At 40.7% G+C, this 144,179-nt stretch overlaps 2 protein-coding genes across 3 annotated transcripts; one reads left to right on the top strand and one right to left on the bottom strand.

The window, feature by feature from the left end:
• Positions 1-29,814: 29,814 nt before the first annotated feature.
• TMEM130 (transmembrane protein 130) lies at positions 29,815-40,156 on the bottom strand. Its single transcript, XM_063171847.1, has 8 exons — positions 40,015-40,156; positions 37,296-37,586; positions 35,349-35,517; positions 34,777-34,946; positions 34,042-34,126; positions 32,199-32,401; positions 31,118-31,230; positions 29,815-30,391 (listed from the first exon to the last, which is right to left on the bottom strand). Exons 1-8 carry the CDS (start codon positions 40,082-40,084, stop codon positions 30,215-30,217), a joined length of 1,278 nt encoding a protein of 425 aa, XP_063027917.1. The 5' UTR covers positions 40,085-40,156; the 3' UTR covers positions 29,815-30,214.
• A 1,152-nt stretch (positions 40,157-41,308) lies between these two features.
• Positions 41,309-116,708, top strand: TRRAP (transformation/transcription domain associated protein). Of its 2 annotated transcripts, none has more exons than XM_063171846.1 (71): positions 41,309-41,382; positions 41,897-42,047; positions 42,408-42,457; positions 43,387-43,497; positions 44,046-44,150; positions 44,678-44,761; positions 45,502-45,558; positions 46,157-46,282; positions 46,607-46,684; positions 46,914-47,002; positions 47,844-47,940; positions 48,305-48,443; positions 48,940-49,018; positions 49,947-50,181; positions 50,935-51,262; positions 51,375-51,472; positions 52,138-52,332; positions 52,855-53,046; positions 54,435-54,600; positions 55,849-56,105; positions 56,750-56,950; positions 58,769-58,920; positions 59,944-60,143; positions 61,620-61,837; positions 61,958-62,155; positions 62,583-62,843; positions 63,808-63,969; positions 64,280-64,376; positions 64,826-64,947; positions 66,350-66,520; positions 67,220-67,288; positions 71,021-71,140; positions 71,461-71,580; positions 71,924-72,088; positions 72,492-72,673; positions 72,943-73,141; positions 73,557-73,685; positions 74,295-74,561; positions 75,077-75,283; positions 76,166-76,324; positions 76,415-76,549; positions 76,725-76,835; positions 77,675-77,821; positions 78,132-78,345; positions 79,036-79,161; positions 80,780-80,926; positions 82,073-82,275; positions 82,950-83,071; positions 83,901-84,114; positions 84,876-85,055; positions 85,393-85,539; positions 86,162-86,281; positions 86,576-86,863; positions 87,420-87,557; positions 87,939-88,051; positions 88,561-88,696; positions 91,038-91,229; positions 93,142-93,337; positions 93,960-94,225; positions 94,909-95,009; positions 97,160-97,361; positions 98,469-98,633; positions 100,578-100,668; positions 102,086-102,285; positions 103,043-103,304; positions 109,799-110,024; positions 110,403-110,620; positions 111,358-111,542; positions 113,242-113,445; positions 114,379-114,573; positions 115,413-116,708. In XM_063171846.1, exons 2-71 carry the CDS (start codon positions 41,948-41,950, stop codon positions 115,695-115,697), a joined length of 11,514 nt encoding a protein of 3,837 aa, XP_063027916.1. In that variant the 5' UTR covers positions 41,309-41,382; positions 41,897-41,947; the 3' UTR covers positions 115,698-116,708. The 2 variants fall into 2 exon arrangements, with proteins under 2 accessions (XP_063027916.1, XP_063027915.1); XM_063171845.1 differs by having other exon boundaries at positions 58,769-58,947.
• The last annotated feature ends 27,471 nt before the right edge of the window (positions 116,709-144,179 follow it).

Here is a 144,179-nt window from a genome sequence, read left to right as displayed (position 1 = left end):
CACACGTGTGACAGTGCTGTGCCCCCCAGCCCACCCCTGGGCTGCTCTCTGACGTCCAAGCTTGGGCTGAGTGTTGCTCAGACCCATCTGAGTCTGACGTGTAAACCCTGCAGAGTTTCATGGCAAAAGGCTGGGAGGGAGGAGGAGGAGGAGGCAGACAAAGTGCCCAGTGCCCTACTTAGCAAACGCCTCGAGCCTGGCGTGCTGCGGTGCCTTGTCAGGCTCTGCACGCTGCAGAACTGATTAAACAAAACCCCGACGTGTTGGGGCCAGGAATTGCCCGGTTCAACGTTAACATTGTGTAAACACTCTCCAACTGACTAAATTCTAGCAGATCCCAAAGTTGCCAGGAGCATTTTCCTGCCTTGCCTCTCTGCTGAAGCCAAGCCTGCAGCTCAGCTCCCCGGGTCTCCCTGGGACTCATTAGCATGGCACTGCTGTCGCTGCTGGCACAGGAGCCACGGGGGACAGTGCCACACGTGCAGAGAGTGGCAACCTTCACACAGGAGCAAAACACTGAAGCAAAACTGCGGTGGAGGGAGAGGATCATGTTTAATAATATGCAAATCAATGTAGCATCTCACAAAGATTTGATTTGTGTTTCGAGGCAGCTGCTAAAAATGTTGTTTTAACCCCTCTTGGGAGCGTAAATATATCCACTATACACAGACTAGATGGAGGGTGATTACATTTTCTAATAACTTTAATTTTACAAAGCAGAACGTTTGAAAGCTGACATGTCTTTCATCCTTGGACCAAGTGTGTTGGGGAGATGCCCATGTAAAGGTAATTGCATCAGTGTTAATTCAGCACAGCCCTGCCAACCGCACAAAGAAATGCCCTGCAGACTTGTGAGGACGTGAGGAAGTTTTGCTGTGCATAATGAAATGTGAAATATCATTTTTGATGCACAAAGGGCATGCTTTCTCCTTGCTTTTCATTGTTTCATCAGAGGCAGCCCAGTGCTCAGTGGTGCTTCCTGGGCTCAGTTGTTGTGTCCTGGGCTGTGCCTCTGCCTCCCTGAGCCGAGTGCTCACAGACTGGCTCAGGACAGGCAGTGAAGCCCACGTGTTGTCCCAATTATGAGGGCAAATGATCAGGGTCCTTTGCCTTCCTGCAATCAATTCCACACATTGTTAAGCTTGTGTAACTCAGGTGGCTTTTTATTGCCTGTGCCTTGCAGAAAACAGCACCAGGCTTAATGCAGCTGTTTGCACGTGACACAGCTGTAGGAAAGAGCAATATTATGGCCCAGTGGTGCTGAGAAGCAGAGAGGTGCCTCTGGAGGCAGAGACCTACACAAGGGCTGGGGCCCTGGAGCCAGGAAATTAATAAATGAGCAGCACACACTGCTGTGCTAGCACTCAAGGAAGGTTTGTTTGTGTCCTGCTCGGCTAAGTTATTGTTCAGGAGATAGAAAATTGGTATTTCTGTGGCTTGGATCCGTTTTGATTTGTTTTCCTGTATTCAAATCATCTGCCTCCAGCTGCTTTCTTGGGCTGAGTTAGACAGAGATGCACAAATTGTCTCATGGCTCATCATCTTCTAAAGAAGATCTGAAATTTCCTCCCTTTAGTTTTTGTTTGGGGCATTTGTGGTAGTAAGGGGCCGGGATTCCCTGCTCTGCAAACACAAAACCAAAAGGCAAAGGGCTCAGGGAGTCTCCAGGCTCTACTTTGTTCAGACACGTGTTGTTGATTGTAAATACAAACGTATTGGTGGGCTTCGTTGTACCTCAGTGCTGTCCTTGACAAAACTTTCGTAACAGCTGGAATGAGGCCTGGTTGAGTCAGAAAGGGGCTGCCCAAAGGCTGTGCCCTACTCAAACACATGGAAATGTTTGTATGGGTCAGCCAGGAGCCCATTTCACTTCAGCCATGCAGGTCCTGTCACCTCCTCACCCCTGAGGAGCAGCAGTGCTGGGCTGCAGGATTGGTGCTGCTCTCTGCTGACACTTGGTGCCTTCAGCCTCTCCATCACGGGAGGGAAGGACATCCTATCACCAGGAGCAATCTGCTGTTTCCCTGGTGTTTGCTCAAACATTTAATTATTCTCTGTGTTACATGTCTTGCACGGCACCGTTTTGAAATTTGTCTCATCTGTGATCAGATGAAGGAAAATTTATTAACAACCCTTCCCCTCCTGCCTCTCCTTCTCTGAGGTTTCCATACACTGCAAACCAGGCAGCTCTTGGTCTCTTTTTTGGGCTCTTACAAAACCAGGAATGTTCTCTTATCCTCTGCTTTGCACCTTTGCTGGTTTTTAATGTTATCTTTTAAAACTGAGGTACTGGGGGATTATAGAATGTTCATCAGCAGTCTCACAAGTGCTGCAAATGGAAATATATTTACCTTCCTACTAGTCACTTACTTGTTCATGCATCTAAGGATAATTTTCTAGGTTGCAGTCCCCTGTTCTGTAGCTGAGCCTAAGTACACTTCTTGTTCCTAGATACACAACCACAAATCTGGCTTTAAGTGAACCTGGTGAATATGAATGGATTTCACTGAGATATCAATGTTTATTAAAAATTAAAAAGATCTCATCTAATTCTGCTCCAGCTCCTCTGTGTAGATTCTCCTTAGTTGACTTAAAATGTTTACTCCTAGAACTTTAACATCCTCTTTAGTTACTCAAGGATTGGAAAAGAATTAATTTTCCTACTGCCATTTTCATAGATGGAAAAGAAATATGTATTGAACATGTTACCTCTCCGGCATTTTGTTGGAAAATTTTCTGATAGTGTAGCTGCTGTGCCGCTGAAGTTCCTTTGCTCTCTTTAACTCTGTCCTCAGCCAGGCCTGAGATGACTTTTTCCTCTGTCATTCTTAGTTTTCCTAATAAATATTTCATCTTTTCTAATATTGTTTACAGCAATTCCTATTGATTTCCTCCTTCTCAGTCATTTTATATTGGCTTTTTGCTCCTAATTGCCTCCTTTACTTTTCATCAAATGAGACTTTGCTTTTAGCCAAACTTGGTTGTTTTTTTTTTTAATTGCGGTATTGTGCCTCTTATCATCTCATCATTTTTCCCCAAGAACTCCCCAGTCTCATCCTTTCTACTTTTTCAGTCATTTTTTGGGCATCTTATGTTCTTTAGTTTTTGGGCAACAGTTCTTTAGAGGCCTCTATAAAATTGTGTATGCTACATTTACCCTTCTTTCTCTTTTTGTCCTCATTTTTTAATATTTTTTGTCACTTTGCAGAGTGTAACATTAAACTGCAATATGTGGAGCAGCAACAGTCTTGCCTATATGTTTGAATAGCACTTGGAAAAACATGTCCTATATTTTTGTAGTCCAGAATCTTTGGAAAGACTGTTCTGTTCTATCCTTTTCTCAATTAGTTGCAGGGAAGTTGGACTCCAAGGAATTTTGTTGCCAGTTCGTTGTTTTCATTTCAGCCTTGAAAAAGTTCCCACTCAGGTTCTTCAGGCCATAACTGTGCCTCTTTTCTATGTAGATCACTTAGAATAACAAAAGATATTCTTCCTCGCTTGCATCCTTACTTTGCTACAACTGCACTGTTGGAAAATAAGATTTAGTTGTGATCCTTTTTAGCAGGCTGCACTAAATAAGGTTTCCTGACAGTGGGAATCTACTTCTGCAATGGTAATTTTATAAGTGGAAGAGACTATCCCAGGAATAAAAGCTCTTGTTTGAGGGCCTGAGTTATGAGACCTGTTAAATGCTGAGGGCTGGCATAAAACCAGCACTTGCTCATAGATCTGCATCCAAAGCCACTGCTGCACCAACTGCTACGAAACAACGTGCTCCTGTTGTGGCAGTGATTTTGGGTAATGCCTGTCAGCCCAAGCTGCCAGAATGATGCTGCTCTTGCTGCATGGCTGTCCAGTGAGCTGTGCACAAGCCGTGAAGCCAGGCACTCACTGATTTGCAGGAACATGGCACTTTGAGCTGGCATTCCTGAGTCACCGTGCCTCGTCATAGCTGAATCACTGACACTTAATTGATGGGAAGCTTTTCTCACACAGCAGCTGTCAGGCCTTGCACAGAGGTCTGGTGAGTGATCCTGGGCTCCAGAACTCATTGGGAGGGTTCTTCAAGTCAAACCAATCTATACAGAGACAACTTTAATTCCCCCATACTGTACCCAGGCATGCACCTTCAAGGATGCTTTAGTGGCTGAGTGTGGTCACATTGAATGCCACAATCACAATTTCCTGCAAGTCTCCCCAGAAGTATATTTCTTGAAGAACTTCTCTGAGATGTGAGAGGGCATAATGATCTTCTATGTGACAGAGGACATCTGGCAGCCCCCAAGGTGTGAGTGAGGTCATTGTGCTGTGTAGCACGAGCTGTACACCTACCCAGAGGAGACTCTGAAGCACAACCGGGCTGTTTCTGAGAGGCTGATGGCAGCCAGCTCAGGCTTACAGAGCATTCACAACGTGGTTTTCAGTGCCTGGGAGAGCTCTTGCTTTCACAGAAAATTTCTTGGAGATCCAGATTTGAAGAGTGTTCCTGACTAAGATCTGCTGCCACTGAGCTTCTCCTCTCCCCCTTTCCTACCCCAAAGCTGCAGCTGGAATTTAGAATCTGGCCCTTACTGTCCATGGTGATGATGTGCTCTATTTGGCATTTGTGCAATATCTCTCCTTGCTTTTTTCCCTCCCTCCCTTGAGTCCCTGGACTTTTAAACACGTCCTACCAGGAGCACTCAGCGAGCACAGAGCAGATTGACTGCCAGCTCTTCTGATGCTGAATTCAGCTGACAATCAGCTCCTACTGCCAGCAGCTATTCCTGTTTTGTATCCTCTTCCTTCAATCTGATGCAGACAAGGTCAAGCTTAGAAACTTCTAACAAATGTTAGTTTCTCATTAGCAGACAGACTGTCGGGTGGCAGCTTCTGGTTTGTGTGTGCCAGTTGCCATTTTAATCAGCTCTGTTCTGCAAACTTTGTGTTTGAAGAGCTGGCCATGCCACCAGTGGGTCCCTCTGAATGTGTTCAGCTCTTCATGGTTTTCCTAGGAATTTATATTTGAATATAAATAGGGGCCCTGACTGTTCTCTGCTCTTTGAGAAAGAAGGGATGAGGTGACATCAGAGAAAGGAGGAAGGGAAGGCTGGCTGGCTGGAGAGCATCATGGACAGGTTGCAATTGGTCCACAGGGCCATGTCGTTTCAGTGAAACTTCCTCTCTGTGAAGGAGTTCTGGTTTCAGGTTCTGTAACTCCCATTTTCTGTACTGCACCTCCAGCATCCTCTGCTAATCCACCATTGGCTAAGGGACTCCAACTGAGCTGAGTACCTTCAGTTGTGCATCCTGCACAGGAAAGAAAATGAACTCCCCGCTGTATTGGTGTTGGATAACAGGCTGAAGTAAGAGCCCTGTTTTATTGTGACCTGATCAATGTCTCTTCTCACCTACTGGTAACAATAATCTCTAATTTAGTGCAGAAGGCTTGGCTTTAGATATGCATCCATAGCAATCATATAGGTGAATAAATCAAATATGTCTTTCATATATACAAGATATATAATAGGATGATTTAAAATTGCATTGTGAAGATGTGTATGGAGACTTACAGTTTTAATCAAACTCTTTTTAGGTATTTGGGAGTATTTTCACTGCTGTCATAGAATCATAGATTCATTTTTGCTGGAAAAGATCTCTAAGATCATCACTCCAGCTGTTGGTAGCCTTTGCTTTGCCTTCCTAATGATTTGTCTTTGTTCCTGGAGTTATCCACAGGCTGCTTTCCCATGAGCAGTTCAGGACTGTCAGGTTGGAGGATGCTGTGCTGGAGTGATGGTCCTGGCAGTGAACATCTGTCCAGATGCAGGAGGGTGGGTGACATTGCTCTTTCAGTCCTGATGAGGGGCAGTCTGGGCTGTTTAAGGATGAGTGAGGGTGGAATGGCTTTCCACAGACTGCAAAGAACATCTCCAGAACAACGTTCTTATCCAATATGCTTTGGAATTGATACCCACCATCAGCTGCAATGAAATGGCCTCTCATTAACGCTAATCACACTTGCCTCTTACTTTCTTATTAGATAATGAACATAGTTAAGTAGTGGAAAGCCTGCTCTCCCTTTTTCTGCTGTGACAGCATTAGATTGTTGCGATTTATACTCTTCATATAGGTAGTAATATGATTATCCAGTTAATCTATTATTCATTTCACTCATGATCTATTCTCTTCACATCCTTATTCTGTGAGTCAATTTCTCTCTCTGCTATTTTAATAGAGTAGCATTTTAAATTGTGAGAACACCGCATTAAACATGTATAAGATTTAATCTAATTTAAAATGCTTTCTTCTAGCAGGATATGCCTAATAAGCATAAAACTAATAATGTTCAAAATGCTATGGGATATTAACATGGCACATTGTGAGGGATGCATTTTTCAAGTAAAGCTAAGCACTAATTAATGAATATCTAAACCACTTTCTTTCTTACTCCTTATCCTGAAGCTGTGTGATTGACGTGGAAAAACATCTTTTGACACAATACCATTGCAAATAAGCTGCATTGAAGTTTACAAATATTTTTCCTTGCTGTCTAATGTGATATCTTTAAAGTAACACAAATATTAATGTTATATGGACGCTGAAATACTTGGGAATCATTGATCTGCACTTGACTTAGTGCTGGATGTGTGTGTGTGACCCACTGGATAAGTGGATTTTGTTTCCTCTCTGCATCTTTCTGCAGAGATCATGGGTCTGTCCCAGCCTGCAGTGCCACAGCCTGGCTGTTGTGTTTAGTGTTTGTAGTTTTAGAGACTTTTGGAAGGGTTTAATAATTTAGGCAATAATTATTTTTGTTTCAAATTTGTTTTACAGAAAAAGGAAGTTTTGGGTTGAATGTAGACTTGTTTGAAGCAAATTCAGTCTTCTATCTGCTTCTGCTGCCTGAGAACTGAGTAATTTTGTTCTATGTTAAATATTTTTGTTTCCTACTTTGAAGCCAGGTCAGTGTAGAAGTTAGGTCAGTGTACTCTTGTGAAAATAAAAAACCTGCCCAGATGCAAAAAAATACATTTTAGTATCAATTGAATAGAACTTATTCTAACTAAAATAGAATCTTGTTTGTTTCACTATTTTCAAGATCCTGTTTCATGCTCAGTTTTCGACCACATGAAGACAGAGAAAACAGTAAACACCTGATTCTACAGAAAAATGATGGTGAAACTTAGGGTTTATTTAGCCTGCACTGGCTGACAGGAGCGTGTTTTTCCTTTCTGGGCCAAGCACAGCAGAGGGCAGGAAGGCAGCAGAGCCTGGTCCCTCACTATGACACTGGATTTTGGCCAAGAGCCCCCACTGTGCAGATTTGGAAGCCTCCTCAGCTCTGCTGATTTCCACAGAGCCGCTGGAAGCCACTTTGTAACACCCAGTGGGAAAACTCATATAATTAAGCACATCTTTATGCCTCTGCAGTCCCTGAATCTGCTTTGTAAATCTCCTCTTCGTTATCGCTGCTTCTGTTTTAATTATAGACATTCAGCAGAGGCTGACATGCAACAGGAGGGCGAATTGCGGGTTGGTTTTCCGGGATTGCTCACTCCCTCCCGGCGGGGACTCGGGGCACAGATGGTGGCATTGGCCCGTGGCTCCAGCGCAGCATCCCCGAGCGCTCTGCACCGCCACCAGGGCGAGCCTGGAGTGATGCAGAGGAGCCCTGGGCAGGCAGGTGATGTGAGAAAAACACCTATCGCTTGTTTTTAAAATTGGAAAATAGTAAATAGTAATAATATTGATAGTAATAAATGGTTATAAAAATAGTAATACAGTTAGAGTAATAATGATTTGGAGAATTTGAATTAGGACAATATGACACAATAGAAAAAAAGAGTTACGGACGCCCAGGTACCTTTTTCTGGGCAGCGCGAGACTGAAAAAGGACACACGTTAACAGAGGATTAACCCTTAAAAACAATAGCCTGTTCCATATTCATACATCTCATACATGATGCATAAATTCCATTCAAATACAGGATTCTGTCTGGTCATCATCAACTTCTTTCTGATAATCCTAACAGCGTCATCGTGCGTATAAAGCTCTTCCTATTTAGGATCCTGGGTGTCATGGTTGAGTGAGGTGGGAAGAAGTTTGTTTCTCCTGATAATGGGGCAATAAATTCTTTTTCTCTAAAAGATTTAGGTGTCCTGGGGCTGCTATCTCACTGCAAGTCCCTTCTTTAAAAAAGTATCTTACATAGCATAGTTTCTATTTTAACATTGTTATAACCTAAAACTATATTTAACACACTGCTTAAGAGAATTAATACAGCATTACTTTCTAACACAACACATACAACATTCATTTTAATATTTGCAAAAAGCCAGTCATAAAATACCCATTTTACACAATGAGCATTGAGACAGCTCCCTGCAAGTTCTGCCTCTAATGGTGTAGAGAAATGACTAATGCTGAAGTTCCAGAATACAAACTCCAGAGGTATCGAGAATGCTAAAAAAAAATTCCTTTCTGACAAAGAGGTCAGGAGGATATTGGTTCTGAGCATGGCTTGGATTCAGCAATGTTTTTCCTTAAGCATGTTTAGGTTCTTGCAAGGTCAGAGCTTTGCTGAATATTTCTATTTATTATTTGTGACTTGCTAGTTGCTATGTACTGCAGTTGTAGTATAGGATCTGCTGCGCTGGTGGTGTTTGAACATGACAGAAAAAGAAGAGTATATTTGAGGAATGTATTAGGAGTGTACTTAACTCTATCTCTGCCCTGGAACTTGCAAGAAGTAAACTTTTACAGGTAATTAACTTTTCTAAGCAATACAAAGTTTGAGTGTGTATTTGAGTGTGTATTTATGGTGGTTTTTATACTGAAGAGGTAGAATTCCCCTTTGTAATTCTTTGTCCCAGGAGACACTTGCAGAAACTGAGTTATAGGGGTTTGAGAAACCCAGACTGAGGTGCTTCAGTGATGCCTCCTGGTGTGCTGGAGAGACTGGCCACAGTTTCCCCATCATTCTTGCAGACATACAAAGTTAAAGAAATCGCCACTTTTCAATTGGGAAGGAATTTTACCCGTGTATTCCCCAAATGCTGTTAGGTGCTGGAGGTCCTAAGGCTGCCCACCCCACTGTTTCTCTAACCATGCGATCCCAGGGAATTTACAGAAACCCAGTGGGTGGATGATTCAGCTTTCTGTGTCTGCAGGTGAAACAGCATAACTTTGATGTCAGTCCTTCTGCCACCAGGACCACAATTCTATTTGCAATTACATCTGCAAACAAAGTCAGCAGCAGATCTCCCCTGCCCTGAGATCTTTGCAGCATGCCCCAAACCCACCCAGAAACCTCCAGCAATGAAAAGTGCTATCATAGCATGGCTTGGTTTCACAAGACTGCTCCATGGGTGACACCCTCCAGACAATAAAAGGGTTGGTTTGGTGTATAAAGCTCTTCCTGTTTAGGATCTTGGGTGCCTGGGCACCGACTCATCTCACGTTGGCAGCTGGTGTCAACGACTGTTTGAGAAACTTGGGCCTTGGGCACACAGAGATGCAGCACTTTTGTTTTTCATGTCTGCTTCTCCTCACATCTATCCATCTCAACAGTGATGTTATTTCTAGCCTTCATTGTTTTGTTTCTGCTTTCAGCAAATAACAGAAGAGAAAGGTCTGTGACAATTTTAGGGAGCTTTATAGAAGGAGGTTATTGATGGCTGCTACTTCTTCCACTTGGAGAAATCCTTGAAATGATGTTTGCTGGCGTTGTGAAACGAATTATTACTATGGTAACAGCTGCTGAAATGTTACAGGAAAGTTTAGCTCTACTTTTCCTTTTTCCTTTTTTTGTTTGTATGCTGACATGAGATCTTGTAGCCTTATTGCCAAGATGGTGGCCTATTTGCTATGCAGCTCAAAAAAAAGTGAAAGGAGAAAGCTTGTAAAAATCTTTATATTCAGGATCTGAGCAGCAGCAGACATAAACACCCTTCTACCTAAATAAACTAAAAATTGGGGAGGAAGGATCTATGCACACTGACTGGAGGAATCTTACTTTAAATGCTAGTGATTTTTTTAAATTAAAGTATTATTTCATACTGGATTGATGTCCCAGTTACAGCTGTGCTTGAGCTAAAAAATAAATTGTCTCTACAGCATAATCTTAATCTTTTTCCCAGCAGGGCCAAATCTGCTGTTTGGTCTGTGGGTAAGCAGTAGAGAAAGGAGAGCTGAGTGCTCTGCCTGCACATTCTGGGGTTGATTTGGCACAAAATGTCACATCCTCCTTGCTGGAATAAATGACCCTAAATTATCAGAAGTGTAAATGTCTGCATGAAGAGAGACAAGAAAGTAAGCTCTGGGCCTCTGAGTGTAGAAGTCTCAGTTTAGTATCACAGTGGGTGCTAAAGGACATGAAATGGAAGTTCAAAACAAAAGTAAATGAAAGTTTATTGCAGCCTTTCTCAAGTGGGAAGAAAGGGTTTCTTCTTTCAGTTCTGGCATGTAAATGATGAGGACATTGAAGTGGTTGACAGTGAAGGTGGACACAAAGAAGTAAATGGGCTGTCTTCAACATCCAGGTGTATTGTCCACCATGGACAGAACCCAGCCCTGGCAGCTCATCCTGCTGTAGGGGTGAAAGAAACCTTGCCAAGCCAGTTCATTTATCTGCACTTGTGAGCATCCTCTGCACTCAGCAAAGTTCAGCCCTGACTCAGTTATGAAAGTAGCTTGAGAAATATGGAGCTGTTTTTCCTTATGAGATTGGAGAAGCTTTGTAATGAAAAAATGTACCCACTGTGCTGGGTACATTGCAACCTCTGCACAGTGGTTTTCACTGCTCATTCTGGAAGAGAAGTGGAATCCAAGTCAAGGGCAGCAGCTCTTTTTAGCACAGAGATTGCTGATGCTGGTCCTTATGACCAAAAGAAGATGCCAGTCTCTTAGGTTTTCTCCTGGGCACTTGACTTATTATTTATTGTGTTCAGGAAACAAGTTCATGCATCTGAACTAGGTGGAACATCACAGTCTCTGGGTTTCAGAACTCAAAGGTGGGGCCAGTCCCAATGCTGCAGGTGATACCAAGCCAGGAGCTTTTGTCCAGGTGTTACCAGCCTTAGACCCCCAGAATTTGGGGCCACACGATTTCCTCTCATCTCCAGGCTGTGTTAGCACTTGCAGAGCTGCTGTGGGAGTGCAAAACCTGCCATGTATAGTGTCATGACAGACAGTTCAACTTCACTTCCTTTATTTTTTACCAGTATTTTTGGACTAGGACAATGTCAGGAAGGTGTTATTGAAGACACAACAATCTCAGGAGAACTGAGGGCAGCTCTGACTGTGGTCAGTGTGAGCACAGTCCTGCTGCTTAGCCACAAATGTGGGGAAACCCTGCAAAGGGACATGGTTTAAGGATCTAGACCCAGGTTTGAGACAGAGATTTATCATGGCAATGGGGAGAGAGGCAAACTGGAATCTGCTCCCTGGAGTGTTCTCCTGGAGCATTCCTGGGAATGTTTGGGCAAGCTGATGCACAAATTCACATCTTGTGAGGCTCAGCCTTGGCTCGGTATGTTAACAAGTTATTGAGGATAAATCATTTAACTTCTCTGAAATTCCAGCCAGACTTACTGTATATACAAGTACCAGATAGGTAGAAGCCTTCATCTCAAGGAATGGCTTCTGCTCTGTCCTTTCCAAAATCCCATCTTTAATGTGCTTTTAAGTTAAACCTTTTGTGATGGTTAAGGATGGGCTTTGTCCTAAGCCACAATCACTTAGAAATATTTGATTATATATGACCCTAGCAAGCTGGGAAATTACTGGCAGCTTTACTCCATTATTTGGGATCTCAGTCCTTCTGCAGCAGCGCAGCACTTCAAGAAATTTTGCTTCATGTAGCAAAGGCTGCTTGGGGCTGTCTGGCTACTGCTAATTTAAGCAATGGATTGAGGAACTTTGTGCCTGGAAAACGAAAAACTACAAGTGGATCAGACAGTGGGAGGAAAAGTGGGTTTGTGTTTGCAAACACCCCAAAGCACTGGCACCAGGGAAGTTTTTTGGCAAATCCTGAATCTTATCCTCTATAAATCTGTGGCAATTAGGAGCAACTCCAGTGAATTGAATGGGATTATTCATGTAAATAGAGATGAGATCATATTTATGCTTCTGTGCAGCTAGTCTTAGCAGGGAGTGGTTCCTGAACAAAATGAGAAGATTCAGGTTTGAATGCATTTTAACTATCCTTCCCATCACTCCTGCCCCTTTAAATCCAAAATAAAATATTGCATGGAGTGCTTTCATAAATAATTTACTCTCTGCCTGACACCAGTCAGGGAGGCATAAAGCTTTCTGTGTGTGCATGCTGCTTCCAGAGCTCAGCAGTAACTAGATCTGAATTTAAAACAAAAATTCTGAAGACTTTTGTTTTTCTATGAGGATAGAAGAAGTTCAGGGACTTTGAAAGAGTCAATTCAGGCCTCACCACATCAAACACTCTCTGTGGTGCTTGAAAAAGCATGGTTCATTCATCCTGAGCCCCCAGATGGGAGAGGGATGACGTGAGGGGAACTGCCCTTGTGGTTAAGGAGCTGGGTGGAACTCCTGGGATTTTGGCTCAAGCCTCGGCTCTGCTCTAGGTGGTGCTGGCCAGACTCAAAGCACTCCTGTGCTGAGATTTCCAGGCTGATTCCAAACAAGCTGGGAAGCAGAATGGCTGCATTGATATGCTGTGCTCTGGAGAGATACCTGCTGCCCATTGGGGCTTGGCTAACACAACGGGTGTGTCTTGTTTTCCCAAATGACCTTGCAAAATTGCTAAATTTCCACTTTTCAAAGGGAGGGTATACTGGGCAAATTGTGGAGTTGGGAGGTGTTTTTCCAGGAGTCTTTTATGACCTTGGGCAAAGCACTTTAGGCAGAAATGTAGTGAAGTATTAAAGCATTTCAGTCCTATTGAGGACTTCTCTGGTTCATTTTGGTGGGATTTGGGGTTCCACTTTCTACTTAAGTACCTAAATCTTTTTGTGATCCATAAAAATCTTAAAGTTTCTGTGTGGGAAAAAAGGGAATAATAAAATATCTTGTCTCATAGGGGTGTTTTGAGAAGAAATTAAAGATTGTGAAAAATCAAAAAAAATTGAGGCTGTGTAGATGTGATAGAGAGTATGATCATGTACTCCCTAAAACAAATCCTGGAATGCATGCTTGGCACGAGTGTTGTTCAAGTGTTTCCATGCTGCCAAGAGTACCCAGCCCACAGTGCAGAAAGTTAATTCTGTAATTTACAGCAAACCTCTGGAAAAAACATTTCTTTCACTTAAAAAACCCAAAAACACTCTGCCTGTGGCGTGGCATCTGGAACATGCTTAGCAAGCAGCAGGAGCTCTTTATAATTCATCAAAAAGGCCACACAGATAATGAGACGAAGTTCCTCACTGTAGCTAAATATTTCTTCCCAGTGCTGTTTGAAAACAGAAAGTACCAGGGTGGTGGGTGTGGGGGAAGCCTCACTCCAGCCCCAGGGTCTGGTGTGTCCCAGGCAGGAGCAGTGCCCAGAGCTGGGCTCTGTCTGAGGGCACCATTTATCCCCCCCACTCCAGGGATGCTCCAGCAAAAAGCACCAAGCCATAAACCTCTCCTGCCCAGCTCTGGCACAGAATTTGGGCTGAGGTGCCCAAGCTGAGGCCAAATGAGCTTCAGAAAGCTGCCAGAGCTGTCTTGGGAGCTCTGCTGCTGCCCTCTGCCACCACCATGCTTTCAGCTGGGCTGGGGTGGGAGAGTTGTCTGCCTCCAGACAGACCCAGAAAATGATGTTGGGAGAGAGGGCAAACTGGGATTGGGCTTGTTTTGTTTCTAGGTGACGCTGTGGACAGGGCTGAGCTGAGCCTGCCTGTGGCCCTGGGGAAAGAAAACGTCTGTGGGAAATGATGCTTTCACTTGGCACCGTTTCCAGTGGAAATCAGTTAGGATTTCAAAGATGTTCCCCCTGATGTGCTAAAACTGAGCTTAGAAAAACAGAGAGATGAAAGGGCAGCCTCCTCTGGCGTGCACTGAGATGTGACAGGGAGAGTGGCTGCTGCTGTAATGAGCTCCTGGAAGGGGAGGCACACACAAGCACTAAAAAGTCAAATGAGCAGGAATGGCTGTGTGCAGGGTGATTCCAGCCGTGCCAGGGCTGCCTGGGCACATGGTGCCTTCAGCCCCTGCTCCTCTGAATGGCTCTGGAATTCCATGGGGTTTGGGGGGAGTCTGAGGTGTCTGGGGAGAGAGAGAGGGAGAATTGCTGTACCCCAGAGGCTTGCACTGCATTTTGGCCACCTTCTCTCACTGCGTTTGTTCTGTTTTTTCTTTGTCTGTAAATGTAAACTGCAGAGACTTTGATACTGTAGCAGAAGAGGAAAGTGAGGCTCCAGTACTCCACTGAAAAGCTGTTAGGTTATTTCTACTCTTACAGCTGTCTTTTCCAGTCTGCTGTAGCTGTGGCTGAAGCTGTAATGCAGAGATAAGGAATTTTCCATCATGTTGTGTGAATCTGAGAGAGTTGTGAGGCTCTGTAATTCTGCAAGCTTTTAGAAGCACAATCTCTTTGTGGGGCTCTGTCTCTGTTCTTCCACCTGTATTGTGGCAAACTTGCAGGCGTAGTGTGTGTTTGTATCAATGGATCCATGTGTTCCTTTTTCCTTTTCTCCTGTTTAGTTTTGTGAATCTGTTAGAAATTAGTAAGAAAGACAAGGGAATTGCCCCATCCTTCTGTCTATGGGTTACAATGTCAAATGGAAGAAGGCACCAAAGGAGGAAACAGAACAGTGCAGAGTATGAGGGGATGGAATGTTTCCACCTGCTCTGCCCTCCCTGTGTAAGCTCTGCATCTAGTTGTAAACTAAGAATGGGAGAAGCAACATGACAGAGATGTGTATGAATGATTTGTTTATAGTTGAAAGCAGAGGTTTCCCTCTCTCCTCTGTCAGTTTGGAGCATGCCTTGTGACTTTAATAGCACTGACTGAGAGATGTGCACTCCTGCCTTGGGGATGATAAATGGCTCTCAGTGGTTAGGAATGGGACTACCTTCATCTCTGGGGTAGGCAACCAAGCTAACTCTGCACACAGTGGGGATGCAGGAGTTATTGTGGCAATAACCTGTTGAGTCACCACTTTTTATTGTACAATTATTTGTGTTCAGGTCTGACGCCTAAATAATGTGCAATGCTGAAACCTTGCAAAAGAAAGAAATGAATGCAGAGAGCATTGCTCCACATGGCAGAATGCCCCTGATGAATAAAATCTATAGCTATTTCCCTTAAGCTCTAGTTACTAAGGTTCAAAAATGATGGCTGGACTCCTCAGGGGCCGACATCTGAGTGCAGTTCAGAGGAGTAGCCTGAAGTTCAGACACTTCTCTGAAGCCTCTCATCCATTTGAATGTTGTAGGGTCTTCAAACCTGGGCTGAAAACCCTGTGAGGACACTTCTCAGGAACCCCCTGGAGCACAGAAGTGCAAAGGCATGCAGAACTGATGCCATTTCAAGCCTGAGCACAGAAGTTTGTGGTGTATTGGTAAGAAGCAGAGATTAGGGTGGAGGAGCATCTTAATGACTGGTTTCAAACAATGGGAAACCTCACCTTTGTATAAAGTATGGAGTGTGCAAGGCTTCTTAGAATAGGGAGGGCTTTGCAGCCTGTCCCTGTTTATTCAATGTTCATCTGCCTTATTGCCTATCCTGTCTAGTGTAAGGGTTAGTTATGATAACCCAGCCCGGTGTCAGCACCCTAACACAAAGATGAAACACACTCCCATGTTTGAACTGCTGGGGTTTCTCTGGGAGCTCAAATAGCACAGGCACATCCTTCGGCACACAGAGCCCCAGGGCCCAGTGCTTTTACACGGACTGAGAAACAGGCAGGGCCCTCCTCCAGGGCAGCAGCATCCACACCCCTTGGATGTGGTGCTCACATGCCTGCAGGACATGACCTGGTCACACACAGATCTAGGCTGTGGCTTTCCACAAGGCAGCACCCGTAGGAAGCATGAAAGGTTTCCATAACAGTTCCATTTTCAGTAGGAACCTTCTATTCTGAAGAGAATTCTACTACTTTTTTGTGTGAGAGTGAGTGAACAAGCAAGCCACACAGAGCCTAGCAGCTCTGGATTTCTGGATTGCATTCCTCAGCACAAGAGCTGGCAGGCTGTCAACGATAGGCTTTAAGTATGCACATATATTTTTGCAAATTGGACACTAAATGTCTTAGCAGAACCTGGTACAAATGGGAGATGTTTCCAATCAAAAGTCACCACGCTGCTGATCCAGCTCATTGCTGTATCTTGCCCTTGGTGAGTAAACACATTGAAGTACCTGGCTTACATGAGAGGACAGATAAAGGAATTGGGTGGTTGGGACCATTACTTGTTGACTCACGTGCCTCTCAAGCTGCCACGCTTCCTGCACCAGCCCTGCAGCACACAGTTCAAAATTCCAGCTTTATCCCCTTTCCCATCCCTGGTTTACCTCCAGTCTCCTGTTAGAGTCCTTTGACATCAGTGTGAGCTCTGAAAAATCTTTGTCTGAAACATTATTTAGACTATTTAGCAATTGTGTGACTACAATTGTGTGATTATGTGTCAGATCTGTGAATGTTGTCTGGGGCTTTGAAATAAAATACACATGAAGGAGCGAGGAGGAAGTGTATGAAAATCCTTGACTTGGGTTTAAACAATGATGACTAAGGATTGTCTATGCAGGAGTTTCCTGTGCAGGGAGGTAGGTTTAGAAGTGAAATGCTTTACTTAGCTGCCACTTCCATCTGCAGCGTCTGGATCTATCCCTCCCACAGGTTTCTGAGGTAGGAGCATAGCTGAGTTTTCCAGGGTCAGGAGAGTGGCACCTGAGGTGCTGTTAATGGAGACCTTGCACAGAGTGCACACAAAACTGGAAATTCATATTTCTGGGTATTGCTGAAAAATCTGTGCTCTTTAGAATATTGGAACAGAGACTGGGACAGTTCATCTGCAGTGCTTATGAGGCAGTCAGAGACGGGTGGAACATATTCCTTTATCATAGGATGCACATATATGTTTACTGTATGTCTTTAGAGCTTTGTGTTCTAAGAGCATCTTTGCTGCTTGCTGTGAGTTACTGGCAGATCTGCAGTACTTCCAAATATCTGAGATTGTTCAGCTAGCATGGTACTCTGACATTTTTAATAACTTGTTACAGAAGTCCAAAAAGGACAAAGAACTGCAAAGATGCATTCAAAATAAGTGAAATTCTGCACTTCTGGGTTGTTTATTTCATAAAAGCCATCTTGATAAGCAGGAAAATAGAAGGACAACTTTCCAAAGCAGAGGTAGGGCTGTTTCTGGCAGGACCCCTCCTGCTTCATTGGCTTTCAGAACTGGCCATGGCCTTACCTGTTCTCTGGGCTTCTGAAAATGTCCATGCACTATTGACACCATTTTGTAATAAAAGATAAAAATGCTTTATTGTGTGCCCTTTCCTCTCAATCCACTAAAACAAAGCCCCTTTTTTGTTTTGTTTTCTTGTCAGATGGTCTATGTGACATTCATCTTCCAGGCTGTGACATTAAATGCTATATTCAGGTATTAGAGAGAGGAGGAGAATGTCAACAGCAGAATGGTTTGAGGGATCTCAGGTGAACTGAGCTCAAGGTGTTGGAATGTGAGGACTGTTTTCCTCCCCCCCTCATGTTGTCTGACTCTTGCAGAGCACCAGAGCTCATGCTCCTTGGATCCATGGAGGGAAGGTGAGGAGTTGTTTCAATGCACCTTCCTGGATCCTTGATGCACTCCTGAAGGCTCTTTGATTGCAGTGTTATTTCCTCTCAGAGCTGATGTGATTCTCTCTGCGCCACAATAAAACTTAACAATCTTTCTTCCCTTTCAAGAGAAAGGAAGCAATTTAAAAAAATATATTGCCACATATATCCCCAGCTAAAAAATATATCACATTTAAACTGTTGTGGCTTTGGCTCTGCAGGCTTTCCCACATCTGAACAATGCAGTGTCATGCTCCAAACTTCATGACTTGTAAAATTCAGTGCTGAGTTGGTAACTTATATGTTGTATTTTTTGAGATGTTGCAGTGTTGTATATCATTGGAAAGAGAAAATACTTATTTGTCCTCTGATACTGAGCAGTGATTGGTAGCCATGTCATATCTGAATTACAAATATTTTAAATTGTGACACTCACCAGCAAATAAAAAAATATATTAGATTATCTTAGAATGCTTTTATGGCTCCATGTGAGTAAGTCGACAGATGGTACAAAGGCACTTGGTTATAATGTTAAAGGAATGTAAAAAATTGTCTTGTTTAAAATAAGAAAGTAAATTCTCAGAAAATTCCACAACAGTTTCACAAGTGTGCTATGTGCTGCATAGATAAAGGAGTGAATGTGAATCCTTAATGCCATGCCTGCCTTAGAAACTCAAGTAAAATCTCATGAAAGTAGTAATGCTGTCCCACATGTACACTGAGAAAACATTTGCATTCCATGGCTCTGTATCTGTCTTGAAGATCAATGCGCATATGCAGGTACAGGCCGTGTTCAGAGAGTACATGAGTTAGGGAAACATATCCAGCTGCTGTGAAATCAGGCAAAATTTGAAGCACAAATTAGGTGGAAATTTTCCAGATTTGTATTTAAAACCAGCATGCTCAAGAGCTTTGGAACTAAACAAGCCCCATCTGTTTTAAAAATTATACAGCACTATGAAACAGCCACAGTATACATTAAAATTTGGGTTGTTGTGTAAGAAACAGCAATTTCTAGGGTAGAAAGAAGTTTTCAAAAAAATTATTTTGTATGTCTCTTGTAGAAGTAGTTGATTAAATGCACTCATTGCCTTAAACAATACATAAGTTTTTCGTGTTAATTGTGAACTATTTCCAAGTGCGACTCTCTGATGGAAGTGTTCCCTGACACCTTTTGGCTGAGCTGTGTTAGCTGGTAGGTGCTGCTCAGCTAGGAGAGGGCTCTCTGTGGCACCACCCAAGCCACAGAATGGGAATGGGAATTTCCAGTGGAATGTGTATTTTCCACTGTCTGTGCATCACATAACTGTGATTCCTGGGACACAAGGAGGAGAAGGAGGTCAGGAGCAGTCACCACAGATTGAGGAAGCAGGCTTGCCTGACCTGATTGCCTTCAGTGATGAACCAACAGCATTTGTGGGTGGGTGAGGACCCTGCCTGTCATTTACCTTGACTTCAGCAAGGCTTTCACCAGTCTCCTAGACAGTCTGGGTATGTGGGACATTATATTCTGGATGGACAGAGAACTCAAAGAATCAGGTAACTTAGCTTGCTGACCCCAGGCACACCCATAGGCATGCACCAAGTGTGGCACTCTGGTATCTGTCCTGGGGCCTGTCCTGTTTGTGACCTTTACCAGTGTCCTGGAGGAGGGGTTGGAGCATGCTTTTGTCAAGTTTTCAGGTGACACCAATTTCCAGGTGCTATCTGTCTGTAGCTTGAAGGCAGAGCAGCCATTCAGAGGGACCTTGATAGGCTGAAAGGCCAGCAGGAGCCACACGAAGTTCAATAAGGATCAATACAAACTCTTCATGTGGGAATAAAAAGCCCTGTAATGGTAAAGGCTCCAAAAGGCAGAGCCAGACTCTTCACTGAAATTGGTGGAAGGATCAGAGACAGCAGGCATAAACTGTACAAGAGAGATTCACACTGAGTACGAGGAAAACTGTTTTCCCAGGATGACGCTCAAGCAGCAGAGCAGGCTGCTAGCAGGGCTGTGAAATTTCCATTCTTGGAAGCTTTCAGGACCCGACTGGACAAAGCCCTGAGCCACCTGCTCTGACCTCAGGCTGGCACTGCTTTGAGCAGCAGGTTGCACATGGAGATTTCCTGGGCTGCCCTCCAACCTGAATTACCCTCTGTGATGCTCTAAGAGCTGAACATTTGGGATTGAATATTTTTTAGGCTTTTTAGCTGATGTTAACCAGAACTGACCACGGGGGAGTCAGACCTTCATATATTATCCTGGGATTTGGTATTTCAAGTCTCCCAAAGAGTCTGGGACATAACAGGAGATGCAGTTCTGTAAAATGACAAACCTGCTGTACATTTATTGACTGAGTCTATCAGGCCTGCTCAGCTCTGTTTTCTTTCAAGTATCTCTGCTGGCTCAAACACTGGAATGTGTTGCTGTAATAAACAGGTGACCACTCATCTGGGGTTTGCAGGGGGGCATCTATATGTTCATTTTATCCAGGAGACACTATTGCCTGAATTACTGATAGTAGATTTGCTGCTCTAGCAAGAGAGGGAAGAAAACAGCAAAGTTGACTCAAAGCTCCTGTAAACAATTAGTAGTGAGTAGAGCAGGGTGTGAGCTGAGAGCACACCAGCTAACGCCCTGAATTCCTCTGTGTGAAGCAGCTGACTTCAGAAGGTGCAGTGGGGCCCTGGGCAGATGGCCCTCTGCAGGTTCAGCTGAGCACTCAGAAGATGCTACAGATGCAGGTGTGTTCTCAGTGCTGCTGCCCCTTCCTCTTTGCTGGCAGAAGGGTTTTGCCCGAGCAGGGACACCTTTGGCCAGGTAACATCAGCAGAGGTGGCACCAAGTGGCCGTGTGGTGGGTGTGAGCTGCTCCCAGGGGACTGCTGGTGTGACAGGGAATGCTCCTGTGGGCTGCTCAGGGTGGCAGAGCCAGGGCAGGGGCAGGTGCCAGCAGCACCTCACATGGAGGAGCATCTACCTGAAAAAGGAGAGGAGCAGATGAGCTGTGAGTTCACACCTCTCTCGCTGTGCATTGGCTTTGTCACTTCCAGAGGGTGATTAAATTGCTGTGTTACTGCCAGTGAACAATGGCACCCACCCACATTTCCTGAAATGTTGTACACAGGCCTTGATTATCATTGTCTTCCTCATTGACTCTCAAGAGTATGAATGTTTTACAGAAGCACAGATGTTACCCAGAAAATTCCAAAGTTGTAGAATTGCCTCATTCTTATAATGCTTTTAGCTTCACTTTGATATTTCCCTGAAGGATACAATGCCTCCTTACATCTCTTTCTGGACAGAAAGTCCCTTTTTAATGTCCTTATACTGCAGCTCTTTTTTTTTTTTTTTTTTTTTTTTTTTTTTTTTTTTTTTTTAATTTAAAAGCTTGCTTTGGGAGTTGTTTCACCTTACATGACAGTCAGTCCCCAGGAATCATTTCACTTTTATGTAATGTGCTCTGTCTCTGTTCTGTTTGTGGTGCAGAATGCTGGTGTTAATAACAATATCATATAACATATATGTTAATAACATGTATCCACTGCTTTCCTATTGCCCCTATGACCCTCCCCAAAGTCATTGGCAATTCATCATCTTGTAGTAACTCCTAATGAGCAGCATGCAAGGGATGAATTCCTGATGGTTTAGTGTGGCTGTTGAGTGTCCTCATTGTGCCTTCTGTCCTGAAGGGTTCTGTACTCTAAGGACAGCTTCCGTTCACCTGTCACCCAACTGTGACCACCTCTCCATGGGCATGGCAAGTATTGAACAGTCTCCATTTGATCAAAAATAGGCTCTAAGAGTAGGATTTCTTGATGATTATTTGTGGCAGAAGTTTGCCTGTCCCGCAGTGACATGTGAGAACAGCTCCTTAAATCACAGCACTGTCAGCAACTGCAAACATCTGTGGATGTGGGATCTGTAATCTCTCAGACCCTGACATTGCTGCTTAATCTCTTCTATTTGCAACTACACTTTTGTTTTTATTTTATTTTTTTATAGGAGTCTCATAAAATCCACTGCAGGAAGAAATCACTGCACATTTCTCACTTGAATGACAGTAGATACTGCAGGAATACATGTATATGCCTGGATATGTCTATCTATACACACACATATATATGTAAATAAAACCACAGGGAGCTCTAATGCAAACATTACCTCATACTGTGAAGCTAAATGGAGGCAACAGATACAGAGGCATGGGAAGGAGCTGTTGAGTTTTCAGGTGGTACAATAATGAAAAGTTGATGTGCCTTGTTGTCCTGGTGGTGACACCCATGAGAGCCCAACACCTGCCTCAAGGACAACACACCCAGCGAGGTGCAATCCCTCCCTATTAAAGTGCTCATTGTTTTGGAACCAAGGACTTCCTTTACTGATCAAAGAGCTGCCTCTGATTAATCAGTTTTGAATGAATTTCTAAGTTCTTATTTTTCCCTTTTCTTAGGGGAAATATTTCAAAAGCCTTTTGATCTTTGGTGATAGGCATTTAGTAAAAGACAGGTACTCTTTTACAAAAAGAACCTGAGAAGCCTTGTTGTAAAGGGTAACGTGTATCAGACAGCATTGAGAACATGTTCAGCAGGTCTGTTGGCTTCAGCAGAGCCCTGCACACTCACAGAGTTGCTCTTATGCTCATTCTTTAACAGGATCAACGGTTTTAAAAGGTAAAATCAGGCTGCTGGTCTGTGGAAAAAAAGGGGCAACGTCTACTGCAAAGGTCAGAAAATATTAATGTGGCATCTAACACTAACAGAGTACAGGCAGCAAAAATCTCTACAAATAGGCATCCTGCTGGTAACCAATTGAAATGTAGGAGGTAGTTAATGTCTTTCAATTGTAAGTGTCATTTGATCCCCAGGGAGACATTTAATGGATGGTATTTTCCTACTGAGTCCTGTCTTTTCGTTCTGTACTTCATTAGTAATGGTTCAGGGTCCTCATGTTAATAAAAAATGTATGCACTGCTTACCTGCTTTTTCCCATTTCACACAGTGTATTAGGAAAATTGATGTTTATCTTACAGAATTAAATAGAATACTTTACCTTTAATTATACGGTGTCTTCCTGTCTGCAAGCAGGTTTCCCCACTACTTATTAACAAGCCAAAGAGAAGGAAGGAACAGAACAGAAAAGATTACAGTACCTGAATAAAGTAATGGTTATTTGCAAATCAGCTTGCTGTGAAAGTTTCCCCCCTCCCCATCCAAGCTGTGTGGTCTGGATGGGTCCTGGGGATTGTTCAGAATGCAGGGCCTGTCTGGATTGGTCTGGATTGTTCAGAATGCAGGGCCTATCTGAGATATCTCTGGGAAATGGATGCCTCACTTCTGCTGTGGAGGTGGACCTGTGATATGAAACACTCATTTACCGAGTATGAATAATTTTATCTGTAAGTGGAATCTTGCAGTTGTTTGACAGGGTAGAGCATTGATATCCTACTGCCATTAAAAGGGAAGAAAATCACTCAGCTCAAAATGACACAGGTAGAGCTGCCTGGAGTAATTTCAGATTCAGAACCTGAGCTGTTTCCCTGCTGACTATACTGACCCATCTCCCTTCCCCAGGGTCAGGGGCTGGCATTCATGTTCTGATACCATCTTGGGTGACTGCTGTCACATTTTCACAATGTTTTAACTCAAATTTACTTTCTGGTAATCTTTATGAACACCCCAATAACCAGATAATTTAGTAACAGAAATATCTTACTTTAATGGTCTGACTAAATACAAAAAGCCAGTCTAACACGCAAATAGAGAGCCTCCCATGAGCTGTTCTGTGTTGATGGGGTTCAGTTCAGAAGTGCAGCTCAATCCACATTTGTGGCTGCAGTGTTCCTGCATGGGGCACTTGTCTAGGATGGCAGAGAACAGGCCATGCTGTCTGTCATAAACCATAAATTGTGACCCACAAAAATTCTCTGGATTCATTGCAAGCGAGTTCACTGAGGGTGAGAAAAACCTGATGGTGGCTACAAAGTGCTTTTTTTGCATTAGGCATGAGCTCTGCAGTGCAGGAGCTCCCTGCACATGTACAATGTGGTCCTGAGCAGTGGCTCTTGTGCTGCTCACCTTTCCATGGGGCACTTTCCACCACCGCAGGGAGCTGCCCCTCCTGTGTTTGCACTGACACATGTGCTTGAGTGCTCTGCTGGAGCAGAATCAAGCAACCAGTTTCAATATTGACTTGTTTTTGTAAAGTTGAGCATGTTGTGTTTTGTTACATAGCTTGCGGTGGTGAGAGAAATCCATTAAACTTGAAGTTAATTAGTATGGGAAGACTGTAATTTATCGAGATTGCCTGAATGGAAGTAAGGGCATTGCTATTTAATTAGCAAGTGCATTTGGATTTTTAGATTATTTTTTCCTTTTTGATTTTATTCAAAATATTGTAAGTGCTTTGCATATAAGGAAAGAAGAATAGATTAAGGACAGGCGACTGAAAAGACATTAAAAACCTATGGCATAATATTCATTTCTTTTTGCTATTAAGTGCGTGCTTTTGATCAGATAAGAGAACTTTTATTGCTGTGGTCTATTCTCATTTTGTATCTTAATTATGCCTGAAAAGATTCCTTAAATGACAAAGTCCTAATTTATATTACCACAAAGGACCAATCTTACAGAGTTATTAAACCAGAACGTGTCTGTTTGTTCCTCCTTCTGCTTCCCTGCTTCTGAGACCTTCCACTGAAGTCATGGGCACCTTCAGGTGATTTCCATAAATGTTACACTCCAGCTGTGTTTTATTCTGTGGGCTACTTTCATTGTTTTCCTTAATTTAAGTAATTGTAGATTGAAACTCCACTAACATTACTACTTCTCCAAATGAAAAATGATGGGACACAAGAGGAAATGGCCTCAAGTTGCACCAAAAAAAGGTTTTAATTAGATATTAGGAAAAATTTCTTCACCAAAAGGTTACCAAGCACTGGACCAGGAAGGCAGTGGAGTCCCCATCCCTGGAGGGCTTTAAAGGATGTGTGGATGTGGCACCTGGGGATGTGCTTCATCGGCGCCCTTAGAGGTCCTGGGGGAACGGTTGGATTTGATAATCTTGTTTCCAACGTCAGTGGTTCTAGAATTCACAGCTGCTCTCCTTCATGAGAGTGAAGCTGCTGCTGCTCACAGGATGGACCTTGTCCCTCAGTTCCTAACCATGCAGCATGTCCCACTGAGGATGGTGGGATGGGGCACTCAAGTGCACTGAGCAAAGTAGAGAAAATTCTCTTTGAGGGGCACACAGATGGATGCTCAGTCCATCCATCCATCCATCCATCCATCCATCCATCCATCCATCCATCCATCCATCCACTTGTGCAGGGACAGGACAGCATTTCGGCACAGTGGTGACCCCAACCTTCGGGGCAGTGATGACCCCGAGTGTGGCCTCAGGGTTGCACGGAGCTCCACCGCACGGTCGCTGCTATTTTTCAGGTGGCTGCTCCTCCGCCCGTCCCGTCCCGTGTGTCGTGTCATGTCCCGTCCCGTGTGTCGTGTCATGTCCCGTCCCGTGTGTCGTGTCATGTCCCGCATACCGGGTCCCCTGTCCCGTCCCGTGTGGCGGCCAGGGCGCTGAGGCGGCTGAGGGCGATTCCCGCGCGGCGGGCGCCCCCTGCCGACCGGCGCATGCGCCGCGGGGCCCGGCCTGGGCCCGGAGCCGCCCTCACTCCGCGTCCGCGGCAAAGCCCCGATCCTGCCGGGGAAATAAAATCTAACAGCGCCTTTTAAAACCCTCCGGGGAAGATAAACCCTCTGACACCTTTTAGTGCCAGCGAGGAAGGTGTTGCTTTGTTCTTGCTCAAGAGGGGTGTGTGTGTGTGGCCGACAAAATTTTCCGGCCCCCACGCAAGATGATGCTTCCTCACCTGTTTGTATATTTTTAGCAAACAAAGGGATTAATGTTCACTGATTCCAAATCACACAATTAGTTCTTTAATTAGCATTCTGCCCTCTCTTGGTTATGGATTTCTCACTGATCCTGCTAATTAATATTTTTAGTCTTTTTAGTATCTTTTTTCCTCCAGCAGGGATTTTCCTACACAAATATACTGAGTCTTTGTTATCTTCTTCTCTACCTTCTGGTTCTTGAAAACATCTTTGTAGTCCATAAATTCTTCACTTCTTGTATCCAATTTCAGCAATACATCCCTCTCTCCCAGGCCTTGCTCATTGAAGCATATCAAAGTTAGCTTAGCAAAACTTTAAGTTTCTGTAATTTTCCCAAGCTGTATTCCCCCGATACCTGCTCATGCTAAATTTTGGCTAAAAGTGATTTAACACATTGCTTATAGTTAATACACTGGTTATGATTAAAGAAAGCCAATTAATTTAAATTAATTAAAGCCATTAATTAAAAATTAGAAAAGTTATATAGTTTCCAACAGAAGATCAAGGATTTGGTAGATGGTTGTAATCTTTTTAATCTTGAATTTTATGCAGGTGTTTGGAGCCGCCTGTGCTCGAGCAAGCTCCATATCTCTGCACGGCTCCCTTCTGCCTCCTGTGAGCAGTGATAATATCACTTCTCTGCCTCCCAAGACTGCTGTGAGTAAATGCTTTAGAAAATTATTTGGCTGGGCTGCTCTTTTCTCTAGTGCTCTAGTGTGGTTTGCTCCTGTAGCTGGGACACTTGTACAACTGCAGTATTTTACAAAACCCCAGACAGAGGCAGGGGATTCTGCAGCCCTCAGGTGAGACCCCACCTGCAGAGGAAGGACCTGGAGCTGTTGGATGAGTCCAGAGATCACCACGGTGATCAGAGGAATGGAGCAAACCTGCTGTGAGGGAAGGCTGAGAGAACTGGGATTGTTCAGCCCAGAAAAGGGAAGGCTTTGGGCTGACCTGATTCCCCTGCCTGAAGGGAGATGACAAGAAAGGTGGAGAGAGACTTTTTACAAGAACATGTAGTGACAGGATAAGGCAGAATGGCTTCAAACTGACAGAGAGGAGGTTTAATTTAGACACCACTGTTTACTGTGAGGGTGTTGAGGCCCTGACACAGACCCAGAGTTGTGGATTCCCCATCCCTGGAAATGCTCAAGGCCAGTTTGGATGGGACTCGTGGCAACCTGGTCTAGTGCAACCATGGCAGGGTGTGGAACAAAATGAACTTTAAGGTCCCTTCCAACCCAGGCCATTCTATGATTTCATGATTCCATGATCTGCTGTCACTGCTCTCTTTGTGCACACTGCTGTAGGAATTACACATGATGGTGATGAGTATACCCAGCTCTGAAAGAAGTTTCTGAAACTTGTGCTCCCCACTTTTGTGGGTGCAATTAAAAAATCCACATTTGTAGTGCACGGTGTGCTGTCAAAGCTGAGATCTGCAGGATCCGAGCAATTTTGTGACAGCTGCAGGATGGCATTTCAGTTTCCATGGAAACTGGCACAAAAATCAAGGTGAAGTGTTGGCTGATTATCTAATAATAAAGCTGAACATTTGAATATGAAGTTCTTCACCTTCCTTTTGCTGAGAAAACTTCTGTTCCTACAGCACCCAGCAAACGCTACAGAGGCCTTGTGTCTTCAAATTATGGTCTCAGCTTGGGCTGTGTAATCTCCTTTCCAGAGGAAAGACAAAATTCAGCCTTGACCCATTCAGCCACAGAGCCTTATGCTCTGCTTTTAAGATAAAAGCCTGATTTGTCCTCACAATTACTGCACAAACCAACACCATTGTTTATATGACAAATTACAGAGTAGCAGAAGTTCTTTTGCTTTGCTGTGTATTTTTCTACTGTGCATTTCTAGAACCTTTCTGTGCTCAAATGCATTTCCTTGTAAAAAGTTCTCATTGCATACATTTTTTATCTGCCCACACTCTTGCTTATCACCTGAATTTAATGGCTCTTTGGCTTTGCACTCACTGGACTCTTGTTTTGAGTCAGTGAGTTTGATCCTTGTGCTGAACATTCCTTTTCCAGGTCATTGATTTCTAAGGTTAACAAAATTAATCCTCCTTCTGATCCTTGCTACGTCCCACTAATCTCATTGCTATATCCTGAACTGCTCAATTACCTTTTGTCTTCAATTTCAGATGCATTTATCAACCCCACAGATTAGTCTTTTGTGCAGGAAGTGGTTTCATATTGGATTCAAGAACATATTTGTGTGAATATTTCTCATACTTATATTTCAATTTGCTAAGGCTGTTTAAATTTTCTTGGTTAATTTGCTTCTTGACATACCCTTTTAAGTGTACTTTCTCCACTGCTTATTTTTTCCCAGAGATGTCTTTCTTTCTAACCTCTATCCTTTTCTCCCCTTGAAGAAGTATCTTCCAGTATTTGATAGTGTTGACTTTCTACTTTGCAGCACTTTATCTTTTTACCCTCCTGAATAATTTGTTCATTTGCCATCCTTTCTTTACTCTAGGCAGAGAGTAAAAGCCAATGTTCTTCTGAAGGACATTTCCTCTGTTTTTCTCAATAGGAAATTGGGGATTTTCTTAGGCCTGTCTTTTGTATCTCTAACTCCATGTCCCACTTTTTTGATGGAGGTTGATGCCTACTTTGCCAGGTTTGGCATGATCAGTGGTATCTTGGCTTGGACATATGGAGGAGAACACAAATGCAAAAACCCAAAGGAGCAAAGTCCATGGCCTAACTCCCCATGACACTCTTTGGATCACCTGGGTATTAATTCAAAAGGGGAGCAAGCATATTCCTTTCAAATTACCTGTTTCAAACCCAAAGGGTTGCAGTTTCATGTATCTATAACCGAGTCTGCTCTCACAGATATTGTCTTTGCTAGCAGTACAATATGGAGAAGAAAGGGCTTTTTGCACCTCCATTAATGTGTCAATGGGTTGTCTTTGAGTGTGTTACAACAGCCAGGGCCACACCTCTTTCACAAATGTAATAAAAGAAGCCCAACCTAAATTCTGATTGCAGAAACCCCGGTGCAGTCTCAGGACTCTCACTCTGAGCTGCATTTTGCATATCAGAAATCTCTTCTTTCCACTGCCCAAGGACCATGCAGCCATTTACAAACTACACTGACATCCCAGAACAAGTCAGTGCCTTTGGCAGTGGCTCACAGGGCTGGGATCTCAGCAATAAACAATTCACCTGTAGCTCTCAGGCACAGTAGCTTCTTTGCTAAAGAGAGGCACATTCTTAGCAGTAACTGAATATGGCTGAAGATAAGAGTTTGATACCAGAGCACTGAGAAAGAATACAAAGAACACCACTCTCAATCAAGCTTGCTTAGAAATACCATTTCTCAGGAAGAAAAGCTGAAAGAAGTTCTGCTTTGGAAGGGACCTTTGGACAAAAACTTGGGTTTCTAGGATTTGTTATCTTACATGATCCTATTTTATTTTAAATGTATCAAGTTAATTAAGGGTCATGTCATTTCTTTCACAGAAGAACTGAAGCTCTGGGCTTCTCTGAGGAAGCATAGAAATTGAACATGTGAGATGACTACCCCAGAAACTTCATGGTAAATCCCCTCACATTCAGACAATTATCTTCTCATCATTTGAGATACTATGAAAAACCTTAAGCCCACAATACTCATATGCTTTAAAAAGAGGTGGTGAGGGTGTGTCACATTTAAAAAAAGAAATGGACACAAAGGCACTTCTGTTTAAAAGCCTCCAGGGTACTCTGAAATGTCAGTGGTAAAGCCTGGCTGAGCAGGAAGCTGATAGTAGATCATAGTCTGGAGCAGGCATGGAGTTTATACAGCCTTGAACATTCATTAAGAATTTCAATTAAATATGTTTTGCTGAACAGCTTTGAGCTACTTGTTGTTGTATTTTTTTTGGAAGAGGAGCTTTGATGGCTAATTAGGGAGCAATATGAGGTGTAAAAGAAGCATGAATAGCCTAAAAAAAATCAGCTACTTATACAGCTTAGAGTGGTATTCTATTTTAGAAAGGGGTGGACATGTGGAGGTTTATGCAGGACCAAAATACTGCTAGCAGGTGAGTATGCCACTACCACTGCAGTCTGACAGAAGCCCATTAGCTTAAAAAGGAGTCCTTTCAGACAGTAAAAAGGACAACATAATTAGGTAGTCTGGTTCATTGGAAACACCTCCTCTGTTTTCAACATGGACACATCAGTTCCTTGATAGAAGAAATACACATTCAACAGTATTTTGGGTGACTTCCATTTCCAGTAATGTTGTTGTACATAGGAAAGGAGGTATGTTTGTCTTAGGCATTTCCTTCTTTGGAACAGAGAACAGAAGGAACAGAGAAATTACAAGAGGTAGTGAATTTAGCAAACCTGCACATAAAACAATCTTTCATAAGAATAAAATGCTGCATTTACAGCCGTAAATGTACACACCCGTATAAGTTAAAAATACAAAGCTGCTTTTACTGTGTTTCTTGTTCTTTTTAAGTTCAGAAAATGAAGTACTCAAGTGCTGGACTTAAAGTGGTGAACCTCATTGCATTGACAAAACCAAACCATTCATGCAGCACCAGGCTTTTGGCTTAGCCTAAGTGAGAAAGTTAGACAGTTAGTGCAACCAAAGTGCAATTGTGTTCATCACAGTGTGTACATTTTGGCTGGCTTGTAAAGTGAATGTAGAAGTTCATGACTCTCCCAGGCAGCTTCTTTTGATGGTAGAAGAAAACATGATCTGCAACATACTGGGCCACATCCTGACTTGGAATGATTAGACCGGTGTTCATCAGCCAGTGGAGAGAAGTCAAAGTCAGCTACCTGGGAAAGGAAAATCAAAAAGATAACTTTTAGTTCAGTTCCCACTGGCTCAGGTCCAGGAAGAGCACATTGGGCTGCAAATGGCACTTGGTCCTCAACCATTTTCACTCAGTCACTAACTTCAAATAGACTTCTGATTTATACCTGCTGTGCACATGGCTTATAGACAGTGTCTCTAGAGGTATATCATTTATATTGTGGCACAGTGTAAAGGGTATTAGGTACTTCCAAAGTACCATGAAAGCTGCTTTTGATTTAAGAACTTATGCTTATTGCAAACACCTTTTGTAGCAAGTGAAAGTATATTAGAGATGGCAGGGAGCTGGGGAGATGAAGGCCACATACAAGGGGTAGTTAACATACCCCTCCTTTTTTATTATCCTGTATCCTCTTGTACTGTCTGCTTGTTTTCTTTCATGTTACTATTCTGAGGCAGATCCTCTGGAATGGATACTTCAATGCAAGCATCTGCTTGGGAATATTAAAAAAACTGCCCATTATTATTCTGGCAATTTAGAGTTGTCTGCACCAAGCCAGAAGGATGGCTGTTTCTTCATTTGCCTACACTGCTGGGATTTTTTTTTGTGGAACAGATCACAATTACCAGGGAAATTCTCCCTCCTGCTCTGTTTGTCTGGGGATTAAAGAACCTTTCATATCAGATACCTTTCATGGCTGAGAGCTGCCTAATTACTATCCCAGCTCAAGGTAAGAGTAACTGAATACCTCCACGAGATCTTTTTGTTGTTTGTGACTTCGAAAAGTTGTGTACAGCACCAGTACCAGCATCGCTAAAACCAGAGCAGTGCAGAGCAGGACAAAAAAAGCTGGGTGGATTCCTAGGAAAAAGCACAAGGACACATTTCTGGAGGGACACAATACCCCAGAAAAAGGCAACGGTGAGAAGGAAACAATGAAGAAATTGTAGGAGTATTTTTAGAAAAAATGAATGTGTGTAAGAAGGAATGAACTTTTCAGCCCTGATCACTTTAGATTTTTCTGAAATCTCAGGAGTGAGAGAGGAGTTTGTAAGGGTTTTTCCCTTTATGCCCTCTTTTGCACTTCTCCATCCAGTTTCATGTTAGCCCCTGACTCCCCAGGGTGCTTGTGGTACCCCAAGAGGATGGGAAGGACTCTCACCTCCACAGCAGCCAGGAGCTCCAGCACAGAGGATTCAGCCCTGCGTGCTCACCAGTGCCTTCTGCAGTGAGCTGCCCTGTCTGTACACAGCTGGCTCACAGTGACAGCGTGTGAGCACTCTGTCACAGCCTGGCTGTGCCCCATCCCCTTCACCTGGCCACCTATCCCCTCTCCCAGGTGGTTCAGGGACCCAGGAGGGGCATGTATGATCACGCATGGGGGAGCCAGCTGGGGTCACTGGCAGGAGGAACAGAGACTTGTAATGAGATGGAGGCCTAGAAAAATCTACCCTGAAAATTCCATAACTAAACTAAGCAATAAGAATTGAGACTGTTTAATTAAGACAGTGTTACAGACACATTTTCCTAGTTATCCTCTCTAATTACAAAAGCTGGACTATTTAAACTGAAAAATATTTCATTTAAGTAATACAGCCTTCCCAGTGTACTTAGTAGCTTCAAGACTCTTGGGACTGAGAGTTCAGCAGAACACAAGAAGCTCGGAGCAATTACAGCAGGCACATTATAAATTCTCATTTCCCTTTCTTTTCCTCTCCTTTTAGGGATCTACACCACATTCCTGAAACCTCATCTGCAGGCTGGTTAATCCACGCTTGTCCCTAACCTGTTTGGGACTCTCCGTGCTGCTCAGACTCCCTGTCCCTCACCTGCTGGCTGCACTTTGATCCCGTGGTACGTCTGCAGCATTGTCACGCCGTTCTCCACCCTGACACTGAGGCAATACTGCCCCGCGTCCCTGAAAGTGTGGCTGAGGTTGTAGCAGGAGCCACTGATCTCCACCAGATGGCATTTGTCACCTTCAAGTGGAATGCACTCGGATTTTATAAGCCAGCATAATGCTAGTGGTGGGCTGAAACGACAAGAGCAAAAATGCAAAATAAAGGTGAAAACTCTGCAAAAAATTTTAGCAAAGAGCTTGGTTAAAATAGCAGAATAATTTTGAAACTAATGAAGTTAATTTAAATACAGACAAAGAAATAATCAACTGCACTGTTTGGCTTATAGCATATGCCAAATGAAAAAGTTCTTTTGATGCTTCTATAAAGGCAGGTCTTTCAGCTGAATACCTGCAAGGGTCATCAGTAGGCCACTGTGTGTAGAAAACTCCATAGTCCTTCTTCAATAAACATCAAAGGAATCTTTTTTCCTGCATTTCCAAGGGGAAGGTAGTTTTTTCTTTGTCCTTCTCACACAGAGATCACTGTCTGTACCACTGAAGCACACCCAAGACTGTTTTAATTAAAACACCCTGCACATGAAACTGGAAAGAAGATGAGCTCTGCACAAAGGACTAATAGCTGGAAAATGTAAGTAAATTTCAAGGATCACAGCATTCCCTTACAATAACAAAAGAGTTTTTATTTGCTCTCAAGCAATTTAGTGCACTTCATGGCCATGTAGCTTCTCACCACATCTAATTGAAGCCTTTTATTTACCTTTCCAGATCCCTGTTTCAACTGATTCTGCTTGAAGTCACCTTATGCACTGTAGACTTTGGTTCTGACAACAGACAGAGATTTTCTTTACCCTATTTTTTTTACCCTTTACCCTAGTTTTTTGTTTCTTATCTCATTACAACATTCTTTGCCAAAAAAAGCATCAGGTTTGTGTGTTTAGCTAATTTTCTAGCTTTGTTTTTTATAACCCATCTCTTTGTCACTGCATCTCCATCTTAAACTCCTCTTGCATCAGCCCCAGTCCTGTGACTAGGAGGTCACCAAGTCTGCTCTTAGTGATCTCAGGTTTGCCTGTCACAGTTTTTGGCTGTTCACCTTTACTGGGATGCCATCTCTAGTTCCCATTCCCAACATGCCTTTCACTTTCTGATTGCAAACTGTGCTGCTTTGTCTGTTGGGATTGTGTGGTAAACGACTGTTGGGGTGCTGCTCACTCCCAAACTCCAATGTGCTCTAATGCTGCAACTTGAGAGAGCTTGTGCTGGGATTGAGGTGCTCACAACCCTCATATTTTATTATGAGCCTTGCTGCGTGGGGCTTCTATGTCTCATTCACCTTGTGGCAATCTGAACTTTGCCAGAATCACTCCCCAGGCCTATTAATCCCCTATGATACTCGAGATTTGTTGCTATGCAACAGGACTTGGAATATGTTTCAATTTAATAACAGGGAAGTTGGTGAAGGAGAAAAGTTCAGAAACAAGTTTTCAGATGTATTTTCCCCCATTATTTCTCTGGCTACTTGCCTTTTAACATCCCCATTGCAAAAATTTAAAAAAAAGTAGTATTTGCTTTACATAGGAGGATTCCACTTTTCTGTAAAGATGCAGGGTCTTTCAGGCTTTTAGAGCTTGTGGCATTTCAAGTCAGGAAAATGCAATATTCAACAGTATTTTTGGGAAGAAGGAGGTGATTTTTGTTTTGTTTTTTAATAATTGTTATGTGGGGTTCAACTCACTATTTTGAGGAAACACTGGGGAAAAACACTTAAAGAGACAATTTTAAGGAGGAAAGAAGTTGTGTTTGGTACTTACGTGCCATTGATATGAAGAGATAAATTCAAGTTTTCCATTACGTGTGTCTCTCTGGACCCCACTATGTCAATACTTTTAACAGCATCTGAGAAGAAATGGAAAGCCAAGGATGTCACAATCCACATGTAAATCTGAGTCTCACTGGTTTCCCACTGAGGGTTTATTTCCACAGACTTGCAGATTGGAGCTTCATCAGGCGCACAAATAATACTGTTTCTCTCACAGCCCTAAAGGAAACCTACCACTAGAGATGTTGTAAGTTTCCTGACTTTTTGCCTGATTCCTTTTTATATGTATAATCAACTCTATTAATTCTTTTCATTTTTAATTCTGTGTTTCTTTACTCCTGAGGCTGATCAAATCAATGAGACTTTCCTAATGCTTGATTTAACTGCTTTATTGTTTAGGGATAGCTGGTGTAAATTGAACAAACAAATCCACCGTAAATTACCATAAATACTTTGTTGTTTGAATTGTATGTAAGACTTTTACAAAAGACAGTAAAATCAAAACTGAAGATTTTATCTGTTTCCACCAAATTTTCTGCCCTAGAAGAGCAAGTAGTCAATTCTGCAGTGGAAACACTTCACCGAATGATGTTGACCAGTCCTTGCACATGAAACAATGTTGAATTTGTGTTACCATGCCAAAGCTAGATTGTATCTGTACATACTAGATTGTATCTGTATTACACAGCTTGTTCTGCATTGGAGGTGCAGAATGCTTCATAATTACCCAAGAGCTCCAGAGCTGTGGTAAAATCCCCAGTTTTCTGCACCATTTCTCTCTCGTGAATGATGCTCCCAACCTGCTCCCATTCAGCCACGACCTTCAGGTGCACCGTGCGGTTCCCCATGGAGGAGCAGTTGCAGTAGACAAAGGGTTCCTTGGTAATCTGGTAAACCCTGTGTGCAACAGGAAAAGATTTAGAATCAAAACTGCCTTTTACCAAGTGCTTGAATATTTCTGGTTTAAACATATTTTAAATATGTTTTCTTTACTGACAATGTTCTAGTGGCTGTGATTCTAATTCTACTTTATATCCATATAAACGAGGATTTATGTCTGTGCTATTACCTATGGAACTACAATTAGTACAAGATTCAGAGGGAATCTCTGCATTTTTAATTAAAGGAACTAAAGATAATGCTAAAAAAATTAACAAAATTGAATAGTCATTAAATTATGAAAACAATATTTATAGCAGGCAGACTATTAGCTAAGTGATTTTATTGGGATTTTTCTCTAGATGAACATCTGAATCAGAGCCATTTTGAATACTCATTAAAGCAAACAAAGTAACCTACCCATCTCCAAAATCCCAGTTGTAGACAAATGATGCTGACTTGAAGTAATGACTTGGGTCATGAAGAGAGAAAGAAATCCGGGTCACTGTGTCCGTGGAGGAGCTAGAACCATGTGTGGTAACTCTGCTGTCCTCTATCTGGGCTATGCTGAGGTTCCCTGTGATAAATTCTGCAGAATAAAAAGGGGAAAGAAGAATGACAACATATGTGACAGAAGAATGACAGCATGTATGACAGCATGTATGACAGAAGAATGACAGCATGCTTCCACAGCATGCTCTGTGTGTCAAAACATTCTTTCACATGTACTGGGTAAGTCTTGCTGTGTCCCAGTCCAAGTGGTTAAATGTATTTTATATCTATTACTCAGTGTTGTCATGCGTGTGAATGAGGCAGTGAAATGAAAATATTTATTGAGGGTTATACAATGGGTTATGATAGAACATCCAGTAGAACTAAGAGAAATAATCCTAGACTGATTGAGCTCAATATAAACTTTTACTATATATTTTAAAAAACTGCTATTAATAGCAAGCATCTAGATTCAGAGTCAGGCCAGTACACGTATTCATCATGTCTGGGATGGTGGTGTTTGTTTGTTTTGTGGGGGTTTTAAATGTAGCTTCTTTTCCCCCTTAGTTTCAGCTATTTTTACAGAAATTAAGATTTGAATATTGTGAATAACAGATGTGCTATATGTTGTGAATACAGGAAGGGGGCAATGTTTTTATCTATGAGAGGTTCTTTGTTGGACAACGACTGGTAAGGACTGATCTAAAAAAATCCTCTCTAACCTATGAAACAATGAGATAGGATGAGACACCAGCTCATTATAAAATTAATGGGCTATTGATTACCAGTAACAGACTCTTATCCTGTTAACAATTCATTAAATCTGCTTAACAGGCTTTTTGCAAATAATTTGTCAATCCCTATCAGAGATTTGGTTAACCATAGCACACCAGTAGTTAATTTGTAAATAAAAAAGCATATTTATAGTTATAGTTATTTATAGCATATTATAGTTACTATAACTTTATAGTTATGAATATTCCCAAAAAACTGAAGTTGCACTTAGCAACATTTAGAAATGCAGCCATGATTTCAGATCTAATTTCAATACACTTGGACAGAGCTTTAAGTGAAAATGTAATGCTCTGCTGTGCTGATGGCCTGAGATTTGCTGTGTCATGCAACAGGGAAAAGCAGCAGATTGGCACTGCTGATGGTCATCCTAACTTTAGGCCTAGAAATGCTGGAAGGCAGCAGAAGAAGCATTGTTCTAGGAGTTTGGACATTTCTGACCCATGCTGATATGTGAACTGCAGCTGCTGAAGCATCTGATTTCCAGTTCAGTTTCTCTAAATGACAGAGGTAGGAAAACATGGGCAGCACCACACTTTCCTGTTGCTATAGGACACGAAAGAACACAAGCTCACACTGCTGTTCTCAAAGTGAAGAAAAACAGACGTTTATTTTCTAAGTCTAACATTTATAGTTTTCCAAGAGTGACAGTAGATTGGAGGGTGACAGTGCCACCTCTCCAATAGCACTAAACAGACTAACAGTCCATCAACTTTCTCTTCCTCCATAAAAAAATGCAAAACAATGAATTATTTACAAAAAGTGTGTGAGAAAGTTTGCTACAAGAACGTCAACATCAGAAAGCTTAAAAAAATCTTAAAAAACCAGGGTGACACTTTCCTCCTGGGTGTAGAGAAACTAGAGCCTGGCTGTCATGGTACTGATTGCACCATGCCCCCCAACCCACCTTCAGCCCAGGGCTGCAAATCAAATCTGTTGTCAGAAGCCATTTACACTGGCTTGCTCCCTGATGCTGCAAGGGCACATATCCTGAGCTCCTGGAGAGGAACAGGTTGTAAAGCCAAGGGCACATATCCTGAGCTCCTGGAGAGGAACAGGTTATAGAACCATTTACCCATTTACCTGTAATCTGGAGCACGGTGACGTTTCTTGCAATCGGCCGACACAACCAACAGTGTTTGTGAGTCACCCAGACAGACACAGGGAAAGTGCCAGGGAATTCACCAGTCACATTAATTATGGAAATTAACTGCTGCTCAGATTTCTCTATCAGAATCAGAGGAGCATAGACCCAGTTAAAGTGATACCAGTTTGATGTGACATTTTCGTTCTTCATTCTTAGCCTGGCCTGAACAGTAGCTTGAGCTCCCGTTGTGATGGGGCCATTGTTGGTTATTTCCAGGCTATACAACTCTGTGGAAAGCAGAAGAAAATGGGTAAACCAAACCTTGTTGTATGGCATTTTAAATTTAATTAATTTATTTATACATTTGAACTAGTCAGCTCTAGTTACATAACTCACAATGACAGTTATCCCAGCAAAGAATTCACCACCATAATTTTTTACAGTTTAAATATTTGCAACAGAAACTGTTGCATATGTATGTGAGTTCAAATAAATAGCAGTAAACAACATGTCAGACTGGGTTCTAGAAATGTTCATAGTAGAAAACAGCTTCAGTCTAGAACATCTAAAAGCTTTGATGAGGTTTTATACCCAGAGCTGGGTGCTATAGGTTCATTGTCACTAATGATCTAACATGATCACTGGACTTCCAGCTACTGGAAGAGGCTCAGCTCTAATCTCTGCCCTAAAGATGTAATTTTTCAAACTCAGGTGAGATTTCATTCACTAGATTCCTTTGCCAGCTCTGTTGAAAAGTTTATCTAACTTTCCTCATAAGTAAACAAAAAACTCAGTAAAAAGCATTTTCTGTGCTATGATACACCTTAAATTTCCTTTTCCAGGGAAGGACCAGAAGTCCTAAGCCAAATGAAAGATGTACCATGCTGTAGTGGCAGATCAGTTGCTGTCCAGAGGGACCTGGACAAGCTGAAAAAGTGAGCCCATGGGAACCTCATGGGGCTGAAGCAGGCTGAGTGCAAGGTGCTGCCTCTGGATTGGGGTAACCCCTGGTGTTCAGTACAGGCTGGGGGATGAAGGGATAAAGAAGGACTTGGGGGTACTGGTGGATGAAAATGTGGACTTGAGCCAACAATGTGCACCCAAGATATGAGGCTGCATAAAAAGCAGCCAACAGGTTGAGGGAGGTGATGTTTCACAATGAGGGTGGTGAAACACTGGCACGGGTTGCCCACTATAAACATTCAAGGTCAGATTGGACTGGGCTCTGAGCTACCTGATCTAGCTGAAGATGTCTGCTCATAGCAGGGCATTAAACTTGATGACCTTTAAAGGTCTCTTCCAATGCAAACCGTGCTATGATTCTATGAGACACCAAGGCATGAGAGGTGCAGGACCTGTGATAGTGAGCCAGCTCTGCTGCTCTGAATGACTCACCATTATCTTCTCTGCCATGTTTGCTCAAATTACTTACTTCAGATCTTGCAACTACTGCAATAGACAGCGTTGACTTTTGTGGAAATAATACATTAGATTTTTCCCCAAAAAATAGCAGTGCAGAAGCATTAAAGAAATGTGCATGTGTTAAACAACGAAATCAACCCCCAAGCCCCAAAACAAAAGGAAATGCAAAATAGCTGTGAATTGGGACAGAGCTGGGAGCAGGCTCTGGTTGCTTGCCTCCAACATGGAGCATGTTCCCTTCCCTTCCCTGTATGAGAGCTCTGCCTGGCTCTCTCTCATCAGCAGTGCTGGGCAGAGCAGCAGAGCTGGGGGCTCTAAGGCAGGTGCCTTTCCTTATCTCCTCTTTCAGCAGCCACCAGACTGCTACCATGACCTGAATCTCTGACCTTTAGAAGCTGCACTTCTCACTCATCCATAGCCCCAACATGAGGGGAACACTGGGGCTAGCTAACTCCTGTGCTGGCTTTTCTGCACCCATCAGCTTGGGATGAAATGAAAGAGATGGTATTTGTGCCTGCATTTTATTTTACAGATCACAGGTGCTGAACAATTCTGGAGGCAGAAGAACTGTGAGAAATGAACTGTAACACTACTGCCTGAGAAAGAACTCCACTGTTCCCATTTCACAGCACAAGAAATGGCCCTGAGTTCAGTTTTCTGAGTCAAAAGAGAAATGCTTGTGATTTGGTGAAATCTGTCAGAGGGAGGTTTCATGTCTCTAGAAGATTCAGGCTATGTTCCACTTAGTTTCAGCAGAATTCAGGGAAAAAATAGCCGACTACCTCATGCTTATCTAGCACTTCTCCTTGGAGGTTATCTCGGTGCTTTACAAATCAGGGCCACACCAGCCCAACAGCTGCAGCAGCTGGAGGTTCAGCGGCTAACCCAAGGTCACCCAGGGAGCGACCGGCACAGCAAAACACTCCATGCAATTCAGGGATTTCTCCTGCAGAATGGAGCTCTGTGAGTGCCACAGCGAGGGACAGCAGCTGCCCAGGTGCCCTGTGACCTGCGGCGCGGGGTCAGCGGGGGAAGCAGAAGTGCAGCTTTTGGGTCAGAAGTGCAAGGCAGAGCCCCAGCCTCCCGGGATGCCCCACCTCCACTGCAGGCACCAAGAATAAAGTCTGGGGTGGCGGGAGCGTGCCCAGAGCCGCTTCCATCCCTTGTCACATCCATCGGGCTCGGGCAGGGAATCACCCCCACCCGTGATGAGGTCTGAGCCCTCGCCCCAGCATCCCGCACCCCGCGCCCTCTCCGCGGCGGCGATGCCAGCGCAGACCGGCGCTCCCTTACCTGCGGCCGGGGAGCGGCTGTGGCCGAGCTGCAGCCGCAGCAGCAGCAGCGCGCAGAGCAGCCACCGCATGCTGGGGGCCGCGGAGACGGGACTGGGCCGGCTCGGGAAGCGGGAGCGGCTCCGGGCACTGCGGCTCCGTGTCCGCGCCCCCGGTGCGCTCCCCCGCGGCAGCGCCCGGCCCGCCTCTCCCGGGGGCAGCTACCGAGGGATCGCAGCGCCGCCGGGATGCAGAGCCGCCGGCGGTTTAAACAAATAGTCAATAAAAACCACAAATGCCTCCCATCTGCCGGGAGAGTGGGGACATCGCCGAGCGTTCGGGAAGGGGTTTGTGCCGCGCTTTGGTTGCGGCAAGCACATATAAATGAAGTATTCCGGCGGTGGCGCGGGGATGGCTCTGCCGGGGGCGCTTCGGCTGCTGTTACCGGTCCCGCAGCGCTCCGAACGGCCTGTAACGGGTGCGCTGCTGGAGAGAAGCGACAGCAAAAGAGCCGGAATGTGGTTTTCCGGTGCTTTTTTTTTCGTTTTATTTTGTTTTTTCCTGTTTTGTTTTGTACCTTTTGGTTTTAATTCGTTCACTTGCATGCTTTTTATTTTCTTAAACTCAACATTCGAAGCCCTTTCTCGCTCGGGGCCGCCGTTCTGTTTCTGCTGGCGGATCAGTTTCTCTGCGCGCTTCGCTTCCTGTGGTGCCGCGCTCCCCGGGGGCACCGGCGGGGCGGGGTGGGCTGTGCCCTGGCCGGAGGCACCGGCGCGGCCGCCTCTGCCCCGGTACCCCCTGGCCCGCTGTTAGCGGCGGTCAGCGGAGCCGCCGCAGCCGCCGGGGCCACGGGGACGGGCGGGGCCGGCCTCAGGCGCGGCCCCGGCAGCGCCCAGCCGGGCCGGGTCAAGGCGGGGCCGTGCGATGCTCGCGGGGCCGGCCGAGGGAGCGGGCGGTGCCGCGCCCGCCTCCGCCCGGGGAGAGGCGCGGGAGGCGGCACCGGGAGGAGGCGGCCGGAACTGAGCTCGGGCGCTTCCGTCGCGCCCATGCGCTGCCGGCGGCCTCCGGGAGCAACAAAGGAGGGAGCCGGGGGGCCGAGGCAGGGCGGCCGCGGGGAGCCGCGGGGTGAGGAGGGGAGCGGCGGCGCCCCGGTGGGGCCCGGGCCTGGCCGCGGTGGAGCGGGGCGGGGGAGGCGGGAGCGGCGCGCTGCGGGCAGGAGGGGCCCCGCCGGAGGCCTGGGGCCGAGCGCGGTACCGGGAGGGCTGAGGGACGGGGGAGACGGCGCTGCGGCCGCTCACGGTGCCCGTGTTCGCAGGGCGGAGATGGGCTCGGCGTGACGGCGCCCTGGCAGCGGGGAGCGACCCGGGCGAGCAGCGCTGCGGCGGGGAAGGTGAGGGCGCGGGGCTGGCTCGGCCGGGAGCAGAACTGACGGGGAACCCTCAGGGGAGGAGGGAGATCGCCGGTGTCTGAAGCCAGATGTGATTTTAGGTTTCTTTAGGAGCGAGACTGGCAGCCTGTGGCGGCAGGACAGCTGCAGGCGCCCCTGGCAGCGAGTCCCGCCGGGCGTGTCCGAGGGGAGCTGCAGGTTTGGGGCAGAGGGCAGGTGGTGACAGGTGTGCGGTGTCAGGAGCATCCCTGAGCCTGGAGCCTGCTGCTGGGACAGGGAACCGCGCAGAACACGGGAATGGTGCTGTGAAGAGCTCAAAAATCCCTTTTATCTATTAGTGCACTCCTGTCACAATGACTGCTCTGCATGCTTGGTGTTGTATTTGTAAGTTAAATGTTACAGTTGTTTTTGGAAAAGGTGGTCCTCTTCAATATGTTAGAAGAATGGATGTGGGCAATGGGATAGCTGCTGCTTACAAGCCATGTAAACTAACAAATACTTCTATATTCTTTTGTAGGTGTGTTGATCTTGATTTTATGTACTGATAGCTGATCTTTACTCCTCCAAGATGGCATTTGTTTCAGCACAAGGGCCTACGGTGGTGGACCAAACCACTTTGATGAAAAAATACCTTCAGTTTGTGGCTGCTCTTACAGATGTCAATACACGTAAGAGACTTTTTTTCTTGTAAATTGCAGCTGTTCATTAGTTAGTTTCACAAGTGTTGCAGACTTGTTTGGACAGTTGATGAAAGAGACAGTGAAATCTGTCAAATTCACTTTGGAACTTGTTTGAGTTTTGATTTTTGAAGAGGCAAAATGATGAGAAACACTTATGTGAGCCAAAGTGAGTGAGGTGTGCGTGTGTGCAGTTGTGTGGTGGTTGTTTGAGAGAACTGTGTGTATTATAATTGGGCAGTGATGGCAAAACTGATAAGATCTGATTGCTTCTTTGATCAATGAGTTTGTTGATTTCTTTCATGACCTAGTTCTACACTCACATTTTTCTGCTTGAATTTCCATTTGCAGCTGATGAAACCAAATTGAAAATGATGCAAGAAGTCAGTGAGAATTTTGAGGTAAATAAAAAGATAACCCCAAGCAACAAAACTCCCCTAACTTTCTGCAATGGTAGCCTTTCTTGTGCTTAATGTATATTAATTGGATTTCTGATGTAATGCAGTTAAAATATTAATAGTAGTATCCTGAGACTAATGATTTATATGGTTATAAGTCATTGATTCTAGGTTTGTATTTAGGAATTAACCAGGTTGTTGAAGAATTACATTTGGACTTAGTGAGCTTTCATTGCTAAATCTTTATTCATTAAGCATTTAAATAAAAGTGAAGTAAGATATTTTTCTTCTATTTTTGAGTGCTATGAAATGCGTGTATTTAAAGCTTTCTTTTATTTAGTTCAAATGAGTATTGTGCTCTTGTGAAACAGAGGCCCTTCTGATTCCTCTGAGTATTCCATGGTGTGGAAGTGAGAGAGGAGTTGTCAGATGCAGAATCTGACATCAGGAGTGGAGATGTCTCCAGTGACATCTTTTGCATGGTGATGGACCATCTTTTTAGATGAGCAGCAGAGAAAATGTGAAACACAAGTTAACCCAGCCTTGTGTTAGCAGAAATTTTACTTTAGTTCAATACTTAGTTGTTACATGCCTGTTCTGAAGTTATAGCAAACTAAAATCATTCTTGTGGAGTTTTTTATCTGCTTAAACTATTTCTGAAACAATTTATCTGACTAAAATAATAGTTTTGACTGCTTAGTCTGGTGATCTGTTAGAATCTAAAGACTTGGTTCTCTTTTCCCTTCAGTAGGGAAGGATTTGTATTTGTTTTGCTATTGTTCTCTTGGAACTCGCGTGGTTCTTCAGTGTCAGCAGATACTTAGTCACTGAATCTGTTCAAGTCTCACTGAAAATGTTTAATAGTGGCTTTGAATGTAACTGAATGTAATCTGTGTGATGTCTATAACTCCCCATTTTTTGTTCCTAATTAGAATGTGACATCATCCCCTCAATATTCTACATTCCTGGAGCACATCATCCCTCGGTTTCTCACCTTTCTACAGGATGGGGAAGTTCAGTTTCTGCAGGAGAAGCCAGCACAGGTAAGCTGTGTGGAGCATTTCCTGCCTTTTTGCTGTCCTTGATTAACCTAATGAAATGATTTAAGACTTGCTAAAAATAGAGCTGTCATTTGGAGTGGAACTGAAAAAGTCCTGTTTCTAAATGAGTTACTTATAAACTTTGCTAATCTGGGCTGCTGTGGAAAAGGAGGAAAAGTAGGTGCAATAGAATTAGCTTTCTTACTAAAATATTGCACATTGTTGCAAGTTACTGACTTTACTGAAGGTTAGGAATGAAAGGCAAAAGTTGAATCTTTGTCATTAAATTCTTAAAATTGCATTCCTTAAAAAAAGTCTGATTTTCCAAGTGTAAATTAGTTAAATTTGCTTCATTCACATAGGTGGGTAGTAGGAAGAGTGATGTCTTTGTTCAAGCCTATGTCTACATGAAATAAAATGGCTTTTTTTCTATTTCAACGTGCAGAATTATTAAGCTGAAAAAAATGCTGCAACTAATTGTTGGGTTTTGTGGCCTTTTCAAAAAGTTCTGTCATATCATTATTTTTCCTTTCTTTTTTCTTTTCCTACAGCAACTCCGGAAGCTTGTGCTTGAAATAATTCACAGAATACCAACAAATGAACATCTTCGTCTTCATACCAAAAATATCCTGTCTGTGATGTTCAGATTTCTGGAGGTACTTTTCTGAAATATTTTCCTCTGCTTTCTTCATCTCCAGAGTTTGCTGGGGTGGGATTTTCAATAGCTGTGCTGCAGGAATGGGAACACCTTCTATTTAAGCTTCACCCATGCCCCCTCTTACCACCTACAGGTTTTCTGCCTGTTCTCTTCTGCCCTTTAGAAACTTGGATTTTACAAATGCAGGGAGCTGTTCTTATGCTGGGTGGGATTTTCTGGCAGATAGCTGATTCTTGGGAGTTTGTTTTCTGTCTAGGAATTCACAGCACTCTCATGGGAGCAGACCTGATGGTACAGAGTGGTTGAAATGTCTGGGTTTTACTCCCCCAGGGGTAGATTTAATTTCAGCCAAACTCTGGGACTGCAGGGTATCCAAGGAAAGCTATCTTGCTCACACAAACCATATTAATGGGGCACTTCAGACTGTTGAGAAGAGCATAATTTTACAGGGTTTTGAAGTACCCACTGAGTACTTGGAGAATTCAGCAGTGAGCTCACAAAAAAGTTTCTTTTTTTGTTTTCCAGACAGAGAATGAAGAAAATGTACTGATTTGCTTGAGAATAATTATTGAATTGCACAAACAGTTCCGACCAGCAATCACTCAAGAAGTAAGTCATAACTCTTGTTACATGGTATAAAACTTGCTGCCCTGCTCTTCAGAATTGCTGTTTTGTTCACCTGGGTTGACTGGTTTGTTTTGCTGTTGTCCTTTTATGTTGTCTGACCTGTTGTGGTAACCATATGTTCAATTTTTTCCCCTTTTTTAAATCTTAAACTGATTTTTAAAAGAGGATTGCATAATGCTAGCACTTGGGGAAAAAACCAAACTGTTAAAGCTTAGCTGTACTTGGTTTAAATGTTTATGGACAATATGAGCAGTCTAAGGAATAAAATTCCCACACAAAGGAAGAGAATGGATGCCCTTTTAGTTTGTAAAGGAAAATCCTGAAAAAGGAATTTACTCTGGTTGACTTCCCTCTGCCTCCCCTCTTTTCTGTGACTCATCAAGGGGAATTTGGAAGTTTGCATTGTTATTCTCTTGCTTTTTGCCTTGATTTTCTCTTGGGAAGACTTATTTTTTTCATAGTAATTATACCTAACAATACTGTAATGGAACTATGTAAAGTTGATAGGTAGATCAGATTCTTTCCAAGTGAAATTTGAATTGGTACTAACAAAGCAGAGGGAGGTAGGAGAACACTTTCAGATTTTTTTCAGTTATCATGAAAAATGTGCTGTACTGAGTGGAGTTTTATACATTTGTACTGTTAATACAGAGATTCTAAAATTGTGGTTTTAAAATTAATTTAAAAAGTTTCTTTATGGTAACTGACTTCTTCCTTCCTAGATTCATCATTTTTTGGACTTTGTGAAACAGATTTACAAGGAGCTTCCAAAAGTAGTGGTAAGCTTTTTATTTCTTAAATTGCCCTTGCTATAGTCAGAAAACAGTTTTTATTTCTTAATTTTATCTCTAAAAGATACTTACATAATTATTTTTCATGTAGTGATACAAAGTAAATATAGTGTTAGTGAATCCATTTATCAAAACTATGTCTAAAAATGGAGACATTTAGATTTTGCTTTGGAAAACCTTGTGTTTCTGGCTCACTGTTAGTGGTAGGAGAAGATGGAGATGAGCTGGAGTTCTGCAGCAGGGTGAGGTTGGCTGCAGTGCTCTCCAGGTACCCAAATGTGTCTGTTTTTGAGGGAAGGGTGAGGTCATGAAGGGAGGCTCCAGTGTGATGCTCCCTCGCTGATACAGAGTAACTCTTGGGATGTTTTCCTTCAGCTCCACCTCGGCTGGGGCACGTTTTCTGCTCTGTCTGGAGGGGAGGTTGCAGGGTGTGTGTCTGGCCTGGGGAAGATGCTGCAGTGCGAATATCACTGCACAGAGGAGAAAACTGCTCCGGGGGAGAGTTACTGGGGGAGTTCTGAGGAGATGGATGGCCTTTCCTCCGTCACTGGCATTGTGGTATTTTCCTTCTGCTCTTTGCTTGTAGAATCGGTACTTTGAGAACCCTCAGGTGATTCCAGAGAACACTGTTCCCACTCCTGAGATGGTTGGCATGATTACAACCATTGTGGTGAAGGTGAACCCAGAGCGAGAGGACAGTGAAACGAGGACAGTGAGTGTTCTGACTGCTCGTGGCTGGGGGACTCTGTAGCACAGACCACAGATCATAATGCCTGGCAAAAATAACAGACTCTATTTTGGCTTGTTTTTCTTATCAAAACTTTTCTATAGAAGCTGATTGAAACTTTCCAGATATTTTCTATGCAGCTGTAATGACAGGATTTTTATTTAATGTAATAACCAATGCTTTGTGTTTGAAAAATGTTATTGTTAAATATAGTGCTACTAAAATGAGCACTTTCTGTAAAAATGTGTTTTACATACTGTTTTGAATTAATAATTAGACTGTTTATAAAGCATGTGTTCTTTCTTTCAGCATTCAATAATTCCCAGAGGATCTTTATCACTGAAGGTCTTGGCTGAGCTACCTATTATTGTTGTTCTCATGTATCAGGTTAGTACACTTCAGTATTTTGTATGTAAATACTTAATTACTGAACAGCTCATGAAACTTCTGTTGGCTATCATATTAGCAAAAATGAATGTGATATACTTTTGAAATTAAAATATCATCTAAAAATAAAGCTGGTGAGATGTCTTAATTTTTTTTCTGATTAGCCCTCCAGTAATTTGCTGCAAGTGTGACTTGTGAATTTCTCTAATAATACTTTCTTTTTTTTAAGCTCTACAAACTGAACATTCATAATGTAGTAGCTGAATTTGTGCCCTTGATTATGAACACTATTATAATACAAGTTTCTGCTCAAGCAAGGTGAGCATTTAACAGTATTTTGATGATATTTGAGATAAACTACTTAAATCTATCATTCAGCATTGCTCAAAACATTTTTGTCTTCTATCTTGTGATTTTTCATTGTAGTCTTATGTTTTTAATCTCAAAAGTAGCAATGATTATTTGACTAAAAATTACCAAGGTTCTGTAGGTGAAGTTATTGGCATTGTATGTCATTGGTAAAGTCCACAATTGTGCAGTAGGTGCCAGTTGATTATTTGATAACAAGTTGTTTTTAAGATAGAGTTTCTGATGAAAATCCACATTGTCACAGACAGTGATGAAGACCCTGGGAGTGTGGACATTTGCATTGTTTAATCTTTTTCCATGCCATCAATGATGGATCTGTGCTCTTCAAGGTGTAGCTTACATGAAGCTTTGTGATGTGTCAGGGATAGGCACTGCTTCTCTGGCCTCAGAGAGGGATGCTACTAAAGAGCAGCAGGTGGTTCTGGTCAGGGCAAGATCTCTGCCTTTCCCTGTCTGCCTGGATGACCTGGTTAAGTGGTTGGAGCTTGAGAGAGACAGACAAGTCTGTGGGAGGGAATATTGCCTGGAGAAAAATTGGCCACAGTTAGGGGAGCTGAGCCAAATGTGTGCTGCTTTGTATTGGCTTGGCTTTCTGTAGGAAGGTGCTGCTGGGAATCTGAACGGCAGAGGTCTTGCTGAAAATGGGCTCTTCCAGAAAGATTGTATTCTTTTAAGAAGCAAGAACTTCATTACAAGATGATGTAATTTGAAACTTCACTGAATTTTCTGAGTGGAGGTACTGAAGAGGAGGAGCAAAATTGTAACCACTGTTTGTTCCCTTTAATTTCAGACAGCATAAACTTTATAACAAGGAGTTGTACGCTGATTTCATCGCTGCTCAGATTAAAACATTGTCTTTCTTGGCTTACATTATCAGAATTTACCAGGTAGGATGAATTTTTAATACTTTGGTACTTATTGCATCAGGTTTCTAGTTGCTTTATGGCAGGCAAGTGACCTGCATGACTGCAGTGCATCAGGGGTTGGAGATGGGAGCATTTGTGTAGAATATCTGGAGATGGAGCTGCACTTGGTTATCCTTTCAAAAGTATTCTCATATGAATACAAAGTTAAAATATGCCATCCCTCCTCCCTGGGCATTTATGGAATGACTACTGTGTTTTAGTTTTAGGATTAGATTTTGCAAGAGAAACTAGTGAATTTTAATGGAGTGCTATTCTGCAAATGTAACTCCAGCCTTAAGAGTAGGACGTTGTAGTAGTTGTACTCAGGTTACTCTTTTTATTGTAGGAATTAGTGGCTAAATATTCTCAGCAAATGGTAAAAGGAATGTTGCAGCTGCTCTCCAATTGTCCAGCTGAAACAGCACACCTCAGGAAGGAGCTCCTGATTGCTGCTAAGCACATCCTCACAACAGACCTGAGGAGCCGTATGTAGCACTCTTTATAAGTGTACCTGTAAACTGGAAAGATTTCTGCTATTTCTGTCAATTTTAGAGGCAGATTACTTATTTATATTGGACTATCACAGGATACCAGGCCAAATGGAATTGTTGTGTGCAGGGTTGCCCAATTTGTCATTTCCAGTAACTCATTAGTTATATACAAAAAGTTTTTTAAAGTTGTAAGTAACCCGAGCACTTTTTTCTCTTTGCAAATATAATTGGCTTTGACTGGGTACTGCAGTGTTACTCAAGGGGCAGGTGTCAGTGGAGTAGACAGTCACAAGAGATGGTTTGAAAACTTCCTTGTAAATGCTACTGCCTTTTAGAAGCTTCAGGAATTAATTTGTGGATAAAATCACTTTCTAACTTCAGGTTTAAATACTGAAGTTAAGTGGTCTAATGCTTAACTATCTTATTTTGATTATTTCCTTTGCCAGTTGTTGTGTATGGCTTTTTCATTTTTCTGTTTTCAAAATTCTAGAGTTTATTCCATGCATGGACAAACTGTTTGATGAATCTATACTGATTGGCTCTGGATACACTGCCCGGGAGACGCTGAGGTACGAGAAAGTTCAGAGTAATGATCTGAGTGCCTGCCAGGGCTGCTTGAAAATCATTAATATTTACAGCAGCTTCTGTATAGGGTCCTAAATCTTTGCTTCAAATAACTAATTTTACTAGATTGTTTTATTGGCAGAGCTTCTGCTGCTGTAATGGTGGCTTTTGTTTAACACTGATGGCACAGCATAGTAATGTGAGTGTAGGACAAAATAAGAAAAATGGGTGAATGAAGATGATTTCAGTTTTTTGAATTGTGGAGGACAACAAAAACAGGGGAACCAACTCAGTATCTGCCCAATATTTCATGAAACACCATAAGTCTTATATCCAGTGTAAAATCTGAATGAGATTTAAACTGTTTTGTCAATGAATGCTTTAAAACTAACTTCTTTGCAATTGAAAAAATAAATGGAGAGAATACCATTCCGTGTCTTCAACAGTCTAAATTTTAGGTGAGCTTGCTGACCAAATTAGTATCTGAACTAGGAGAATGATTTCTTTCTGTGTAGTTATCAAATGTACCTTACTGACAACATGTATTAAATTTAGAAGTATTTTCTCTGCTGGAATAATTTATGATTAATTATGAAACAGATTACCAGCACTGCTCAAAATGTGGCTAACATGCATGTTAACTGCATGTAGATGAAAATATGTAGTAGAATGTTCTGCGGTGAAGGAAGAAAGATCAGAGAGGCAATACCAGAGTTGTGGGATAGATTGATGCATCATGGGTTAAATTGCACAGCTTAAAATTTCCTCCTGTAACCAAAAAGGCCTTGTGAGCTCTGGGTTTGCATATGGAAATAGAAAACTTACACTGAGAAATTTGGAAGTACCTCCAGGCAGTAATTATTTGTTTAGTCAAATTGACACCATTTTTAGTTGTGCTCAGTGTGTTTTCCTCATTCCTTGTTTTGGCTGTAGACCCCTTGCATACAGCACCCTGGCAGACCTGGTCCATCACGTCCGGCAGCATTTGCCTCTCAATGACCTCTCCCTGGCTGTCCAGCTGTTTGCCAAGAACATTGATGATGAATCCTTGCCAAGCAGTATTCAGACCATGTCTTGCAAGCTCCTGCTAAATTTGGTAGACTGTATCCGGTCTAAAAGTGAACAGGAAAATGGAAACGGTAGAGACATCCTTATGAGAATGCTGGAGGTATTGATCTGTTTAAAGCATTTGATAATTGCTTGGATATCCTGTTTTGTAGTGTGTTGTCAATCACATTTTACTTTCTCCTTTCTTCAGAAATGAGAATATGTAGGAACAGCCTGTGTACTGTATTTCACTTCAGTTCTTCAGAGAAGGGCTCTTTAAAATGCTCTGCAGCTGGGATAATATCTCAAGTGTAGTGGAGATGCTTTGTCAACTCAGCTTCATTCAGTGGCTAGTTTCAAAGCAGGAAATTGAATGCCTGTTTCGAGTAGCTTGTTTTTTTAAAAAATAAATTTTTTCTAAATTTTAGTTATAATGTTTTGTTGGGTAGGAGTATGCTAGAATTGTATTTTTTAATGCCTTCTGGTTATGGGTGTGCTTTTTGGTGTGGTTTGTTTTTTAAAGCCCTGAAAGAGGATATTCACGCAGGTCCATGGCATGGCACAATACAATCTGTACAATTATGAAGACCTAATGATCCTTTTTAAGGGTCTTCATATGGAGGTTTTTTTTGTATTTTTGAAAATCAAGGATGCACTAATTGTTCTAAGAGGGCAAACTAGTTTATTGATACATTTAAAAACATTTGCTGTCATTTGAATGATTTCAAAAATACCTGAAAGTTTTATTAATCTCAGTATGCTGATTTGAAATACTAGTGCTCTTAATTTAAGATGATTTTTGAAGAAATAACTTATTTCTTTTTCTTTCCTCCCCCTCCCTGCTGTTTGATCTGCCTCTCCTCCTTTGCCTTAGGTGTTTGTTCTGAAGTTCCACACCATAGCCCGCTACCAGCTCTCTGTCATTTTTAAGAAGTGCAAGCCCCAGTCCGAGCTCGGGGCGGCTGAAGCCGCCTTACCTGGAGTGCCCACAGCAGCAAATGCAGCCCCTGTTCCTGTCCCATCTCCTGCCCCAGCCACTCCTGTGGCCCCTGCACCTGTACCTGTGTTTGAAAAACAAGGGGAGAAAGAAAAAGAAGACAAGCAGACATTTCAGGTCACGGATTGCCGGAGCTTGGTGAAAACTTTGGTCTGTGGGGTCAAGACGATCACGTGGGGCATCACCTCGTGCAAAGCTCCTGGTGGTAAAACTGCATATTTAATTGCATTTATCTTTCATAATTCTGCAGAAAAAAGCCTCTCTAGAATGAAAGCAAATAGTATTTTTAATGCTGAACTATCTCATTCTTCTTTCAGAAGCACAATTCATTCCTAATAAACAGTTGCAACCTAAGGAGACTCAAATCTATATAAAACTGGTAAAATATGCAATGCAAGCATTAGATATTTATCAGGTATGTAACCTGCCCACATAGCACTTCTATTTGTACAGTTATTGTGTGTTAGATCTTTTAATAAGGATTTACTTGTCAGCTAAAACACAGATTATACATATAGTATATTTTCACTAAGTCTTTAATTGGGACCACAACTGTTGAGAAATGCTCAATATGAAGAATTAATTTCAAAAGTGAATTTCAACGTACTTAGTATTTGCAAGCTACAGATTATTTTCTCAACAGCCATTTTTGTCTGTTCATGCAGGCAGGTCAGACTGGAAATAATAGTCTTTCATGTAATGAATTAACTCTTTCTTTGAAAGAGCTAGTTTAGTTAAAAGTTGAAGCATTCACGTGTCTGTGTTTGTCTTCTGTAGTTACACAAAATACTAACGAAATGTAAATGTGTTTGACTGGGTATTAAGTAATTTACAAGTATATTGATATCTCCTGCTGTTGCCTTTCTCTATTTCTAACTTCCTAGTTTTAAAATCTGTTCTGAAAACACTCAATTTTAGGATTTTTGTCATGGTTGGCTCTTGTACCCAATTTTTACTTGTGTGGGGCTTGCATGTAAAACCCATAAAATCTCAGTTACTTTCAAAAGCTCTTTTAAGAATGATGGAGAATAAGCCACTCAAATTCTGTAAGCAGTGTATGTTTTTTCTCAATTGCTGTAGGTGCAAATAGCAGGAAATGGACAGACATATGTTCGAGTAGCAAACTGTCAGACAGTCAGGATGAAAGAGGAAAAGGAAGTTCTGGAGCATTTTGCTGGTGTGTTCACCATGATGAACCCTTTAACTTTTAAAGAAATCTTTCAAACTACTGTTCCTTACATGGTGGAGAGGATCTCTAAAAACTATGCTCTTCAGGTATGTTGGTGTTTAGTTTTTGAATTGATGATGAACAGCGTGTAGGAAAGGGCTTATGCCTTGAGGTACATATGACTGATGTAGAATTAAAAATAGTAATTTTGACCTTAACACATGAGATTTAAAGCAGTCTATATAAAGAATAGTCTATGAAAATAATTTAAAAATGGATTTTCAAAAAACCTTACCTAAGTGATTCAATACAAATACGAACACATCAGTTTAGAAGATATGAATGGACTTCAGTTTTGGAAAGTACTGAACTTTGTGGACTTGTTTTGTTCAGCTTGTTGTGCTAATGTTCTGCTGTTTTACAGAATTCAAATCCTATAACATCCATTTAAAATTCAACCTGAAACGGCATACATTGTTGTTTTCCACTGAGGACAAACAGAATCACTTGGGTATCAGTGGAGATGGGGAAGGAAATTTATTTTAAGGTTTTTTTTAATGGATATTGCATTTATCCTTTTGTTCTTTTTATTACAACAGTAATAAGTTCTTTGTGGTTTCCTTTTATAGATAGTTGCCAATTCTTTCTTGGCAAACCCTACTACCTCTGCTCTCTTTGCAACCATTTTGGTGGAGTATCTTCTGGATCGTCTGCCAGAAATGGGCTCTAATGTGGAACTCTCCAATCTGTATCTCAAGCTGTTCAAGTTAGTCTTTGGCTCAGTTTCACTATTTGCAGCTGAAAATGAACAAATGCTGAAGGTAAAGGTCATTTGTTTTAAAAATAAGTCTGCTTTAAAAACAGCACTCTTAAGAGTTTTGCACAGTAACATTTGACGCACTATTTGTGACACATCTCCATTTTTTTCCAAATTCCAAGTACATTATCTTGTTTATATGAGACGGTTTCTGTGAATATTTTCTTCATATTTGAAACCACAGAATGATGTACTAATTCTGAGTATAAATGGCTGATACATGACTGTGGTCTGTGATTGCCATAAGCCCATGTAACTTCATGGTCAGGACATGCATAAATTCTTGCATATTTTCTCCCTTTGTTTCTGTATTAACTTAAGAATTTTGCTTGGATTGAAATCAGTTTTTTGTGTGTTGGTGAATCTTGTTCACTCATGTCATATTCAGTGACATATACCTCTTGAGTTAGATTTTTCTATGCTCTTTAGAAGCCTGGGCTTGAGGAATGCTATTCTTTCTACTGACAACATATTATGTATTCCAAGAATCTATTTATGTTGATGAGATCATCTCATTATTCAGTGAATTTAGAAATGCTGAGCTTGTAGCAAGAGTGCACTTCCCTCATAAAAGCAGCAGCTGCGTGTATCTAGAAAAGACATTAAGAATTTAATGGAACACTGATTGTTCTCTCATACTTTCTCTTTGTTTTTTTTCCTTGTACTTTGTACCAAACAAAATTTCTGATACAGGTAACTGTAGAAAAGAGTGGGGATTACCAATTTCCCAGAATCTTTGAAAACTAACAGTAATATAAAGCAATATTCATATAATCTTGCTTTAAATCATGCAATTTGTCATCACAATCAAGGTCATTTGGATTTTATAAGATGTGATGAAGTTTAAAGAGTGTAATTTACTACCTTCACAGTTTCATGCTTCTGTTACTTTTTTTTGTTTCTGTAGGATGAATGGTAGGGGCCTTGGGCAGACAATTTAATTGAATGATGAAGGCTGTTTGCAGCATTTGCATAGCTTGTAGAAAGCTTTTTAGATGTTAATAATATCCAGACACGTTGGTGTTTGTCTCTAGTCCATGAGATTACTGGTATTCATCAACTATTTTTAATAAATCTTGTAAGGTGTTCATGTCCTCTGCTCTAGAAAGGCCACCAGTTCCATAGCCTGTTTTACTTGAGAGAGTTTGCTTTCAAAATTAAATTTCAGCATTAACAACTAATGGTGAAATTAGATCAGGGGCAAATTAATATTGTTGAGTGTCCTCTTTTCTCATTCTGACACCTCTCATTTCTGCTCCCCATTCCCAGGTACTTGAGAGGAAATATTTTCTTGTTGTGTCAGATTTGCAGAATCTCATGCTAAACTCTTGTACAGTCTGATGATGACAAAATTGGTACTTTATTAATCTTCAAGCTTTATTTTCTTTATAGCCACATTTGCACAAGATTGTGAACAGCTCTATGGAACTTGCACAGACTGCCAAAGAGCCCTATAACTATTTCCTGCTGCTCAGAGCACTGTTCAGATCTATTGGAGGAGGCAGTCATGATCTGTTATACCAAGAATTCTTGCCGCTGTTACCAAACTTACTGCAAGGTAGAACAACACCTTCTTTCCCTGCCCCAGCTTCTGATTTTTTATGTGAATAGTAGTAATAAAGTTATGCTATGTAGTTGAAAACCCCTCAAAACTAAAGCCCTACCCCTGACAAGTAGCTTCTGATTTTGAGTTTAGTGATTGATTTAAATACCTTGATTGTGCTTATTTTCATTTACTATCAGCTGCTTCAGGCTCCATAGTTTTGGCTGCTTCACAATTTATGCTGCTTGTTTTTCTTCTTTTAATTGTGGGGCTGTTGGGGTTTTCTTGTTTGTTTCTTTTACTTGTTTGGGGTTTTTTTCAATGGGTAACTTTGTTGGCATAAAACATCCTGGAGATGAGTGAGTAGGTGAAGCAATGCTGCCAGGCCACCGCTGGTTTTGTGGGGAGAACATGGCAGTGAAGCTCTGGCTGTTCTGCAGTTGAGGGCATGTGTGTGCACCTGCAAGGGCATGATAGAAATTCAAGATAGTGAATTCAAATAGAAATTCAAGTAGTGCCAGACTGCAAAAAGAAATGGAAATAACAATGAGTTTGATTAATTGAGCATTTATGCTTGCAAGAACTGTGTTCCAGAAATACTGAGGGTCAGCAAGAAAATGTGGAGAGCTACTTAAACCTAAGGATATGTGAATCAGAGTTGTTGCAGGACTGTAGACTGGTTCAGATCTGCAGCTTTAGGGATAGTTTTTTGTGTAGTTAGCAAATATATATGTTATCAATAAATCATTATGTAAAACTCATGCCAGTAGATTTATGGAATATCTGAAATCTTTATGGGGAGAAAAATCACTTGGGGAGTATGCTTAGTCTGTATGGGGCAATTAATGCACTTGAACTCACTGAATGTTTCTTTTCAGGATTTGAAATATTTTTTTTAAAAAGTTCTGTGTGGGTTTATTTTTTATTGTCACAAGGCTGAGGTTTGAGTGAAATTTTCTTTTTTCCTTTTCTGTCTGCTGTATTCAAATGCTGCCTTGTTGAGTCTAGTATTAAACTATAAAATATGCATAGATGCTTTTTCTTCTATATGTGTGTACATAAAAAAGCATTCACTGCTTGACATCCTTAGATGTAAGTTAGAATAATGAATGGTATTAATATTTTGTAAATTCATTATTTACAAAGCTGTAAGCTCTACAGTGTCTAAAAACATCACATTCTCCTGAATTGAGGAAATAGCAATTTTAAACAGCAAACTGTGGACTTTTTCCTCTGAGTGTATAACTTATCCATAACTTTCAGGACTCAATATGTTGCAAAGTGGCCTTCACAAGCAGCACATGAAAGACTTGTTTGTGGAGCTGTGCCTCACTGTGCCCGTCCGTCTGAGCTCGCTGCTGCCCTATCTGCCAATGCTAATGGACCCCTTGGTGTCAGCCCTCAATGGATCCCAGACCCTGGTCAGCCAGGGCTTAAGAACTCTGGAATTGTGTGTGGATAACTTGCAGCCTGACTTTCTGTATGACCACATTCAGCCAGTTCGAGCCGAGCTCATGCAGGTAAATGTGTTGTTTCCTGTTAGACCACAAGAGGTCACTGATCTGCTGAATACCATCAGAAATTTGTGTGGAGCTTTGGTTACAAAAACTTGAAAAATCTGTCTTGAATCCTGTACCAGTCTGATGTGAGTGTAGAAGGATACTTGGTGTTGTGCTGTTAAGCTGAAAACTATGAAAATTTAGAAGGGAATGAATTGTTGCTCCTTTATACTTTGTTAAATGATTACACTTCTTTTGCTTCTATATTTCATAACTATTTCAAAATTCTGAGCTTAACTCAGTTTAGCCTTAATTGGCCTGCTTTTTTAATTACCAAAGTTGTTTAATATTCATCATAAACATGAAACCACAGTCCAAGACGGTAAAGATTTTGTAGTTGATGACTGTAGTCTAATCTAAAACTGCATTTAGGACAACCTTGTTACAAAGCACTTGGGCTGTTGTGAACTGAGACTGCTGATATTCAACCTTGATAAGAGACTTATGCAGGGTCAGTTTCCCAAATACAAGAATAAAGTGTTTTCCTTGACCTTTTTTTTTAAGTTACAACATGAAAAATGTTGGAGTAAGATATTTTTTTTTTACATGACAACTTGAACAATGTTGAAGTAAACCTGGCCTACCCATGTACCTTAAACCCCCAGGCTTTGTGGAGAACCCTGCGCAATCCTGCTGACAGCATCTCCCACGTGGCTTATCGTGTGCTTGGGAAATTTGGTGGAAGTAACAGGAAGATGTTGAAGGAATCACAGAAACTACAATATGTGGTCACAGAAATCCAAGGACCCAGTATTACAATTGAATTTTCAGACTGTAAAGCATCCATTCAGCTCCCAATGGAAAAGGTAAGGGCTTAAGTTACTTTCAGTGCTGAGAAACTGCCTTTAAAAATATCTGTCTGGAAGTTCTTTCTTGATTTCTTCTATAAACTGTGTAAGATTTCACCCCCAAAATAACAGATATAGGCATGCTGTACTGCTCTTACAAAGTGATTGCAGTATGGGCTAAACTGGCCCAAATAAATGTTTTCACAGAATGGGTAAGGTTGGAACTTCTGGTATATTGCTTAGGTTAGGAGCAGGAGTCTTATCCAAAAGTCCCTATTTTCTTTTTGAAATGTATCAAAAATTTACTGTAGAAATTCTTCAGTGGTGATTATTCTCGTGACTCCAGAGATTTGGTTTTGTTTGCTGTCTCTAGAAACACTTTGTACTGTACTGGCTTTCATCTGGCAGTCACGGTGTATCACAAGTGCTTACTTCTCACTAATTACAGCAATCTAATATCTGAGAGTGAAGCTGGATTCTGAGATAATTTGGTCTGTAGAGTTTTAATACTTACCTTTCAATTAGACTTTCATAAGTAGATACCATCTGAATGTAGTAAGCAATTTTCTTCACAGGCAGCTGGCTCTCTGGCTCCATCCAGCCAACAGGCTTAAAAATAGCTTGGAAAAGTGATTCTTAAAATGCAGATTACTGATTTCTCCACTGTACTGAAGCCGATGAATTGACTACATATAAATACTGTAGTTGCTGACATTTACCTGTCCTGCCAGGTTTAATTCAAACTTAATTTTCCAAAAGATTTGAGCATCTAACGTTGATATGGAGCAATCTGCAGCTGCTCAGTGTTGACCAAGAAAGTGTTATCTGCTGAAGACTTTGTATCTATGAAAAGGAAATGTCAAAGTACAAAGAAAAAAAAGGTGGAATAAATTGAAAACAAGAAATCATTGTTTTCTTTTAGTGCCCTGGTAGACTTTTGTGGTCTGTCCAGAACTTATTTTTCTTTTCATTGAGATGCTGTGATAAAAACTTGGGATGATAAGTTAAGTAAGTGGAAATACCAAGGAAGGAAAATGCCCACTTTGTAGCAGGGGCTTTTTCTGCATAAACTTATTAAGCATGGATGGTTAGATTTAACTTGCAATCGATAATTTCTTTTTTCATGCATTCCAGAACAATTTTTACAATTTTTGCATTTTTTTTTTACTTAATGCCCATCACATTTATCTTCCTGTCTTTTGTGGGAAAAGGATAGAAATTAGGCAGTTGTGCTTTTATGTATTATCTCCATATACATAAGCACAAAATAAAAATTTCTCAAAGAGATGTACTGCCCTTTTTTAATCATCTTCATGTCTTAAAAGATTGATTTGAATTATTCTCAAATGTATTAAGTCTTGCAAAGGAAGAGTACTATTTCCATTAAATAAGTGGTGTTCAGAAGTTGCTTACAGGGACGTTTCATCATGCATGGAAAGGTACCATTTATGTATGGGTATAAATGCATTGTATACATACAGTATAAAGGGATTTGACACAGCAATTATTGCTGAAGGGAAGACAAGGAAAATTTCTTTTTGGGAAAGGGGAGGGACACAGTGAAGGTTTATTTCACTCATAGCTTGAAATGCTTTCTGACCATGGAGGTAAATGTGTCTACTATGAAACTTAGCAAGTACAAAAGCTCAGAAAATACCATGGTGTTTTCAAGCCATGCTCTCAGACCCTCTCTGCATTTCCTAACTCGGGCACACCAGTGCGTGCCTACTTTGAAAGCTACTTTTAATATATATTAATGATTCCATTCCCTTGATTAATGACCTTATGGTGAAAGCCAAGAGTAAGGAGTGTGTGGGTTCTCTTGTTCCGTTGCAGGCCATTGAGACAGCCCTGGACTGTCTGAAGAGCGCCAACACGGAGCCCTATTACCGCAGGCAGGCCTGGGAGGTCATCAAGTGCTTCCTGGTGGCCATGATGAGCCTGGATGATAACAAACATGCATTGTACCAGCTCCTTGCACACCCCAAGTATGACAATTCTTTAAAAGTAAATGTGTATGTAAGATTTATGGTGTCTTTGGAGCAATCTAGTTTAGAGACAGTGATTAGTCTATGCTATTCATGGGTTTTTGGCTGCTGGTGAAAAGGAGTTTTGTTAGCCTGTTTTTTAATGCCAGTGACATGTTAATGTTTCACAGTTTAATTTTCTTCCCCTAATTACAATCCTGTGTATAATCTATTACATATGATCAATGTGATTAATTTTAGTTTCATTTATTTAAATAAATGGAATATTCTGGTGCTTAATTGTATTTTAGAGATTAATTTAGATTGTGACATTTTGTATGTACATCTAAGCTTTTAGTAAAGTGAAAGACAAAATTCAGCTTCATTTAGTGACTAAGCTATGGCATAGTCACACGCAGCCTCTGTTTATCTTGGTGTGGGAGCCTTTTATTAGAGCTTTTCTTACATATTTTGCAGTTTTAGTCATTGATATTTCACGAGTGTATTGCTTTTAGACAACTTTAACATCTTTGGCCAAGAAGTGTGGGCTGACTTTGACTCTTGCAATGTAGTAAGTGTAGCTAAAGAGCATAGTAGCTTTCACAGTTTGGGCTTGTTAGACTTGACATAAATATAGCTTTGCAATGAATAAGTTTTGTTGGGCAGTGATTTGATAAAAAATGTTTCAATCATTCAAGATTAAAATCAAATGTCATTTTAAAAAAGGGAAAAATGTTAAAATATTGAAAATGACATTCTGTAATTGAGTTGCAGTGTGATGCCTGTATACCTATTATTGTATATACATGGCTTCTTCTGAACCACTGGCTTTAAATGTTCCTGATGAAATTGAGCTATCCATCATTCTGGAGACCAGTGGCTGACAAAATTAATTCGCGCTGAGCGGACTGGTCTAACTCTATCAAAATGAGGGGAAAACAGGAGTTGGAGAAAGAGTTGGATATGGAGAGCAAACTTTGAATGAACTTTGAGCTGGGGGGTGCTGTAGTTCAGGGTTCTGTTGAACGCAACCTTGTGTTCCAGCTTCACAGAGAAGTCCATCCCCAGCGTGATCATCTCGCACCGCTACAAGGCCCAGGACACGCCGGCGCGCAAGACCTTCGAGCAGGCCCTGACCGGGGCCTTCATGTCGGCCGTCATCAAGGACCTGCGTCCCAGCGCCCTGCCCTTCGTGGCCAGCCTCATCCGCCACTACACCATGGTGGCCGTGGCTCAGCAGTGCGGTGAGTGAGGGACACAGCTTTGGGGGTCCAGGGGAGCACAGCTCAGTGCTGTTACACACAGTGCAGTGAGTGAGGGGGACACAGCTCTGGGAGTCCAGGGGAGCTGGGCACAGCTCAGTGCTTGTACACACAGTGTGGTGAGTGAGGGACATAGCTCTGGGAGTCCAGGGGAGCTGGGCACAGCTCAGTGCTTGTACACACAGTGTGGTGAGTGAGGGGGACACAGCTCTGGGAGTCCAGGGGAGCTGGGCACAGCTCAGTGCTTGTACACACAGTGTGGTGAGTGAGGGACATAGCTCTGGGAGTCCAGGGGAGCTGGGCACAGCTCAGTGCTTGTACACACACTGCAGTGAGTGAGGGGGACACAGCTCTGGGAGTCCAGGGGAGCTGGGCACAGCTCAGTGCTTGTACACACAGTGTGGTGAGTGAGGGACATAGCTCTGGGAGTCCAGGGGAGCTGGGCACAGCTCAGTGCTTGTACACACAGTGTGGTGAGTGAGGGGACACAGCTCTGGGAGAGCTGGGCACAGCTCAGTGCTTGTACACACACTGCAGTGAGTGAGGGGGACACAGCTCTGGGAGTCCAGGGGAGCTGGGCACAACTCAGTGCTTGTACACACAGTGTGGTGAGTGAGGGGACACAGCACACCTCGCTGCTTTTACTCACAGTGCAGTGAAAGAGGGGACACAGCTCTGGGTGTCCTGGAGAGCACAGCTCTGTGCTTGAACACACAGTGCAGTGAGTGAGGGGACACGGCTCTGGGAGTCCGGGGGAGCTGGGCACAGCTGAGTGCTTTTACACACTAAAATCACAATATTGCACTTCCTTCTGGGTAACTACACTGGAATTTTATTTTAATTCTTTGGAGCAGTGGGAATTATTAAACAAATTTTAGAAAGCAATCAGTCACCTAATAATGCTCTGTAAATGCTACAGCAATGAAATAACTGCAGCATGGAACAGCTTATACAGTTCCAGAGCATTTGTGTAACTTAATACTCACAGTACTATTTGCAGATGGTCTTTAATTAGGTTGTTTCCAGTTGTGGTTTTGAAGGACCTTTAGGGGAACTAAGTAAATGTTGGAGCATTGCAGTGTCTTATATCCAAGAAGAAAACTTTTTGTTTGGGCTGTATGACAAGTAATTTGGTAAAAAGCATATTATGAGCATATCACTCTTCATTATCACATTAATGTAACTGGGATTTTTATGGCTCCTCAGTTTTAATTAATCTTCTTGCAGTGCATAGTCTAGTGCGTAGAAGAAGATATTCAAGTAGATGTAATCTTTTTTTCTTCTAGGAGTGATGGATGCCTTACAATCCATTTATATGCAAATAGGCACAGGGTTTACTGGTTTTGCCATCAGCTAGTCCGAGGAGTAGTAAAATCTAATTAAAAGACTATTCATATTGAAATATCCATTGTTTTATCTTTATTTCCCCTCCCCCCCATTCCCTGTTACAAATTCCAGGTCCTTTCTTGCTGCAGTGCTATCAGGTTGGGAGCCAGCCTAGCACAGCCATGTTTCACAGTGAAGAAAATGGGTCCAAAGGCATGGATCCCTTGGTGCTTATTGATGCCATAGCCATCTGCATGGCATATGAGGAGAAGGAGCTCTGCAAGATAGGAGAGGTGGCCCTAGCAGTGATATTTGATGTTGCAAGCATCATCTTGGGTTCAAAGGAAAGGGTAAGATTTTTTAAAGTGTATTGAAATGATTGAGTTTCAGCCAATGCCATTTTGCTTCTAAAATTTTGGAGGCTATCAGTAAGCTGAGGAAAGGAAACTGATCAATTTCTTTGTTTCCAGGCTTGTCAGCTTCCCTTGTTTTCATACATTGTGGAACGTTTATGTGCTTGCTGCTATGAACAAGCTTGGTATGCTAAACTAGGAGGTGTTGTGTCCATTAAATTTCTTATGGAACGGCTGCCACTGATCTGGGTCCTCCAGAACCAGCAGACTTTCCTGAAGGCGCTTCTCTTTGTTATGATGGACCTAACTGGAGAGGTATGTCATGAATGAATTTCATCAAATAGTGTGGGGAAAATTTCTGGCCTTAAATTCACACAGGTTGAACTCTTAGTAATCCTGATTTTGCTGAATTTCAGAATGCATTTTACCTGCAAGAGTTAGGGAATTTTAGTTATTTTAACTCAAACCAAGATCTGAAGTTAGGAATGAGGCCAGATTTTTCCACATAACTTTGCTGAAGTTTTTGAGCTTACACTTGCTGCTTTCAGAGTAGAAATGTACAGGCCACATGTAGATCACAAAAGAACACAGATTCTCTGTCACTTATCAGAGAATCACTAAGCTTAGTTGGAAATCAAAATCACAGGATTCATCAAAATCAAATTCTAAGTTGATGAGTAATGCGTAGATTTGTGATCTTTGTTCTGTACTTAGCTGATAAAAATGATCTCTGATGCCTCAGGTTTCCAATGGAGCAGTTGCTATGGCAAAGACCACATTAGAACAGCTCTTGATTAGATGTGCAACTCCTTTAAAAGATGAAGAAAAAACAGAAGAAATCCTTGCAGCACAGGAAAAGTCTTTCCATCATGTCACACATGACCTTGTTCGAGAAGTGACCTCTCCAAACTCCACTGTGAGAAAACAAGCCATGCATTCCCTGCAGGTGCTTGCACAGGTCACTGGCAAAAGTGTCACAGTCATCATGGAGCCACATAAAGAGGTAAGCAGAAATATTCACTGAACTGGAGCTTAAAGTTGTTTTCCAGTTTGGATTTGCAGAAATGCTTTCTTGGTATGTTTTTGCACGTTAATGAATTAAGTTCATAGTTCTTTGATGGCATATGTTTGTCATTTGCTAACTTTTGTTGTTCAAACATACACAATGGCTAAAGCACTACAGACATTCATACAGGCTCTGCCTGACTCTTAGCCAGTATTTATACTGTCTTCAGGTTGATTTACTTCCTTAAATTATGGTCTGCTCATCCTGCCACCAATCAGACATAGGCTAGGCCATATAGGCGCTACATTTTGACGCTCGGTTTTGTTATTTTCTAAATATGTGGTATTATTGCTATGCCTTTCCTTATTCAGAAAGAGACTATAAACTTCAAAGCTGGTTGAAATAACTTTTGGCTGGATACTCCTTAAAAGTGATATTGTTTGGTCTTTTGGAAGATAATTAAATACACGTAAGTCTTAAGGGCCATGACAACATTCCAGATTATGCTGAGAAATTCCCTAATTGGTATCTTACTTTGCTAAAGCTGTTTAATGAGGAAAGTGGAAAGTTGATGGAATGGAAAGAAGTTACACAAACTTTTTTGGTCTTCTGATGTTTTAGGAGCTTAAAATATTCTTGTTTCTTGACTGTTTGAAATGCTTCACTCTATGAATTTCTTTGTTGTTCATGATGTTGTGTGAAGTTATTAAATATCACAGATTTGTTCACAGAGAATATGTATTAATTACAGCTGCTGCACTGATTTGCGAACTGACTGTGAATCAAAGTAATTCAGAGAATTACTTTTCCTCTTGCTTAATTTCTTTTCAAGACACATCTGGAGCCACAATAGAAAATGGATAGAAACCTAGAGCCATGACTAATGGTGTCTTCTCAGTGGCTGGGTCTGTGGGCTGATTTCAATAGCTGCTAATTCAGTAATCTAAATTCCATCATGTAGGTACTCCAGGACATGGTTCCCCCTAAAAAGCATTTGCTGCGGCACCAACCTGCAAACGCCCAGATTGGCCTGATGGAGGGAAATACATTTTGCACAACCCTGCAGCCCAGATTGTTTACAATGGATCTGAATGTTGTGGAACACAAGGTTTTCTACACAGAGGTACTTTGTTTTCATGTTCTCATCTTTGAATGTAGATGCTTCTGTATGATGACATGAGTACTTTCATTGTTAAAAATACATGTTTTTCTTTGTGCATTTTAAACTTTGACTGAAACACAAGAATTTCCCTTTTGAAACATCAAGCGAAGTGTGCTTTGCCTGCAGCAGTCAATGCAGAAGATCCTCTGGTTTTGAGTTAAGACAAAAACAAATTGCTGTGGATGAAAAGCTGTCTGTAAAGGTGGGGGTGAGATAGTGGTGTTTCAAATGTGAGTAGCAATATTAAAATGACTGTTTATTTTTTTCCTAGTTACTGAATTTGTGTGAGGCTGAAGATGCTGCCCTAATGAAACTACCTTGCTACAAAAGTCTTCCATCACTTGTACCTCTTCGAATTGCAGCCTTAAGTAAGTAAAGCCTCCTAAACAAGGTTTGATGCAGTTAAGTGTCCTTGTGAGCAATGGGCAGTCTGCTTCCTGAGATCAGCAGAGAACCTCAGCACTGGAAGACTGATGACTGCTCTCCTGAGGTTACAGTTTAATGGAGAGAATAATGGGAAAGTATTGCTGCCTTCTTAATGACTAGAATTCAGTTTTCTGAAAGGAACCCAAAATATTTTAAGATTAATTATGTTATAAAGCATTAGGAAAACTATGGAATGTTAATAGAATACTCTTTCTTTTACTATTTTATGATGCCTGTTGATTTTGGCAATGCATACAGTACTTTAGCTGTCTGCAATGTGAGATGACATAAAAAGAAACTATAAGAGAAGCAGTGTAGAATTAGGGTTTATTTTCTCCTCTCCTTTGAAATTGAGTTAACAAAGAGAACAAATTTACTTTGATATTTGCAGATGCTCTAGCTGCCTGCAATTACTTGCCTCAGTCAAGAGAGAAAATCATTGCTGCACTTTTCAAGGCACTGAATTCAACAAATAACGAGCTGCAGGAGGCAGGAGAAGCATGCATGAGAAAGGTGACTGTATTAAAACAACGTTCCTTTTGAGGTCATTGTTCTCTCTGCTTTACTTCCTTGGTACAAGATTTCTTGGGAAAGTTCTCTACAGGAAATATTGCTCTTTTCAGTTTATGTTAGTGATGCTGATAAAAGTTCTTGTCAGATGTGTTTGTTTGGGATTTGGACTTTGTAATAAAGAATTATCCAGGTTGCAATTAAGAATTATAAGCTCTTGGATAAGGATCATGGTAAATCTTACAGTCTTTCTTTGCAGTCTTTCCCTCTTTCTGTTGGACAGGTCTTTGTAAATGAGTCTTCTAAATAGCTTCAGTCCTTTTCAGCTGTTTTGCAAATGTGCAGGCTTGGCTTTATTGTAAAATTTGTGTGTTTTGTCTGTGTTTCTAAAAGAAGTGGTGGAGATCCCATAGTTGGTTTTGGACAGCAGAGTTAGACCTGCATCACAGTGTGATGGATACCTTAAGGAACAAGAGTCCTGGCTGTCCTGTTTGAGGTCAGAATTAGTGCCCTTGCCTGACCCTGCCCTGTCTGACCTGTGGATGCTACATTATCCTCTATAAAGGCTGGAAGAACAGGGACATGATTTGTTGTTCAATAGCTGTGCCTAATTCTGATTCAGCAAGATTTTAATTCCATTCTTTTAAATGGAAAGAAAAAAGCTAATGAAATTACTTAGAGCCTCTTTGTAATGCTGTGTAGATGGGCTGACATGCAATAGAGAATGTAACTGCAGTAGTACTGGTGGTTTGCATTTGTTTGTGCCATTGACTGGCCAGAGGTTGTGTGACTTTTCATGTCACTGTGGTCATGAGAGGGAATGAACTTATCATTTATGGCTTGTTAACAGCACAGTTGGGTTGAGAGGTAACAAATAAGGGTTGTTCTGACCTATACATCAGATTTGTCTGATTGTTTTTCTCCTGGGATAAACTCATGCCCACAGGATATTTGGTTATGACAGGAAATATTCTCTCTGGCTGCTTGCAGCCAGGCTCTTTTGACCTTTTCTGTTGCTCAGGACACATGCAGATTGTAATACAGAAATTTGCTCTGTTGCCTTCAGCCAGATTCACAGGCAGTTCTTAATATAGTGGCTAAGTAATTTGTTCATAGCTGTGTATTTAATTTATAGCTGTAACAGTTTTTCAGTCTGTCTGTAATTAGAATCTCCTACTTGATTATTTTATGAAATGTCCTGCTGTGTGTCAGAAATACCTGAGTGCTTCCCAAATCCATCTTGTCACTGTGTCAATTTCCAGCACTAGATGCTGCTTGAACTATTGTACTGAAGGAACAAAATAAAAGAAGAAAAATCCAGTCAGCTGAATCTATTTTAAGAAAAATGCTTGCACAAAAGTCATGTCCCTCTCCACCTGTATCTTAATTGTGCACTCTCCTGCAGTTCTTGGAAGGAGCTACCATAGAAGTTGATCAAATCCATACCCACATGAGGCCATTGCTGATGATGCTGGGGGACTATCGGAGTCTGACCCTCAACGTTGTGAACCGCCTGACCTCAGTCACCAGGCTTTTCCCAAACTCTTTCAATGATAAATTCTGTGATCAGATGATGGTAAGACCATCCAAGTTTTTATTTTAGCTCTTCCAGAATAAATTTTCTTCTAGCCACTATTCTTTTTGGTGAAAAATCAAAGTAGTTCAGCAGTGACTCAGCGTATGTTGGAAGTAAAAGATTTTTGTTTCACAATTAATAAAAAGCTCCAATTTCTTTAAATATTTTGAGTAAATTTCTAAAGGGCTTCTAAACAAAAAAGTTAAGAGATTTTATTTTTTAGTGAAGACATAACTAGTTTTGCTAAGGTTTGTTTGGACAAATTTATCTTTAAGCAAGGTGCTACTTGCACCTTTAACAATTTTACTTCTCAATGCACTTAATCTGTTTTGGTGCTTTTTTGATTTATAAAATTTTGGGAGGTATTGCTCTGTTTATTTGCAGTGTTTAAACTGAATATGTGAATTCTTTATCCCCTTTGCATGAATATTTAAATGCATACACATCAGACAAGTCATCAGAGTGTAAGACTATCAGATTTTTTTATATATATATGTACTTCTAATCCCTGCTTTCTTGAATATGGAGAGGACTTCTAGCAACAGCAAACTTTTCAACTTGAGGGAATGAAAATAACTGATAATTCTTCCCTTTGTTTCCTTCAAAGAATTATTTCTGCCTCTATATTGTCTCTTGTAGCATATGCTACAATGGAACAGTCTAATTAGAAGAATAATGGTAATTATCCTTTCTTTGTAGCAACACCTGCGTAAATGGATGGAAGTTGTAGTTATTACACACAAAGGTGGACAACGGAGTGATGGCAATGTAAGTTAATGAATGCTTTTGTGTGAGAAGAAAAGAAATAAATAGTATTAATGTTTTGGAATTAAAGAACTCATTCAGTTGTAAATGCTGCCATAACTGATTACACACTGATGCTTTGTTACAAGCTAACAGACTTGTTGGATTAAATGTAGAATATTGAATATCTGTTAGAAGTCTCAGGAAGAGGAGCTTCTTATCTGCTGACAATGGTTACTTTAGAGACTGTTCTAGGTTAGTGTGGGAGCAGCTCAAGCATTTGTTTTTCTTTTCCCCCTCAGGATTTTCTGCTTAGAAATCTGTTCACTGGAATGGCTGATGAGCTCAGCAGCATAATCCCCCATTTTTCATTAATGTGTTTGAGGTTCATAATATAGTCTTCTGAAAATTATACATTATGATAACATAATCCCAGTTAATTTAAAATTTAATTTACTTAAACCAAGTTCAATATTTACTAGTTGGGATCACATTAAAATCCCTCTCCCAGTGAAACTAATGGCCTCAGTGTAGAAGCATGGGAAGCTGATCACTTCCTTTATAAATGGAAAACTGAGCAGTGTAATGTCAATACTGTGTGCTCTTAGCAATACTGATGGGAATTCCTGCTTCAGTGCAGTTTCCTGTACATTACCAGAGGTCTCACAATTCTATTAATAATTTACTAAATGCTTTTATTAAGTGTTGAGATTTATGATTGCACCTAAGAAAAAATGGGGGGAATTCTATTAATGTCTTTGTTTCTCAAATTAGAATGAAATTACATTGGCTTTTTATTTCCCTCAAAACATGGAAATGGCTTAATGGCTTTTCATTTCTCTTTCCTGTCTTTGCAAAGAGAGCTTTTAATCTGAATTTGGTCATTGCTTTATATTAGACCTAGATGTTCTCTAATGAAGTAGAATAAGATTGGTTTCTTATGTTTTAACTAAAACATTGCATTCTTCAGTTAACTTCATTTTTTTCATGCCAGAGTAGTTCTAAGGCCTTCATATACTTTTGGGATTCACTTTTCCTCAAATGTGATGATTACAGATATCTTGCAGATCTTTTTGCAGTGATAATCTTCTAAACCACAATGTGGCACCTCCAGAACAGTTTTTATTTTTCACTAAGTTATATTTAGTTGGGAATTCTCCTGATTTTAATGGTTCTTGTTGATGTTTTCTGTGTAATTATGTATTTAGATAGATAAGTTGAGTGGGGAGTGCACACCAGACACTTGAGAAAGAATCTGCTGTCACATCTTCAGGGACAAGAGAAGTCTGGAAACATTTCAAGTAGAATTGTGTCAATGCAAAGCTGATTGTATATTACTTTTCTGCTTCCTAGTTGTTGCTCCAAAGTTTCCTTAAAAAATAAAACCTCTAAGAAGCTGCAGGAGCACGCAGCTTGGTCTTTGTACAGTTGCTGTGGCAGGCTGTGTTCATGTGTCTACATTGTGCTGTTTGAAAACAGGGGTGGTAAAACTGGTGGTCAGTTATTGCAGCTGCATTTCACTTCTCTCCTTTCTTCATGATCCTAGTGAGATTCCAGCATCTGAGAGACTCATTAAAAGCAGTGTTGGGGAGTAGGCTGCATCATTCAGACTTTGTGGTTGAGTAGAGGAGCTGCTGAATGCTCAGTGGGGAACAGAAGTGACCAGAAAAGCCTGATGTGCCCTCCCTGTGCTGGTGCTGTTCCAAGCATTCCATCCTTTTCCAGCTGCGTGGGATGAAGGTGCCCTTTGATGATGGTGTCAGGCACTTCTCCAGCATTGTGCAGATAAAGGCTGGTCAGAAAAGCCTCTTAAAAATAGTTAAAAGGTCTTGGAGTGAGTTTTAACATGAAAATGGTAACTACAGGCAAACTGAAAAATTAGTTAGAAATGCTGCCTAGTGATGACTGCTGTAAAGATCCACACTGATGCCAGAACAACTAACCCTTGTTCACCTAAATAATTTATGGCAGTCCTGCTGTGATCCTGAGCTGTGATCTAGCTGTTTAGAGAAATGAAAAAATTAAAATGTAATATATTAAGTAGTGATTAAAATCTAATTCATTGGTCCAGGGAATAAAATATTTGATTTAAATCTTGCTTCCTCTCTTCCCTGCCTCTCCATGGAAATGCATGGGATTTCAGGTCATGTCTGGTAATTGAAATAATAGGTTTTGAGTAGATGGTTGCCTCCAGCTGTGCCTCTTGTGAGAGGGTGGAAATTTCCATGGTGGAAATTCTGCATCACAGCCTAGGAGGAGTTTAGAGGACTTCATAGCTTGGTAGCTCAAGTACTGAAAGTGGTTTTGTAATAGATGATGGCCAAATTTGTCTTCAAAGATGCTATAGTGTTGTTTCCTCTGACTTAATCATCTCTGTTATCTTTTTTATTCAGTTTAAATATTTGAGAAGCTATATCAGATCAATGTAAAAGTAGAAAAAAGAATGAATTTCATCCTAGTTCTTTGGAGGGCAATTTGGAGCATGTGAGATGCTCATTGTCTCTGTTCCTTCTGTTTGAGATGAGGAAGTAACTGAGCTGAAGTTAGACTGCAGCCTGAAGAATGGCATGTGCTGATTTGTACATTTATTTGATATTTTTGTGGGCTTTTTCCTTTCATGCTGTGACTTCTGCTTTGGTTCAGCCTGCCACGGAAGGGGTAGAGGTGAGAACTCAGTGCAGGCACCAGGAAATTTTTTTGTTGTCATGGTTTCTTTTGTTGTTGTTTTGTTTGCTTTTATTTTTTCTTTTAACTTGTGGTTTGTTAGTTTTATGGTTGTGTTTTGGGCACAGTGCATTGTGCCTTTGAGCGCAGTGCTGTGAATTGTCTTCTGTTTATCTGTGCAGAGCTGTTTTGATCACGTTGCAGTTAAGGATGTTGAACATGTTTGTACCAGGAAGAGCAGGATTTTTAGTTTCTGTGAAGGCATAAGTGGTTTCAAAAGGTTTTTATATATTCTCAGCCCTACACTTCAGTCCATGAGAGGGGTCTTGTGGGCAGATTAGGTTAAAGGAGTGGAGCCTAATGCTTTGTGTTTAAATTCAGTTGAGAAAATGTAACGCACTTGATAAAATCATCTTGAATACTGGAACTTGGTTTTTGAGAGATGGTGAGGGTGGTTTCTTTGTTTTGTTTTTTCCTTTCCCTTTTCTTCCTGAAGGAATTCTACACTCTAGCTAGCTGAAATACAGTCTCTATTTAAATCACACAATGACAAAAATGTAAAATGATTTTGGACTTCTGAAGAATTTAATATCTAGTGAGAGAACAGAGCTGACTTTACAGTAACCAGCTTTTTGTGAGATACAGACAGCTGGTTACACAGATTACCCCATGTGTAATCTGGGGGTGTGGGGTGATTAGCAGAAATGGTTTAGGAGGGAAGGCCTGGCTGTTTGATGCTTGACCCACTTAGTGTATAGCAGTGAGCACTCTCTGCAGTTACTCTCTAGCAGACAGTAACTCCCCCATCAGCAGTATCAGTACAGTGTTTAGCTCTTACCTGTAAAACACCACTCTACTGGCAAGGAAAATAAAATTTAAACCATGATATTACCAGAGAGAGTAGGGCAGACTTCCACAGGTGCAATTTTTTCATGCATTATGGTAAGCAGATGCTGTGTATATGCTAACCTTTTGCATTTGGCGGCTGGCTATGCTAATATAGAGGGAAAAAAAAGCAGTAAGATGTGTGATACTGTTTTTATACATTATAGCCAGTAATATTTATTTAATTGTCTTTCTTTTTACCTGTAGGAAATGAAGATTTGTTCAGCAATTATAAATTTATTCCATCTGATCCCAGCTGCCCCACAGACCCTGGTTAAACCTCTTCTGGAAGTTGTTATGAAAACAGAACGAGCAATGTTAATTGAGGTAAAAGTGGAAGTTAACACTGCTGAAATTTTTTGCTTTATAGTCTTAAACATTAGTGTATGATAATTATAATATTTTAAATATGGTGTGAGAACATTTGATGCTAAAATATGCTCTTCAAGCCTTTAGGAGGTATTAACATTTGCCTTACACCCTTAGAAGTGAAGTTTTGGAAGTATCAATAAATTCTCATCATGCAAGTTTTGAACATTTTGCATCTGTATAAATGCCAAGTCAAATGTATTTTTCTGAGTGGTAGTAAATTAGTGGGAAATACTCTATACTCTGCATTTTTAATTTAAGGTTTATAAATTTTTCAGGCTGGCAGTCCATTCAGGGAACCACTGATAAAGTTTTTGACACGTCATCCATCCCAGACTGTGGAGCTGTTCATGATGGAAGCCACTTTAAATGATCCACAGTGGAGCAGAATGTTTATGGTAAGCTGTGTGGGGAGAGGAGCTGCAAAAAACCCTCAACTTGACAAATCTGATGAACATCTTTTGCATATTTTTTGCTTGTATGACCTTGTAGTCCTTAATCATGGTCTCACTCTTGACTGCAAGGTTCCTGTTTCTGGTTTTGTATTTGTTTGTCCTGAAGTGTTGATTTTATACCTTTCCAGATCATGTAAGGCTATTACTGAAGTGTAGATGTTATTTTTATATCCATGAAATACAACCTCTGCAACTTTAGTGTGGCATATAAAAACTACAGGATGATATAGTCGCCTGATATTTTGGCTTTTAAAGGTTATTAAAATTATTTCTTCCCCTTTTGCAGAGTTTCTTGAAACATAAAGATGCCAAACCTCTGCGGGATGTCCTGGCAGCTAATCCCAACCGATTTATCACCCTGCTGCTGCCTGTGGGCGCCCAGGCAGCCGTGAGACCTGGCTCCCCCAGCACCACCACCATGCGCCTCGACCTGCAGTTCCAGGCTATCAAGGTGCTCATTTGTCTTGTTTGTCTCTGCACTGGATAGCTGAAACCTCTTCAGCTACAAGGCTCTTACATCCAGGCTCTCAGAGAGAGTGTGTGTGTGTATTACAGCTCATAGAAAAACACTTGTAAAAATGTGGAGTGTTTGTAGCCAGAGCTGCTTTGAGAAGGGAAAATAGACTCAAATTATCTCTGCTTTTTTTGTCAAGTAGGATACAAGAGGACAGCATGACAACAAAACATAAATTTATTTTTTAAAATCTAAACTATGTTGTATTTCACTCTTTTGTTTTGCTGTTGAATATTTTAGCACCCTTAATTGACCTTAAGCAAGTGCTCATATATCATTGTTCCTCCTGACAGATCTCTTGTGTGTTGACTGTGCATTTGTCTTGTTTTGCTTTGGACAGATCATAAGTATTATTGTTAAGAATGATGAATGTTGGTTAGCAAATCAGCACTCCTTGGTGAATCAGCTGAAACGTGTCTGGGTGAGTGAAGCTTTTCAGGAGAGACATAGGAAGGAGAATATGGCTGCAACAAACTGGAAAGAGCCCAAGCTGTTGGCCTATTGCTTATTGAATTACTGCAAGTACGTAAAATCTTTAGTTCCTAGACCCTGCATGGATTTTTTTAATTTTAATTTTGAAAATATTGTAAAGATATATAGGCCTACTAAAAATGGTTTGCAGTTGTTGAAGAGAAAGTGTAATATATCTCATAATAATGCCATTAGCTTTAAAACCATGCCTGTGGTACTGGCTGCTCTTGCTTGTCTGCTTCTTTAAAAGATGAATTTCATCAGCATTGTAGTTTGTGTATTTTTGTCACAGAAGCTTTGTATTTTATATGTTTCCACAGAAGGAATTATGGTGACATAGAGTTACTCTTCCAGTTGCTTCGAGCTTTTACTGGCCGATTTCTCTGCAATATGACTTTCTTAAAGGAATACATGGAAGAAGAGATCCCCAAAAACTACAGCATCCCCCAAAAACGGGCTTTGTTCTTCCGATTTGTAGACTTGAATGACCCAAACTTTGGAGATGAGCTCAAAGCCAAGGTAACTAAAGCAATTAAATCAAAGAAGCCTGGTATTTAGGTTTAATTTTCTTCTTGGGAGCTAGGGCAACAAAACTCCCTTACTTAAATGTCAATGAGTTTGATAATTGGCAGAGTCATTTAGATGAAAATATCATACCTGAAGAAGAGCGATAATAAACAGAGACAGCAATTCATCTTGTGCTCAATGCTGGCTGCTTTAGTTTAAACTTTCTAAGAATCTGTGCCCTTGGAAGGAAGAAAGAGGGGGGGAAAATCAGCATGTGTCTTTTTTCTTGGGGTTTTATGTATAGTTTCCTTTTGTAACTCAGTGAGTGTGTCCAACAGGCAGGTTTACATGTGGGAGTACTTGAATGTTGGCTGCCATTAGAAGAATATAATACTACAGTAAAACTTGCTTTGTTTATGTTCTGTAGGTGCTGCAACATATCCTGAATCCTGCTTTCTTGTACAGTTTTGAAAAAGGAGAAGGTGAACAGCTATTAGGCCCCCCAAACCCAGAAGGAGATAATCCAGAAAGCATCACTAGTGTTTTTATAACAAAGGTAACAGTCTTTGTTTACATTGAAGTATTTGAAAATTAAAACAAAAAGTTGGTCCTCTCATTTGACTTTTCATCCTGCTTTGAATTATTTTTCTGTTCCGAATATTATGGTCTGTTATGTTGAATTCCTTCATAATGTTGAATGTGAGATCCATTAGTCATCAGTAGGATGGGACTGCAATTTTCAGTTTATGCTGTTCTCAGATTTGGAATGTGCCTTTTCTAAATGAACCTTATTTGGCTATAATCCCAGTGTTTTTATAAGGAAAGCTTTCCATGACCCAGCATCAGTGTCTTTCTAATTCACTGCTATTTCATGGAACCAGTCAGAGGTTATAAAACAAATGTTGTTGAAGATGAAGGTGGGGGTTTTAATTTTTTTTTATAGGTTAGCAGTTTGGAAGTTCCCAGATGTTCTCATAATTTAAAGATTCGCAGTTCAGGAGGTTGTTTTGTGGGTACTAAACTAAGTCAAGAAAGCAATTATAATTAGTTCTTAGTCTTCTTAAAAACCACTCAAAAAGCAAAAATTTGGTACTTTGCCTTTATAATAATAAAAGTAGTTTTTTATCAGCTTTATTCTCTCTTCTTTGATCCTGCCTGGAACTAGGTACTTGATCCAGAAAAGCAGGCTGATATGCTGGATTCTCTGAGGATCTACCTGCTGCAGTTTGCCACGCTGCTGGTGGAGCATGCTCCCCATCACATCCACGACAACAACAAGAACAGGAACAGCAAACTGCGGCGCCTGATGACCTTTGCCTGGCCCTGCCTCCTGTCCAAGGCCTGCGTGGACCCAGCCTGCAAGTACAGTGGCCACTTGCTCTTGGCGCACATCATTGCCAAGTTTGCCATTCACAAGAAGATTGTTCTGCAGGTATTGACCACGGGCTTGTGTTTAGTTTATGGAGTGCTTTCTTTTATTGTAAGATTCTGAGTAGAAGCTGCACGGTGGTTTTGAATGCTGAGGGTAATTCAAACACCACAAACAAATGCAGAAGAAGCAGGCCAAATGTTTAAGACACATTTGCTTGGGCATAGGAGTGTATAGAAAGAAGCAGGAAGGGTAAGTAAGACAAGTAGATGCTTTGGTTGAATTAGCAAAATTGGGAATGTTTGTTCATTTAAGAGACAGACACAGTTGAGACTCAATGTGGGGACCAAGGGAAAACTTCAAATTGGGCAGTGGAGAGGGAGGAAGATAAGGGAATGTAGAGGAAACAGAAGTATATGCTCTATGCTTCTGCTGCTGATGTATCATGGTATTTTTAACAAATTATGGGCCTTTAGAGAAAAATGTTTTTTTAGAAAACGTGTTGTAGTTTCCCTTTATAAATGCTTTGTTTTTGTAAATGCATGCAGTATTGATGTTGATGAAGCTCTGCTGTTCAGGTTTTCCACAGCCTTCTCAAAGCTCATGCAATGGAAGCCCGGGCCATTGTCAGGCAGGCCATGGCTATCCTGACTCCAGCTGTGCCTGCTCGAATGGAGGATGGACACCAGATGCTCACTCACTGGACACGAAAAATCATTGTGGAGGAGGGCCATACAGTGCCCCAGCTAGTACATATTTTGCACTTGATAGTGCAACATTTCAAGGTACTTGTACTGTTACTCTAGTACTCACTGTATCTCCTGTATCAAGGAAGTAAACAGTTTGATTAGAAAAACAGCATAATCTGATTTATATGGTTTAGCTTCAAAATTCATCATTTGTCTGTAAAGATACTTATCTATAGCTGAATACAACTGTTTAACAGCAACAGCAAGTAATTCATTAAGCTCTGTCATGACTGAAGTTAGAACTCCAAATGTCAGGTTAGAGTCTGCAACATGAATTCATTGCACATGCATTAGCAGTGTTCTTTAACAGGTCTGTGAAGATTCTCTAAGAGTTCTTTTTAAAAAGTGCAGAACTACATTCATTGCCATCTTCCAGTAGTCCTTTTTTGTTTGACTCTATATATTCTGTGGGATTAACAAGATCACTTTTATCTGTAGCCAGGGTATGTTGGGAAACATTGAACAAATGGGGGAATGGTACAGAATGTCAACATAGGAACATTTTTTGAAAACACGTATTAAAATGCTATCCAAAGGGACAGCTAATACACATTTTTCAGGAATGATGCCTCAAAAATTTTTGAAAGAATATCTGAGTGTGCTCAGATGTGAGCTGAAGCTCTTTAAAAGGCTTGGAAAAAAAGTTAGTCTGATTGGTCCTTGAGAAAAACCATGAGTCTTAAAAAGAACATGTTCATTTGAATGCATGAAATCAGTAGTCACTACTGAAAGTTATAGCCAAAATACTATTTTCAGTGCACCAGTTAATTTTCCATATTGCAAAATTTGAAGTAGTACAGATTTAGCAAACTTTGGAATTGATGACTGTTTCACAATTTTGCTTTATTTCAACTTTGTAGGTTTTGTGTAGAATGTTACTGGTTAATGACTAACATTTCTGTGAAACCATTTTTTCAGGTTTATTATCCTGTGAGACATCACTTGGTTCAGCATATGGTTAGTGCCATGCAGAGACTGGGCTTCACTCCCAGTGTTACAATAGAGCAAAGAAAATTAGCTGTGGATCTTGCTGAAGTTGTTATTAAATGGGAATTGCAAAGAATCAAAGACCAGCAGGTAGGAAATCAAAATAAATGGGTAAAGATTGAACTGTTCCACCGTTTAATGTACTTTTTTTTTTTAACATGCACATTGCTGATATTTCAGCCAGATTCAGATATGGACTCAAGTGCAAGTGGAGAAGGAGCAAGTTCTGCCTCATCTGCTGTTAAAAGAGGATTGTCTGTGGATTCTGGCCAAGAAGTAAAGCGATTCAGGACAGCTACAGGAGCAATAAGTGCTGTAAGAGAAAATCAGGATTTGTTCAGAGACTCTAAGTAGCGTAATTGTTTTTTTCCACATGACTCCAAACTCCCTAATTTGAATTGGTTTTAGCTTTAGCAAGTATTTTAAATCTGTTCTTGTTGTTTTCCTCCTTCAGTCTGGCTGATGGCTTTTGTGTTTTGTGTGCATGCAGGTGTTTGGACGGAGCCAGTCTCTGCCAGGAGCTGATGCCCTCCTTGCCAAGCCCATTGACAAGCAGCACACAGACACTGTTGTGAATTTCCTGATCAGAATTGCTTGCCAGGTACTGTGGTTATTCTGATATGCAGATACCAGTGTGGAGTAGCAGCCAAACCCATAAACCCCTCTTTTCACACAGATCCTTTTAGGCTTGGATTATTTTAATATTTCTGTGCTTTTTCATGATTAATTTACATATTTGGGTGATGCTGCAATGTATGCTTGTTCTATTGCCTAGGTTAAATGTCAAGAATACTTTATCCCAAAATATTTTGAGAGTTTTATAGGGAATGACTGTATCTAGGGGTAATGATTGTAGTTATATTTTCAAAATCCTCTACATGGAATTACTTTCCTGCAGCATGTCAATCTAAAGTTTTTCACCAAATTTGGAGGGAATTAATTTTTCTAGAATGGGAAAAATTATCTGGGTGTACCTCCAGGCTGCAAATTTTATGGCTTCTGCTCATCCAGCAGACTCAGCTGGTAAGTAGCATGGGATTTTATATCCCACAGTCCATTGCACAAAATAGATGTGCTCTTAAGTATAAAAATGAATTAAGTAAAGAGCTGCACATGTTTATGGATATCTTGCAAACAGTTAAGATTAACTATCTTGAGTATGTTCAGACTTGTAGTAATAAAGGATAGCATGAAACTTTTGTTTAAATACACCTTTGATGGGTGATTTGGGTTAATTAGCTAGCAATTTAGGCACCAGTTCTGGTGTTTACTATTAGTTGTCAGCTTTTTATGCATTAAATGCTGTGTGACTGTACTGATAAAACTACTTGAGCTCATCCATTTCAGAAATAAGAAATTACATGCTTGGATGGAATAAATAATAAATTAATGACTTGGTTCCAAAAGGGTGTCATTTTGTTAACTCTGATTAATTGCTAGGTAAATGACAACTCCAACACTGCTGGATCCCCTGGGGAGTTGCTGTCTCGACGCTGTGTCAACCTTCTGAAAACAGCTTTGAGGCCAGACATGTGGCCCAAGTCAGAGCTGAAGTTGCAGTGGTTTGATAAGCTGCTCATGACTGTGGTAGGTAGCATTCTGGTCCTGTAGGCCTTTAGGCTTCCCTGGGATGTGGGATGATTGAATACCAGTCATAGCTGGATATAGATTTTTGCAGTACTAATTTTTTCTTTGTAGTGAAATAAAGAAGTTGTTAAGTGTGTGAATTGCAGCAGTGGTTATAGTTTGTAGAGCTGCAGTGCTGACTGATTGATATGGTTTATTTATTTTTGGGGTTTTTTTCTTAGTAGGTTTTAAAAGATTTGATCTGAGTTCAGTAATCTGTGTAATTCCTGTTTACCCTTACTCATTGCCTTTTGGGGTGCTTTCTCTTTAGGAGCAGCCCAATCAGGCCAACTTTGCCAACATTTGCACTGGCTTAGAGGTCTTAAGCTTCCTGCTGACTGTGCTACAGCCCCCTGCTATCCTGAGCAGCTTCAAGCCCCTCCAAAGAGGAGTAGCAGCCTGTATGACCTGTGGCAACACCAAGGTTTTGAGGGCTGTCCACAGTTTGCTGTCTCGCTTGATGGGAATTTTCCCCACAGAACCAAGTGAGTGGTGTTTTCTCCCTCCTTTTATCCTTTATTGCTGCATTACTTAGGAGGTTGAGGGGTGGGATGAAGGAACTCTTTGGAATGTGCTAATATTCTGTTTTATGATTCCTGCATTTAATGGTCCATTTTAGCTTACACTTTCAACCTCTGATTAAAAAAGGAAAAGCTGAAAGAAGTAATCATGTGGAATACATCATTATCCATTGACATAAAAACTTAATAACCTGTGGCTGTCATAACTTTAGTTCAAGAAATGCATGCTATAAATTTAATGTATTTTTGCAATTAGATTTTTTTCAGCTGCAGAAGTGCAATTTTTTAGTTATTAAGTTTTGATGTTTTGCTGAAACAAGGAAGGGAGATAATGTGTAAAAAAGAAAGGCAATAAGTAATACACTGTGTCTTAACAGAAGCTAATTTAGATAATACTTTCTTGGAGAAAAGTAAATCAAAAAGTAAATCAGTAATGTAAGACTGCTCATCAGATTGAGTTACTCAGAAGAAGTGGTATAATACTGGTATAATAAAGAGCTTTATATAAATGAAGGATCTGCCTATGTCACCTTAGATTGTTGACAGTGTAAGACTGCAGTGATGTTTTAGTGACTGTACATTGACAGTGTAACTGTTCTTTGCCTGTTCTGTGGGTAGTGTTACCAAAACTAAGCACATCTCTGAACTCTGCAGGTACCTCAAGTGTGGCTTCCAAGTACGAAGAGCTGGAGTGCCTTTATGCTGCAGTTGGGAAGGTCATTTATGAGGGACTGACTAATTATGAAAAGGCCACCAATGCCAACCCTTCCCAGCTCTTTGGTAGGTGTCCCACACCCCTGGCAGCTCTGTGGGAATGCCCCTGAATTAGTCCTGTCTTTGTCACAAGTTTCCTTTCCCATAAATCTGATCTGATGCAATGGAAGCTGTGGGAAGCATTTCAAGCTTGAGAGATTGGCTTGGGATGTCGTGTCTGTGAAGGAAGGGAATGGAGGGGGGTTCACTGTGTTCTGTCTGTTCCCTGAAGTGACTTGGGAACAATTTTTGGAGGTGAGGAGCTGTAGATCTGCTAGGTGGAAGCCTTTTGTATTCAAAGTACATAGGTGCAGTGTTGATATTAGCCAAAAAATAAAGTAAAAGTTACTGGCACCTTCTTACATGGAAAAAAACCCAAATCCTGCAGGTCCTCTGAGATAGGACAGGACAGTTCAGGGAATGTGTATAGAGTCTTATATGTTCCTGCCTTTATTTTTAATTTTTTAAGCCTCATTTATTAGCTGATTTAGGTACTGTATTAAGATTTATATATTTATAGATCTTAAACTCTCAGTAATCAAGAAATTACAAAAATACTATTTTTTTAAGTGACAAAATCTGAATTTTTAGCATAGCATATTTAGAAGAGCTGAAATGCTTTTCTTTTCTTGGCTTTTTGTACTTACTGAACTGCTAGACAACTCAGCTACATAATAGAATGACAGAGATATGTAGGAATAATAGAGTTTGGCCCAGAACTGGTTGTGTTGGTAATACAGACCTGAAATTGTACAATGTTGGAAAACCTGCTGATTTAAATGGCAAATGTCCTTCACTGTTGTATTCTGTGAGCTGTGTAGATGGCTGTAATTTTACCTTGGGAATTGCCTATTTGTCAGATGTCAGGAGGTGCTTTACATCAAACTAACCATGAAAGATGTTTCTTACATTTGTCCAGAGCTCCCTTAAAAGCAGCACCACAATCAAGGTGTCAGGAGGTGCATTTTGTAGTAACTCTGTGGCTCAGAGGCTGAGCTTTGTGGGCCAAATTTTGTGCCCATCTGATCAGAAAAAGAAATCAAAACTTTGTCAGGAGCCATTCAATGACCAGAGCATGCTTCTGTAGATACACTGTGTTAATACATTGAATTAAAAAGTTGCAGTATGTTTTTTTTTAGTAGGTATAATTTTACAGGATGTATATGCTTTTTAAGAGTGAACTAGTCAACTTGAGTTAATTTCTTCAATCCACAGAAATTGATTTATTAAACTTTTTTATAAAGTCTCTAGGTTAGAAAACCGAAGTTATGATTTATTAATTACTAAACCTGGGCCTGCTAATTTAAAAGTTTTTCTACTTTTTGCTACTAACATAAATGTGCAATATCAGGAGTAGTTGCATTTTTTAAGGTCTTGGAAATATTTGTTCTCAATCCCTTTCTTCCTGTCCTCCCTTTTTCCCCTTGCTGTTCATCACACACTTGTATGCAAAACTTTGAAATACTTTAATTAGTGCAAAATTAAAGTTGAGACTGAAATTGAGACTGAAATTTTTCTCCAAATCTCTCCAGATTTCTAAAGTTTGTAACCTGGGTAGTCCCATCCTTCTTTCATGGCATCTGTACCTTACTCAGGTCATGCCCAAGAGAAGTTTCAATTCCTGAAGCCTTGTTTTTATCTCTAGGGACTCTGATGATTCTGAAATCTGCATGCAGCAACAACCCCAGCTACATTGACAGGCTGATCTCAGTTTTCATGAGGTCCCTGCAGAAGATGGTCAGGGAACACCTGAACCCACAGGCAACAGCAGGAGCAGCAGAAGCAAACACAGGTATTACCTTGTGCAGTCTGTTAGTGATTAGAAGTGATAGAAAGAATTAAAATATCTTCATTCTAAAGGGATTCAAATGACTGTGCAGGGTTTGTGTGCATTATAACTTGTTGAAAAATACTTCAGCCTTAGTGAGTAGTGCTACTGAAGTATTGAGAGCTAAAAATGCACTTATGAGTTCCAGTTACCTGCTTAATATATTAATTTCAGTATTAGCCCAACCTTTTCAGTGAAGGGTTAGTGAAACATTTGCTGAGCTGCAGCATAAATAGAAGTGCAGACATTCTTCAAACCTTTAGAGGGTTGAGGGGAGAGGGGCTGAATTTTCTTGATTGGTCTGTGCTTTCACTTTTTTTTTAACTCCTTCCTAGTTTATAATATTAGAACAAATGTGTTTGAATTAACTTGTTGAAGTGGCTGCTTTAGCATCTCTTTCAGTCAGTATAATGCTGTCTGTTGTCAAATGAATTAGAAAAAATTAGATGTTCTTGTAGAAGAAAATTCAGTGCTGGTAAAGGGCCTTGTAATTTACTAATGAATAAGCTACTGAAGTAAACTTTGAAATAATTGTTGCTGTTAGATTTCCAGCCCATACTTAATTTAATTTTTGAGAACATTGTAAATTTTATTAACGCTGAGAAACAATTGGAAAATTATTAAACTTCATTGATAAACAAGTCAGGAAATTAGCTGAACAGAATTAGAGAATTAGCTGCATCACAGACAATTTCTTTCACAAAGTTAATTGTAGTTTTTCAGTATTAGGGGTCTGTAATGCCTTCTACTAAAGATCTGCAGAAAGGAAAAAACAGGCTTGCCTTTAGGATTTTGAATGGATTTGATTTTGAAAGAAGTCACAGAATCATAGAATAATTTGGGTTAGAAGGAACCTTAAAGACCATCTAATTCCAACCCCTTCCCATGGGCAGGGGCACCTTCCACTGGACAGTTGTTAAAGCTGCCCTTGGGTTGTGCCTTAGTTGTGTAGGAATGTCAAGGAGTAATTCTGAACACATCTCTGGGGATGTATTTCCAGGCAACAGATGATGCTGATATTTTTAAAATTACAGCATCTTATCTGGAAACTTTTTTCCTAGGTGGTTCATAGGTGAATACACAACTCTAACCTTCTTTTTGCATCTATAGCAGGTACAAGTGAACTGGTAATGCTGAGTCTGGATCTTGTGAAAACTCGCCTGGCTGTGATGAGCATGGAAATGAGGAAAAATTTTATACAAGCTATTCTAACATCTCTCATTGAAAAATCCACTGATGCCAAAATTCTTCGTGCAGTGGTAAAAATAGTGGAGGAGTGGGTGAAGAACAATTCCCCAATGGCAGCTAATCAGGTAAATTGAGTAGATGAAGTCATTATTGCTCTCAAATACTAAATAACTATGGTTAGCCAATATAATTCATCAGTTTTGACAATGAGGTTTGTAATGATGTTATATATGTTTAGATGTCCTTGATGGTATTTAGACTATTTTAATTCCCTGTGAAAATAGCTGCAGCTATAGATACTTGGCATTTTATAGGCTTATATTTGATGTTTGATCTCAAATGCTGCTTTGTGGAGAACTTCCTTTAAAGTTTTAAAATATACTTCACATTAACCTGGATAGAAAGACTCTTCAGGGGGAAGATGACTAATGCTGGTATAAATTGTGTTACTCTTTAACATTTTGTGGCCTCCTCAATCTGCCATATTTTCGTTAAAGAGTTGAGCTCTTTACAGCCTAGTGCTGTACAAAAGGAGCCACACTTTTTATAATATACATTTTTAAATCCCTGAACAAGTTAAACTTATTTTTAGTCACAGTTTTAAAATTCTCCAGCATATATTAGGAGGATAAGTGCTTGAGTTATTTTTATTTTTAAGAACTATGACCTACCAAGCTCTTTTTCAGTACTTTAGAAGCAGAGTCCTGTAGAGAATGGCTGAGTTGTAATTTGAATGTGCTAGTTCTCTGCATGTTTTAAGATGAATTGACAAAATTAATCATGTGTTCTTTTACCACAGACACCTACTCTCCGGGAGAAGTCCATTTTACTGGTGAAAATGATGACTTACATTGAAAAGCGTTTTCCAGAAGACCTTGAATTAAATGCTCAGTTCTTAGACCTTGTTAACTATGTCTATAGGTAATTATAGCAATTAATCACTTAGTGCAGCTTATTGGTTCATAATTTGTACCATATATGAACTTTATAGCATGTCATCAATCCTTTTAGTCTGAATTAAGGGATTTTTTTTTCCTAAAATGCAAAATCAATTCACTCTACTGAGACCACAGTGCATATTTATGGAATGCAATTTGAAAACAGGAATTCCTTAGTAAGGATTTTTACTTTTGGCACTGATAAAATACCTCCACCCCAACCTCTTCTTTTCCCAAGATACCAAAGCATCCTTGTAGCTGACTGTGGTTACAGCTAAGATCTGTCTTTTCACATTCATAGGATGTAAAGATTCTTTTCCCTTGAAACTTAATTGTAAATTACACTTTCAGGAGAGTAACTTTTTCTAGGTAGACTTGAAGATTTGAATCACAATGAAATAATTAAAATAGTCACCTTATCAACAAATGCCAGGTATTTAATGATGTACTGCTGCTTCACATTATTTTGCAGTTACCTTGCTGCTGTACTCTGCTGGTTAACTGTGCAAAACTTTGGTGTGCACACAATGCTCAGAAAGTTTCATCAATCAATACCATTTGTTATTTCAAACAGCATACAGATGTAGCTCAGTGTTTCACAATTATGATAAGATTTTATCGTGAAAGAGTATTTCTGATAGTTCTGGGCAGTTTTACAACAAGCAGCAATGTTTGCTGTTTCTCTCAAAAACTGCACCTGGATATTTGCCACATGTGTGGTTTTACAGAATGTAATTTCTTGGAACTTTTATACAAAACCTAGGAGACTTCTCTTTCTAATGGCTCTGTTATTTAATCTTTATTCATTTTAGGGATGAGAATCTTTCTGGGAGTGAACTCACAGCTAAACTGGAGCCAGCTTTTCTCTCTGGTTTGCGCTGTGCCCAGCCACTCATCCGAGCCAAGTTCTTTGAGGTCTTTGACAATTCCATGAAACGCCGCGTGTACGAGCGCTTGCTGTATGTGACCTGCTCCCAGAACTGGGAGGCAATGGGAAATCACTTCTGGATAAAGCAGTGCATCGAGGTAGGGAAACTGCTTGTAGCAGTTACATGCAATTAGATAAGTGTTTTATTCCTTATTTTTTCTTGTTGGGTGTAAAGGCACTGTATGGTGTGTGTTCTGTAGAGTGTATTGTCTGTATCAATGCTGAAACTACCAAGTCTGCTGCCTCAGCTCCTGTGGTCCTTAAAAAAGCTAAACAGTGAAATGCTGATGCTTGGGAAGTGGCTTTATATAAATGTTTAAATCTGTTTTCTCTGCCAAATAATGACCAGGTTAATACTTCTTAAGGAAAACAATCTCTTATAATTGATAATGACTATGGAAAAAAACCCAAGAATTTTTGTAGGAGAAGGTTTCAAGAAAACTGTTAAAGCTGGAATGTTTCCTAACAGTATGACAGCTGTTAGGTGGGATTGCATTGAAATGAAATTGCATCTTTGCCTGGGTTATTTAAAATAAAATGGGACAAAACCTTTTATTTTAACAATATGCATATTAAAGCATGAATTTAAGGTGACTATGAACGTCCATTTTATGGTAAAAAAGTCTGTATTTATTAGCAGATTGAGGACACTTAATATATGTGTTAAAAAGTACAAAATTAATAGAGTCTCCTAGCCTGTAGGCCTAGGAGCTTCTATTAATAAAGGTGATAAATAGGCCTTAAACTTACTATTGCAACTTTTATCTTCTTTTTAAATATTAAACCATAGTGATGCTTTCTTTGAAGTTCTGCAGTAAAATATATGTTCAGAAACTCTTGTTACTTCTCCACATGGCAGCTGCTGTTGGCAGTGTGTGAGAGGAACACCACGATTGGCACCAGCTGCCAGGGGGCCATGCTGCCCTCCATCACCAATGTCATCAACCTTGCTGACAGCCACGACAGGGCAGCCTTTGCCATGGTCACTCACGTCAAGCAGGAGCCTCGGGAGAGGGAGAACAGCGAATCCAAAGAGGAGGTAACTGATGGAGAATACTGTGGGGAAAGCAATCTCTCTGATGGAATTCGGCTCTTCCTAGTTTCTCACCAGACACCTTTGGAGAACGAGTGATGATGTGTGCAGGTTGTTCATGTCTCCTGTGGTTTAAGCATGCTTGGGTCTCTCAGAACTCCCATTCATTCATTTAGCCTTTACTTCCGCACTCTAGGCAATTACAGATTTGAACCTGGAGAAGGAGGAGAAACAGTGAGGTCTGAAATAAATTGATCAGGAGGATGTTTTCTATTGTGGAAAACAAGCAAAAGTACACAGAAGACGCCTATTTTTACATACTGTGTTGTTTATTTCTGTGTAGGATGTTGAAATAGACATTGAATTGGCTCCAGGAGATCAGACCAGCACTCCCAAAACAAAGGAGCTTTCAGAGAAGGATATTGGCAACCAGCTGCACATGCTGACCAACCGGCACGACAAATTCCTCGACTCCCTGCGGGAAGTGAAGGTGGGTGCATGTTGTTGGTGACAAACCACTTTAATCCTGAAACTTCAAACTGATCTGAAATGTTTTGTTTTTTTTTTTTTTCCTTTTTATATCTCACATTTCTCATTTTTTAGCCGAGTTTTCTTATTTAGACATCTCTTATAATCTGTAGTGTCTTATAGTAAAAAATGCTTAAGCCTTCACTTCATTGCTAGTTATTACTGTATCCCCTTCCTACAAAATTAAATATCATCCACCTTCTAAGTGTATTTTAACAATTCATTTCAGAAAATAGTGATGACAAACACAGGGTATAGGATCAAAAATGTGTATCAGCATCTTATGGTTACATAATTTCTAAGAAAATAATTTAGCTGAAAGCTATGTTTAAATAACTCCACACTAGCAAAAGCTCTATCCAATTAGCTTGATTATTCCTATTACCAAGATGATCAACATCTTCCATTTTTCCCTGTTTTTTTGATGGTTGCAGTAATGAATCAGAGTCTTGATCAACATGAAAATAGGATTAAATTTTTGTTGAAAAGACATTAGTATTACTACTGAATCAACTGTAAAACTGAACTGTTTTGCCACAGGATTAATTGTATTTTCCTGTTTCTGTACATCTGTCTGTTTCCAGACGGGAGCATTGCTGAGTGCCTTTGTTCAGTTATGTCATATTTCTACACCTTTGGCAGAGAAGACTTGGATACAGCTATTTTCACGACTTTGGAAAATCTTGTCTGACAGACAGCAACATGTGAGAACCTTTCTCTCTCTCCATTTACAGATTCCTCTTTGTAAATGACTGCTGTTCCAGGAAAATGTGTTTGTGTGGTGACTTTGTTCACTAGCTTTGAGATGTTTGCCATTCTCAGCCTGTTGAATGCTGTGCGCCTGTATCAATACATCTTTTGAAAGAAATAGGGCCTTTCATTTTACAAAGAGAAATATACTTATTGAAGGGTTTTTTCCTGTACTAGAGAGATGTTAAATCTGATTACTCTGATTGAAGAATCTGAATAAACAGATAATATGGTGTTTTTTCTTCTAGGCTCTAGCAGGTGAAATAAGCCCTTTCTTGTGCAGTGGAAGCCATCAGGTGCAGAGAGATTGCCAGCCAAGTGCCCTGAACTGCTTTGTGGAAGCAATGTCACAGTGTGTTCCTCCCATTCCCATCAGACCTTGTGTCCTGAAATACTTGGGGAAAACTCACAACCTCTGGTTTCGTTCCACACTCATGCTGGAACATCAAGCCTTTGAAAAAGGACTCAGTCTGCAGATTAAGCCTAAACAGACAACAGAATTTTATGAGCAGGAAAGCATAACCCCTCCTCAACAGGTAGTGTTATATTTATTGAAATACCTTGTGAAACATGAAGAGAAAAACCTAACACTGACAAGTCCTCCACTAAACCATGTCCCCAGTGTCACATTTTACATGTATTTTAAATACCACCAAGGACAGTGACTCTAGCACTACCCAGGGCAGCCTGTTCTGCTGCTTTACAACCTTTCCAGTAAAGACATTTTTCATAATACCAAATCTAAACCTCCTCTGGTGCAACTTGAAGCTGTTCCCTCTTGTCCTATTGTATTATTGACTTGTTTAAAAATTTTGGTTTTTTATGATTTGATCTGTTGTGTTAGGGAAGATAGGCAAGAGTCAGCGTACAAGCCTTAGGATGTTTTTGTCATGCAGTGTTGTTTTCAGTACATGGTTCTTACTAATTTCTTCCCTTGTAGAGTTTTAAAGAGAATTTTAATAAGTTTTGTAAGCCCTTCTCTGTTTCCATGTCTTTCTTAGCTTGTCTCAGTGTAGAACATGGGGTTTGCTACCTACTATGCTTTATAAAGACAGCTTAACTGTGGAGAAATATGTGTTCTTAACCTTGCAGGAAATCCTGGATTCCCTTGCTGAGCTCTACTCTTTGTTGCAAGAGGAGGATATGTGGGCTGGGCTGTGGCAGAAACGCTGCAAATTCCCAGAGACAGCAACAGCCATTGCCTATGAACAGCATGGCTTTTTTGAACAGGTACAGTCTTGATTTTAGTAATTATCTGAGTAGTTCTGCTGTCAGGATAAATATTCTGGTCAGCAGAAAAGACTTCTGAATATTAATTATTAACTTCAGTCTTCTAAAATGGAAATGCCATGGCTTCTCTGCTGTCTACAGTAGTAGCTTGAGGCCTTTTAATACTGAGGTAAGGTGAAATTTTTGTGCACACCCATCAGATTTTCATGACATTTGTCAAGCTGTCAAATAATAGCTATATTCAGGAATGAATTTAACACACTTGACTTCTTTTTTTCAAGTCTGTGAAGGTTTTCTTATCACTTGTTCTTAAAAATAAAAGAGTATTGAATTATTGTGTACGTAGCAGATGGAAACCTGGAACGGTTGAATTTTCTTTAGGCACAAGAAACTTATGAAAAAGCAATGGAGAAGGCTAAAAAAGAGCACGAAAGGAGCAATGCTTCCCCTTCCATCTTTCCTGAGTACCAGCTCTGGGAAGACCACTGGATTCGGTAAGACTTGGAAGCTAATGTGGAACAAATGTTTTTACCCTGCAATAGAGGCAAAATACCCTGCTCTTGGTTTAAAGCATTAGTTATGAGAATAAACTTACCTCAGGACTTAGCTCAGATACAGAGAAAACCTGAGGGAATAAAAAAAGCTATTTTGTATTCCCTTAACAGAGCCTTAGAAGTGATATGCCTGAATTGCTGTAAAAATGTAATTTGCTATTGGTGGAAACAGACTGGAGTTAAAATTTGTTTTTCCTATTTAAAATGGTTGTTCTGGGAGACACAAAATGCAGCTCTTCCCTATTCACAGATTTCTGTATTATAACTGATAATAAATAAATAAAAAAAGTCTTCCCATCTGGATAAAACTTCTGCAGTGCTTGCAAAGCTGTTTGTAGACAAACAAATATGCAGATAATATTCTGATACACAAACATTTTTTGTCACTTTTATTGAAGTTTTTGGAGTTTTTTTGGTAACAAAATTGACACTGCCTTTGATTTTCTTAGTTGCTCAAAAGAGTTGAACCAGTGGGAGCCTTTGACAGAATATGGCCAGTCCAAAGGTCACATAAATCCTTACCTGGTGCTGAAGTGTGCGTGGAGGGTCTCAAACTGGATTGCTATGAAGGAGGCTCTGGTGCAGGTGGGTCAGGGCTTTTTGAGCTCATGTTTAGTTTCTCCTCATCCTGCCTTGGGTGTCTTCATTCTGGCTGTTTTAGGAACCATCCCATGACAATAAGCTGGTGGTTATTGCTCTTGAGGCTGCTATGACAGCCAGGCTGCATGGACATCTTGAGCTTCCTGGGGCCAATGGCTTCTGTTGGAGCTGCCAGTAGATTGGAATTTTTTTAAGTGTTCTATAAGGTGTCACTAATCTAAACAAGATGGAAAACATGGGGGGGAGTTTGTGTTTTGATTTGGTTTTTCTTAGATTTGTTTTTTCTGTTTTGCTTTAATTTTAAGGAAATATATTCTCTGTTCATGGTAGGTAGAGTTGCTCATCTGATGAGGTAGTATAGAAACATTAACCAGATGTAAGGCTGAAATCTAAAAGGTGAGAATGCTGTATTAAATCGCAGGTGGAAAGGAGATTGCAGATCTTTAATGCACTATTGTATACAGTGGGGCAATACTGGAATTACTGTGCTAAAGATGCCAGAATTTGCAATGAAAGGGTGAAGTGCATATTTAAAGTACAATGTGAAGCCAAATGTCTAAGCAGCAAACTGCACATGCAACTAAAACTGTCTTATGGGTACTATTTACATTTTAATTAATTTCTTTTGTTCTTATAACACTTAGTATTCTATGTCCTATTTAAGTATGCAACTTCAGAGGCTAAGTATAGAAATATATGAGAAAGCTTTAAAGCCTAAAATAAGAACTATATTGTACAGTATATTATAAGCCTTGGGCTTGAAGAGAGTGAAATAGATCATATCTGACAGCTTCTGGTTTTGGACAATTGCAAGTTGAGTGGAAGTGACAACCCTGAGTAAGTGCTGATATGCTGTAGCTGCAGTTGTATTAAATGAAGTATTTTCAGTAATGAGACATTTATTTTATGACTGAGGAGAAGATGCTGCTGAAGCCATAAATGGAGCCTTTGTGACTCTAGTCAGGTTCTTGTAAAAGTATCAGCACATGTTTGCATAAATATTGGGATCTGAAAGAATAATTGATTCTATGCTGCTGTACCTCACTACTCCAATTTTATTGATATTCTTTAATGTTGCTGTTTTTTGTCAAGTTCCATGGTTGATCCACAAGAGAGGCCAGGGATGATGGCAAATATCTATCAGTTTTTGTAAATCTTTGTGAAAGATTTTTAATAATCTACTCATTAAAGTTGAGCTATTAAAACAGCAAGTAGCCCTTGATAGGACCCAAGACTCATTTCCATTTGCTCACACTGCCATTGTGTTTAATGATCCAGTAGATAACATAATAAAGAAGGAGATTATTTTCACTGTGTAAGTGTAAGGATGCTACCTGGCACTTTCTCTTTGCTGGTTCAGGCGTAAAAGTCAGTTGAGGATAACAGGAATAACAATTGTAATGGTTACCATACAGTTTATCAGCAGGAGGATAATGCAGGGGGATTTCTGTGTTGCACATCAAACCATAAAGAGCTTGATGTAAAGTGAAGGAAAAAGAGGTGAGAAAGTTGTAGATTAAAGGCCTGCAGCATCAGCTGGTGAGCACTGGCTCAGTGCAAGTTTGCTGTAAAGTGCTCACAGAATTCATGTGCTGCACAATTCAAGTGCTTTGCTGGGTTTAGTCGCCTTATTTCTGCTGTTCCAGAGTTCTGAGGAAATGGTTTAAAATTATTTTATAAAGTTATTTTATGAATTATAAATTTATGTGACCTGACTTTACACCTGTGCTCAGGAGTTACTTGACCATAAATGAGAAGTTGGTTGTGATTCTATATCACAAATATAAGCTGTTTATTTTCATAAACTTAGCAATGCCCTAGAGCAGACAAGGAGTACAATGCTGCATGATGTGGGACAGTTAGGCACAGGATCCTTTTAGGTGAGAAGTTGCCATTACATGTTCCAGAGCCCCTGAAGCATTTCAGACTTAGTGTGTGTTATCTGCTGAGAAGCATCTTCTGACTTTGTGCAGAGTGAATTGTTTGCTGTGACCATCCTGCTCCTGTGGCAGGGCTGCTTTGGGCTGGCTCAGCTCTTTGAGATGCATTACAGTTGTCAGAATAAAAATACCCCAGCAGCAGCTTGGGCATGGGCACTTCTTCTCTTGTGCTGAATTGGCAATTGATGTGCTAGCCTGCCCTTGCCAGTAACTTTAGGAGAGCTGAAACTCCTCTAGTGACATAAATATTAATACTTCAGTCTGATATTTTTAAAAAATGAGATTATTTTTAAAACATCAAAGTTGTTTATTTAAGAAAGCTTTAAAATGTTAACTGCTTGAGTAGGAACGATCTTTACTGGATGTTTTTCCTATTCCACGACCAGGTGGAGCTGAGTTGTCCAAAGGAGATGGCCTGGAAGGTGAACATGTACAGGGGGTACCTGGCCATCTGCCACCCCGAGGAGCAGCAGCTGAACTTCATCGAGCGCCTGGTGGAGATGGCGAGCAGCCTGGCCATCCGCGAGTGGCGGCGCCTGCCCCACGTCGTGTCCCACGTCCACACCCCCCTGCTCCAGGTAACAGCAGAGCTCTCAGCTCCAGATGTCCTCCAGTAGCAGGTCTCAGAACTGTTAAAAGCTTCAAGTGTGAAATACTTTAGTGTATATTATATATATATATATATATATATATATATATATATATATATATATATATATATAGTACTGATAGTTTTTGCGTCGCGGTATTTTTGTTTGAAGTTGCAGAATGTGTGTTTCTGTTTCTTCAAAGTACTTTTTGCTTATCAGGAAGAGCTTGTAAGTGATTAAACCCACCTTTTTTCAGATATCCAGAAATATTTTTGGGGAGCACCTGGCACAATTCTGATTATATGGAAAATGTAGTTTAACTATTAAATGAAATGAAATAACATGTTTTGCATGGTGAGAAACAAATGGTTGTGTCCTTTGAAACTTTCACACACATTTTACCATAACAAAAATGGATTTCTGTTTCCTTTTGAAGTGTATAAAATATCAACACACCATTGTTTTCTCCATTATTTAATCATGTAAAAAATTAATTTTGCAACTGTAAGAGAAGAATTTTTGAGAGTAGATGTTTTATTGACAAGTATAATCAGACAGAAGTAGGTGCCTAAATCCATCTTTAAAAATTTTGATTTGGCCCAGAGTTACTTTCAGAAGATTCTTAAAAATGAACCTTGTCTGCTCTGATCTGTGTGGAACCAGTGTGGAAGTGGGGCTGAGGCAGATCGTGCTGGGCTTGGCAGTGTGGGATTTAGGCAAAACATTCCATTCATGTGACATTTAGGCTTTGTCCCTGTTTAGATACTCTATAAATATATACCTGACAAAGCTCTTGTTCCTGTGGAGGGAACCCTTCATCTCCAGGGAAGAAATTGTGGAATAGCTCAGTTTTCATAATGGATAATTTCTTGATGGGCCATTGTTCAGAGATCTGACACTGAGCCCTGCCTGTGGAAGTGCACAGGACTTTGCTTTGAGTTGTCTTTGATACAGAGGCCTCTGTGATTCTGTTTAAGATCAGTGGTTTCATTCTGTGTGTGTGATTCATAACCAATCTACGCCATATATGAAGGGGCCTCTATAAAATGATTGCTCCTGTGGGTAGAGATCACGCAGCAGCTCATACCTTTGAATTTTTATAATATAAATTGATGCATCAGATAAAGTGAATGAATATGGAAGTTTTCTCCATATTCAGAAGAAGTTTTCAAGTAAATAAGTACAATTTGTGAGCTCACACAATACCATTAGATGCCTTCTCAATGATTGCAGTTCCTTCCTGCTAGAATTTCACCCACATCTCAAATTGCCCCCCCTCCCCTTCTCAAGAATGGCAGCATCTGCAGCAGGAAAAGATTAATATTGCTAAATAAAGTATTTAAGTGCTTTCAGATGTCAATTAAAACAAGCTTTTAAAACAATCTAATATGTATATATCCCTTGTGAAGAAATGATAAATTAGTCAGTGACTGACAGAGGTACAAATGCAGCCTCGAATTTGCACTGCAGTAATTACTTTTTTTAAATATCAGATAGTATGTGATTAAATACCCATGAGAAAATTAAATTTATGTGATGAATGGGTGTAGGATGAAGGTTAAGCTATTGTGAGAGCTGATACTGAGATGATTGTAAGAAAATATTACTTTAATTTATTTTGTTTTAAGAGATTTCACTCTATAAATTTGGACTGCCTTTTTTTCTCACATAGTTATCTCATTTGGTTGATTAACAGTGAATACAGCTGTTATCTGCCAAGTGGTAGCTTAGAGAATACTACACTGGCTTTATTGTACTACAGGTAATTAAATTCCATTAAAGTTTGTGGGCCTTTTCTTCAGGTGGTTGAAGTTTTAACAAACTGTCTGCTGCCTTTAGTGGGTTCGAGACTGCTGCCATCTTCTGTTTGGTCCTTATTTATATTGTGGATGTTTTCTAGGCAGCACAGCAAATAATTGAACTTCAGGAAGCAGCCCAAATAAACGCAGGACTGCAACCAACTAACCTGGGGAGGAACAACAGCTTGCATGATATGAAGACTGTTGTCAAGACTTGGAGGAACAGGTTACCTATTGTGTCAGATGATTTATCCCACTGGAGCAGCATTTTCATGTGGAGACAGCATCATTACCAGGGTAAGTCTGCCTGGTCCAGCATGCATTCATCATAGAATTTTCCAGACAACACATATTGTATTTGCAGGGATCCCTGTGGCAGGGAGGAATGATGAATCTTTCTTCATGTTCTCAGAAGGCTAATTTATTATTTTATGATACTATAGTATATTAAAGAATACTATACTATACTAAAGAATACGGAAAGGATCCCTAAGAATGCTAAAAAGATAATAAAAAAAACTCATGACTCTCTTCAGAGTACCAACACAGCTTGGCACTGATTGGCCAATGAGTGAAAATAACTCACATGAGAAATCAATGAAGCAATCTCCAAACACATTCCATGCATTAGCACAACACAGGAGAAGCAAATGAGATAACAATTGTTTTCCTTTTTCTGAGGCTTCTCAGCTTCCCAGGAGAAAAATCCAGGGAAGGGATTTTTCAGAGAATGTGAATGCCACAAAGACCTAAGTTCTTGGTGGCTGATTTTGGTGAATTGTAGATTTTATTCAATTTTCATTGAAATGCTTGATTGTCCTAAGTCATCCCCATCTTAAGTCATGTGTGTTGCTGTGTAAGGTGCTGCCCTCTGTGTAACACCATTTCCAATGGCACGCATCTCACCTTGCCTTCCCAGCCATTGTGACTGCCTATGAGAACAGCTCCCAGCACGACCCCAGCTCCAACAACGCCATGCTGGGCGTGCACGCCTCGGCCTCGGCCATCATCCAGTACGGGAAGATCGCGCGCAAGCAGGGGCTGGTCAACGTGGCCCTGGACATCCTGAGCCGCATCCACACCATCCCCACCGTGCCCATCGTCGACTGCTTCCAGAAGATCCGCCAGCAGGTCAAGTGCTACCTGCAGCTGGCTGGAGTCATGGGCAAAAATGAGTGCATGCAGGTAGGGCAGCTTTGCTCCTGAAGCTGTTGTTGGGTCCTGTAACCCCACGAGCCGTCGGATGCATTGATCTAAACAAGCTGCCTGTATCCAGAGCAGGGGCTGAGTTGCCTTGGCCGTGTTATAGCCTGCAGGGTGTGTTGCTTTGAGTCATGCTGGCAGTCCAAAGCAGTTAATGTCCACTGTGAATATATTAAAAATTAGCTGATCCAGAAGTAAAGCGGGAGTACGTTTATTTAAATCTTACAAGAGGGATAAATGGAAGGACATTGAAAATGGCATTATTTGTAATGGGAAAAAACAACACTGAGTGTCTGACTCATGAGTGATGGATGCAGTCAAACTGAAGTAACATTGTATGTGTTGAAAAGGAAAAAACGTGATTTTAGGCAAAATCCACTGGCACGTGGGTGACCAGCAAATGAACCTTGTAATATAACATAAGTATAATTGTAACATAAACAAGGTGGGAAGATAACCTGCTAAATGTTGCCTGTAGTAGTTGGTTTCCATAGGCCAGTGGAAACTTAAAATTGTCAGTCTGTATTTTTTAAAATTAAAACAAAATACTTGAAAGTCATGCTGTTTAAATTTCAAGATAATATTTTGGCTGTTGTTTTATAGCACTTTCATTTAACAAAGCCTTCCCTCTCAAAAGACTTTTCTCACTAAGGCTTATTTAACAGGGTCTTGAAGTTATTGAATCAACCAATCTGAAGTACTTCACCAAGGAGATGACTGCAGAGTTTTATGCTTTAAAAGGAATGTTCTTGGCACAGATTAACAAGTGAGTATGCTGGCTGCAAGAAGCACTAGCACACATCTGAAAAAAAATGTAGTTGAAGTATTCAACACAGTATTTGAGCAGAAAAGCCATTCCCTGTCTTTATACCAGCGTAAAATTTCTCACTGTTGTGTAAGAAAGTAAAAGTATCTGTGAGAGTTCCTTTGCAGTTTGGAGATGTAATGATTGGTCCTATATTGAAGCCTTGTAGGACAGAAGAAGAAATGGTTTTGCTTTCCACTGACAGGCATTTTACTGTTCTGAGGAAGATCTCTCTTTAATTCAATAAATAAATATCTCATCAATCAAATTTTGTTTGGTAATGCCAAAAAGACCCCTTCAGATTTCAAGAACACTTAGTGGGGATGGGATTTAATGACAATTTTGTTATGTGTTACATGTGGGTGGAATAATTCCTTTACCACTGCATTGTGGCCACTTATAGAATGAAATCCATCAGGTCTCAAGCTGTACGCTGCCACCTCACATAGCAATTCAAGTCAGGAAATGATGAATATCTTCTTCTGTGGATACAAGAGAGGATTTTAAATAGGCAGACTGCAATTACTTGGATGGAAAGTACAGTGGGCTTTTATATGGTCACTGGCTTAATTGTAGTTGAGATTTAAAGAGAAGAAAGTGTGCCTCCCCTATATTGTTAAATTTTTAAAAATTCTTGCAGAGAATTGTGTCTGTTTGTTCCTTCAGGATTAAATGGATAAAGGTTTCTGGTTAAAAACATGGTTTTGATGTACTTAGAGTTTCTTAATCTTGCCAAAAACCACACAAGCATTTTTTAGCACTGCAGTTGAGGTCAGGAATTTAGGAAGGTTTCTGTTAGGACCAGTGGCAGTGTTGAACCTGAAAATGGGACTGCTGATTGATTACCTGTGTGTCAAAGAAACTGAAGTTAAAGGTCACCTCTGCTCCTGCATCCTCCTGTGCTGCCCATTGGCTGGCCAAGGTGATAGAAACCATTTTAAAAAAATCACCTCAGGTGTCAAGAGTGATGGATTGTAGAGTGGGAGAAAGGAAAACGGTCAGGGAAGTTCCTTTTTTATAAAGGAGCAGTAGTGATGCAGAGTCATCCATCAGGCTGCTGCTGGGCTGGCTCACTTCAAACCTTCATCCAGGGTGCAGGGAGCTTCTGAAAGCAAGGACATTAATGTAGCACAAAAACTAACACATGACAGACAAAGCTGTTTTCCATTCTAGAGTTATGCCTCAGTAGCTGGTCATTTTAATTTAGTATTATGATTTCCCAAGCTAATATTGTTATGTTAAAAATATATTACAGGTAATTTAAAAAATGAGTCAAACAAGCATCATGTTACTTTGATATTGGTTATTTCAATGCTTATTCTGCAAGGGAGAAGTGAAGCTCTTTCTGTTCATAAAGAGTCTTGAAAAACTTAAGGTTTCTTTATTTTGGTGATGCTTATGTGAGTTTTCTCATCCTTTATTTTTATGCCTAAGAAATAACATAGATTCAAGGGATGTATATATACTGGGATGAATCATGCTAAATTTTAGACTTGTGACACTTGAGGAAACCTGGAGAAAACCTCAGAAGTAACAAACAAATAATCTTTTGGTTACCCAGAACTGTGTGATTAACCTTCAAATTCCTTCACTTTTCCTGCTGAAAAAAAGAAACTTTTACAGCTGGTGGGATGAGGAACTGACTGCTTCCAGAAAATGTTGGTTGTAAAGTTTTTCATGACTTGTCTGAAAAACAAGTTAAATAAGATGCCTTCCTCTAAAAGATAATTTAAATAACATCCTCCTAATGTTGCTTTACTCCTTTTTTGCCCAGTGGAGCAGCATGTTTAAATGATTTTGCTTCATTTCCCTTGTATTATTATTTGTTCTTCTTTCTCCCAAAGTGGTGCACTGGGAGTTTTTTTTTTCTTTTTTTTAAGGGAGTATGTGAGATTTTTAGTACTTAAGAAACTGTTTTCATGTTAAAGCATTTACTTTTGTTGGTGCTGAACTGCAAGGAAAGCAATGACAAAACAGTTGTAAGGGACCTTATTTAAACGGTATCACTGAGTATTAAGAAACTAATTGCTTGCCCTATCAGAAATCTGACTTACAACAGCAAGCAGCTACTAAATCATATAAAACTCATATTCCTACTTGTCACCACACAGGTCTGAGGAAGCAAACAAAGCTTTTTCTGCAGCTGTGCAAATGCATGACGTGCTGGTGAAGGCGTGGGCCATGTGGGGGGATTACCTGGAGAACATCTTTGTGAAGGAGAGGCAGCTCCACCTGGGGGTGTCTGCCATCACCTGCTACCTGCACGCCTGCCGCCACCAGAACGAGAGCAAGTCCAGGAAATACCTGGCAAAGGTGGGGTCTGGGGGGTTAAAACAACACCCAGAGCTTCACCCCCTTGGGAAGGGCTGGGATGATGTTTGGTGCTCAAGTTTTTGCAATTAGAGAGAGAGTTACTCAGGCAAAGCTTTCATTTAGATAGAGGGGGCTGTGTGTGGTTGCTCATAATTAATTTTGGGATTTTTTTTATGTCAGTGGGATGTCTGGATTTTCCTTTAAATGTGGAACCTTCCTGTAGGAGGAAAAGGGCAAATCACATCCAGCATTTCTACTACACAATGTGTTGCAATACTTGCAAAAAGGCATCCTTTGGTGCTTTAAAAAGCAACATAGTTTGAGGTCTGTTTATCATTACTATGGATAAATAATATTGAGGTTTACCTAAGTATTATATTTTATTCCAGATAAGCATTTTCTGTACAGTTTTACTCTGAAATTCAGCAAAATTTTGGCCAAAAAAAGCAATTTGTGTTGTATGTTTCTCAGTTTGGGGATATTTAATCTCTCTCATGAAGAAAATTGAAAAATTGTACCAGACCAGGGAAGACAATCTGTTCTGACCATGAAACAAGCACAGAAAATATTGTCTGAGATTAAAAAGGTGGCCTCAACAGCACTCTGAAGTTTATTATTCTCCCTGTCTGGTTGCATAATAGTTAATGATTTTTAGTCAATGTTTAATATATTTAATTTAAATTAAACTAGGGGTGGACAGTTAAAATAATTAAGAACACCCAAAGAAATAATCAACTTCTTGTATCAAGGTTCATTTATCTGAGTTGGATATTTTAGGTTCTGTAAAATTGCCTAAATTTTTATCCACATGCCCAGCCAAAACCCCAAAGAATTTCTGGAATGCAGTCATATTCATTTGCTCTTTTCTGCCTTCATAGTAAGGAGTACACTTACATTTAGTTTTTACATCCTTTAAATCTTATTTCTGAGGAAAAAATAGCATTGGCCAGGCACAATGAATGTAAGCTCTTGTCTCTGAGGCAGCTTTAACACTTTCAAGGACTACACAGTCATATTAATAAAATATCTGCTTTTGTGCATCGTAATGATTGATTTGACGTGGCTTAAATTTAAGCACTGGGAGATCCTCTTGAAATTCTCTCCTAGGTTCTTTGGCTGCTCAGTTTTGATGATGATAAGAACACCTTGGCAGATGCAGTGGACAAGTATTGTATTGGTGTCCCACCCATCCAGTGGCTGGCCTGGATCCCACAGCTGCTGACCTGCCTGGTTGGCTCAGAGGGCAAACTCCTCCTCAACCTCATCAGTCAGGTACTGGAGATAATCCCTAATCCCTTTTTGTCTGTAAGCTTCATTTGTGAGGTGATGCACAAATATTTTTTAAAGCAGATTGCAAAAATGCCAAGCTTTAAAAATGGTATTGTTTGCAACTGTTGATGTGTTAAAAAATGGCAATTTCTGCCTTTAAGCAGGATATTTTAAATTTCATACTGACTTTTACTTATTGAGATTAAATCCAGTGAAATTGTATCCTTATTTGTATAAGGCATTATAGCTCTCCCTTTGGAATTCTATTTAATGTATTTTTGTGAATTATATAGAACACATAAAATACATAGTTAAAAATACTTGTAATGTAGGAGTAAAGCTTGGTTAGCTTTAGTAGCTAAAGAGCAAACTGTCTGGAAGTGTTTTGGTGTTTGTTCATTCAGGTTGATATAAAACAGTGAAGTCCCATTAATGCACAGGTGGCCATGGGAAGCTCCCACAATACCTGAATTCCAGGCCTGCACTGCTCCACTGTTTCCTGGAAACTGGCACAGGACAACTGTTGTGCTGAATTCCTCACAGAACTCCTTTCTTTCCTCCCTTCTTGGTTTTTGAGATCTGGAATTTCTGACCCTGCAGGTCCCTTCCAGTTCAGGGTATTCTATGATCCTGTGAGACTGAGCTCCTTTTATCCTATCCCCTGTCTTTGCTTATTTAGACCTCTGAGAATGTGAGTTTTTGTAGCTAGAGAATGTCCATTTGTGTTGGCATGGGTGTACACAGCTCTGGATATGTCTGTGTGTGCAGATGTGCTCATGTTCCCTTCCCTCCCTCCTCGTAAAATTAAATGTAACTTTGAAGAGACCATGCTGCCAGGCAGCTTAACATGCCAAAGCAGATAAGGCAAACTTTGATGGGTGTTGCTTGGTATTGTCTGGCAACACCAGTGTGCTCTACTGTCTTCTGGCAGAAAATACTCATTTCATCACTTTGTAGACACTTTATTTGTTGAGATCTGTATAAGATTTGTAGAAGTGTTTGCTCAAAGTCATACACTAGTTGGAGTTTAGACTTGTAAATATCACAGATACTCCTGTTTGTCTTACCTTTAAACTTTAGGTACGTAGAAAAAGTATGAAATAAAAAAATACCATATTTTCTGTGTTACTGCTTTAAAACTCCAAAATTCTCTTCAAATAGCTTTTGACTTACAGCATGAAGCATGTGTGTGTTAGGTTAGTGATCTGTCATAAATATCAGATTACTGAATGCTTCAATCCCATTGCTACATTTCCACCACTTACCATATCCATTTGGATGGAGAAAGGATCTATGATTTAGTAAAATTGTGGCTCAAGAAGCCTCAAATGCTGTCTTAAGATGTGCTCTACTGCAGGTAGTAGACGCATGGTTTCTTTCCTTTAATAGATACTGAGATTTACAGATTTAAATGGGATGCTGAATGTCAACATCTCTTTAGGGTTGTTTTTTTTTTAATGGAAGCCATAAAATCCTGGTTTTATTTTTGGGTGCAGTTGATATCCCCTTACATTAAGTGCCACAATTAGGTGGAGTAAAGTTACTCTCTAATGGGCTTTCTTATCAAGTATGGTGGGGCTTGCTGGGAATTGTGGCCTAATTTAAAGACTAACTGCTGTCATTATGTCTGTTTTTCTTCCATTATGCACATGAGTAAGATCTTTGAGCTGGCCCAGCTGGAGCTCTGACATTATGCTGCTTTCAGGTTTATTAGGCAATATGATCTGGAAACCCTAATTAGGTAATGTCTTAACAGTGTGTGCAGGGAGCTACCAATTCATCCTCTTCGGGTTCCTGTTACTGAAAGAATCTTTAATTTCCATAAGCTGTTATTTAACACAAAGAGCTGATTATTGCTGAATTGGACTCATTTACAAGAGAACCTCTCTGTGTTGATGTGATCTGTAGTCAGTATTCCTTAACTGAGAAATGTGCATCTCCAAATAGGTGGGAAGAGTCTACCCCCAGGCTGTTTATTTCCCTATCAGGACCCTCTATTTGACCTTGAAGATAGAACAGCGAGAGCGCTACAAGAGCGGTGAGTTTGGTCCTCAAGGAATTGTTGGGGTCCTTGGAACTTAATTGTTAGGTCAAGTTTCACTGGGTATTACAGAAAAACAGATTCTCCAGAAAATATACCAACTTAGCAAAGCTAAGGAAGAAAACTCTTGATAAGCTCTGCTTGTATTGGTTTGTTTCTGTGGAGTTAAACCTGCAGATGGCTTGAGCTGTCTTGAATTTTCTTGTATAAAATACTCACCAAGAGGAGTTCCATCTCTTTCATTCTCATGTCACCTTAGTTATTGAGAATTGCATGTTCTTTACTGAATGTTCTTGATAAATTTGTGGAAAAGTAGAACATTCTTGGTTTACAAATACCGAATGTCGCAGTTTTCTAAGATTCTCTAGACTGATTTTCATTGGAAGCATGAACCATGCAACATTTAGGAGCCACACTTTAAAAAATTGTATCTCCATAATAACTTCTTGTGGTAATTTTTAAAGTAAAACGAGCATCTCAATGCTCATAAAAGCAATGTTGGCTTTGAGAAATGTTTGGGAGATGGGGAAAGCATTCAGCAACTTGCACAACAACTGTTTTCCCAAGAACAAATCACATCTGGAACAGTTATGTCAAATGATTCCACAGAATTTAGTTGTTCTTTTGTCCCACATAATTTCCTGGGAATCCTGGGAGAGCTACTTGAAGAACTCTCATTTCAGTTCTGTGTTCTTTATTACAAAGTACATTGTTTATTTAATTGCCCTTTCCATTTGGGAACTAGTTCACTAAACTTCTGTATAAAATTGTGAAAGGGCACTAATTAAATAATGTTTTATTTTTGTTTGGGTACTCTTTTGCAGAACGAGATGCCCACATACTCTCATAATTTATTCTTTTCCAGCAATATTAAAATATTTCCCTGTAGGTTCTGCCAAAAACCACTGCTGGGTGGGTGGGTTGTGTGAGTTTTTGGGGATGATCTGATAAAGCAAAACTGCTTAATCTCTGTCTGATGGAGTTGTCATGCTAGAGATGGTTTGTGCTAAAAGATACAGACTATGACAGTTTCTGTTGTTGGCATCAACACGTTTATTCTTTAGTTATGTGTGAAAGGTCTCCCCAAAAGGGAAGGGAAAAAATTGTCCATAATTCAAATAATTTGAATATGAAACAATGTCTGTTACTTCAAGAGTATAGGTTGAAGAGTGTTTATTTTGCTTTAATGTTGGGAAGTCTGTACCACTAAATAACATTTGGTGCAGAGTTTTCTCTAAAAAAAACCCAATTTCCTTTCTAAAAAAATTCTTTCTGAAACTGAGTAAGGAATACATAATTAATATTTTATGTAAATCTCAAGCCAGTTCTTGGAACAAATTATTTTATTTCAAGCAGATGTATATCAAGTTCATGAAAGGTCATTCTTATTTCCTTTTTAATGTTCACTTTCCAGATTCAGGGCAACAGCAGCCAAGTTCAGTTGGAAATCAGTCCCACTCTGCCTCAGACCCTGGGCCCATCAGAGCCACTGCCCCAATGTGGAGATGCAGCAGGATCATGCACATGCAGAGGGAATTGCATCCAACCCTTCTGTCCTCCCTGGAAGGCATTGTGGATCAGATGGTCTGGTTCAGAGAGAATTGGCATGAGGAGGTATTTGGCTTCAATGCACCTTGAATGAATGTATGGATCATCTAAGGGAAAGTTAACTGCAAAATATTTACCCAGAATTAATTTTAAACATCAAAGCATAACTGTTTGTTATGATTAGTAAACTGATGTTTGTAGAACTGACGGTTCTGATTGGAGTTTCAGGATCTTGGTTATTTATGGAAGCAGTACAGGGGTTTTGCAGAACTGTTAATGTGATGAATGCCTCTAGGATTTAAGCTGTTGCTCATACTGACTGAAAATGTATATTCTCACATTAAGTCTCAGAGACACCAGTTTCCTTCTTGATCTGGTGGTCTGTGACAGGTGGTGATTATTACCTGAAATTTGCATTGCAACAGAGAGCAGATGGACCTGCCACTCTGCTGTTCCTTGCCTCTCAAAGTGTTGGACTACTCTGTTCTCTCTGCCTAGCACAGTGTTTATTTGAAGGTTTCCTCCTATCACCCTTTTTTTTCATATATCTCAAAATATGAAATCTAAAAGTTACCTGCTGTTGAAAGAGCAACTTGTCCTTTATGAGGCAGCATTTTCCCTGCTCAGTTTGTTTGCAATGCTAATGAAATTCAGTGCTGTCATTCTGATTGACCCTCTGATGCAGTTTAAGAGTAGAGTTTTAAGCAGATGTTTCTGAAAGTATAATTCTACTATATAAAATACAGTGGGAATTAATACTTGGTGTCAAATCAGAAGGCCTGATCTTCCTGACTATTTTGTTTTTTCTGTTTTTCATTCTTAGGTGCTCAGACAACTGCAGCAGGGCTTGGCAAAGTGCTATTCTGTTGCCTTTGAGAAAAGTGGAGCTGTTTCAGATGCCAAAATCACTCCTCATACACTGAATTTTGTCAAGAAGTTAGTCAGCACCTTTGGAGTAGGTCTTGAGAATGTCTCTAATGTGTCCACCATGTTTTCTAGTGCAGCCTCAGAGTCACTAGCTAGGAGAGCACAGGCAACAGCTCAAGACCCCGTGTTCCAGAAGTTAAAAGGCCAATTTACAACAGGTAAATGTTTGAAATTTTTTTAAATGTTGCTTTTCATCTCAAGAAAATTTCCTCCCACAGTTCAGCTGTGAGGGCATTCTGGTTTTTTATTCCAATATCTTTCCAGATACAAAATTTAGAAAATCACACTTTTCTGTCATTCAGCAAACCTGAAATAGTTTTGTTCCTGTCTTTTATGCTGCAATAAATGTAATTCAAATGGAAAACAGACATCAACCTAGAGAATAAATATATTGTTATATTTTTATTATTGAAAACTGTGGTTTGATTACATATGTGTTAAAAGATAAATTACATTACTTCAGTGTAATGTTTTTGCAATTTGAACAGAACTGCTGGCTGTATGTGAGGGACAATAATAATCTCTGTCTCTCTGTGATGCCAGAATTTAATGAAATTTTCACCCCAGAACTCCAAACTGATGATTTTATGTGAAGTCTTTCAAAACAGCCTATTTTTGATGAGTAAGATTACTTTAGTGTTTTGGGTAACTAGATTATAAAAATTCTATTACCCAAATTTACATCATTGCTAAATTGAATCAATAACTTTAATCAGATCTAATAAAAAAAGATACTTAAGGGAAGTAGCTTTTTTGCTTCACTCATTTTCTCTTAACCAGTGGTTACATATTTGAGTATCTGATCTTGATTTGAAATTCTAAGAAAAGCTTGTTGACAAGCTTGATTTGTTTGGTGAAATGTGTTAAGGCCACGCAGCTCGTGCATGACAAAGTGACACTGATTGGCATCAGTGCTTTGGGTTGCCAGAATTTTGAGTTTTGAATAAATTCCTTGGCTTTTCTTTAAACATAGATGAGAGTGTTTGACAAGTAGACTTGGGGTGTTTTTTCAAGCATTTTGCTGATAATATTGTGAAAGGAAGAGAATCCTGTGAAAGTGAGTGATTTGTAGAAGTGACCCACATTTCTCGTGCACGCCACGCTTTGCACGATGTCCTTTCTGAGGCACAGCAGTTGCATGACAGCAGATAATGAAAGTCCTGAACCATATGATTAAATTTTCACTGGATGAAGTGTACTAGGGAGGGAAATGGAAGTAGAAACACTTTGTGTGTCTTTAACGGGAGCGTACAGGGGATAAAAGTCATTGGATAATGATTAATGGGGTGAAATTTCACCAGTTCAAGTGCTGGAGTCTGTACCTGGAACAGAGGAATAATGGCAGGTACAGGTGTAAATGGGGAGAGGAGAGCAGGTCTAGATCAGGGATCTTGGGATGGTTGTTGTAGATCCCTTCCAGCTGAAATGCTCCACATTAAATACAAGTTTGGACTTGATTTTGGTTTTTAATAATGGTTTATAGTCCTTCCATTGCAACAATGATGTAGCCACTTATTTGTTGCTGTAAGTGTTGTTGATATGCTTGGTTGGATTTGAGTTATTTTTGGTCTGTCACAGTAGCTCCTACTTCCTTTCCTGTGAGCATCAGAGAGCTCTGGGGTTTCCAAAGTGTAAAGGAAAAGTAAATAGAATGCCAGACTACAGTCTGCAATATATGAAGTAATATTTCAAAACATTTCTAGAGAAACATTTAAGAAAGTTTAATTATGATTCAGTTACAACTTTTAGTTAAAAAGTGGAGAGGATTTTCTTTTTTTTTTTTTTTTTTTGCTGTTTTTATTTTTTTTGCATATCTTTGTGATATATAAATGGCTGTTAAGGCTTTCAGATGTTCTCTCTTAATTAAAGAATTATATGGAACAACATATAAACCTAAGTATGACATAGGCCTGGTCATAAAAATCATGTAAAGTCATCAAATGCAAAGTGTTTCTTAGTAAATTTCAGTTAAGTAACAGTAATTACTTTCTTTTTTTTGAAGATTTGTGTTTTATTTTTCAAGTATGATGAAATATGAATGTCTGCAGGATACACGTAATTATTTTGCTCAGTGCTGGATTAGATTTTATTTTAATCTATTACATTCAGTGTTTAAATTTACAAATTAAATGTGGGAAAACAAAAGAAATTAAACCAATCAGCATACTTAATAATTTCTGTAATCTAATTTGTTATGCAGAAAATTAAAATAAGTTTTTTATTGATTTTACAATAAGAGTAAAATGTAAATAACTGAATAGGATTGTAATTACTGTACTGAAAATTGCATGAGTTTTTTTAACATTACAAGAAACTAATTGTAGAATGTGCCTGATGTGTCCTTGTGTCACACCACAATGTCCATGTTTGTTTTTCCTGTTCTCAGTATCAGTTGCATTTGGATGATGGACAGATAATTACAGTGGTTGCCTTTCATTTCAAAAGTGTCCAAGCTAAGGAGCTGTCTTGGATAAACTTTTTGTCAATTATTCCCAGATTAATGTTGACAACTGTGGTTTATAGACACTTTAGGCAGGGTTTGGTTGCATAATCATTTCCATCAACATCAGAGTTGTATTTTGATTCCTGTTTGGAGCCACTGGAGACTCACACCATTTGTTGTATTCTGAATTCTTTGTCTGTAGCAGTCTGGACTGTTGGAGCTGTGATAGGTCATCTTTATCTATCCTAATGTTATATTATAAAAACAAATTTTACTTTGAATTTTTTTTCTAGAACTTCAAATGTATAGTTCTTTGACCATCTGTTCTTTGTTCTTTCCTTTTCTGCTAAACCTTTTGACATCAAAGAAAAGAAAATGCTGAAAAATGCTCCCTTTGAGAGCTCTCTCAGCAGTGAGAGCAGCAGAAAAGCTGCCTCAATTGTCCTTTTGTGGGCAGATGATAGTTTAGGGTTTGGATCCGCTTCTTTCTGCAACCATCTCTCCTCTTCAAGCTGAATATGAATGGAGAGCTCCAAAATACCCCCTTGAAGGGCATGGTAATTTCCTTGAGACTTTGTCCCCCAGCACAAAGAATTCTTCACTGTGCTGGTGGCTCTGTAGTCAGGAGGAAGCTCTTGAAACCCAAGTGTGGCTCTGCACTGTTAGGAGGGGGCAGGGGGAAGAGCTCTGTGCATTTGCAGCCTTTTTAAGGATTTTTTTTCCCTTTTGCTCAAGAGTGAACATAGTGTGCTTTGGTAGCTCTTTCTTTGCTTCCATTGTAATTTTTAGGTAACAGGATGATATCCAGGAAATCCAGATAAAGAGATGGATGATATTTGACCTTGGTGTCCTCTACATGCAGTCTTGGTTTTCTGGGGCTGAGTGATAAACCAGAAGTTCTGCTCCACATTTCTGCTTTCCTCTCACTGAGATTTTTCATCTTTATTGCCTTTTTCCGAAAGTTCTTGTGAGATTGGAAAGAAGATTTGGGAAGTAGAATATATAAATGTTTGAATATTAACTTCAAAAGCAAGACAGCACTTCAATTTTGGAGAATGCTTGGATCTTCTTCAGTGTCATGGGCATGAAGAATTGTCCTGCTCTGTGCAGCTAAGCTCACAACTCAGTCCTCAGGCACACTTTACATGATTACTGCCTTGGCTTTTTAGCTGGAGACCCTTGAGATGTGAACCTTTAATGGAATTAGACTTTTCCTATGGTCAGAATAATCTAAAAAATCTTCAAATTAACTGTTTTTTTGCTCTAAAACCATTAATAGCCTGTTGCTTTTGATCAGAACTGTTTTCTTCCAGTGTAGCAGAAGGGTTTCTTTATAGTTCTGGAGTCTTAGTTCTTGGAGGTATTCTCTGTTTTCTTAATGCCATGTTAATGTTGTGTAGGTCAAGGGAACTGGGGGGGACAGAGGGTTTGATACTCTAATTTTGGTACCTCGAGTATGTTTTTTGGTGTTTCTTCCTGAGGAGTGATGGTACAGCCTTCAATCAAAGTGTGTTAAGAGGCATCAAGATTTTTTTAGGTCTGTCTCACTGGGGAGAAGATTGTGCCCCATTTCTCCTTCCATTGAGAAGAAACTTCAGCAGCCTTGAGGGCAAACTGCTGCCACTGCAGTCTGTGCCATGGCCTTCTGTGAAAATCCTCTTTAAGGATCAGGGGGAAAACTTCCCATCCTTTTTAGGAATAGGTGGTGCAAGTAGTGAGGTACTTCACACCCAGTGTGTGTTAGCTTGAGAAAGGTGTTTTCCAGTACTAAGTAATGAAGAAATGGATTTTTTTTTTTAAACAAAACCACTGTTTATATAGATTAAGGTGTCTGCAAAGCAGAGAGACTTTTACACAAATAGTGTTTGGTCTTTATTTCCCTTTCTTCCAGCTGAAGTGATTTTTCCTCTCAGATGGGCTCTCTGTGACACGAGCAGAAAGACTGAACTCTCTGTGTTTCCCATCTGCCACTGGGAAACAAAAGAACAACAAAAATCCTAAAACAGGCATTCAGCAAACTAGAGCTGCTCTTGTAGTGAACTGAGTGACTTTTTTTTTTTTGTAAGGAAAATATATTGATGTGTGTTTTTACCTCTTGGCTGATTCACATTAGCACAAAAACTAGTTGCAGTTTGAGGGTACTTTCCTGCACTTCAGAGATTCGGGAGATAAATGATGCAATAATTTTGTCACTTTGATGAAATGATTTACTCCCACTGCTCACTAGAGGGTAGGCTTGGGATTTTAATAAGAGTGTTTTACAGTGATATTGCAGTAGATGCACTGCCCACAGCAGGCAGAAAAAGAAAAGGGAATATTACATCCATAAATATGAAACTGTATTTTTCATTATAAACTTTTTTCTTACAGAAGTGGAAAGGATTTTGTATGAGCTGGTTTTTTGTTCCCTTTTAGGCTGGTAAACTTAGGTCTTTCACTGAAAGATTTTAGTATATCCGTTTATTGTGGATACACAGTGAAATATGTTGGGTTATATGTTCTCTGGTATTTATTTAAGTAACAGAACAGCAAAATGAAAGCAATCCTAAGGTGCATTGTTTTCTATGGCATTAGAATCCTGGATTACAGAAAAAAATTTAGAGTGTGGGTAGAATGACATGAACTCTGCTGGCTAAATGAATATTTTAGGTTGCTTTTAGGAGTTTTTTGGACAATCAGAATTTTGAGTGGTTTAATTGTGGTTGAAAAAAATTATAATGCAGTAATTGCTGTGTGCACATACTTAATTCACTTTGGCACACTTGCAGGGAGATGCTTGTAGCATATTTATGTGGTCAAGTTTTCTGAGCAGTGCTCATGTTTTATTTGGTTTTTGGTATTTTTGTCAACTTAGTGTATATTGAGTGTATATGACATATTGAAATTGAGGTTCTGCAAGAAAATTTGAACTAATTTTTAAGACTTAATTTTCTATTGTGTTGAATAATACTGAAGATTCCATTCTGCTCTAGGTGCAAATCTCAGAAATGCTGAATTGTCATTCTCTGGTTTTTTTCAGTTGCTTTTTCACTTGAGACATGTTGAGCTTAAAATGGCATCTTCTAGGGAGTGGAGAGGAGCTAAAAATTCAAGTCTGTTGGTTAACTTGCATAGTTTGGGCTGCCATAACTAATGAGGTTTACAGAGAGTAGTTTGTCTTCTTATCCAAGTGTGTTTAATTTTTCATTGTTGTGGCACTGGAGTGCTGAGCCATCATTTCATGTATGTGGTTTATTCATTTTCCCTCTTTGGGGAAATTCAAAGACATTTATTTATTTATTATTTGCTTTGTCTGAAACTAGTGAGAGCAGTTTTGGGAAGATGGTGTTGGTTTGGCCCAGAAAATGCTCAGTATTGCAGTGATTTCTGTTACAGAATTACTTGCATAATGTACTGAAGTCCATATTGACCTTGAGAAAGTTCCTTCTTCACCTGCATGTGGATTAAAGGAGATTTTCTCACTCTGTGGTACTTTTGACATTGCAGTGGAAAGAGCAGGCTGTTGGCATAGTATTGTCATTTTTCTTGGGCTGCTGTGGCTGTTCTTCCTATAGTGTCTTTCAGTTGTTGTCTAAGACAGGAAAGAATAAGAATTTTCTTGCAGCTGAGAAGAGAATAGTAATAATAACAATTTTCTTATTTGTCCTGCAGTTCCTCATGGATTCTATGTTGTATCCTCAACTGGGGCTCTTTCATTCATTTTAGGAGTAAAAAATCTCCACTGATTTGAAATGAATAAATAAATAAATGACTTGCAATGAAACAGGTAGAAAATTATAGTGCTGTAAAGTAAGCCTACTTTTCCTCTTTCACTGAGTGATCTGATGTAATAATTTGGGGTTTTACTGCTTTCTTTCTATGCAGTATGTCTGGTTGCAGTATATAGAGAATTCAGTTCAGTAACAGTATTTAAATTTTTCACTATATGCTTTACAATGTTTGTGTGACTCAAACAGGAAAATCTTAGGAAGTTTGTTATATATTAAATAACAGAATATTTTGGAGTTGTATACAAAAAAAAGGTAGCAGATTCTAACAGGTCTAAGTTATTGTTCTGTATAATGCTAGGACTTTGCAAAAAGGTTTTCTATAGAAAATAGAAATATTCAACAGAGCCTGTCTTTTAAAGGCAGTTCAGCTTAGTGTGTGTGTGTTTGGTTTGCACTACTGAATTGGGTGATTTGTTTTTGTTTGGCTTTTTTTTTTTAGATTTTGACTTCAGTGTGCCGGGATCAATGAAACTCCACAACCTTATCTCCAAACTAAAGAAATGGATCAAAATTCTGGAGGCCAAAACTAAACAGCTTCCAAAGTTCTTCCTCATAGAGGAGAAGTGCCGCTTTCTAAGCAACTTCTCAGCTCAAACTGCGGAAGTAGAGATACCTGGAGAGTTCCTCATGCCAAAGCCAACACATTACTACATCAAGATAGCAAGGTAACCTAAACATTCCCTTTGGTAGCTGGAATTCTGGAAGCAGAGAAGGAAATTAAAGCTTCATCCATCCATCCATCCATCCAGATCCATCCATCCGTCCAGATCCATCCATCCACTCTGCAAAAGTAGATAGATATCTTATAATACACATATATAAAATATTTATCTACTATATATATAGTTAAACTTTGGTGTAAGACCTTTCTAATTTATCCTCCTTCAATAATTTTACATTTGATCACTAAACACCCTCACTGTTCAGAGCATATTTAGTTTTCTTGTACCTTGCTGTGAGTTGAGATCTGTGCTTTTATTGTCACCACTAGAGATGCTGTTGTTCAAAAGAGTTAGAAAGCTCTCTCCAAATGCTCCTGGCAGGTTCATGCCCAGGGTGGAGATCGTGCAGAAGCACAACACAGCAGCTCGCAGGCTGTACATCCGCGGGCACAACGGGAAGATCTACCCGTACCTGGTGATGAACGACGCCTGCCTGACCGAGTCGCGCCGCGAGGAGCGCGTCCTGCAGCTGCTCCGCCTCCTCAACCCCTGCCTGGAGAAGAGGAAGGAGACCACCAAGAGGCATTTGTTCTTCACAGGTACTGCAGGGAGAGATCTGTGTTGTGCTCAGAGGTTATAACAGCTGGAGGTTTTTGAATATTCCCAAGGTGAATTCACATCTGGCTGGGTGATTAGTCTTGTCTGGAGCTGTAGCACCCCTCTGGAGGAGTGCAGCTGATTGCAGGGGTCTGGGGTGTTTTTAGAAATGCTTATGTGCATTGCTTATGATATCAAGTGCACTTGCCTTGCTTATGATATCTTGCACTTGCAAGAGATGCCCTCTGGGCCTGTTGGTGTGGAAGTGGGTGCACATACTTCAACAACATTGAAGTATGGGAAATATAACGGGAAATACAAGATTTAGAGACAACTGAAGAGGGACAGAAGGAAACCTTTTCTCCGTGATTTGTGATATAGGAATATTGAATTTCTTTTACATCTTCCACATAACGCAGAAGAAATACCTTTTCTTTTTGCTGCTGAATTTCATCTAAACAAACTATTGCCCTCTTTCCTAAAGGTAAAGAAAAATAGGAAGAATGATGAGTGCTCAATTTTTTTTCAAAAGTACCATCGATGTTTCTGTTAAGATAAAAAAAATCGTACTATAATTCTTTTTTACCTGAGCTTATAAATTAGTTATGAGCACAGCATTAAAGTTTTCTGTGGATAGGCTCCAGCTGATTATCAGGGCTGTGTTTTGAGGGCTGGCGTGTCAGCATTTGGGCTCTGATGAACTCAGGTTTGCTTTGCTCTGTGTGCCCGCCCTGCGCAGTGCCGCGGGTGGTGGCGGTGTCCCCGCAGATGCGGCTGGTGGAGGACAACCCCTCCTCGCTGTCCCTGGTGGAGATCTACAAGCAGCGCTGCGCCAAGAAGGGCATCGAGCACGACAACCCCATCTCGCGCTACTACGACCGGCTGGCCACGGTGCAGGCTCGGGGCACGCAGGCCAGTCACCAGGTACTGCAGCACGGGGTGAACACAGGGCTGTGCCCTGAGTCCTGAACCCTGCCCTGGGCAATTCCACCCAGGGCTGTGCCCTCAGCCCTGCCCTGCCCCGGGCAATTCCACCCAGGGCTGTGCCCTGAGTCCTGCGCTGCCCTTGGCAATTTCACCCAGGGCTGTGCCCTGAGCCCTGAACCCTGCCCTGGGCAATTCCACCCAGGGCTGTGCCCTGAGCCCTGCCCTGCCCTGGGCAATTCCATCCAGGGCTGTGCCCTGAACCCTGCTCTGCCTCAGCAATTTCACCCAGGGCTTTACCCTGCACCCCGCCCTGCTCTGGTCTGGGCAATTCCATCCCTGGGCCATTTCATCCAGGGCTTTCCCCAGTGCCCTCCCCTGCCCCATTTCTTCCAGGGCTTTTCCTTGCACCCTGCCCTTCCCAGTTCCATCCAAGGCTGTCCTCAGCACCTTGCCCTGTCCAATTTCATCCACGGCTTCCCCCAGCACCCTACCCTGCCAGTTTCATCCAGGGCTTTCCCCAGCACCTTGCCCTGTCCAATTTCATCCAGGGCTTTTCCCCAGCACTTCTTCAGAATTTAGGAAGTTCGTTATGTACTAAACCACAGAATATTTTGGAGTTTAGAAAAGAGGTAGCAGATTCTGACAGGTTTAAGCTTATTTTTATATAGAAAGCTGGGACTTTGTTAAAAGGTTTTCTACAGAAAATAGAAATATTCAGCAGAGCCTGTCTTTTAAAGGCAGTTCAGCTTAGCAGGGATGTGTGTGTTTGGTAAATGTCATTAGATGTCAGACAGATACACAGTGCATGGTAGTGGTTGGATTTTTTGCATGTATTTTGATTTTGCATAATGAGAACTCTATGTCTCTTCAGAGTTTTAGGTGATCTTTGAATGATTTTATTTTAAAAAAGCTGTGTTTGTATTGCTGGAAGTTGTTTTGGGTTAATGCAACTGAAAACAGGCAGGGTGCTGATTGATTTTTTTTTTTCCTCTCGTGTATAGTGCTTTAAAAATAATTAATTGACAGCATGGGAAGCAGCATTTCTAATTTGCCTAAGCAACTACAGCATGGTATGTGAGGCAGGCTTCCCATGTTCTTCTAATATTTCTCTTAAAATTGCCAGTGGATCCATTCATCTAAGCCAAACAGAAGCAGTTGGGCAATCTCACCTAATAAATGAAGTACTCAGGAAGAACAAAGCTCTCTCTCTCTGTAAACTCCACCAAACAATCAGCTGTGATGTATAAGGTGGTTTTATGTTGTTTTTTTTTTTTTAGTTAGGGTTAGTGCAAATTCATTGGTAAAATGCCAGTCCCATTCCAAGTACAGCTATTAGAAAATACACAATAAATATGTATTACAGATGTAGTTTAAACAATTGTCTCAGACTTTTTTTGTTACAAAATAAAAATGGGAGTGCTATGTAACACTTGTTTCTATTTTCAGAATTCTTACATTTGAAACTTTAACAGCCCTTTAATTGAAGTCACCATAACTATCATGCTTCCTGGTGTAACAGAACAGATCCTTCTTTTTCTAACTAATTAGGTCTGGTATATGCTATAGTAATCAAATATTTTGGTAGATTTTTTCTTTTTTTGCTTTTTCTAAAACGAGATACAGCAATTAAGAGCAGATTGGTAGTTGCTTTAGAGCATTAAAAATGCCTTTTCCAAGTAACCCTTCTGCTGTGCAGGTTCTCAGAGACATCCTGAAGGAGGTGCAGAGTAACATGGTGCCTCGCAGCATGCTCAAGGAGTGGGCCCTGCACACCTTCCCCAACGCCACGGATTACTGGACCTTCAGGAAGATGTTCACCATCCAGCTGGCCCTCATTGGCTTTGCAGAATTCATCTTCCACTTGAACAGGCTCAACCCTGAGATGCTGCAGATTGCCCAGGTGTGCTTCAGTTTGCTCATTCTCTCGGCTTGGATCAGATGGGTATTTACAGTGTGCTTTTGGAATGAGCTGAAGTTCAACATAGATAATTAACAGTGCACTTCAGTAGGTTTATTTCTGTGTGATTGCACATCCTGTAGGGAGCAATTTTACCTGCAGTCCCCATGGACATAAACTCTGCCCTCTGTGGTGAGAGTTTAGAACTTTGTGGAATTGTTCTTAGATATTTGAACTCTTCATGTAAATGACTAAGTCTCTCTTTTTAGTCTTCTTTCAAATATATGCTTTCAAAATACCTTTGTATTAAATCAATTGGGTGTAAGAAAAATAAAATACAGAGCTTCATTTTCTTAAAGGGTTATACCCCTTTTCAAATACCATTCTCTTTTGAACATATCCATCAAGCTACAACTCCTATTAATCATTATTTTTCTGTTTTTACCCAATATTTAAAATTAAGCTTCCCACCTAAAAAATAGCAAAGGTGGTATTTATTAAAGTCTCAATGCCATTTTAATGCATGGAGAGCTATAGTCTGCGTAGCAATTAAGATTTTTTGATCCCTCTATTAAGTGTTCAGCTTAATTTTCAGTTGTTTACCCACAGTGAACCTTGGACACTGAATATTGTCCCAGAGGTCTATTGGCAGTGACTCCATACAGATCAGGATCCAGAGGAATCTACTCCTTAAGTTTGGTATTACATGTATTTAGTGACGGGTTTGGACACAACATTTTGAGAGAAATACTTACCTTTGTGCATGCCATTATTTATGACTTCATTGCTCAAAAGTTATTTGGCTAAACAAATAAAACGCTTTTGAAGCACTGTTGAAACTCAGCATTAACAGACACAAAAACTCGACTACTTTTGTTTCCATGAAGGAAAATCAGTTCCTTTAACTGCTTTTGTGCATGTTTGTGTTCATCCCAGGACACTGGCAAGCTCAACGTGGCGTACTTTCGCTTTGACATCAACGATGCCACGGGAGACCTGGACGCCAACCGCCCGGTGCCCTTCCGCCTGACCCCCAACATCTCCGAGTTCCTCACCACCATCGGGGTCTCGGGGCCCCTCACTGCATCCATGATTGCAGTGGCTCGCTGCTTTGCACAGCCAAACTTCAAGGTTTGTAATGCTTTTTTTGCAGGCTTGTATTTGACAATTCATAAAAAAGCCAGCACTTTTTTGGTGAAGGTAGAAACTGAACGATGGTGCGGATTTGTTTTAAAATTTTACCCTGAGGTCATCACAAAGGCCAGCTGAAATGTTGGAAATGTTTGGAAATGTTTTATGTTATGTGTAAACATTTAATTTGACTCAGACTCAGCATAAAAGTTTGTTTTAGAAGCTCGAGACTGTTGGAGTTGGCAGATTGATACCAGTAACTCAATTCAGTGATGAGGAAAAAATAGGAAAGTATTTGTTGCAGGAATTTCTTTTTCATCCAAGGATAGAACTGGCCTATATAACATATATGTGTATCTATATTAAATACATATGTATGGATATTGTAGTCAGTGTTCTTTTGCTGTGTAGCAGAAAATAATATTCCCCTAGAGTGTAATGACTGCAAAAAATCCCTCCAGCTTTCCAAAGTGTTCCAAATCTCTGCCCAAGACTTCTGTCTGTGTGTGTTGTAGAAGCCATGAATTTAGTGGAGTCATTTAAAAATAGGATGTACACAACTGTATCTGTGTATCAATATCTCAATATATGTTATTAATTTCTGTAGGAGTCATTGTGTTGTGTTTTTGTAATGGAAACTTTTTATGAACAGGAATAGCTGGAGAGGAAATAATAAAATGTTTGGAAGCCACACTCGTCTTGAAAAGTCTGAAATTGCAATGTGGCACCAAAAGTGTCAAAATACTGTCGACTAAAATCTAGTTACAATTCTGTAATCTGATAGAACCTGATCATTCTGTGGATTAAGTGCCATAACCTGATTTTTCTTCTTTGTATAGGTTGATGGCATCCTAAAAACTGTGCTAAGGGATGAGATCATTGCGTGGCACAAAAAAACCCAAGAGGACACCTCGTCTCCACTGTCAGCAGCTGGGCAGCCCGAGAACATGGACAGCCAGCAGCTGGTGTCCCTGGTTCAGAAAGCTGTCACTGCCATCATGACCCGCCTGCACAACCTGGCCCAGTTTGAGGGAGGGGAAAGCAAAGTCAACACCCTGGTGGCAGCTGCCAACAGCCTGGACAACCTCTGCAGGATGGACCCCGCCTGGCACCCCTGGCTGTGACTCCATGCGTTCAAGTGTTTGAGGGGAGTTTTGTTGTTTTTGTTGGGTTTTTTTTGGGTTTTTTTGTTGTTTTTATTTCTTCCTGTTGTTTGTGGTGTGAGCCATATTTTGTGTCAAGAAAATGTGAAAAAAGCTTTCCAGACGATGGCTTACCTGTCACACTGCGTTTTGTCAGTTTTCATTCTAGCTGTGTTTACAGTAGTATGGTGTTTTTACTGGTTTTAATTTCAGGAGGAGACATTTCCTCCTGTTTATGCAGTTGATATGCAACAGCAGCTTTTGCAAATAGATTAAAATGAAGAGAGAAAAATAATATACAGAAAAATCTAATTTTATGATGAAGACTATGAAACTAGCATTGTTAGATTTAGGGTCTGCCATTCCTAATAACTTGCAGTATATGAATTTTTTATACTATAGTAATTACTAAAAAAAAAAAAGAAAAATACAGTAATCCCTGTAACTGAGTTTTCCTCGGTGAAATTTTACTTAATCACTCTCTTCATAATGCCAAATTGAAGGCACAGATAAATGCTCTTAACTTTTAAGTTTGCTTCAAATTTACATGAGCAATTGCTTTGTACAGACAATTTTGTACCAAATGTTATAGAGGTGAGATTTTGTTAGGCACTGAGAAAATGATGATCAAATTGTGCTGACTTTTCCTGGAGCACAAACTATGTACAGTAAAAGTGTAAACCATTTAGAGTATTTGGTTTAGTTGTGGACAGTGTTTGGGGGGAAGTTTATAAAAGGATGGAAAAAGTCATCCTTTGATATCTGTATTTGTCTGTAATAGAGAAAAAATTGAAATCTTATCAAGTTCTCTTTACTGTTTAGAATTACAGTAGCTTCTTTAGGATGAACCTGTTCCTTTGTAATTTAAGAAGAAGAGCAGTTTAATGTTTTACTTGTCTTTCTGTTGTGTTAGCATTTTTATAAAACTTCAGTGTTGAGAATGTTAAATTTGTACAGAGTGATTTTTTTCCAAATAAATATTTTATAAAACTCTCTGTGGTATTCATGTCATTTATAATATTTTTAATATCCTATGAGTATGATTTTGCTTCATGATATGATGGATGAAACAAGCATGGCCCTTCATTCCCATGCTTGGTGCTCCTTTTGTATCAAAGAGAATTTTGCTCTATGGCACTATGTACAAGGGGAAGCTCAAATAAATGAGTGCCAAGGACTGTATAAGGATTTGGAAAACAAACATCCCTTTTTTTTGCAAAGACTTACTTCCTTATCAAAATCATGTTGGCAGGAATAATCTTCTTATAAAACACAGCACTTCCTGCATGTGTCACGACACACTCTGTCTGCAGTCATTCACAACTGAGCTCAGTGCTTTCATGACTTGAAGGGAGTTGTTGCCTTCCCTTTATTGAAGATTGTAATGTTTGCAGCTGTGAAGTGCAGCACACACTGCACAGAGGAGATGCAGGATCATTTCTTATTTGCACATCTTGGATATGTCTGAGAGATGACAGCGTTCCCTGACAGGAAGTCATCAGATAATTCAGCCACTTTTCTGTCCATGATAGAAATCTTAATGGGAAAATGTGAATATGACTTAAGAGACAAACTTTGTTGTCTTTAGATTTGTGACATCTCTCTTGTTCTTGGCATCACCTCAGCTGTACTCCTGAAAGAAGACTTGGGGTGTGAGAGAGTTATTGATTATATTTAGCAGACAGTTACTTTAATGAGCTCCCTGATAGCGTTAATGTGCAAATGTTAATACCTGCTTCTCTTTCATGATCATCTGCTATGGATGCACCTCAATTTGTGAGAAGGCTTACACAGTCTTAACCCAGAGTTTTACCACGAGCTTCAGGAGATAAATCTGAAAGCTTTTAGTTATACATGAGCATTCTTCAGGGCCTGGGGGATATCTGACATCTCTTGTATCAGCAGCAGCTGTCCATTAGCAGGAGAGTGGTTTGACAAAGTACAGGGTAGGAAGTTCCTGATTATCTTCACCAACATGTGACATCTATCTTACCTGCATTTAATTTTTTATGACTGTAGATAAGGGTTGCCTCTGTCTTGTTGGAGATCCATGCTCAGAATGCATCTTGCTGAGCAGATACTTGAAAGTGAACTACATTAAATGTCAATTCACTCTAAGTATTCCCTTCAAGGTTTCTTCCCTCACATTAGATACTACACAAAAAAGCCCATGTCATTACTCAGTAAAATCAAACACTCAAGAGAGGTCAAATTTAAAATTCTCTCTGAAATTTGTGTTCTGAAAATTCCTCCTGTTGTGTTTCTTTTTTAACCTCTGTAGAGTTACAGACAGATTTCACCAGATCTTCATGAGGGTAACTAGTCACAGGCCCTTGACACCAAAGTTGTGCCAGCAATAATTTTCTATAAAATACATGTTGGTAGGCTTTGGCACATTTACCTGTGTTGGTGTGAACTGGGCACTCTGGGAGGTCACTCAAGGCACAGAAATATTAATAACTAAGAAGCAAGTTTGGCATGAAAACCTGGATACAAATATAAACTGTGGAGATTATATGGAGAATAAATAGTTGTCAGGTTTCTCAAATTACAGTTTTGTCTCCTGACTCTTGTAATCGTGTTTGTCTTTATTAGATGATGCTGCTGCAATTTAACTTTTTATTATCACACTGCTCTCAAGTAGATGGTCAGAACTTGTTTGCTTAAGTGAATTTTAGTCTGAAACAAAAGCCTTTAACAGGAGTTGAGTGTTTGAATCCACCCTCTGGAAGTGGCATGTGCCACTTTCCTCTGCTGTAATTGGGCTGTCCAAGAATTGTCAGGTACAGAGTGAGCAAGGGATTAGTTATTACTGGAAGATGATGACTCAAAGCCTTTCAGAGCAGACAATGAAAGCTCTGTTTCATAATGGCAGTGGAATAACATTGCTTTTAAGGCTCTGATCTGTTTCAAATATGATGTATGAAATGTTCCTTTGTGGTGTGGAAGCCTATTCAGAGAGAAGATTTCACACTCACAGGAGCTTTTAATCAGCTCAGTGTGGGTGCATTTCACATTTAAGAGGTTCAAGAGAGCACATGTGAAACAACTGGTGACTTGTATTTGGTTTATCATCATCATCATCATCCCTTGACTGTGTCTGGTCTCACTGTCCCTGTGTGCATGAGCTGTGAGCCAAAGGACAGTGTCACCTCACCTGGGACCTCCTAAACCAGGGCTCAAGGTGCTGAAATGCAGAAAAAAGAAAAAAGAGAAAGTCTGGGAAATTGTTCACTTAGACTTTCATCTCTTCACTGTGGCTTTTTCATCTTTAAATGAGCATTGCCTTTCCCTGAGAGCTCCAAGCATGGGTTCTGCTCCCTCTCTGCCTTCAAACTTCTCCCTCCCCTGTTATAATCCAATGCTTTACTCTGAGAAATCTTTTTATTTCTTCCAGTTCCCCCCAGAAAACATCACATTGCTCCAGGATTGGAGCATCCTGGTTCCACCTGGGACCCCTCAGCTGCTCGGGAGCTCTTGGCACTGCATCCCCTGTTCCTGGGGGACCCCTGGGTGATCCCTGCCAGCCCTGGGGACACAAATTCTGGGCAGGAGAAGGGAAGGAGGGAAGGGATGGATGGCTGATGGGCACCATCCTGTGCTGCCTCTGCCCTTCTCCAGGGCAGGGACTGAGTGGAATCCACTGCAAAACAGGGAATTTTAGGCAAGGAAGTAGAAATGGAAGAGGCAAAGCTGAGCCCGGTGAAATAGGAAGAAAGAGGCTGCCCTAAGATTTGTTTCTTGGCTTGTTTCCCCTTAAGAATGGAGTTCCATGTTAATTGCCAACAAATGGAGGGGGATCCCCCAGCCCAGACTGATTGACTGAGGACAATGAGCAGCTGGTAAATGTTTTCTGCTGGGGGAACTTGCTCTGATGGCCGGGTCTGGCTCACTCAGGGCTCAGGACATCGTCTGGGAAACTTGGTAAGTGATGTTTTGTTGTTACAAAATGCATTTCTATATGTATGTTTGTTTTGTTTGGGTTGTTTTTGTCCTTTGCTGATGATTTTCACTCTGGCTCCACTGGAGGACTACATGTGGTTAATCCAGTCTTTGAAAATCCATTTTGAGTGAGCTTTAAAACCTGTGTGGACCTCGTCCAGCCCTGGAGGATCCTGTCATGCTGCTTGTGAGAGATGAGGTGGCAGAGCTGGCTGTGTCTGTGCTTCCAAGGGAGAGGCACTGACCAGGGTGGGCACCTCTCCCTGCCCCTGCTTTGGCACTGGGGTCTGGGCAGAAGCAGTGAATTCATTTCTCATTGTGCTCAGCAGCACAAACCTCGTTTGAGTTTTGTATGAACACTTGCCATTTAATCCACAATGGTTGGATTTCTTGGAAGAAAACACTTAACTGTCACAGAAACCGGCTGTCATTACAAAGCATTGGTAAAAACCCATTTCCAATCCACCTGGTTCTTGTGCTGAGCATGCTGTAGATGTTTGGTATATTTGGAGGTGCTATTAGCTTTGACTTGTTAAATTCATGTGCTCCACACCCTCATACTGGGCTTCACTTGCTGCCTGCAGCTTGATTTTCTTTAATATTTTATATTATTTTATTTTATTTTATATTATTTTGAAAGGACATTTATCCAGGCTCTAAAATACTGTCAGGATTGTACCTTAATCAATCAGGCATTGCATACCCTCAGTGCAGCCCCTGAGAGCTGTTACAGTTCCAGCTATATTAGAGAAGCTTGCTCAGTCTGATAGCTGGGAAAGGACAGACCTTTGCTGGCTCTTTGTTTCTCTTGATACTAACACATTAATTACTGTCTCTCTCCACTCCTTGCTGCTGTTTGTAAGAAGGTGGCATTAAAGAACTTATTCTGCTTATTCAGCAAGAGTTCCCATCAGTAGCAATTCATAAACCACTTTGGAGTGGGTCAGGATTGCTTTACCATCCCTTGAAGCAATACTGAGTGGCACAGAACTTTTAATTGAGGTCTGGTGGTGTCACTGAAATGTTGTTTCTTTGTGTAATAGCTGCCCCTATTCCTTTCTATAATACCAAAAAATAGCCATTATCAAGTAGAGAAAGATGCCATATTAATATTCTGTAAATAACCAGCATCCATTATTAAAAAGTCTGTTTTTTAACCTCTCATGAAGTACACTATGTTGCCATTTATTTTTTAGCGTGAGCATGTGAAGGAACTACTCCCCATCTTTGTGAGGTTCTGAGGAGGATTGGGACTTCAGGGCTCCTTGTCCAACTCTGTGTGTGGTGCAAACCCTCTGGTATGAAGTGAATCCGTGGGGGGAAAATTGATATTTTTGATACTTAGGTTGTCTGTGTGTGTGTTGTAAAACATAGTGGCTTTGTGAGTGAAAAGAAGTGTCTCCAAGTTAAAACAATTTTCTTGCCTTCCTTGTTTGGGTACTGCAGTCTGGGTGGTCCAAACTCAATTTTGTTGGGATTAAATGAATTTAGAGAAAGTTTTCTGGGCCAGTGTCCAAAATTCTGTGATCTCCCACGGCCCCTTTGCCCTCTTCCCCCTTCCCCTCGATGTGCCTGGCAGAGACAGAATGCATGGGCATACACAGAGCCCCAGGAGATGCACAATGACAGTGGAACTGGGGCAGGTCGGATGAGTTTGCCCTGCAGGCTGGATCTGGTTTCCAGATGTGCAGCTGGATGCACCCTCTGTGTGAGATGTGCTGCCCTTGCTTCAGCCTTTGCAAATTTCTGGAGAGAAAAGAGTGATTTCTTACCGTGGCCTGTGAACTCTGGGTGAAAGTGTTGGGATTCTTTTGTGTTGTGGAAATGGATCAAAAATGGAAGATTTCTGAAACAGAGACACTGAGGAACTGGAATAGTGGGGACCCTTCCTTTGACCACTTACCTTTTGAGCTGGTGATCTGGGGAAAAGAAAAATTCAAACTTCCTGAGCTTTTCACAGTCTTGCAAAAAAAAATAAACATTAGTTTGGGGTGAAATGATGACTTGCTTGTCTCTGCTTTGGCTGTTTCACTGAGCTGGTATGTTGTGAATGAGGTAACTACTGAAAGTGCCAAAATGCTTGTTTTATTCCTCCTGTGACAGATGTGATGCTGTAGAGCTGTGGGATGGTTCAGAAATGAATTCTGTGTGCAGCTCCCAAACAGGCTGTCAGTCATGCAGGGAAGATACCTAGCTCAGTTTAGCTTTCATTCATGTGTATTTTTTCAGGCATTATGTGTATTATGGGATTCATCTGTTATTTTCTGTGACCTGAATGAAGATATTTTGCTGTAGTAATAGTTACATCCAAGGGTGCTCAGCTTCCTTTGGAGCACTCTTCTGTAAATCCACCTAGAAGGAGAACTCAGCTTTTTAACTGTTGTTTTACCCCACACATGGTTTTTTGTGAAATAAGTTCATAGACTGACACAAAACTTATTCTTTAGAGGGACTGATCTGATTTAATGTCAATGTAACTCAATTTAGTGTCTAAAACCCCAATTCTTAATAGGAGGTTTCATTCTAGAAAACTTTCTATTTAGTAACTTTTTGTGCTGTTTCTGAATAACACTGGATACTTGGTTAGGCTGTGCTTGTGTAGCTCTTGGTATTTATTGCAGCATGACAAGAAATGCTTGAGAAGAGGATTTTCACCAGTTTTTAGTGCTGTCTTTGTAAAATATCAGAACCATAGATTTCAGGGGTGATGTTAAGAGCAACATACACAGAATTAATGGCATAATCCCTCATTCCAGATTCCAACAAGACAAAACACTGTGATACATTTCCTTTGCAATGAAAAACGCTGCCTTTAGCTTCTCACTGTTTCTCTGACTTTCAAATGTTGTTCAGTCAAAGAACAGCCTTGAGTTTTCTAAAGAGCAGAGTAGCTTTGTCAGATCACAGTCTTGAAAACCTCACCATCATTTACACAGACCTAAATGTAGATGCAGAATTGGAATTACCTACTGACTGGAGCTCATTCTTGGAGGAATGCAGCTGAATGGTTGGAAATTCAGTTTACAGTTCCTCCCTATGAGGATGTGAGGGAAACTCTGACACCTGCCAGCCATGGCACAGGCTGGCAATGCCAGGATCTGGTTTGTGTTTCTTTGTCACCTTGGCTGAGTTACTTCACTCCATCCTCCTCCTGATCTCCCTGCTACTTTTACATTTTCCTTAAAGGAAAAGCTTGCACAGAGCTTGGCACGATGCAGGGCCATGTCTTTAAGTGTCCCTGCTGTGTAAATAATGGGCTGCTCTTCAGCTGTGATTGGTTTCATCACTCAGGAGCTGGATATACACAGAGACGAAATGTCACCCCTTTTACCTTTAGCAGAATTGTTCCCATTTAATTTATCTGTGTTTGGCGCTTTTGAGGTATTCTACTTTTCCTAGAGTGGAAGAAAACACAAACACACAGGTTAGTTGCCTTAGCTGCAACATTTTTCCTCTCTGTATTTGCAGATTTGGTTAACAATTATATTCCTAATTTGCCTGAATCAGTGGTAAGAGCTGCACACCTGGAGTTGTGTGATTCACCTCTCTGTGTGCTTTTTCTGTTATTCAGAAGGAGCAGGGATAAATGCTCTCAGTTGAAGCAGGAGATTACAGAACATGAATCAGTGATAAAAATGTGCAAATGGACCTGACATCAGTGGTGTAGCTGAAATATTTTTTCATGATTGCTCTTAGGGATTTGCAGTATCTGTCCCCACCATCTTTAATAGGTAGCTGTGCATGAATCAAATAATACAATTTCAGTCAAGAAGCAACCTGCCAGTGGGAGGAAGTGTATGAACAAAAATGACATAATTATTATTCCTCTTGCTTCCATGCATTTAATCACAAAACAGCAGAAGCCTGGAGACACAAAATAAAACGTAAAGGCATCATAATCTTAAACAACAGTAGCAACACACCAACATGTGCCCTGTAAAATAGAAAAAGATTAGTAAAAGAGTGGCACTTCTTAATTTATTTTCCTCTTTTGTGATCATTAGGCAATAACACTAAATTAATTTACTGTATTTGCTTACCAAGTCAACAATTATTGAAGTAAAGCTGCAGAGAACTGGAAACTTACTGGGATATGTGGATGGTACCTCCTCCTATTAGAGGAGAAGAAAAAAGAGGGGATTTTATCTATATTTTCTTAGGGCAACTCTCCCTGTGTGATAGATATAACTCCATGCAGTGATGTCTGCCTGAATTTGCAGAGAGCCTGCAACAATAGACCTGAGGGGAAAAGTGCTTCATCTTTTGGAACTGGCTGCTGACACCAAGGTCAGCCATGGATGTTTTTAGTTGTGAACTGTGTTCCTGCTTATGGAAGAGGAGCAAGAGTCATTCAGTGGATTCTCGTAATCAAGCAACACAATTTCTTTTGTAGTCAATCGATAATGAAAATTAAATTATTTCTTCTTACCCATGGATAGGTATGAAGAAAGACTGGAGATATAGATAGAAGAGATATAGATCTGAGATATAGATAATCCAATCTTTTCCCTTTTTTGGGTACATTTCAAATATTTAGCTTGCCTTGGAGGTACAGGAAGCAGAACAAACATTTAGTGCTTGAGTGTGGCCATAGGTGTTCCTTTTGCAGTAAATTACAAGCAGTGTACCTTGGACTAGAGACACTGGCCTGGGGAAGAGGATATTTTAGATTAGGATGTTTTGGGTATTTAGCTATGACACAGTGTGTTTGCATTGGCTTTTGTTTGCTCATTTTTCCTTGTGCAGACCCATCCTGGTGTCTGTGAGCCAGAGCCTCCAGTTTGTCCCAGGGCGATGTCCCGTTGTCACTGCATGGCCTGCCACCCCAGCCCAGCCTGCTGAGGGGCAGAACTCACCAGGGCTGGTGCACAGAGGGGAGTTTGTGCCCAGAGCATCAGGTGGGTGTGGGCCCGTGGGTGCCCTGCACAGCCGGGGGTGCCAGCAGAGCATCAGCAGCACCCCAGAAAACCACCCTGCAGTCTTATTCTGGTTCTTTAATTCTGTGTACATCACAAACAAACAAGCCATAATGGGAAAACCATTTCATCAATATCCTGTGTCAATGATATGGAGATTAAGGGCAGCTGGATCCCAGCACAAGCACAGAATGTTGGGCAGAGCATTCCTATGCAATTTAATCCTTTAATCCATGCAGTAAATATATGATTTTGATCTGAAACGCAATCACTTTGATTACAGCAGCAGAGGGGCATATTTTTTATTCTTCATATTTTTTATTCTTCATATTTTTTATTCTGCATATTTTTTATTCTGCTGTGTTATATGTACTAAATAGGAAAGAGCCTGATGGGGGAAGTTTGACAGGGTAGGCCCTATAAATGCACTTTCTTCCTGATATTTAGACAAATTAATCTGGGCAAGGACACTGTTATTAGCAGAACAGACCCAGGCTCAGTTTCTTGTTACCCATCTCTCAAGCATGATAAATATTCTCCCAAAATTCAGAAATTTTGCTTTCAGAAAGCAATATAATTGTTGTTCTTTTTAAAACTATCTTCAAATGAAAATAAATTTGATTTTAAAAATATTCAATGCATTTTATATGGAAAATTTTACCTTCAAGGCTGAAAACAGTAAAAAAAAAATTTAATTTTTTTTTCAGTTCAACCAGACACATTCAATTCCAACTTTTTTTATGGTATGCTGTTGGGATGTTCTCAATTTTACAAGCACTCCATTTTCATGTCAAATTTATAGCAAACCTTATGCTTATTTTTTAAATGTTAAAAAAATACAACAGTTGGGCTTTCTCAGTATGCTGGAATTGACTTATATTTCCAGCTGACCTACAGCTGGTATTTAAAGGTACCTTATGCTTTTGGGCCACCCAATTAAAATAATTTGGTACAGCACAGACCCTTCACTATAATTAAAGGGTGGTGAGTTATTTTCAGGATATGAATTTACATGAGGTATAAAAAAACCAAAAGATTTTTGGACAGAGATGCATTAAACAAAGAATTTGAAAAGTTCATTCAGAAAATGATGAATCTCTGCACACCCTGAGCGCAGCACTAAACAAACAAAGCAGCATTCAGTGTCCCCACACTATTATGGAAAATTTGTGGGGTGTTTATAAAAAAGGAAGAAATGAGGGGAGTTGTTTCCCCCCAAGCTGCTCAGCCCTGGAGGAATGAACAGCTCCCAGTTGCTGATTGCAGTGGGAGCCCTGTCCAGGTCCTGTGCCAGAGCTGCCTCCTTGCAGGGACAGAGCTGATGGGCTGACAGTGAAGGAGAGCTTGAGTAGGATGGATTATGATAATCTAGTGAATTAATTGAGATCTGAGTGGGGCAGGCCTTTGAACATCTCCTGAGTAAATATTGGCAGGATTTAGGGAGAGCTGAGTTTGGTTTGTCCTTCACAGACACCTCTTGGCATCTCTGTTCTGTGTGTGCAGTGTGGCTCTTGAGAACTCCTGGGTTTTAGCTACCTCTTATTAATGACAGTGGTGCGCTTCAGAAATCTCAAGTTTATTCTTGATTTGTTCTAGTTCATTTCATTAAAGTGCCACTGGGCCCATTAAAACAAACTTTACTGTCCAGTGTCTATGCCTGATTTCTCTCTTTCTCAGTTTTGCATCCCAAACCTGTTTCCCTTTTCCAAAATTCAGAAAATATTATCCCAAATCACATGTGGATCCAAGCTTGGTGGCTCTTGGGGGTTTATTTAAATTATAATTTGTTTGTGATATCCTTTTACTTGAAATATTATGGAGCATATTATTCCCATTCATTTTTCTTTAAAGAGAAAAATGTTGTGGATCCAATTTTATTTTTAAGACAATAATTAATTATATTTTGGTTTTTGAATTCTCAATCCCTTGTGATGTCTCACATAGATATTTTTAAGTGTAGAACTTAAACTTTTTTGGAAAGAACTGTCATTTTCTTTATCTACCTGCTGCCCACTACAATGGGGTTTTTATTCATCTGAGCTGTCCCAAAGTAAATAGTGAAGTGATGAGATGCTTTCCTCAGAAATCCAGAGTACAATTTTTAAAAAATGTAATATTTTAAGTCTGATTTTCCATCCTAGGAGCTATAAATCATACCTGTTTAGAGATATGTTTGGAATTCTGTGGACTAATGATTTGAAATGCTATCACAGGAAAACAATGGTGTTGCACAAAAGTTGACTCCCCCAGGAAATTGCAGAGCTATCTCAGAGCTCAGGAGGTTTAAAACTGTCAGTGCTTGGTAAAGATGAGTAATAGCAATCCTAGGTGTTCTCAGCCTTGAGTTTTAAAATTGTTTTCAACTCTCAATGCAAATGTCCCTTTCAAGGTGAGAAATGTCACACCAGAAAGGCTGAAAAGTTTCCAGGCAATTACACTGGTGAATAAGTGTGTATGGATTCTTGATAACTTCAAAATAAGCTCTTTTAAAATAAATAATAATAGTGAAAAAGACAAGAGGCCCTTGTAATTTATATATGGGTTGAGTGGAGAAAATAAAGCATTGAGTAAATCTGTGAGGCTCTTTAGTGATTGCTGAAGTTTAGAAATGATTTTTTTTAGTTCTGCACTAAGGTTGCCCCTGCAGACCAGCTCCACCAAGGCTGTCAGGTATTATGTGATTACATGATCTAATCTCATTCAGGGATGTTCAAAGCCCCAGATTTCATTTTAAACTGAATATAATACAAACCAGTATTAATAGGCAGTACCCCATCCACTGTTTACCTCTTGGTAAATGGGCTGATGCCAGTTTAGAAACTTCTTGTCCAGTATCCTCCCTGCCTGGGGTGAGCACTCCTGTGTTTAACTAAACTGACCACCCTGCACTCTTGTCCAAATCTGGCTTGGGAAGGACTAGTCCTGGGTGAGGTAAAACAATAATAATAATAGTGAAAGTGGTGTGGAGTTTGAAGCAATGGGCATGCTAAATTATCTGTAGTACAGCTGAAAAGAGTAAAGATATCAATATCTGGGTATCACTGCTCTAGTCCTGAAAATATTTACTGTGATTTCAGTTACAACTCTTACCTTTAAGGATCAATGACTGGTGTGTATAAAACTGCAAGCTGTTTCCATTATAACTTATCAACAGAATAGTATTTGTCTTTTTCTCATAAGAAATTCTCACATTATTCTCCTTTTTGCCTGTGAGGGAAAAAAAAGAGTTTAAAAGTATTTTTTTCCCAAAGGAATAATTTTTCATGATGTATTCATACACATTTAAAAGCAGCACCTATCATGAAAACATAATTTCTCACCTACCAGTTCCATGGAGTCACTGAGTTGAAAGCTCATTGTACACTCCTACCAGGAGTAGATCAACACCTTGCATCTCTGAAGCAGTGCATTGATATGGACCTATTTAGATTTTTATCAGTTTCAGCTATGTGTAACCATTTTATTATAATTGACCCGAGTTTGTTTCTACATGTCTCCCTCATTAAAATGTATAGCACCTGGGCTAATGGATTTTGTTTCTATCAAGATATAATGAGGACTGGCATATCTGCATATTCTCTGAGTGCACCAAGAGCAGAGACAAATACTCCATTTTATTACCATCTGACAGAGACATAATGATTGCTGAGAAACTCATTACCATCATATTATGCAATGATTTAACTCTCAAACCTCGCTGTGCTGCAGCCTGGCAGTGGTGGAGCTGTTGGAAATGCCTGGTTTTGTGTTGGGGCAGTGTGAGCTGAGCTGCACACAGTCTATCTGCTTTGCAGGTTTCTGACTGACTTTGAGTGTATTTCATTAGTGTGTAATTAGGGTATATCACTGAAAGATGGTTAGAAAAGCACACGCGGGGAAGGTACAGATAGTGAAGGGAGTTGGTGCAAGAAGGAGAAATAAATATTTTTCCTTCTCCCTCATTGTCCCCCATTTGCACACCCCATAACCCTGTGGTTTATGGGTGAGGCAGCTGCTGGGAGAGTTCCAGCAGCTCTTGGTCAACTTTTCTGCAGCTTTGCTGCCACAGACAGGTACTTAGAGATAAAAGCTTTCCAGCTGCAATTTGTGTCTTCCTTCTCTGTACAGCTTCCCTCTTCCAAATGGTGCTGCTGAGCTGATTCCTTCAGAGCTCAGTTCAGTGCAGAGCACCGTGACAGAGAATGTCACTGAGCACAGTTTGTCATCTGAGCACAAAACCCCTCAGTAATGCAAAATAACACGGCTCAGCTGGCAAATGCTGGCTGCAGTCACTCTGCTCCCGTGATGGACAGGGGGAACTGATAATTTGTCACCTGAGATAGGAAGTCCTTAAGTGTTCTAAATATCTATATAATGGTCAAGAAGGTTCTAGTGAAGTTCTAACCCCTTCCAGCCTGTTTGACAAATTCACCTCAAGGTTCAACCTTTCACTGCATGTGAAGGGGTGGGAGCAAAGTTCCCATTTCTCCTTCCAATGTGTAGAATCCACAATGTTGAAATATGTTAAAGGGTTCATCCTTTCATATATATATCTATAGAGAAATGCACAGTTTTAACAGGGGGATGGTAAGAGAGAACTTTGGTATTTTGCCAACTTTTTCAAGTTCGGAAATTGTGCTAACATTTCAGATTTCAAACATTGAGCAGCACTAACCAAGTGTCAAGCTGGACACGTTTGGGATGGTAGTGCCATTTTATATCACTGGACAGCTTCTTCAGCAACTTGGATCCCTTGTAAAATAATTTGTTCTTTTAAGTAACAGTTCTTCAGTTACTAAAGAAACATACAGTGTGTTCACACCACAACGATGAGATATATTTGGTAGGTGAGAGGAGGAGTGATTTAGAAATCTAGAAATACAACTTTAGCCATTTGATTTCAATACTGTAAAGTCAATGGGTAGAGATTAGTCCCTGTATGCAGGAAGAAAAATGCCAGGGATGATTAATAAACCTGTTTCCATCTGATCAGCAATGGGAACTTTGCAATACAAAAGTGTATAAATATTAAATTCAATCCTGAGCTTGTTTACCTGTGTTTTAGTATTTAGAAAGGAGGAGAGTGGGTAAACTTCTTCTGTTTATGGACATTGGTGAGCAAGTTAACAGGTTCAAATGCCTGCTGGAAAAGGTAATGTGAAATTGATAAAATAGGTCATGCATACCTGAAAATAAATGCAAAGCTTTCTCCATATTCAGTGTTTGATCATGTAAGTAATTTAGCTGTGTTATATCAGAGAATTGTGAGCACAGGATTTCACCTGGGAGAGCTGCTGTGGGTTTATAGAGCAGGTTCCCAGTTGGAAAATGAACCATATGGTGCATATGTCAAACCCAGGGAAGGAGGGAAACCTTACAGAGCCCTGACAGATTCACCCTTAATTAAGATCAGATGGTGCCTGCCATTAATCAGGACACCCAGGCAGTCTATTTATAGATCTGGGGTGTGAAACTGTTGTATGAGCAAATCCCTCCAATCTCCTGAAATCAGTGGAGTTTCACTGATGTGGATGAATGTTCAACATGACCCTTTGTGCTGGGGGGATGAATTCCTGTGAGTGGAGATGGGAACATCTCTGGACCAGCCCAAGCTTGGAGGAGGACAAAACACAGAGCAGCAGTGAGCTGGGAAGAGCTGTGTGTGATGGAACTTGTTACTAGAGTGCAAAAAATAATTAATTTCTCCTAAATTTCCCTTAATTTCTCCCTTTCTCCTATTTTTTCCCTTAATTTCTCCACCTCCTTGCTGTTTTCATCTAGCTCCTTGCTCCTCACTGTGCTTTCAGACTCCAGAATGCACAAAGGCTTTTCAGGCTGTTGTAAAAGGCTCATTTGCTCTTGAAAACTAAAAAAATATTTTACAAAAATGGTGATGTGTATAAATCAAAGAGATCTAGAAGTCCTTAGAGGTCTACAGATGCCACCAGTCCTCAACTGCTAAGTTTTGTTTTATTTTCTGCACACATTTAATTCAGGCCCAGCTGGCTCCTCTTCAAAGCAGCCCAAAATCATTCAGCAAAGCTGTGTCAGTCCACAAAGGCTGGGACTCTCCTCACCCAGTGGGCACCATCAGGCTGGGATTTCCTTATCACTGACACAAGCTAAGAAATATTTATTTTGTTTTAAGACAACTTATGAGGGAAAGTTTAAACCACACTCCTCTGGAAGAGTCTGTATATAATAGTTACTGGCCAGCTTTGGCACTGAGGCTGTGGAAAGAATTCCTTTTTTCACAGCATTTTTTCTTCCCTGTGGCTTTATCTGCACTTTGGAGAAGGCAATGACTCTATCTATGTCCTATGTCCAGGAGTATGGAGTGTGTAACTAAGTGCCACAACAATTTTTTGCCATACTGAGAAGCCAAACACAGTTGTACACAGAATTATCTCCAGCAAGTCAGAGGATTGCTGTCCCAACACACAAATTTGGAGCTCAGATCCTTCCCCACCTTGCATTATTCTTGCACACAGAATCCCATGTTGATTGTATTGACTGGAAGGAAATAAGGTCACTGCACAGTGAGGCATTGAGCTTATTACTGATGTTTTGAAGGATTGTTTTCCTTAGGTAAGTACAAGGATGTTGATAGCTAAAACACACCGTGTGTTTGTGTTGGGTAAACATTTTGCTGTAATTCAATTTATGAGAGGGATCTTTCTCTTAAAAGCATTGGACATGTCTGCATACTAATAGGAGATTATGTTCTTTAGCTCTACATACTGGAGAGCCTGAAAACAGGTAATTTATGTCCAAGAGAAGTACTTTTGCAGTGTAATTATGAAATAAAAAAGACAGCACCCAAAATAACAACCAGGGTGCTGATTTTGGAAACCTCCTTTCTTTGGAAACAAGAGCTGTGCCCATTCTTGTGTTTCTTGGGTTGGAAGATTAGTAAGTTTAAATAATAAACCATAAGATAGAGAAAACCAGTGAAAATACTTGTAGTTATGCAAACTTCAGAAGGATGAGAATTGTTGTTTCCCCGGGACAGGTTTGTGTCTACAGTGTACCAAAAGGAGTCTGTTGATTTTGTTGGGGTTTTTGTGTGGGTGTTTTTTTTTTTTTTTTTTGCGTTTTGTTTTGGGGTTTTTTTGTTCCTCAATTGTAAACAAAGCAGGAAGTTACTCTGCAGTGAACCATATTTGGTGTGGCAGCCAATTTGTGGTAAGAACAAATTCTGAAGGAAATCCTTTCACATCTATAAGCATTCAGTCCTCATTCCAGAGTTTGGTAAGTGATTCTTTCCACTGTTATACACAGCTTAACTGTTTAACATGAATTCTTCCTCAGAGGCTGTATTTGGCACCAAACTTTTGGTCCAGATCAGCAGTAGGAAAACTTTCTTCACTGAAAGGGATAGGATAATAGGATGTCCAGGGTGGAATCCCCATCCCTGGAAGTTCAAAGGCATGTGGATGTGGGATGTGGTGGTGCTGGGCTAAGGCTGGACTCAAAGATCATGGAGGTGTTTTCCATCCCAGATGATTCCAGGGTTCTGCAGGTGCCTGTGGCCATGTCCCACCTGGTTGGACTCAAAGATCTTGGAGGTGTTTTCCATCCCAGATGATTCCAGGACTCTGCAGGTGCCCATGGCTGTGTCCCACCTGGTTGGACTCAAAGATCTTGGAGGTGTTTTCCATCCCAGATGATTCCAGGGTTCTGCAGGTGCCCATGGCTGTGTCCCACCTGCGCCAGGCTCCCTGTGGCTCCCAGCCAGGCTGTCAGAGCTGTGTCCCGCAGTGTCCCCACAGGACAGAGCCACAGGTGGACCCTGTGCTGGTGATTTCCCTTCCCCAGTGGCACCCTGGAGCAGAACAGGCTGTTCTGTTCTTTATTTGCTGGGTTCTCATTGTCTGTAATTTGGGAGAGCTCCAGTCTGCTCTGGAGGTCTGCTCTGTAAGTCAGTCACAAAGTGTATTCCTGAATCTGATAAAGCAGAGGCCTGCTGTGAAATATGAGCCTGATTCACAGCCCTCTTGTGCTCTTGGAGGTATTTCCATTGATTGCAGCAGGCTTGGATCTATTCTTATTTCTGTGAAAATTCTGAAATAAATGAAGCTGCTTTAGGTCATTGGGAATGAAGGAGAGCAGCTGTAGGCAGAGCGTTATTGCTGCGCTGCCAATAACCTCCAACTGCATTAGAGCTGCTACAAGGTGTCCATGGGAAATAGTTCTTTTTGTGTGGCACAGATGATTTAGGAGCTCCATGTGATTTTTTTTTTTTTTTTTTTTTTTTTTTTTTTGGCTTTTCACTCCTGGTTTGTCCTGGTTTCTCTGAGACTCCTGGTTTTTTTTTTTTTTTTTTGTTATTTTTTCCCCATTGGGGTTCTGGTCGCCCAGGGAGGCAGCAGCTCATTAGAGATCCTGCTGCACTCCAAAGTTTGGATTCTCACCTGTGGCTCTGGGCTGACTCTGGCTGGACACCAGTTGTCCAATAAAGCTGGTCTGTCACTGCTTTCCTCAGGTGAACAGGGGAGAGAAAATATAAAAAATAAGACTTGCGGAGCTAGAATAAGACAGGGGAAGGATCACTCAACAATTGCTATCATGGGCAAAACAGACTTGACTTGGCGAAATAAGTTTAATTATGAAGATGTTCATTTGTCATTGCCGCTGTCTAGGATTTGAGTTGGAGAAAATCTCTGTCTTTCCTAGAATTCTTACTGTGTTGATCATCAGTAATTTAATCTCTTAGTCTAAGAAATAATGTCAAAAAAAAAGAGCTGTAAGCTGTACCTAGTCTCCACCCCCCAAAAGGCTGATTTTCCTAACTTATCTTAAATTAATTTTAAATTTTAAAATTATTTTTTAATTAACCTTTTTTAAATTATTTTTTTAAATGCAGCACTGCATTTTATTGTGCTGGTTCCTTCAGAAAAATACCTGTAGTTTATCTGCATTTTTAAATGTGGGCTGTATTCAGGTCATGTTTTTGTCTCCCTTTTCTTAGGCTTACTGTTAGGTCTTTGATAATATACAAAATAGTCAAGCAAATAGCAAACAATATGCATTGTTATCACTGGTTTAACTCTGTTGAAAACAAAGCATAAGTTTTTCCAGGCACTCAGTTATCTTTATTTTCTTAATCTTTTATAACACTTTGAATATTATTACAATACGTTGGGTAAATGAGTATATTTGCATATGCATCAAAGAATTTTTTTATGCTTTACAGTAAAATACTTAACTGAAATGAAAACCAACAATCAACTACTTTTTCTTTGGAATGAATTAAATGAAGTTGAGTTAACTAAGCTGTTCACTCTGCCAATTTTGCTGGTAATACTTTTAATTATACGTTCTGAGTTTTCTAAAGTAACAAACAGGAGAATAAATTGGAGTGTTTTCCTTCAATTTCAGACAGGTCAGAAGTATCATTAAGGAAACCCAGTTCTATTATTTACTGGATCATCACACCACTGATACTCCTAAAACTTAAACATTGTGCTCAAGGAATTTTCCTCCTCCATCTATATTTTTTTCCACCACTGCCTTGTGTTTCTCTGAGTTACATAAGTCCCAGAAAGCTCTGCCCTGTAGTTTGATTTCTTTAAAAATCAGTCTTCACATCCAAGGTGCATGGGTTGAGATAGAGTTATTTTCTAAATTGTTTCAATCTGACATTTTCATGTTCTGAAATCTGAACTGTGACTTCTGGAAATATGGTAATTTGAAATTTGAAGGGAGGGCATAGTAACAGTACAACGCTTAATAATGGTTTTGCTAAACAAGAGAAAATGCTGAGAAATCAGCAAAACCCAAGTTTCCCTTCTTGCCCTGTGTCCTTGGTGTGGTTCTGTGTAGGTTGTTTTTAGCAGAGTGCATTCTCTTCTCTACTGTCATTGGAAAACTCAGTATTTTGGTTCCTGCCTGGTTGGCCCTGTTTGAGGAATGAACCTGAATACATCAGTTAAGACAAGAAACACCATTTCTGCAGCACCCACCCATGGAGACTCCTCATGGCCACTTGGACCCAGCCCAAGCTCTTGCAGTGGCTGCCTGGGGTGATAGTCAGACTGGCTTTGTGCATGGCAGCCCTCTGGTGTGGATGGAACACGTTTGCAAGGATCCAGCTGTGGCATCAAAGCCCTGTTATCTCTGCCCAGGCATGGCTGGAAGCAGATCTTTCATTTGCACAGAGCAGATCTTTCATTTGCACAGAGCAGATCTTTCGTTTGCACAGACCCCTGGCTCAGTGCTGTGGAAGGGTCTCACTGGGGCACGTGGGCTCCCAAACCTGAGCACAGGGGCTGCAGCCAACACAATAATTCCTGCTTTTGGGACACAGGAGAGACTTTCCTGCCCACCCAGCTGCAGGTATTGCACCCAGACCTACACATCCACATAGAGACAAAGCTCATCTGCCTCCCTCAGCTCAGTTTTCTGCTGAGACAAATTAATTATCCTTACGACATTGTCCCTTTCCTTGTCATTGTTTTCCAGCCCTGAATTCCCCACAGGGTTTGCACCATTCAGGATCCTCTTTGAGACCTGCTGTCAGGGAATATCTGTTGTTGCACTGATTCTCAGGTGTGATGGTGTTTGCAGGGGTCTGAGGATGAGGAAAGAGATGAGGATCTGACTCCATGTTTCAGAAGGCTTGATTTATTATTTTATGATATATATTATATTAAAACTATACTAAAAGAATAGAAGAAAGGATTTCATCAGAAGGCTAGCTAAGAATAGAAAAAGAATGATAACAAAATCCTGTGACTGACCAGAGTCTGAGCCAGCTGACTGTGATTGGCCATTAATTAGAAGCAATCACATGAGACCAATCACAGATGCACCTGTTGCATTCCACAGCAGCAGATAATCATTGTTTACATTTTGTTCCTGAGGCATCTCAGCTTCTCAGGAGAAACAATCCTAAGGAAAGGATTTTTCAGAAAATATCATGGCTACGCTCAGGGGGTGCAGTCAGGGGCAGGCATTTCTGTAACAATGCCATTAATTGTCTCAGTCACAGGAGTGAAGTTTCACACACACTTTGAGCCAGTCCAAGCAGATGTTACTGCCAAGATCATCAGTTCAACCCACCCTATGCCCCTGGCTGCTTTTTCCCATCCCAGAATCGCCCTCTTTAGTGAACTTTATTGTTTTCATTCAGATAAGTTCCCTGATCCCTTTCCTCACATGGCCACGCTGACACTTTTCAGCAGGGGTGGAGGAGTGGAGCTGAGAACAAACAACTGGAAACATAGGGGAGGGCAGGACTGCCTCTTGTGGTGCCTGTCCTAGCTTAAGTTGGCTTAAAGAGTATGTGAAACTAGTGCCTCACATAAAATAGTTCTGTTTTACATCCTGCTCCTTTAGTTCTTCATGGGATTCCCTCTTCAAAGTGCCTGTGCTGCCACGTGTGGTTGGAAGAGTTGAGTGAGACATTTGTTATGTGTTGAAGATGGGCTCAGTTAATCAGAGTTTGAAAAAGGATTGGATCTTCTCTTACAAGTTGAGAAATTTAGAGTTTATTGCAGGGATAGAGTGGGGAAACAGCTCTGAAGGGATTTTAGAAAGGCATCATCTGGAAGCATGGTTTAACTGGGTTTCCCTGGACTCTTGGCTTGCTCCTGGCAGGAGGTTTATTGGCTGGTCAGCACTCTGCCTCTGCAGCAGCACTGGAAATTTAGGTAGATTTTGAGTTGTTTTATGTTATCAAAGGCCGTTCTGTCCCTGATTTGGATTTGGGAGAAAGAAGGAAGATGGTGTGAGGCCACCTCAGCTCCCTGTCTGAGCTGAACATGCTTTTGCTGCCCTGTGGATGCTGAAACAGCACCCAGGGCTGGATCCTGGTGTGGGGACACTGGGACAGCCTGGGGACACTGCCCCACGAGCTGGGACTGCAAGGGACACCTTGGTTTGTGTCCTTTGCTCCCTGCATGGCTCAGGCTGGGAGGGAACTCTCTTATTCTCATGCAGGGCCACCTTTTCTCAGCCTCACCAGTAACGTCGCTGCAACTCACTTTTAATTGGGCAATTTTTTAAAAGCTGCCACAGTCTTTAGGCTCCTAATGACTCCTGAAACATGAAATGAATTCCTAGTCACTGAGGCCGAAACAAAAATAAAAAAAGAGCTCAGTGCCTTCTCCACTGTGTTTTTCTTGCCTTTTCATGGGTGAATGGTTATAAAGGAAGCTATGTATCCCTGGAGACATTCATTATTGTAATGATAACTGGAAAGGGCTTCCTGTTGAGGAAATAATAAGTGTAGCCTGGTTTGAACGAACTCCAAGAGAGAAAGCTCTGTCCTTCTGCCTGTCCCAGCATGGTGCCCTCCTCAGGGGCCTGGAGATTCCCATGTGGAGCACAAGGGAGAAGCTGCTTCCCCCAGCACCCATCTCTGCCTGTGTGTGGGACTCCAAATGGGAGGAAACAGAGCTGGGAAATACATTTACCTCCCTCTGGGTGCCATCTGCTGTGCCCTCCCATGGAGGAGCCCTGCCAGGGGCAGGTGGGTACAGCAGCACAGCAAAGGGGAAGTTGCAAGGAGATGTGGTTCAGTTTGCTTTTTTTTTGTCCAATCAGCCATACACTCTGCATAGTTCTTTGGGGTGGGAGGGAATGGCACTCCAGGGAGAATTCTGCGTGTCTGAGAAGCAGAAATTCTATAACAGCAGCCACCCCAATGCCTTTCTGCATTCAGGAGCATTTTAGAGGGAAACTTGGAGGGTTCCATGTCACAGACATCGTTTATGAAAAATGTTTTCTTTAGGATTTTTCCATCCTGAGAAGCTGAGAGGCCTCAGGAACAAAATGTAAACAATGGTTATCTGCTGCTGTGGAATGCAACAGGTGGATCTTTGATTAGCCCATGTTGGTTGTTTCTAATTAATGGCCAATCACAGTCAGCTGTTGCATTCTACAGCAGCAGATAACCATTGTTTACATTTTGTTCCTGAGGCCTCTCAGCTTCTCAGGATGGAAAAATCCTAAAAAAAATGATTTTTCATAAAAGATGTCTCTTTTATGGTTCCTCTCTCTTTTTCTGAGCTCCCCAGCCTGGCCCTCCTTGCTCTGAACCAGCTGTAAATGGGGAGTGCTGGTAGACAAGGCAGGAAGGATAACCATGGGCAAAGAATTTGGATGGAATCATCTTCCTCTCTGTTAACATCTGCTTCTGGGGACCTTTTGGACAGTTTGGGTCATTTCCTGAGCAGAATTCACCCAGGGTTGTATTGGGGTAGATTTTGTTTGAATTGAGCTGGGGAAATGCATCCATTCCAGCAGGGAGAGCAGAGAACCATGCAGAGTCAATGGCTGATTGGAAAAAAAAAATTAAAATAATTAAAGGAAATCACTGACCTTGGATTAAATGTTGCTGTCAGCTGCTCAGAGCATGGAGCTTTGCATAGCTGTGGGGTGATTATGCAGATCAAATGCACAACCAACCAGAAAATAGGAATTCTGTTTTGTAAAAAGCTGGAATTGTGCAACAGTGCCACAACAGCATCTCTGCACCCAGGGTGGCTGGGGCAGGGCTCCTTCAGTCTGTATCAATAAGCTACACACACAGAGGCCAATCAAAATTCTCCTTCCTTCAACATCCTTTTATTCTAGATAAAAAATTTCATGGTTAATCATTATCATCTTGTTCCCTTGCTAGGTAATTAGTATTGCATTGTTGCTTTGTGCCTTTCCCTATGTTCCCTTCATGTTAGAGAAGTTTAATTGACATTAAAAGAAGAGGAAATTAAAGGGATTTTAATCAGTTGGTCTGTTCTATCTGTTTTAAAAAGAAAAGCTGGGGTAATAGAAAAATAGGCTGGTGTCTATGCTCTCTTATCATCCATTTTGCTGTTCATTACTGAATTGATGAGAATGTCTGCTTTGCATATTTAATCATAGAACTGCTTAAAATATGGCTGGGGTTTTTTCCTGTTAGTTTTTTCCTCTCTAGGCAGCACCACAGGTGTCAACAGCCTTTTGCCTAACTATTATCTCAAATTTTTCTGTTTTCACTCAGAAACCAACACTGTGAGGTGAAAAATGGGCACTTACTGTGGTTACCTCAGAATATTTTTTGATATCTAGAGTAAGATTTCATCTCGTAAAGAGCTAAGTAAGAAAATAATGTTATCTATAGGAACTCTTCAAATCTACAATTAAAACATAAGAGTTTGCTTGAAGCTGTTTACTTGGAGATGTTCTGAATCAGGACTTTGGTGCATTGAGCTTGCAGAGTCTATAAATGCCCAATGTCTGAGTTATAAAATAGTAAACTCACACTGAAGGCAGCAAGAGAGTAGTACAGGTCACAAAAAAGAATATTTGGACTATATTAAATATTCAAATCCTGACAAATTTTGAAAACACTCAAAATAATAAACCCTTTCTAGAATATGACTCAACCAATAAAATATGTGTAATGTGTTGTAGTGACCTAGATGAAAACAGCAAAAATTGGTCTCATTTGTCTTAAGCAAAGGTGCTGAAGAATTGTTTTTGTTTGTCAGTTTTTCCTATTGCGAAAAGCAAATATGAATTTTAAATATAGTGTTTATTAGGCTCTCTTCTGAAAATTGCAGCCATAAAGATAATCAGAGAACATTCTTTAAAGAGCCTTGGAACAGGAGTTCTGCAATTTATGGTGTGCTGTTCAGAGGTGAGCTCAAACATGCCACCACCAGGCATTTAATAGAGAGCAAATTGCTGGGGACTTTGGGTTGGACACACTGGAATGAGCAGGAGGCTCCCACAGATTTCACTGAGCTCGGATTGAGGCAGTGAAAATGAGATCCTGGCAGCTCTGCAGTGCAGGCTGATGGCAAAACTCCCATTGCCTCATTAGGGGCTGGGTTTTGTGCTGGGTGTTGCTAAGGCTTCATTCCCACCAAACTTTTATCCTCGAAATGAAGGAAAGCAGGAGATGGATCTCCTTGGGTCCCTGCTGTTGCTGTGCAGGTGAAAAGCTGTTAAAAGCTGTTAAATCGGGTTGGGTGTGTTTTTATCAGCCTGGCTGGTGATAGGAGATGCCCTTTATTGCTATTTTTTGGGAGGGGAGCCTCTCCTGAGCAGGGGCTGTGACTGTGTGGGACCCGCAGAGTGACACTTTGGTGGGGACAGGCTGTGGAAATGGGGGATTTGGAGAGGGAGCTGCCTTGCTCACATCCCCTTTGTGCCTTGCTCACATCCCCTTTGTGCCTGTGCTCACTCACCCACATCTCCCAGGCATGGAGGTGCACAGAAGTTTTCTGAATCCCAAGGAATGATGCTTCTATTCCAGACTTTTTCCTTTCTATCCCTGGTATGTGATAGCAAATTCTTATAAATAAGAATTTGCTATCACATATCAGGAATAGAAAGGAAAAAGTTTATAATAATAGAAAGGAAAAGTTTATAAGAGAAAGTTCTTATAAACCTCAAGACCCTCCCTAGGATTTCTTGGATACCTGAGCTAAGATTTTCTGGGTCTCAGAGATCCATGCAACCCCAAACATCAGTGACTCTTCTGTCTATGGTGAATGTATTAGAGAGGAGATTTCAACCTTTTCTGTAAAAGCAGCTAAAGCAGAATCTTGCATAATATCCATTCTGATTTGTTGTCCATAGACTAATTTTGGAGATAATTTGAGAACTGACAAAAAATCAGTAGCAGGGTTTTTTTGTTTTTTTTTTTTTTTTTTTTTTTTTGTAATTTTGAGACTTGCTGTCCAAATCTGACACCTCAACTGTTCTGATTCCACTGAAATGAACACAGCCTTCTTTGCCTTGGTTTTGATAAACAATGGATTGGTTCCTCTGCCTATGTGTTAGTAATTATGAGAGTAATTGTGTGTGACTGTAATTACTTCTGTGCTTAATTTTCATCCTGGTTAAAGGCAGAAGGAAATTATCAAATAAAAAATGGAAGTGGTTTGTTCCCAGATATGGAATCATGTTCTTGCATTAGAAAAATTGTCTGACAGGCTAGATGAAATGCAGATCCCTTCTGGGAGGCCTTTAGATATTGTGTGCCTGAAAGGAAATAAATTTACAATAAAATATGTATCTCAGGTTTTATTTTGGGTGTCTTTTGGAGATGGTGTCTTTATCGCTTTGAGAGACATCACGTACATGAAAATCCCAAACCCTTGGGAATGTGTGTGTGCCTTCATCTTGCAAGTAAATCTAAATGAAAGAATACAAGGACAGGTGTAATGGATTCCCCCAGGTTTCTCTGTAGCAGTGGTCATTTCCTCACTGGAAGAGAAAATGTATTTCTGAAACTTTCTTTTCTGAAGCCCTTAATTGGGAGGTCCTTAGAGTGATTTAATTTCTGGATCTCCTTATAGATCACTGCCTAGGTGTCAGAAAGCATGGAGGTAGTTTAAAAATGCTTTTTTTGACATATGATAACTCTGCTGCAGGAGTGAAGATGTTGTCTAAGCTGCCATGAAAGCAGCTCTGTGGGTCTGGAGGAGCAGAGTGCCAGAAGTTCAGGGTAGTTACAGGTTAAAAAGCCCCCTTCAGTAGAATACAAATACAGTCCAGAAAGTCTTTTCTGTTCCTTCTCTTTTGAGTGGCTGCAGTCTCTAAGAGGAAATAGACACCACCATCAGCAAGGGACAGAGACAACTGTGCTGCTTTTCAGCAAGTGGACAACTAGAATTAGTTGGAAGGTAGATCTGAGGAAAAAGGAGACTCAAACCCACAGACCTTTGGTTAATCAGCCATCTCCATCCAGCAGTGATCCATCTAACAATTCCTGTGTAGTGTTATTTCCTAGCAATGGCATTGGAGGACTTTACACATCTCCAGTCTTCTCTTTCCCTCTCTTGTTTCTGTGCTGGATGAGCAGAAAGCTTTGCTACAAATTGACAGAAGTCCCAATGGTTTCACAGCAATCAGCAGCTTCCTGCAGGCTTTGCAGGTGTCCTGTGTGAAGCCTGGAATGATGAGAAATTCCCTCTGCACCGATGGCTGGGTGCAGGTTACTGCCCAAGCTCTCTTGTTGGACTTCTGGTGGGATTTCCCTGTGCAGAGCCTTGCTCCCTGAAACTCTACTCTTTTAGCCTGAAGTTATCTTTTATTTATTCTGGGATAGGAGCCTTATAACAAAAGCCCTGCGTGTCAAATTATTTAAATGAATCAGATCTATAGGAAGCCATTAAAAGAGGCTGTGCTGTGTTAAAGCATCGTCATTCCAAGGGTGCCAACGCCAGCACTTCCCCAGGGCACCACACCACCCAGGCTGTGAGCCCCAGGGAACTGCACCCTTTCCAGCACAGGTTTTTACAGTCTAAGGAGTTCCTGGCAGCGCTGGTGTGCCCGGGTGGCCTTTGGCAGAGGAGCAGGCTGCCCAGGGAGGAGCTGTGCCACCGGGATGCTCTTTGCGTGTGCCACGAGGGGGAGGCAGATGCTGCTGCATCACCCACAGGGATGCAGCCCGAGGCACAGCTGAGGATGGGGAGGCTGCTGGGCTGTCTGTGACACCCAGCCCTGTGCTGAGCTCTCCTCTGCAAGCCAGGCTCACTCACAGTGTGTGTTTTCAAACATGGGAGATGTCACTGTGTCACCATTGCACAGGTGGGCAGCCTGCCCTCCACAGCTCCACTGTGAGCAAAGGCTCTCAGACAGGAGCTGGGTGACAGGGCACTCACTGGGTGCCTGTTTCTGGCCCAGCATGGTCTGCAAGGGGCAAAGATTCCTTCCTCATCTTGTCCCTTGCTGGACAATACCTGCGTTGTTACAGCGTTGTTGCATTTTGTGCTGCTCTCTGTTCCTCAATGCCCAAAGGAAGCCTGCTTGTTGCAGTCCTTCTGTTTCAGGTGCTACAGGTAATTTTTCAGCTCCTCCCCACGTGGGAACATGCCCTGGGAACTTGCTCAAGCAGAAGTTTTGCTGTGCTTGCTTAGAGAGCTGTGACCTCTGTTTGGGAATGCAAGCGTTGCCCTTGGTTTTCAGCAAAGAAAAGATGAGCACATATTTACAACTTCACATAATTATATTTTATGATAACCTGATGCTAATGTGAACACCAAATTGAACATAAGAATCTAATTGTGTACTTCCTGTTGAATAATGCAAGGCAGTAGCAGTCATTAGCCTTGCACTGCCTGAGAATGCAAGGCTCTTCCCTTTCTGGAAAGCACATAAAGAGAAGGCAAAGAAACAAAATCTTCTCACAAGGTTGTCATTGTTCCTTCCTCTCAAATCAGCAGCAGTGAATCAGATTCCCAGCACTGAGCACTCTCTGGGGTCTGGATGCTTAGAGAAAGGGTGTCAAACATGTTGTAGCAGCCAGCAAGGCGTCCTGGCTGCTCTGAAGGCAGTGGTGGCACTCAGCGCCCATCTGGTTTTGAAATGCTGACCCTGGTCTGACACTGCACACACTGCTGACTGCTGGCCTCCGTGTTCCCCTAGGGCTCTGCTTATGTGGCAGAGTGGAAGGACAGGAAAGAAAGGAAAAATTGGATGTTGAGTCAGAGGATAGAAGGAACGAACAGTAGCAATGGTCAGCACTCTTGGCAGCACCACCTGTTTCCAGGTAACCACTTTTATGGCATTCTGCAGTGTCAGGCGTTGGATGTTTCCAGGTTCAGTCCCAGATTCAAGTTCAGGACTTGGTGTGACGTCTTGGTTTTCAAACCTCTTTTCGGTAAGGAACCTTCCTGTGGAGAGGGTAGGAAGAAAAAGAGGAATTTTGTTTGAAGCAGAGTGCAAGGCAAAGGAACCTGCAGACCTAGCTCATTAATGAAATCTGGAAGTGGGCTGCAATGTTTTGACAAGGCTGTCAAAACTATTGTTTTCAAATAACTGACCCAAGCTGTGGTCACCCAGTGTTTCTGCAAATGCAGGCTTTGGTATGGGGCTGTTTATCAATCTAGAGAACTGAAATGTAACTGTAAAACAAGAGAAACACACAAAATGGAGTGAAATACCAGATCAAAGTTTTCTTGATTTGTGCCTCAGCCTTCATTTCTGTCCTGCAGATGTTCAGGGGGCAAGGGAAGAGAGCAGAGGGGATCTTCCCCCCGATAGAATCTCCCAGCAAGGGAAAATTTCCCTCTTTAGCAGGCAGAAGGCTGGGAGAGGGATTAAAAGAGGCCTGAAGGTTATCCTTATCCCCAGTGAATCATGTGTTTGGTGCTGGCACTGGGAAGAGTGGCAGGATTTAATTCATGGTGTGTTTCCTTTGTCCCATGGCAGTCACATCCCACTTACACACAGTTCTTGCAGGGTTATATCCACCCTGGGGGGGTTCAGGCTCGCACTGTGGTGGATCCAGGCAGCACCTGGGCATCCTTCCTGTGTTACAGCAGAGCCTGGTATCCATGGAGGTGCCAAGCCAGCAATGCACAGCCCTGAGCAGGTAAAAGCCATGAAGAGGAAGGAGTGACTGTCACACACAGCTGAGAGTTCAGAGAGTGCCTTCATGTCTTTGGATTTGCACTGGGAGCACCAGCTGCCAATGCTCAGCAGAGGCAGCTCTGACTCACTCCTGTTGCTGTTTCTGGCACTCTCAGTATTTGCAATCACCATTGGGCTGATTGTTATGAGCAGTGCCACTCTGTTCACACTTCTGATGTGTGTTGATTGTAGCTGCAGAACAGAGCAGTTTGTAACCTTCTGCTGCTTGTCTCTGTGAAAGGGATGTTTCTTTTCACTCTTGTGACAATTGAGA

Source organism: Melospiza melodia, chromosome 18 (assembly GCF_035770615.1).
Source record: "Melospiza melodia melodia isolate bMelMel2 chromosome 18, bMelMel2.pri, whole genome shotgun sequence".
Lineage (NCBI taxonomy): Eukaryota > Metazoa > Chordata > Aves > Passeriformes > Passerellidae > Melospiza > Melospiza melodia.
This window is presented reverse-complemented; position numbering and strand designations above follow the sequence as displayed.

Bases quoted from the DNA above. Each gene is read 5' to 3' on its own strand.
- TRRAP (XM_063171845.1), top strand. From the start codon at position 41,948: ATGGCATTTGTTTCAGCACAAGGGCCTACGGTGGTGGACCAAACCACT. The intron at 71,581-71,923 runs GTAAGCTGTGTG...CCCCTTTTGCAG, and splicing joins AGTGGAGCAGAATGTTTATG to AGTTTCTTGAAACATAAAGA. The intron at 86,282-86,575 runs GTGAGAACCTTT...TTTTTCTTCTAG, and splicing joins TGTCTGACAGACAGCAACAT to GCTCTAGCAGGTGAAATAAG.
- TMEM130 (XM_063171847.1), bottom strand. From the start codon at position 40,084: ATGCGGTGGCTGCTCTGCGCGCTGCTGCTGCTGCGGCTGCAGCTCGGC. The intron at 34,947-35,348 runs GTAGGTTACTTT...TGTTGCACACAG, and splicing joins AACTGGGATTTTGGAGATGG to GGTTTACCAGATTACCAAGG. The intron at 32,402-34,041 runs GTAAGTACCAAA...TTGTCGTTTCAG, and splicing joins TCTCTTCATATCAATGGCAC to CCCACCACTAGCATTATGCT.